This window comes from Oncorhynchus tshawytscha, linkage group LG04, assembly GCF_018296145.1.
Source record: "Oncorhynchus tshawytscha isolate Ot180627B linkage group LG04, Otsh_v2.0, whole genome shotgun sequence".
NCBI lineage: Eukaryota > Metazoa > Chordata > Actinopteri > Salmoniformes > Salmonidae > Oncorhynchus > Oncorhynchus tshawytscha.
Window position 1 is genome coordinate 28,029,127 of NC_056432.1, and position 138,989 is coordinate 28,168,115.

The 138,989-nt window shown below is 42.3% G+C and overlaps 3 protein-coding genes and 3 long non-coding RNA genes across 7 annotated transcripts; 3 read left to right on the forward strand and 3 right to left on the reverse strand.

Moving 5' to 3' along the window:
* Positions 1-478: 478 nt before the first annotated feature.
* LOC112248467 (KAT8 regulatory NSL complex subunit 3) lies at positions 479-10,776 on the reverse strand. Of its 2 annotated transcripts, XM_024417519.2 has the most exons (20): positions 10,507-10,774; positions 9,729-9,992; positions 9,361-9,531; positions 9,064-9,154; positions 8,717-8,902; positions 8,467-8,598; positions 8,059-8,175; positions 7,845-7,943; positions 7,612-7,683; positions 7,160-7,234; positions 6,855-7,012; positions 6,584-6,647; positions 6,197-6,385; positions 3,712-3,868; positions 3,368-3,445; positions 2,798-2,974; positions 2,474-2,561; positions 2,152-2,279; positions 1,639-1,745; positions 479-1,543 (listed from the first exon to the last, which is right to left on the reverse strand). In XM_024417519.2, the coding sequence occupies exons 2-20, from the start codon at positions 9,932-9,934 to the stop codon at positions 1,307-1,309; spliced, it is 2,532 nt and encodes an 843-aa protein (XP_024273287.1). In that variant the 5' UTR covers positions 9,935-9,992; positions 10,507-10,774; the 3' UTR covers positions 479-1,306. The 2 variants fall into 2 exon arrangements, with proteins under 2 accessions (XP_024273287.1, XP_024273288.1); XM_024417520.2 differs by lacking the exon at positions 2,152-2,279 and having other exon boundaries at positions 1,403-1,543; positions 10,507-10,776.
* Positions 10,777-26,302: 15,526 nt separating this feature from the next.
* On the reverse strand, positions 26,303-27,136 carry LOC121846420. Its single transcript, XR_006083308.1, has 2 exons — positions 27,037-27,136; positions 26,303-26,918 (listed from the first exon to the last, which is right to left on the reverse strand). It is a non-coding gene; the product is annotated as an uncharacterized LOC121846420 (long non-coding RNA).
* A 14,821-nt stretch (positions 27,137-41,957) lies between these two features.
* On the forward strand, positions 41,958-45,167 carry LOC112248468. The gene is made up of 4 exons (XR_002953231.2): positions 41,958-42,082; positions 42,534-42,621; positions 44,577-44,685; positions 44,872-45,167. It is a non-coding gene; the product is annotated as an uncharacterized LOC112248468 (long non-coding RNA).
* A 1,936-nt stretch (positions 45,168-47,103) lies between these two features.
* On the forward strand, positions 47,104-98,103 carry LOC112248470 (anthrax toxin receptor 1). Its single transcript, XM_042320560.1, is given in 20 exon segments — positions 47,104-47,659; positions 64,545-64,616; positions 64,812-64,883; positions 65,813-65,894; positions 66,070-66,103; positions 66,262-66,341; positions 70,079-70,147; positions 70,274-70,354; positions 71,418-71,478; positions 72,132-72,230; positions 82,125-82,194; positions 82,285-82,363; positions 82,597-82,692; positions 84,220-84,261; positions 86,070-86,165; positions 86,426-86,593; positions 87,271-87,351; positions 95,681-95,818; positions 95,821-96,004; positions 96,007-98,103. Coding segments are annotated over 20 exon segments (1,896 nt in total). The 5' UTR covers positions 47,104-47,498; the 3' UTR covers positions 96,138-98,103.
* A 2,111-nt stretch (positions 98,104-100,214) lies between these two features.
* Positions 100,215-101,543, forward strand: LOC112248472. Its single transcript, XR_002953232.2, has 2 exons — positions 100,215-100,304; positions 100,567-101,543. It is a non-coding gene; the product is annotated as an uncharacterized LOC112248472 (long non-coding RNA).
* Positions 101,544-103,021: 1,478 nt separating this feature from the next.
* On the reverse strand, positions 103,022-120,884 carry LOC112248471 (glutamine--fructose-6-phosphate aminotransferase [isomerizing] 1). Its single transcript, XM_024417522.2, has 19 exons — positions 120,779-120,884; positions 116,569-116,676; positions 116,133-116,240; positions 115,836-115,961; positions 115,612-115,670; positions 115,373-115,507; positions 115,220-115,281; positions 115,029-115,108; positions 114,817-114,931; positions 114,477-114,640; positions 113,239-113,334; positions 112,954-113,051; positions 112,648-112,768; positions 110,554-110,711; positions 105,968-106,082; positions 105,128-105,255; positions 104,420-104,587; positions 103,742-103,903; positions 103,022-103,621 (listed from the first exon to the last, which is right to left on the reverse strand). Exons 1-19 carry the CDS (start codon positions 120,783-120,785, stop codon positions 103,577-103,579), a joined length of 2,055 nt encoding a protein of 684 aa, XP_024273290.1. The 5' UTR covers positions 120,786-120,884; the 3' UTR covers positions 103,022-103,576.
* Between the last annotated feature and the right edge of the window lie 18,105 nt (positions 120,885-138,989).

Sequence of the window (138,989 nt, forward strand, 5' to 3'; positions counted from 1 at the left end):
AAAAATATTTAAATCAGATCAAATATTTCTTCAAATAAAACTAAGTACCCAAGGGCGTATTTGGTGTTTGGCTGTATTTTCATGTCTGGCTTGCTTTTCTCAATGACGGGAACAGTACATGTCAGGAGATACAGTGAGGAAAGATCTCAATTGCATACTCTTCGCATCCTCTCTCCTTCTCAAAACCCATTGGATGAGAAAGCCAGAGGTCCCTGTCCTCAAATGGGTTTTGTGTAGAGGACGCGAGGTGTATGCAATTGAGATCTTCCGGTATATACAGGATTTCTACTGGAGTATGTAAGGATAAAAATAACTTGTTTTAGTCTTAGCGTAAATGATTCATCCAGGTTTGAACTTTACACAGAATTACAAAAATAAGCCTCCAAAGACAACAGCAATCCTGGGGAAGGAGTGGAAGACTTGGATATCTTAACAGCAACATCCATTTCTCCATCAAAAAATAGGAATGAAAACATGGATTATTTTCCAGTCTTTATTGCAATGATAGTAACAGAAACATATGCCGGATGTGAATATTACTGTCTTCAACTCTTCTACTCTGAATATTACTGTCTTCAACTTCTCTACTCCCTCCAAAGTGAGTCTGTGGGTCCTTGTGCGCATCTGGAAGTACGGCTGCTGCTTGCAGGTGATTTAATTAATAATGTAACATGAAGACCATCTGTACCGAGTGGACGTATGTGGTGAAGAAATTCATTCTGAACAGGGCCATTGACATATTCTGTAGTCATGTGACATTTAGTCAATATTAAAATGCACTCATTTTTGGCCCTCCTGATTCACAATTCTTGTGACATCAATTTTGTATCAAGAGTTCCATGTATTCAAAGCAACATCATGCAAATATGAACATGCCATTGACGGATTCTCATGTCAGCATTTTGAACATTTACATTTGACATATCCGCAGACTTCCATTGATTCAGAAACAATAACTATTAAACTTGACTTCATCAAACTTCTAACTCCAATGTCACATCCCCCCAGATCATGGTATTCATTGATGTTTTCCTTATGGCTCTTTCAAACATGAAAATTTGTATAAAAACACATCCCGTACGATACAAATCTATATACTCGATGTTACACGGCTGCAAGTCTGGCTTTTCAAATACTGACAACACCTAGGATCTTCATAGATGACTATCTGCATACACATTACTGATCATGCTGTCCACTATCTGTGTCACCCATCTGTAGTGTGGCCAAAGTGAACTGGCGATAGGGCCCGTGCTGCTATTCTAGCTTTCCCGAAACAAGGGGTTAAGGAGTTAACCCTGGGCATTCAGCGTGGCCGCCTTGGTTTGGCAGTTCGAGACGTACCGGCACTCTGGGTGGAGATGTGTGGCAGGCCGGGGAGGCCACTCGCCGGCTTGGCCAGCCCACCGTTGTTGAGTAGCTGGTGGATGGCAGTTGTCTTGGTCAGCCCTCCAGTGGAGACCACAGGCACTGCCCGGAGCAGAGTGCTGCTGCCAGTATCTATGGAGTTAAGAACCTGACCCTGGGGCTTCCCACCGAGGGCCTAGGGAGAGAGGAGAGGTAGAGCCAGTCAGTAACAATGAGTCAGCACACACAGACACAAGGATACTTTTAGCAGGTTTTTGAGGCTGGGTGTACCTGAATGCTGCCCATGCTAGCTGTTGTGCTGGGCAGGCTAGGGGATTTGGTCACCATCTCCTGTAGACTGAAACTTAGGCCGTGGAGGAGGCTGCTGGCGGAAGGTGCTACACACAAACAGCGAGAATGATTCAGCACAGTTCACATTTAGACACAGTCAATACAGGAAGCTCAACAACACAATTGCTGGTGACGACAGTTGAGAACCACCCCTATTTGTCTATTCAAAATAACGACCTTGAAAAAACAACCAGAGACATTGCAGGGGTAACGCAAAAAGTAATCAATAACATTGTTTGCTCAGATCGGTTCTCGTGAAGTGCTCAAAGTCATGACATAAAACTCCACTTTAGTCCCATTCTTTTTACATTGATTCTCTGTTCCTCTGCATTGCAACTAACAAATCTGTGAAAATATACTGTACAACATATTTGGTTGTAGTTCACAGTGTTCTGTGAGATAGATCTGCTGCAGTGCCGAGTTAGGACAGTTGTGCAGGCAGGTAGGAGATACCTTGGGCAGTAGCAGGAGCTTGCGCCTGGACTTGTGAGGAGGACCCTGACACCATGCAACTCTGCAGATTGTGGAAAGAGCTGGAACCCGAACTCTGGGAACTAGACACCCCTGTCAGACTACCAGACCTGCATTAACACACACAATCAATCTACTCAAAGTTGCTCTGATAAACAGAGCTGCTGGGATAGCTACCCTCCCCATAGTTTATTTTCTATACAATAACTTCCAACCAGTCCAGAACTCAATCCGTTTGCAGCACACACCGCTGCCCAACGGGATAGAGTTTGGAAAGTTGGAGATCATGGTGTGTCAGGCCTACCGCTGGGCTGTGAGTAGTCTGGAGACTTCCTTGGCTCCAGATACAGTCTGTCCCACAGTCACATTCAGGGGCTTCCCAGAGGGTCCCACTGCATTGGAGAACAGACAATGAAGAGAATAACCCAAATCTGATTGGACAATGCCACAATATGACATTGACAATGGTTTCTAATGAGTTTTGAAATGGTGGAAATGAATATGAATATGATCCATATAAGCCCTACAAATATTTAAATTAACTTGGAAACTATTTCTAATTTTTCTTTACTGAATCATTCATTTAGAGGAGCAGAAAACTGCCCACACTTAAATCTAAGCCAGTTACCTTCCTGTACTGCAGAGCTGACAGCACCCCCTGCTGACTCTCCATGTAGGATGGTCACCTTGATCTTGGCTCTCTTTGAGGCCTTGGTGGGAGTGGGGCTGGGTGTCTGCCTTCTCTTCAGATGGGCCATCAGCTCATCTCTCTCCAGGCTCTCAGTCTGCTCACTGGATACAGGCACTGAGACACAGACAGACATCACTGACTGGGATATACAAACCAGACCACTTCAACTCTGATACAAAATTCTCAAAATTGTTATATGTACATCAATTATCTGGTAACCTAACGTAGAAGGCGTAAAATAAACATCTAAAACTAGTTCCCCTACATACTGGTCTTGACGAGAAAAAATCTAAGTAAAAATGGAAGGTTCTCTTCTGCATTGTTCAACAAGTCCAGTAAATGTGGAGGAGTTCAGACGGAGTGTCGCCTTGTTAACGTCCAAAAGTAGAAGTCGCGTCATAACCGGGAAAAAACCCGGAACATCCGGTAGTTGGGAACTCGGCAGAAGCTAATGATCTGGCAGTAAGAGGGAGATGGCAGACAGAAGAGAAAAGAGGAGATACTTACCAAAGACACAGGAGGGAGCGCCAGGGGGCAGATTTTTCCTCACAAGCATGTTTTGTTTCATAAAAGCAGCAAACTGGGCTGGAATGAATTAAAAGGGATGAAAAAAAAGAAGGGATGAAAAGATATCAGTTACGTTCCATTGTGCCCTTCTGTTGTCGTGACTGCTCTAACAAGATTCATGTCGAAGAAAACTATTTTCACCATTCAATATTTCATTCACATTTTCCCAAGCCCACATTGGCAATGGAGGGGACTGACTCATTAGCACAAACGCACACAAACAAATGTGTCAAATGTGAGAGCTGTGTGTGTGTGTGTTCATACACGCAAGTAAGCCCACAAACCTTGTGCCTGCTTGTGTGTGAGCACCGTCCCAGACCGCTGCATATGGGTCTTGAGGAGTTGTGTGGCGGTGATCAGGCTGGACTTCTGTGCCGGGGACAGTCCCGAGGTCTTTGGCTTGGGGCTGGAGGTGGGACTGCTGCAAACACTGGACATGTCCTGAGGACACAACCAGAAAACACGGTTAATCAAATGATCAGCAATGTACACTGAGTGTACAAAACATTAGGAACACCTGCTCTTTCAATGACAGTCTGATCAGGTGAAAGATATGATCCATTTTTGATGTCACTTGTTAACCCCCTAAGGTCAATGTCTGCACCCTGTGGAAATCGAATTAGCATAATAATACAAAATCCCCATAAGAATCTGTCAGCCTAAAATAGAGATGTTTCTTTTATTTGGATGCCGTCTCAAGCCATCCAACACAATCAATCACTCAATTCATGCAAATATGTACAAAAAGTATTTCAGCAGATTTTGTGCGTTTGTGTGTGAAAAGACCCCCCAAAATTAGCGACTTCATTCGTAGGAAAATCATTTTTTTGTGGGCAAACTTCGGAAAAATATTTTGAAAGTTAGAGCAATGCATGATGGGCAATGATGTTCTACGCTAACTTTTCTTTGACCCACAGTTATTTATATAATAAACAATTAAGTGATAATGACCCTTCGGTAAGTATTCAGACCCTTTGGCTTTTTTCAAATTGTGTTTCGTTACAGCTTTGTTCTAAAATGTATTACATTGTTTTTCCGCCCCTGAATCTACACACAATACCCCATAATGACAAAGCAAAAACAGGTTAAGACATTTTTGCTAATTTATAAAGAATAAAACAGAAATATCAAATTTACATAACTATTCAGACCCTTTACTCAGTACTTTGTTAAAGCACAATCTTTGCACACCTGTATTTGGGGAGTTTATCCCATTCTCTGCAGATTCTCTCAAGCTCTATCAGGTTGGATGGAGAGTTGCTGCACAGCTATTTTCAGGTCTCTGCAGAGATATTTGATCGGGTTCAAGTCCAGGCTCTGGCTGGGCCACTCAAGGACATTTAGACTTGTCCCAAGCCACTCCTACGTTGTCTTGGCTGTGTGCTTAGGGTCGTTGTCCTCTTGAAAGGTGAACCATCACCTCAGTCTGAGCGCTCTGGAGCAGGTTTTCATCAAGGATCTCACTGTACTTTTCTCTGTTCATCTTTCCCTCGATCCTGACTAGTCTCCCAGTCCATGCCACTGAAAAACATCCCCACAGCATGATGCTGCCACCATGGTTCACCGTAGGGATGGGGCCAGGTTTCCTCCAGACGTGACACTTGGCATTCAGGCCAAAGAGTTCAATCTTGTTTTCATCAAACCAGAGAATCCTGCTTCTTTAGCTGTCTTTTGGCAAACTCCAAGCAGGCTGTCATGTATTTTACTGAAGAGTGGCTTCTGTCTGGCCATTCTACCACAAAGGCCTGATTGGTGGAGTGCTGCAGAGATGGTTGTACTTCTGGATCGTTCTCCCATCTCCACAGAGGAACTCTGGAGCTCTGTCAAAGTGACCATCGGGTTCTTGGTCACCTCCCTGACCAGGGCCCTTCTTCCCCGATTGCTCAGTTTGGCCAGGTGGCCAGCTCTAGGAAGAGTCTTGGTGGTTCCAAACTTATTCCATTTAACAATGATGGAGGCCACTGTGTTCTTGGAGACCTTCAATGCTACAGACATTTTTTGGTACCCTTCCCCAGATCTGTGGCTCGACACAATCCTGTCTCGGAGCTCTATGGAAAATTCCTTCTACCTCGAGGCTTGGTTTTTCTCTGGCATGCACTGCAACTGTGGGACCTTATATACACAGGTGTGTGCCTTTCCAAATCACGTACAATCAAGTCTCATAGCAAAGGGTCTGAATACTAATGTAAATAAGGTATCTGTTGTTGGTTTTTAATACATTTGCAAAAAAATTGAAAACCTGTTTTTTCTTTGTCATTATGGGGTATTGTGTGTAGATTTATGAGTTTTTATTTTAATTTTATACATTGTAGAATAAAGCTGTAACATAACAAAATATGGAAAAAGTCATGGTATCTGGATATTTTCCAAAGGCACTGTTTGTGCCATCCAGAGGATGAATGGGCAAGACAATATATTTAAGTGCCTTTGAACAGGGTATGGTAGTAGGTGCCAGGCACACCAGTTGGAGTGTGTCAAGAATGGCAATGGTGCAGAGTTTCATGCCCAACAGTTTCCCGTGTGTATCAAGAATGGCCCACCACCCAAAGGACATCCAGCTAACTTAACACAGCTGTGGGAAGCTTTGGAGTCAAGATGGGCTAGCATCCCTGTAGAATGCTTTCGACACCTTCTAGAGTCCATGCCCCGGCGGACTTAGGCTGTTCTGAGAGCAAAAGGTGTTCCTAATGTTTTGTACAGTCAGTGTATATAATTCCTAGCATTTCCTTGTTAGTTTTCCTAAGTGTGACTGAGTGATGCAGGATGTACCTCGGAGCCTGAGGGGGAGATAGGTACTCTGAGGGCAGGGGAAGAGGGGCGGGCCCTCTCCAGGTCAAAGGGTAACTCCCGCCAGGGCTGCTTCTTCTTCTCTGTGTCCAGGTCCCTCAGCTCTCCGGAGCTGTGGCCGTGGCTCTCCGCCCGCTCCAGCACTCCCGACAAGAAGTCTGCTATCTCATCCTACACACGAGAGACAACAGGCATATATCTGCATCAAAAGCATTTCACTGACACTATATGTGAAGAGTTTGATGGCCATGGTTTTAATTCTCAAAATTCTTTGGAGTTTTCGTAGAAACTCCTGCACTTAGCCAACCATTGTCTGGATAAAACAAACATGGTTCCTTTCCAAGACAAGGACAAGAAAAATGGACCAACCTGAATGCAGCGATCCACCATGGTCTGTGTCAATCCCTCTGATTTGATCTTTGTTGAGTTGATTCTGAGGAAAGACACCATTTAATCATGACTGAGAAATAAACTGAAATGTCCTCAAATTCTTCAATTGAATAGCCAAGCAGAAAATGACTGTGAGCAATCAACAAGTTTAAAATGGCTTTTTAAAATTCCAATGTCTTCATATTTATTTCAATAGCGTGTGAAGACCACTAACCCTCCTCAGAGTAAACTCAGGGTAGGCTTAACCCACCTGAGGTTGTCTTCAGCTCCCCCCACCACCACCATGCTGTTGTCGGCTCTGAGTTTCTCTCGGAACTCCTCCAGGGCCTCTGTGCCACACTGCAGAGCGTTCTGACCAACCACAAACAGCACTGGGGTCTTCATGTCCAGTAAGGGGTCGTCCACATCCTGCCAGTCAACAATACAAATACAGTCAATACAAGTCTATGACTCACATCCCTGACCCGTGAAAGAATGTTGAAACTGTAAGACAAGTAGAAGCATCATATCCTAATGTCTCCACAAGGCAGAAAACTTTTGAGCATATTTCCTTACCCCTCTTGCCCCATTGATTGTTAGCAGAGGAAAGCCAAGACACACCACAGCGGTCAGGTACTCCATGAGGGAGACCTGGGAGAGGACAACCACGTCAATATGTGCGCCAATGTCACATCCACCCATCACACACGTCAAACCGTGGATTGGTTTTCAATAACCAACAGATGTATATCTTTCTGAGCATCACAGAGAATTCTCTTAGAAAATGTGGACACCATATATACTGAACAAAAACATAAACGCAACGTGTAAAGTGTTTGTCCCATGTCTATGCCCTCCCATGCCCACCCATGGCTGCGACCCTGCACAGTCATGTGAAATTCATAGATTAGGGTCTCATTTCTTATTGACTGATTTCCTGATATGAACTATTACTCCTTGAAATAGTTGCATGTTGCGTTTATATGTGTTCAGTATAGACAGAGACAGCATTCATAAAGCAGCCTTACGTGACAGGCGATGAGAGCTCCCACATTCCAGCCAACCAAGATAATGGGTTTGTGAGGGAAGTGACTGTGGACCTGGTGCATAAATGCATTGAAAAGCAAATGAATAGAAGCAAATGAAGACAGATCAGTCTGGTACATAGTATTCAAACAACAATCTCAATTAGCAGCAACGGTCAAATCCATTAGGAATATTAATCTGGATACACAACTTCAGATTCATAGAACAGCCTTACCTCCATGACTTTGGCCCTGACTGTGGCCAACATGTGCTCCAGACACTGAGCGATACCCACATTGGCTCCACTGTTTACATGGGTACTTACTGGGATGACCTGGGACAGACACATTATACAGTAAGTAATTCAATTACTTTCCCAAAAGCCTATTGGGTGTGAATAAAACACAGAGACGCAGTCACACTTGAGTATGAATAGAATAGATACAAACCTTTCCCAAGCAGGAGAGTTGTGACTGCCAAAATCTAAATCGGCGCGGGGTAGAAAGAGCAGGATTGGTGGGACCTGATGGTACAATTAAGATGAGTGGGGAGCCAGGAAGCTTGCTCTGCAATAGAAACAAGCACAAAGATAGGCATCTGGTTATCATCACATCATTTGGGAAATGTAATCAAAGTAGTGCAAGTCAAAACAGTGGTCAAAGTAAGACAGTTAGCCGTATAAAACAGCATAAAGATGAAACTACTAAGAGCTTTCTCTTACTGCCACAACTATCACTTTCATCCCTATTATAATTTGGAATGTGTGTTTGTTTCCATTGTCCTATTCATTCTTTGACTGCAGTGAATTCTGATTGCTCCCAGCACCACTGACAGGGATATCAGCATTAGAGACGTACCGGTTTGTTGTGAGACAGAACGCCCACGGCTGGATCCCACGGCCTCTTCAGGAGCAGAGAGAGGGCTTCTGCACCAGCCGCTCCAGTCTTTACTGACGACGTCAGCAGCATTCTGTCAATCAGCAAGGGCAACTGCACAGACAGAGAGGAATGGTGAATCACCCTGATAGAATGTATCCCTCTATATAAGAATGCATGTGTCATAACATCAAAGTGTAATCACATTTTGAGAGAGAGAGAGAATGAGTACCTTGCTCTTGAGTGTCTGCAGTACGTCCAGGTAAGCAGCCAGCATGGCCAGACTGAGAGATTCTATCAGGGTGCTGTGTAGCCACTGGGTCAGTTTGGTGTCCCAGTTGACACTGGCCAGTGCATGGCGTACCTTCCGGGCACATTTGTCCACAGCAATCCTGCGCAATACTGGCTCATTGGAGGCCTACGAGTCAGAAGGGTGGTGAGATGGTGAGACAACAGGGACAGGAACTTTGATAGTCATTCAAACTGAATCATGTCAATGCAATATTTTCGTGTTGAATCACATTTGAAACAAAATACGCACCACATATAAAAGCATTTAGCTGGTGTTTATGAACTCACATTTTCATTGGCAAGCCGGGCCAGTCGTTCAGCTTGCAGAGCTTTCAGCAGCTTATTAAATAATTTGTTTTGAGTGACCGACCATCCAGCCCTGTAATACAAGCAGTGTGTACCAGTATTGAAGTATGAAGATGATCACTATTTGAAATGGAGATTGAGAGACATTAATAATTTAGGAAAAAAGTGTATACAAGAGCTGAGCAAACAAGGTAACTGCACCACAGAAGTCCGAAATAATGTATATTTTGAAAAACTCTATAGGGTTATTCAAAGGGATGTTGGGTAGAGGCCACTCACTTGTTGATGCGTTCGTCCCAGTCATCAGGGGGTGGGGGACCATCGGCAACTGTGCGAGCAAATAAAACATGTCGCTCACACTCCTTCATAACACTGCGTGCTTTCTGGTTGTCATAGAGTCGGATAGGTGTAGGCGTGACAGATTCCACATCTATTGACAGATCTGATTCCCTGCAAAAGACACAAACATACTACAGTCAATGATGTTATCCAGTTTTAGCAGTCACTTAATTATTGCCTTGATAAAGTTACAAAATGAAATTTGTTCTGAGGCAGAAAGATAGACATGTCTTCAGTGTTGTTATATGTGTGCATAAAATAATTTGGGCATTGAGTCATTAGTGAGGATTATGAGGGTTGACACTCACGGAGTGGCATCAGGTTGGCGACGGGGTGTGACGAACAGCATGCGCGTGGGCCGGGCACTGCTGGCGTCCGGGTGGGCATTCCATGGCTTGGCATAGCTGTGGTCCAATAACACCAAGTCCTGCTCACGCTCATGAACAGACAACTGGAACAGCAAGGATGTACCCATCCTCTGCGCTGAAGTCTGGAAGTCCCCACTACAGTACATCCTCTACTGAGACCCCAAGGCTCTACAGCTCTGAGAGTGTGGTCCTTTCAACCCAAGCCTGAAGGGGGAGGAACCATGATCAATATCATACACGTCAAAACATAATGGGACATCACGTCATGTGAGTTGGACCACTCATCTTTAACCCACAGCTGGTTCGTTACAAGCACCCTTCTTATGCATTGGCTTAATAACCAACTTTGTAACGCTAGCTAACGGCATTATTTTAGCTAGCTAGATTCTTTAGAGATGTTCTCATAATGTTGATAGCAAGCAACATGCGTTTGCTTCATGCATGGCGGAGAGCGAGCTGTGCGTTGTTGACATTACTTTATTATGTAGCTGGCTAACTTGCTAACGTAAGCTAGCTACATGCCTAGACAGATGCGCTAACGCCAACTAGCTAGTTAGCTACCTAACACGAAATATGCATTACACTACCGTTAGCGCATAGCTTACAGAAGGGGTAACTAACAATCATACCGGGCATTACAACGTGGCTACGTAGCTAGCTACCTTGGCGTGCATAGTAGCATTAAAGCTAGCATGCGCTAGTCGTATTGGCTACTCACCTTTTCATACTACTACCATTGATAGCATTATGTGATTGCAATCGCAATCTAATTAAGTCCAAATTCAATAAAATATAAACGTCAAAATCTAAATTCCGTGTAAATTGTCACAGGGGGCTACTCCGCCTCGGGTTTATATAAATCATTGATTATAGCCGACTTCCTTTTGTTTTGAGTGGGCGCGTGCCACTGTCAGTACACGGATGTAAAACACCGCCTGGGTAGTTATTTCCTACGGGCGGTGCATGCACTGGGGCCTTGGCCAGCGCCTGCTCTGAACCCTGAAAAGCAGTGGCTCTATGTTAACCAGATGGTCAAGAATGTATTAAAAATCTACTCAGTACACAATTGTCAGCAAATTAAATAAAAACTGCATGGTGGATTTCCGTACGACGTTTACCAGTGCGTTCCGTAGTAAAGTGGAGCTGTTTTGTACATTTTGTCCTATGCCTAATTGTCATGATGATGAGAGTTTAGAACACATTTTATGGAACTGCTACTACACACTGTAAACCATGTTATGTAATAATGAATCCATGTATTGATGTGAAAGCTGATTTGTATTTATATGAACTATTATGATTGTAAAATGTGAAAACAGTCAATGAATATGATTTTTAAACCAATAGCCCCTTACCCTAATTCAAACCCTGGTGTTTTAGGTCCCCACAAGGATAGAAGAAGCCACCCCTCAACACCACCACACACACACACATACACAAAAAAATAGTCTGAATGATCTGAATGATATTTTTTATTGATATTTTACTGCCAGTAAATGACAGACAACACCAATAATTTCCCCACGCCACCAAAGTACGGGCATGGCACAGCTCGATCATTCTTCTTAAATACTTCATATTTACACCTCTTCATATCAAGTTCCGTCGAGCAGTCATTTGGAACATTGCAGGGAAATGCTGCCCTACACCAAACAAATCAAATTAGCAAATGATATTGTACAGTTCTTTATTTTCATTAGAGCCAACAGTGAACTACTTTTATTCCAACAAACTGAAATGGTAAAGACAACGTGCCATGATTATGACCATTTATAACAACATGTTTGTATCATGTTTCTTACGCATGGCAGCACATCTCATCCACTGTTCCTCCACCTAGACCCTAGAGAATGCCATGTACCATCCAAATGGTCCTGGCAATGGATCATGCCTAAAAAGACACTATGTGATTCATCAGAGTAGGCTTCCTAACACAGCATCAGTTTCTGAAATGTAAAACATAGTTGACATTCTTTTCATTAATTTGTGCTCTACAGGCTAATGTAGGCCTATATGTTTTGTCTTGTTTGTTGAGGGGTTGTTGTCTTGTTCTTTGCCTGGTTTCATATTTTGAAAGATGACACGCAGCATGGGACAGTGGAGGCAGAGCAAACAGGATTACAGCTAGAGCTGTACCTATAGGAAATGAGAGAACAATCAATAAACCCCACAGATAGATTTTCGGTTACATTTTTGTTCCACATTGTGTTAGCAGTTTAGTTTCTCACTCACTATATGACTTTGCCTCAATGCCCTTTACTTCTCAGCTTATCTGACATACCTAAAATGTAACTGAATTAGACATTGTCATATTAATAATAATTTATTAACCACAGAAGAAGAAACAAACATGTCTCTTTTTGAATTGCAATTGCTCCAAAATTGGAAGAAATCCCCAGAGATTTTGGGGATCATTGGAATGATCAGTTTTGTGCAGGAGCTGTCAATGCCGGGAAAAATATTCGGATCTGAGCTCCGGAAAACTCGGGCAGCGAGTACTACAACTACAAGGGCTTTTAAGCAATGGTCCCGAAGGCAGGCTGCGATCCAAGGTACCGCTTCACCATGATCGACGTGGGCGCATATGGTCTGGAGGGCAATGTGGGAATCTTCTCATGACGCAAGTTTGGCTCCCAACTCATTGCAGGCCAGATGCCGCTATCAAGGCCGGAGTGCTTGCAGGGACCCCAAACACAGAGCCCATATGTCTTCGTGGGATACCAGGCATTCCCTCTGAGGGTAAACCTGATGTGACCATACCCAGATAAGATATGCTAACTAAACTCAGCAAAAAAAGAAACGTCCTCTCACTGTCAACTGCGTTTATTTTCAGCAAACTTAACATGTGTAAATATTTGTCTGAACATAACAAGATTCAACAACTGAGAGATAAACTGAACAAGTACCACATACATGTGACTAACAGAAATTGAATAATGTGTCCCTGAACAAAGGGGGGATCAAAATCAAAAGTAACAGTCAGTATCTGGTGTGGCCACCAGCTGCATTAAGTACTGCAGTGCATCACCTCCTCATGGACTGCACCAGATCTTGCCAGTTCTTGCTGTGAGATGTTACCCCACTCTTCCACCAAGGCACCTGCAAGTTCCCGGACGTTTCTGGGGGGTATGGCCCTAGCCCTCACCCTCCGATCCAATGGGATTGAGATCCGGGCACTTCGCTGGCCATGGCAGAACACTGACATTCCTGTCTTACAGGAAATCACGCACAGAATGAGCAGTATGGCTGGTAGCATTGTCATGCTGGATGGTCATGTCAGGATGAGCCTGCAGGAAGGGTACCATATGAGGGAGGAGGATGTCTTCCCTGTAACACACAGCATTGAGATTGCCTGCAATGACAACAAGCTCAGTCCGATGATGCTGTGACACACCGTCCCAGACCATGTTGGACCCTCCACCTCCAAATCGATCCCGCTCCAGAGTACAGGCCTCAATGTAATGCTCATTCCTTCGACGATAAACGCAAATCCGACCATCACCCCTGGTGAGACAAAACTGTGACTCGTCAGTGAAGAGCACTTTTTGCCAGTCCTGTCTGGTCCAGCGACGGTGGGTTTGTGCCCATAGGCAACGTTGTTGCCGGTGATATCTGGTGAGGACCTGCCTTACAACAGGCCTACAAGCCCTCAGTCCAGCCTCTCTCAGCCTATTACGGACAGTCTGAGCATTGATGGAGGGATTGTGCATTCCTGGTGTAACTCGGGCAGTTGTTGTTGCCATCCTGTACCTGTCCCGCATGTACCGATCCTGTGCAGGTGTTGTTACACATAATCTGCCACTGCAAGGACGATCAGCTGTGCATCCTGTCTCCCTGTAATGCTGTCGTAGGCGTCTCACAGTACGGACATTGCAATTTATTGCCCTGGTCACATCTGCAGTCCTCATGCCTCCTTGCAGCATGCCCAAGGCACGTTCACGCAGATGAGCAGGGACCCTGGGCATCTTTCTTTTGGTGTTTTTCATAGTCAGTAGAAAGGCGTCTTTAGTGTCCTAAGTTTTCATAACTGTGACCTTAATTGTCTACCGTCTGTATGCTGTTAGTGTCTTAACGACCGTTCCACAGGTGCATGATCATTAATTGTTTATGGTTCATTGAACAAGCATGGGAAACAGTGTTTAAACCCTTTACAATGAAGATCTGTGAAGTTATTTGGATTTTTACGAATTATCTTTGAAAGACAGGGTCCAGAAAAAAGAACGTTTCTTTTTTTGCTGAGTTTACATGTGACTATATACATATGATGTGACAATTATTGTAATGATATGCATAAAAGTGATCAGGCATCTTTGGAAGAGAATAGGGGCTTATGTCTAAAGCACATGCTACACAGTTGTTACACCACACATTTGATAGCCGTCATGTTCATTCCTCTTCAATACAAATGAAAACACTTATTTTATTCAATGATTCTTCTGGACTTGATCATGCGAAGAAGATCTGCAAATACCACCGCTCAAGTGCCAGAAGAATTTCAGAGAACTGCTTTGGGATCCTTGCAGCAAGATGGAGGATCCTGGGATGAGCCCTTGAGGTTGCCCCAGAGAAAGCTGAGACCATTGTGAAGGCCCATGATTACCTTTGCACCACAGACACTAAAGACATTGACAACACAGTCATCAACACAGTACATCCACCCCATGTTTGTTGCCCACTCCAGAAACATTGGGGACCTACCTGCGTCCAGGAGAGTGGAGACAGCTTCCTGGACCCAAGTAACATGTAAATGTTGGAGTGTGGCTTGGAAAACATGCGCACATACAGCGAGGGAAAAAAGTATTTTTTGTACGTTTGCCCACTGACAAAGAAATGATCAGTCTATCATTTTAATGGTAACTTTATTTGAACAATGAGAGACAGAATAACAACAACAAATCCAGAAAAACACGTCAAAAATGTCATAAATTGATTTGCATTTTAATGAGGGAAATAAGTATTTGACCCCTCTGCAAAACATGACTTAGTACTTGGTGGCAAAACCCTTGTTGGCAGTCACAGAGGTCAGACATTTTTTGCGGTTGGCCACCAGGTTTGCACACATCTCAGGAGGGATTTTGTCCCACTCCTCTTTGCAGCTCTTCTCCAAGTCATTAAGGTTTCGAGGCTGATGTTTGGCAACTGGAACCTTCAGCTCCCTCCACAGATTTTCTATGGGACTCCAGGACCTTAATGTGCTTCTTCTTGAGCCACTTCTTTGTTGCCTTGGCCGTGTGTTTAGGGTCATTGTCATGCTGGAATACCCATCCATGACCTATTTTCAATGTCCTGGCTGAGGGAAGGAGGTTCTCACCCAAGATTTGACGGTACATGGCCCCGTCCATCATCCCTTTGATGCAGTGAAGTTGTCCTGTCCCCTTAGCAGATAAACACCCCCAAAGCATAATGTTTCAACCTCTATGTTTGACGGTGGGTATGGTGTTCTTGGGGTCACAGGCAGCATTCCTCCTCCTCCAAACACGGCGAGTTGAGTTGATGCCAAAGAGCTCCATTTTGGTCTCATCTGACCACAACACTTTCACCCAGTTGTCCTCTGAATCATTCAAATGTTCATTGGAAAACTTCAGACGGGCATGTATATGTGCTTTCTTGAGCAGGGGGACCTTGCGGGCGCTCCAGTATTTCAGTCCTTCACGGCATTGTGTGTGACCAATTGTTTCCTTGGTGACTATGGTCCCAGCTGCCTTGAGATCATTGACAAGATCCTCCCGTGTAGTTCTGGGCTGATTCCTCACCGTTCTCATGATCATTGCAACTCCACGAGGTGAGATCTTGCATGGAGCCCCAGGCAGAGGGAGATTGACAGTTCTTATGTATTTCTTCCGTTTGCGAATAATCGCACCAACTGTTGTCACCTTCTCACCAAGCTGCTTGGCGATGGTCTTGTAGCCCATTCCAGCCTTTTGTAAGTCTACAATCTTGTCCCTGACATCCTTGGAGCGCTCTTTGGTCTTGGCCATGGTGGAAAGTTTAGAATCTGATTGATTGCTTCTGTGGACAGGTGTCTTTTATACAGGTAACAAGCTTAGATTAGAAGCACTCCCTTTAAGAGTGTGCTCCTAATCTCAGCTCGTTGCCTGTATAAAAGACACATGGGAGCCAGAAATCTTTCTGATTGAGAGGGGGTCAAATACTTATTCCCCTCATTAAAATGTAAATCAATTTATAACATTTTTGACATGCGTTTTTGGGGATTTTTGTTGTTGTTATTCTGTCGCTCAAATAAACCTACCATTAAAATTATAGACTGATCATAACTTTGTCAGTGGGCAAACAAATAAATAAATAAAACAAATAAAATCAGCAGGGGATCAAATACTTTCCCCCTCACTGTACACACTCTTCTTCTGGTTGATGTCTGTTTAAATGTCATGTTGTGAGCTACACATTTGGTTTTGCTGTTTGGATTTTTATGTATTTCTTATTCACATTTTACAAATCACAATAAAGACTACTATAACGAAAGTCACTTCATCAATGTCATTTAAGTTTTTCATCTTTTTTGGAGGCTAGACCCTCAAGACATATACCTAACCTTGTGTCATGTGTGGTGGCCTTTCAATGAGGACTTTCCTGCTATGGTAAATGGTGAGAATGGCTGTCCAGCTATAGTCAATAAAGGCTAGACCATCGAGACATTAACCTGATCTACATAACACAGGGTTGTACATGGTCATGTGTAGTGAGTGGCCTTTCAATATAGACCTTCCTGCTATGGTACATCAAATCAAATCAAATTTTATTTGTCACATACACATGGTTAGCAGATGTTAATGCGAGTGTAGCGAAATGCTTGTGCTTCTAGTTCCGACAATGCAGTAATAACCAACAAGTAATCTAACTAACAATTCCAAAACTACTGTCTTATACACACAAGTGTAAGGGGATAAAGAATATGTACATAAAGATATATGAATGAGTGATGGTACAGAGCGGCATAGGCAAGATACAGTAGATGGTATCGAGTACAGTATATACATATGAGATGAGTATGTAAACAAAGTGGCATAGTTAAAGTGGCTAGTGATACATGTATTACATAAAGATGCAGTAGATGATAGAGTACAGTATATACGTATACATATGAGATGAATAATGTAGGGTATGTAAACATTATATTAGGTAGCATTGTTTAAAGTGGCTAGTGATATATTTGACATAATTTCCCATCAATTCCCATTATTAAAGTGGCTGGAGTTGAGTCAGTGTGTTAGCAGCAGCCACTCAATGTTAGTGGTGGCTGTTTAACAGTCTGATGGCCTTGAGATAGAAGCTGTTTTTCAGTCTCTCGGTCCCAGCTTTGATGCACCTGTACTGACCTCGCCTTCTGGATGATAGCGGGGTGAACAGGCAGTGGCTCGGGTGGTTGTCCTTGATGATCTTTATGGCCTTCCTGTAACATCGGGTGGTGTAGGTGTCCTGGAGGGCAGGTAGTTTGCCCCCGGTGATGCATTGTGCAGACCTCACTACCCTCTGGAGAGCCTTACGGTTGTGGGCGGAGCAGTTACCGTACCAGGCGGTGATACAACCCGCCAGGATGCTCTCGATTGTGCATCTGTAGAAGTTTGTGAGTGCTTTTGGTGACAAGCCAAATTTCTTCAGCCTCCTGAGGTTGAAGAGGCGCTGCTGCACCTTCTCCACGATGTTGTCTGTGTGGGTGGACCAATTCAGTTTGTCTGTGATGTGTATGCCGAGGAACTTAAAACTTGCTACCCTCTCCACTACTGTTCCATCGATGTGGATAGGGGGGTGTTCCCTCTGCTGTTTCCTGAAGTCCACAATCATCTCCTTAGTTTTGTTGACGTTGAGTGTGAGGTTATTTTCCTGACACCACACTCCGAGGGCCCTCACCTCCTCCCTGTAGGCCGTCTCGTCATTGTTGGTAATCAAGCCTACCACTGTTGTGTCGTCCGCAAACTTGATGATTGAGTTGGAGGCGTGCATGGCCACGCAGTCGTGGGTGAACAGGGAGTACAGGAGAGGGCTCAGAACGCACCCTTGTGGGGCCCCAGTGTTGAGGATCAGCGGGGTGGAGATGTTGGTGCCTACCCTCACCACCTGGGGGCGGCCCGTCAGGAAGTCCAGTACCCAGTTGCACAGGGCGGGGTCGAGACCCAGGGTCTCGAGCTTGATGACGAGCTTGGAGGGTACTATGGTGTTAAATGCCGAGCTGTAGTCGATGAACAGCATTCTCACATAGGTATTCCTCTTGTCCAGATGGGTTAGGGCAGTGTGCAGTGTGGTTGAGATTGCATCGTCTGTGGACCTATTTGGGCGGTAAGCAAATTGGAGTGGGTCTAGGGTGTCAGGTAGGGTGGAGGTGATATGGTCCTTGACTAGTCTCTCAAAGCACTTCATGATGACGGAAGTGAGTGCTACGGGGCGGTAGTCGTTTAGCTCAGTTACCTTAGCTTTCTTGGGAACAGGAACAATGGTGGCCCTCTTGAAGCATGTGGGAACAGCAGACTGGGATAGGGATTGATTGAATATGTCCGTAAACACACCCGCCAGCTGGACTGCGCATGCTCTGAGGGCGCGGCTGGGGATGCCGTCTGGGCCTGCAGCCTTGCGAGGGTTAACACGTTTAAATGTTTTACTCACCTCGGCTGCAGTAAAGGAGAGGCTGCATTTTTTGGTTGCAGGCCGTGTCAGTGGCACTGTATTGTCCTCAAAGCGGGCAAAAAAGTTATTTAGTCTGCCTGGGAGCATCTTGGTCCGTGACGGGGCTGGTTTTCTTTTTGTTATCCGTGATTGACTGTAGACCCTGTCACATACCTCTTGTGTCTGAGCCGTTGAATTGAGATTCTACTTTGTCTCTATACTGACGCTTAGCTTGTTTGATTGCCTTGCGGAGGGAATAGCTACACTGTTTGTATTCAGTCATGTTTCCAGTCACCTTGCCCTGATTAAAAGCAGTGGTTCGCGCTTTCAGTTTCACGCGAATGCTGCCATCAATCCACGGTTTCTGGTTTGGGAATGTTTTAATCGTTGCTATGGGAACGACATCTTCAACGCACGTTCTAATGAACTCGCACACCGAATCAGCGTATTCGTCAATGTTGTTGTCTGACGCAATACGAAACATATCCTAGTCCACATGATGGAAGCAGTCTTGGAGTGTGGAATCAGATTGGTCGGACCAGCGTTGAACAGAGCTCAGCGTGGGAGCTTCTTGTTTTATTTTCTGTCTGTAGGCAGGGATCAACAAAATGGAGTCGTGGTCAGCTTTTCCGAAAGGAGGGCGGGGCAGGGCCTTATATGCATCGCGGAAGTTAGAATAGCAGTGATCCAAGGTTTTGCCAGCCCTGGTTGCGCAATCGATATGCTGATACAATTTAGGGAGTCTTGTTTTCAGATTAGCCTTGTTAAAATACCCAGCTACAATGAATGCAGCCTCAGGATGTATGGATTCCAGTTTGCCAAGAGTCAAATAAAGTTCGTTCAGAGCCATCGATGTGTCTGCTTGGGGGGAATATATATGGCTGTGATTATAATCGAAGAGAATTCCCTTGGTAGATAATGCGGTCGACATTTGATTGTGAGGAATTCTAAATCAGGTGAACAAAAGGACTTGAGTTCCTGTATGCTTTTGTGACCACACCACGTCTCGTTAGCCATAAGGCATACGCCCCCGCCCCTCTTCTTACCAGAAAGATGTTTGTTTCTGTCGGCGCGATGCGTGGAGAAACCAGCTGGCTGCACCGACTCGGATAGCGTCTCTCCAGTGAGCCATGTTTCCGTGAAGCAAAGAACGTTACAGTCTCTGATGTCCCTCTGGAATGCTACCCTTGCTCGTATTTCATCAACCTTGTTGTCAAGAGACTGGACATTGGCGAGAAGTATACTGGGGAGTGGTGCACGATGTGCCCGTCTCCGGAGTCTGACCAGAAGACCGCTACGTTTCCCTCTTTTACGAAGTTGTTTTTTTGGGTCGCCGGCTGGGATCCATTCCGTTGTCCTGGGTGAAAGGCAGAACACAAGATCCGCTTCGCGAAAGTCATATTCTTGGTCGTACTGATGGTGAGTTGATGCTGCTCTTATATTCAGTAGTTCTTCTCGACTGTATGTAATGAAACCTAAGATGACCTGGGGTACTAATGTAAGAAATAACATGTAAAAAAACAAAAAACAAAAAGTTTCCTAGGAACGCGAAGCGAGGCGGCCATCTCTGTCGGCGCCGGAAGTACATGGGTGAGTATCCAGGTGTATAAGGGCAGACCCCTGAGACATTAACCTCATCTGCTTATCTCATGTACAAAGCAGTACATATTTACTGAGTGACTAATTCAAAACAGTAATGTTTTCTGTCACAAGTACAAATAACCAGACAAATACATTTGCAGACATTTTAGATATGTATTTACTCTCACAAGAGGAAAATAGTGATATGTAAAACAATGTAATACACAGGTAAAAAGTCTGATGAAAGTAACATGTGAATGAGGAAATACAATAAGTTTAAACATATATACTGTTTATATACATTTGAAGTTGTAAGTTTACATACACCTTAGCCAAATATATTTAAACTCAGTTTTTCACAATTCCTGACATTTAATCCTAGTAGAAATTCCCTGTCTTAGGTCACAGTTAGGATCACCACTTTATTTTAAGAATGTGAAATGTCAGAATAATAGTAGAGAGAATGCTTTATTTCAGCTTTTATTTCTTTCATCACATTCCCAATGGGTCAGAAGTTTACATACACTCAATTAGTATTTAGTAGCATTGCCTTTAAATTGTTTAACTTGGGTCAAACGTTTCAGGTAGCCTTCCACAAGCTTCCCATGATAAATTGAGTGAATTATCGCCCATTCCTCCTGACAGACCTGATGTAACTGAGTCAGGTTTGTAGGCTCCTTGCTCGCACACACTTTTTCAGTTCTGCCCACAAATTGTTTATGGGATTGAGGTCAGGGCTTTGTGATGGCCTTGACTTTGTTGTCCTTAAGCCATTTTGCCACAACTTTTGAAGTATGCTTTGGGTCATTGTCCATTTGCGACCAAGCTTTAACTTCCTGACTGATGTCTTGAGATGTTGCTTCAATATATCCACATAATTATCCCACCTCATGATGCCATCTATTTTGTGAAGTGCACCAGTCCTTCCTGCAGCAAAGCACCCCCACAAAATGATGCTACCACCCCCGTGCTTCACGGGTGGGATGGTGTTCTTCGGCTTGCAAGCATCCCCCTTTTTCCTCCAAACATAATGATGGTTATTATGGCCAAACAGTTATATTTTATTTCATCAGACCAGAGGACATTTCTCCAAAAAGCACGATCTTTGTTCCCATGTGCAGTTGCAAACTGTAGTCTGGCTTTTTCATGTCGGACTTGGAGCAGTGGCTTCTTCCTTGCTGAGTGGCCTTTCAAGTTATATCGATATAGGACTCGTTTTACTGTGGATATAGATACTTTTGTACCTGTTTCCACCAGCATCTTCACAAGGTCGTTTTACTGTGCTGTTGTGGGGTTGATTTGCACTTTTCGAACCAAAGTACGTTCATCTCTAGGAGACAGAACGCTTATCCTTCCTGAGCGGTATGACGGCTGAGTGGTCCCATGGTGTTTATACTCGCGTACTATTGTTTGTACAAATGAGCGTGGTACCTTCAGGCGTTTGGAAATTGCCCCCAAGGATGAACCAGACTTGTGGAGGTCTACAATTGGGGTCTTGGCTGATTTCTTTAGATTTTCCCATGATGTCAAGCAAAAAGGCACTGAGTTTGAAGGTAGGCCTTGAAATACATCCACAAGTACACCTCCAATTGACTGAAATGATGTCAGAAGCTTCTAAAGCCTTGACATTATTTTCTGGAATTTTCCAAGATGTTTAAAAGCACAGTAATCTGTCTAAGCAATTGTTGGAAAAATGACTTGTGTCATGCACAAAGTAGATGCCCTAACCATTTTTCCAAAACTATAGTTTGTTGTGTAGTGGTTGAAAAACTAGTGTTAATGACTCCACCTTGGCCAAATACATTTAAACTCAGTTTTTCACAATTCCGTTTAATCCTAGTAAATATTCCCTGTCTTAGGTCAGTATGGATGAGCACTTTATTTGACTTCAACTGTATGAGAATGACTTCAACTGTAGACTTCAACTGTAGAGAATGACTTCAACTGTATATAAACTGTATATAAAAAAGGAGGAAAAAGGAGAAAAAAACACAGGAGATTACCCACCACCCTAACATGTGAATAAGAAAAAACAGTTTTTCCTCCTTTGTCTCACTCAGAGGGCTCTGTCTCACTCGAGAGCGGACGGAGCGGACACACAGTACTGATCGATGTTCCTGTGAAAGTACATTGTCATGTCCCTGAGAAACGAGAGACATTGATCAGCAGGAGTCATCCATCTGCTGCATAATGTCAGTGTCCTAAGGACCACAGCTGTCTTCCTCTTCCGGCCATTGGAGCTGGGTCGGGGAGATGGGGCGGAGGTTAAGGGCAGAGATCAAGGGTGCGCCTGGACGGTACTTTGGGTGTTGGTGAGAAGGGCCAGGCTGGGGAGATGATTCATCAAGGGGCGATGAACCATCTGTAGATGGGCCCTCAGGGCTCTGCTCTGTCTCTGGGCTGTCCAAGACACCAACACCCTCCAACACCTACAAGCAGATGGCGAGTACATTGGAATACAATGCAAATAATCTTAAAACATCTCCATGGGCTCCTTTGAGTTAAAATGTTTAACCAAAAGAACTGACTTAATAAACATCTCAATCTAATTATGTTTGAACTAGCCCCTGCTAATCATTATGATTTGACAACACAGGCAATGAATATTTCCCAATCCCAATTTCTCCTATCCAGAAAAGAGCTGATTTCACATGTTCTAACTAGGTCTGCTAAACATAAGATCACAAACACATACACACACACACTGTACAAAAGATCTCGGCTTCATGACGAGTACGTTAACAGTGATCTGGCCTACCACCGTTGTGTCGTCAGCAAACTCAATGATGGTGTTGGAGTCGTGCTTGGCCACGCAATCGTGGGTGAACAGGGAGTACAGGAGGGGACTAAGCACACACTCCTGAGGGGTCCCCGTGTTGAGGATCAGCGTGTTTGTTGTTGCCCACCCTTACCACTTGGGGGCGGCCCATCAGGAAGTCCAGGATCCAGTTGCAGAGAGAGGTGTTTAGTCCCAGGGTCCTTAGCTTAGTGATGAGCTTTGTGTGAACTATGGTGTTGAACGCTGAACTGTAGTCAATGAACAGCATTCTCACATAGGTGTTCCATATGTCCAGGTGTGAAAGGGCCGTGTGGAGTGCGATTGAGATTGTGTCATCTGTCGATCTGTTGGGGTGGTATGCGAATTGGAATGGATCTAGGGTTTGATGAATTTGATGTGAGCCATGATCAGCCTTTCAAAGCACTTCATGGCTACTGTGGTAGTCATTTAGGCAGGTTACCGCCGCTTTTTTTGGCACAGGGTCTATGGTGGTCTGCTTGAAACATGTAGGTATTACAGACTCGGTCAGGGAGCGGTTCAAAATGTCAGTGAAGACACTTGCCAGTTGGTCCGTGCATGCTCTGAGTACACCTCCTGGTAGTCCATCTGTGAATGTTGACCTGTTTAAAGGTCTTGTTCACATTGGCTATGGAGAGGATGATCACACAGTTGTCCAGAACAGCTGGTGCTCGCATGCATGCTTCAGTGTTGTTTCCCTCGAAGCGAGCATAAAAGGCATTTAGCCCGTCTGGTAGGCTCGCATCACTGGGCAGCTCACGGCTGGGTTTCCCTTTGTAATCTTTAATATTTTGCATGCCCTGCCACATCCGATGAGCATCGATGTAGTAGGAGTCAATCTTAGTCCTGTATTGACGCTTTGCCTGTTTGATGGTTCATCTGATGGCATTTGCAGGATTTCTTATAAGTGTCCTAGAAGTGGCAGCTCTAGCCTTTAGCTCGGTGTGGATGTTGCCTGTAATTCATGGCTTCTGGTTGGGATATGTACGTACGGTCACTGTTGGGACGACATTGTCGATGCACTTATTGATGAAGCTGGTGACTGAGGTGGTATACTCCTCAATGCCATTGAATGAATCCCGGAACATATTCCAGTCTGTGTTAGCAAAACAGTTCTATAGCGTAGCATTCGCGTAATTGACCACTTCACTTCCGTATTAAGCGAGTCACTGGTACTTCCTGCTTTAGAGGATAGAATCAGATTTGCCAAATGGAGGGCGAGGGAGAGCTTTGTACACATCTCTGTGTGTGGAGTAAAGGTGGTCTAGAGTTTTTATTTTCATCTTCATTAAAGAGCCCATGCCACTAGGAGCACCGCTCCTGGATAAGCATTTTCTTGTTCGCTTATGGCCTTATACAGCTCATTGAGTGTGTTCTTATTGCCAGCTTCGGTTTGTGGTGGTAAATAGGAAGCTGCGAAATATATAGATAAAAACTCTCTTGGTAGATATTTCGGTCTACAGCTTATCATGAGGTACTCAGGCAAGCCATACCTCGAGACTCCCTTAATATTAGACATCGCGCACCAGCTGTTATTGAGAAATAGACACACACACCCCCACCCCTCGTCTTATCAGACGTAGCTTTTCTGTCCTGCCGATACACGGAAAGCCAGCCAACTGTATATTATCCGTCGTCCTTCAGCTACAACTCGATGAAACATATGATATTACAGTTTTTAATGTCCCGTTGGTAGGATAGTCTCGAACAGAGCTCATCCAGTTTATTCTCCAGTGATTGCACGTTGGCCAATAGAACGGATGGTAGAGGTGGGTTACCCACTCGCTGACGAATTCTCACAAGGCACCCTGATCTGCTCCCACTTTATCTCCTTCTTTTCTTGTTGCGAATGACGGGGATTTGGGCCTTGTCTGGGAGCAATATTAAAGAAAAATCTTTGTCCAGTTAGAGGTGAGTAATCGCTGTTCTGATATCCAAAAGCTATTTTTGGTCATAACAGACGGTAGCATCAACATTATGTACAAAATAAGTTACAAACAATGCTGAAAACCCCCCACAAAATAGCACAAATAGTTAGGAGCCCGTAAAACAGCAGCTATCCTCTCCGGTGCCATTTTGAACATTCAAATTGTTTTTTTCTCCACTTGTTTTCCAGGGTGGTGTTATTCTTCCTCACACATGAAATGGCTCCTCCAAACTAGAATAATGTCTTTGTATGGGTGCAGAGGCTCCTGGTTGTGCCCAGCGTTACCAGCTGTCAGCACCACCAGCACACTTACAGCACCAAGCAGGACTGTTAACCAGGTGCCTCTGCACTTCCTTATTTCTGTGTCTTCATCCAGTATTCTTCAGCATTGAATAGAAGTTATCCGAAAGGGTGCAGTGGCTGCAGTGGAAGGCAGAGAATGCTCTGTTGCTATGAATCCAGTCTGTCTCAATTGAGTCAGGAGGCTCTCATCACTGGCTCGGGGACCAGCACAGGCTGCACACACATGCACTGAGCCTCACAGCAGCGCACTTCTCGTATCTTGTTCTTTTCTTTTGCTCTTTTCTTACTGTTGGGAAGTAGGACAGTGGAAGTGTATTCCAGGCAGCTCCAGAGAAACATAAGTAATTGTGTCTAACTTAAAGTCTCCATCCACAACTCTGACTTTATTTCCCTTTTTTCACATGGTTGAAGAGGTAATGAAGACGGAGGTGAAAGAAAGGCAAACCATTCCCTTCTACTGCCATCTATTGGTGACAATCAGTGTGAATCAAGGTTCTATAACAGGAGCTCATAAGATCAAGTCAAATCACATTTTATTTGTCACGTGCGCCGAATAAAACAGGTTTAGACTTTACCTGATATGCTTACTGTAAAGTCTACACTTGTTATATTCAGTGCATGTGAAAAATAAAATTGTATTTTATTTGATATGATGAGCTCTTGGTATGGAACCTTGTCACACTGATTGTCACCACCAGATGGATAGTTTGTCTTGCTGAAAGTTTCAGTCTGTTTACCTGAGGAGTATACTATACATTTTATTGTGTAGAAAGATAGGCTTGTAATGGTCTAACTGATTTAACAAATGAAAAGACATGTACCTTTAGCTTTTTTAATCAATTGTCATTTCTGGTTGCTTATCAAAGTTAGCTGGCTAACTCATTGATTATGCTTTGTAGTAAACCCCTCTGGACTTCAAACCTGTTACGTTCAGTTTCTTCTTAACTGGGAATAGATTAACTAAACATTTCATAACCACAAAACAAAAAAGTCAATGACCTGAAACAAACACTGTCAGTAAATGGTGTGTGTGGACTTCAGGGGGACATCTGAATTTAAGGTCCATTATGCAACGGTGCAACACTGCAAATAGCCATTTTAAGTCTTTTTTTTACTGGTTTAAACTAGACCTTACAAAAACACTCTCATATCTTTGTGTATTGACATTTTTCTGGCAGTAAATGACAGTTAACATCTATCATGATGTTCTTGAAGTAAATAAAGTATGGACACCCTAAGGTGAGGTGCTGAGTAACAGAGGATGATCTTTACAAATGAAACAGAAAGTTGCACACTAACACGTATCTTTATTTTTAATTTGTATCATGATGTTTTTACCATTTCATTTCAACCAATCCAATTCGTCAGACACCAGAACATTCACATTTGACACAAAGTAAGTTGACAACATATTTGATTCATTGTATACTGAGAACACAGCGAAGTAAACAATTAACTTCCCCACAGAGGCGAAGATAGGGCATGAAATGGAGGGATCCCTCTTCTTAACCACCTTGAATTCACACACCTTTTGGTCCCACTCCTTCGTGCAATCATCAGGAAAATCTACGGGAGTCATATACCTGCAATCAAACAATCAACATCAGCAAATCATTTTGTTGTGTAAATCAATAGAATTTCACTCATCCAGTCTATTAATAAACCCCTGAGAAACCGTGTGGATATTTTGAGAAGATAACAATGGGCAGTATATTCTTTCAGTGTGATAGATACAGACTGGGAAGGCTGAGGGCTACATAGACCATGCATTTTGTAGGTGATAGTATAAAGTTGTACCCCGAGCAGCATGAATTACAAGTGCAGTCCATGCAATCACTGTTCCTCCAGCTGGAACCAGCAGGATGCCATGTCTTGTCCTTGTCGTCACGACAATAGGTTTTGCCTGAACAACAATTTAACATATTTTGTAGGTTTGTTGTCTTTTTCAATGTACTAGCGTAATTAAAAAATGTTTGTGTTTATGAAGGTGGTTAGCTGGTTAGCTTAGTCTTTTACTTTACCCGGGTCAGAAGTCATAGCTTTCCTGTAGCAATAAGCATGGAACAGTGGAAGTAGTGCACACAGAATTAATTGAGGGGAATAAACAAGCCATTGGTCTACCGTTGAACCTTCAAAACATTGAAGATAAAGAACTAGAAAAGGGAACTGACACATTTAAACATGTTAAAATAATAGTTAATTGACCCTACTCTAGAAAATAAATACCGGTAACTTTATTTTTCCGATGTCTTTTCTCTATTGTGTTGTTTAAATCCAACATCCATTCAGACTCAAACAAAGGTGATTTTGCAGTATTTATTTGTATGTCCACATTATCATATCAAAATGAAACCCCATTAGGCTACTTGCAGTGCATTCGGAAAGTATTCAGACCCTTTGACATTTACACATTTGGTTACGTTACCAGCTTTTTCTAAAATTGATCAAATCTTTTTTTTCCATCATCAATCTACACACAATACCCCATAATTCCTCTTTGGAGATGGGAGAACCTTCCAGAAAAACAACCATCTCTGCAGCACTCCACCAATCAGGCCTTTATGGTAGAGTGGCCAGATGGAAGCCACTCCTCAGTAAAAGGCACATGACAGCCCACTTGGAGTTTGTCAAAAGGCTGCTAAAGGACTCTCAGATCATGAGAAACAAGATTCTCTGGTCTGATGAAACCAAGATTGACCTATTTGTCCTGCATGTCAAACGTCACGTCTGGAGGAAACCTGGCAACATCCCTAAGGTGAAGCATGGTGGAGGCAGCATCATGCTGCAGGGATTTTTTCAGCGGTAGGAATTGGGAGATCGAACATATCTGAAGAGACCTGAAAATAGCTGTGCAGCAACGCTCGCCATCCAACCTGACAGAGCTTGAGAGGATCTGCAGAGATGAATGGGACAAACTCCCCAAATACAGGGGTACCAAGCTTGTAGCGTCATACCCAAGAAGACTTGAGGCTATAATTGCTGCCAAAGGCGCTTTAACCTCTATGGCATTGGTGTCCCTAAACCAGGACGGTTGTTGCTAACGTACGCTAATGTGCCTAGCATGAAGTAGTATACAACAGCCAACTTTCCAGGACATAGACATGTCTTAAATGGGCAGAAAGCTTAAATTATTGTTAATTTAACTGCAGTGTCCAATTAACAGTAGCTAGTTTAGTTTAAAAATACTGTCGTGGAGAATCATTTCAAAATATAACACTTACAAGAACTTGTGAATTCAATATAGGCTTTTAATACAAACATATCAGAAGCCTAGATGGTCCGCGGAACACACACTTTCCCAGAGCACTGGCTCTGCATTTATACACACACAGTATATGAGTCCATTCCATATGTTAATGGAGTTACTTCCCTCAGGTCATCGGCCACCATTATCTTTCAGTCCAGGCTTCCAGCTTGTTCATGTCTAATAACGCCTGTATCCGCTCTTGATTAGATTGCAATGGTGGCAGGACCCTCTCGTGTCCTAAAATGAATGTATATCTATCTTACCCTAAGCACTTATGGCCTTTAATCTAAGCACTTATGTCCTTTACCCTCTCTATCTAATCTTTATAATGATGTCCTGCTCCTTCCATAATATATAATGTATTTAAGGGTCACCTCCTCCTCTTTGCCCTAAGCCCTTATGCACAGTAAAGCACGTATGGCTTCGGCCATTACACTTATGTCTGTTTAATCTTTGGTTTCCTGTCCGCTTTCTGTTTGTGGTCTAATGTATACCTATCTTTGCTCAATAGTGTCATATCTGTCTCTATATGTAACAAAAACTACAACAAATCCCTCCTCTGGGGCTGATTAGCCCCAAAAACCTCCCTAAAAGGACATATAGAGCGGAGAATAATACCAACAGTTGACAAAAACACGATCAAAAATAAAGCTTACAAATCACCTGGACCAAACATCTCCAATACATAAACACAGATAGAAGTAAAAGATCCAATTTGAAACATAAAACACAAATCCCAACTAGACCAAACATCTCCAAACAATAACATAGATAGGAGTAAAAGATCTAGCCAGTTAAAGATGAAACACTTATAATAAACCATTATATTTTGACGAAGCAATGAGCATGTAGTATGTAGCCTTGTCTGAGGTTATCTCAGTTATGTGGAATAAAAATTATACAATGAATATGATAATATAAGTAGCCTTCATGCAGTTTCAAAAATAAAATTGACACGACATCATTCTAAAAATCAAGCATTTCAACATGATCCTCCCTTGCAGACACCTCTCTATCAAAGTAATATCAAAGTGATACCAACCCTTGTTAGAAGATTAAGGACATGGTCCGTAGACACTTGTAACCGGAATTCCCCCTGTTACCTAACATGTTTTAAAATGATCCTATTTCTAGAAGGCAAAACTAACTTTAATTCAAATAAAATATATATATATTCATCGATATATATATATATATCAAAAATTCAAACAAACATACAAAACCACAAAGCATTGGGCTAAACAGATATGCTAAACATCATTACATTGGAGCACAATCCTCATCCTTACAGATACGACAATCCCCTCTTTGACATTTAGCACAGAAAAAAGGTTCTGCGTAATGGACATGGCCATCTTCACAAGTTTTTGTGCACCACTTGCAATGGCGCCGCAAATGACATTTTTTGTGGATATGTAATTTAACATTTACAGTCAAGCCACCCGTACAGAAATCGTGGCACGCATAACCACCTCCCCGAATCACTCCATAGAGACAGTTTGGATTACCAAAGGGGCAGTCAAGAGGTCCTCCAACCGCATTGCAAGGCTTTCCATACTTATTGGTGTAATAGCCAGGGCTTCCAGGTACAGGATTAATTACCACAGGAGGGTCAGCTCTCCTTACAGACATCTGTTTAACTGTTGTCTGAACCACAAGAGACTTTACCAAGGGTAAAACACAACAAAATACAATACCCAGAGCCAATAACCCTCCTCCCAGCATGATGGCCATCCTAGCAAACATAGCTCCCCACTTTCCTAATGCTAGGTCTAACCAATCCCAAACATGAGAGTCAAACCCAGCATTAGCCTTTACTTCTGCTCGTAATTCTTTAAGTTTGGCCATAGCAATAGCAAAGGATCCATTAGGTGCAGTGTTACTGGGAATAAAGGTGCAACAGTCATCTCCAAACATGACACAAACTCCCCCCTTCTCTGCTAAGAGCCAATTGAGAGCCTGTCTATTTTGCCATGTCATTTTACTGGTAGCCTGTACCTGTTCCCCCAACGCAGTTAGAGCCGAGTCAGTATAGTTAATGAATCTCTGTTGGTTATAGTAAATATAATTAATCCACTCCAAGTTCTTATTAGGTGTTATCCACAAAAATATTGATTCAAATCCTGATTTAATCTCATCTCTTGCTTTGTACTCATTAGGAACACCTCTAGGTTGGCCTATTGCATCCAAATAGACCTTGGGGTCAGACTTCTATTCTCTTTTTACTCTATTTTTATTTTTTTGTTGCCTAGCATCACTAGGATCCCATTCAGTGATAGTTATCTGTTGAATCAACCTAACTCTTGCACAGAGGCCTGTCCATCCCTTTGGCAATGTTGTCCTTAATCTCTTCCCCCCACATATCCAGAAGAAATCTGCAACTACCTTGGTCTGTTCTTCATATGGTGTAATCAATGGTAGTTGTAGAGTTTGATTTTGACAATTATCATGAATGACTACTTTTCCCTCCCAACTTCCAGCTGCTTGATAAATAACCCTTTCTGGAGTGTCTGCATTCCATGTGGTATCCTTAGTTAAATGCCATGTGATCTCGCATTTACCTTTAAACTTCCCCATCTCATTCAGTCCTTTTGTGCTGTTAAAACATTCATATGTTTGTTGATAATCTATCCGATATTTATATGGGACCTCTAGCGTCCGTACTTCCACCCTTATATCCAATTCTTTACACCACTTTCCCCAGCCAGTTTGGTTGTAATATCGATGAAAATATGGATTACCCAAATATGACAAACATTCAGCTGGGCAATAAGGCCTTTCTGGTCTACTCAAATGACAAAAGTTCTTATTAAAGTCAGCACAGTCCCTATAATCATAAGGATTAGGTACCACCACTAATTCTGTCAGCGGAGAGGGTGCACATAATAAGCAATTTGTCTGTTTTAATTGTATTGCTGTATATTGAGCCCATTCATACCATTCATTTCCCACTAATTTCTTCACAGAGTTGTCCTTGTATAGTTCTGAGGTTAAAGCATCAGTTGGAGTCACATTGTCCTTTTCTCGAGGCAGATTGTTAGTATTTATCAGAAAGTTCCAAATGTCAATAAAAAACCCTTCTGGTTCTGATGTTTCAGGTTTCTTTGTGGGTACAGTGGACTGCTTGGTAAGGGCAGTTGATGTTATCTTAGTGGTAGCTACTGTGGTCTTCACAGCAGCTGCCACCATTGTTGTTGTCGTTGTTCTAGTTGTCACAGGTTCTTCCTGTTCAGGTGCAGGGGTGGGATCAATCTTAATGACCATGGTGCTACTCCCTTCGGTCACTGTTGTTCTTGTTATTTCAACTATATGTTCCTCACCTTCCACTGGTTCAATCTTGTTCATGATGAGCACCCACTCATCTTCTTCTTTGATTAATGTCAGGTCACATCCTTTCGGATCCCATATGACTTCTCCCTTCGTTTGATGATGTGTCCATCCACAGAATGCAATCTCAGGTAGAGGCTTGATCCTTTTGATTGAGATTGTCTTCTGTTCACCTGTTTCAGTTATGTGTTGAGGTGGAACAGAGATTCTAACCTTGTCAGCCTTTTTGGATTGTTCGGCTGGTTCCTCTCTTCTCTTCCTGTTTCCACCATACATCTTGATTGTGCGTGAGTCTGTTGTTTCTATACTAGCGTTCACTGTTACTTCTGTTATGTCAATGTCATTGTTCTTCTGTGGTTCTAACTTCAATTGTCTGTTAAGGGGACCATTCAAGAGTTGAAAAGTCAATTGTGGGGAAATCCCCATTCTCTTCAGCTTGCGGGACTTTCCCTCCTCTTTGTGGGGTCTCTCCTTCTGTTCCTTGTGAGGCCTCTCCTCCTCTTTCTTCCCCTGAGGCTCCCTCCTCAGGCCGGACTGAACTTCCATCTGGAAGGGTGTCAATTTTAGGGAAGAGATGTTCCCATTCTGTAGGTGGTACTTCGGGGTCCCACAGTGGAGGGCTTCTGTCAAAGAGGTCTGCCACAACAGGTATGTCATCAAGAGTAGCAGGCATGTTACTCCCTTCCATCCCTGGACTCTCTGGCCCCACAGAAGTAAATTCTGGTTGTTCACAGGTTCTCTCTCCAGTGTTGTCTCTCCTTCGTCTTCTTCTGGGTGCATTAGGCGATGCACCTGTCGTATTTTGGCTTTCCCTTGGTCTGCTGTTCTCTTGGCTTCTCCCTGGCGTCTCGATTGCTTTTGCTGTTCCTGTTCCCTCCGGGCTCCCTCCTGGTGAATCAGCATCCTCTGTGTCCTCATCTCTATATGGTTGTGTCCTTCTTTCTGTTGGGACTCGGGTGCAGTGGTTCAGATGGTACCATGGTACCACGTCTTGCCTCCTTTCACTTGGACGGCCGTGTTTGTTGCTGCGGCCACCACGTAGGGTCCTTCTCTCCTCGGTTGATCCCACTTCCTCCGTAACACTCCAACGTAGACTAGATCTCCTGGTATCACTGGGAGAGGTCCTTCTGGTCCCCTTGGATCATCAGATGTGGAACCTCTCATCCTGGTTCAGGTTTCTACCTTCTTTCTGTGAGGCATTCAGACTTAGAGACTTATGGCCTCTGTTCTATGATTACACCATACATTCTCTTACTTCCATCACTCATCACACAACAAACTGACATTCCAGCTGAAGCGGGCGAACCCTTCTCCATCTGGTTTCCTAAACATAAGACTTGGAAAGCAAAGGACAAAACATAACAGTATTGACAATGTTATGTGTTATGCATGAATATATTCATGAATACTGAAATCTGAGACCATGACAATTCCCACTCTCTCTTCACCTGACTCTATGCCTCCAGGATACTTTTCTGCTGGACTCCACAAAAATGAAAGCCCTATAAAGCTTCCTCGTGCTTTCACCCAGTCTTCCCCTTTCGGCCCCAGGTTCTGAGAGGTGTTCCCAAATCATGTCATTTTTTTTTATTTAGTTCCCCATCTGCTCTATTTCAACTGATAAGCATGTGCATAACCTTAATCAACATGATTTCTTCTTGAAGTAATTCAACACTGAATGGGCTTTCACATCAAGTCTTCAACATGTTGTTTAGAGTACAACTACCCTAACATCTATCCTTTTTCACATGATACATTAACAAATAAAACAAGTAACCCCCAAACTCAACCCAGTATTTCTACAGTGGAATCTAGTCTTTCTCTCTCTCTCTCTCTCTCTCTCTCTCTTTTGTTTCATGTCCTCTGTCATGGTGTTTTCAAGCTCACCCATTATTCAGCTGGACCTTACTTCTTGTGAGACTTTATGCACCCACCAAAGAGAGACATGACGATCTTTACCACTGCAGGTGCTGTAAGAAGTATACCCCCAGCCTGGTGTATCTTGATGTACACTCAGTCTCCAGAATTCAGCCCATGCCCTTCCATCTGGCCTCTTATGTGCTGTTTTTCCTGAGGACATACACACTAACACATGGGTTATTTCCTGACAACAGACTTTCTTCTTATAGCAAGATCACTAAATCTTAATTTTTAAATAACAGCCCTATGTAAACATTCTGTCTCAAATAACTGGCCTCCTGCCACAAAAATATTCATAATGATAGCCAAATTATGGTCCCTACAGCAACTGCTGTAAGAACAACATGTAATCAGTCAAATGTCTTCCAGTTGGAAGAATATCCAATCCTAACAAAAGTCATAAGTTTCTTAAACTTTTGCTCTAGTGTTCAAAATCCCACTACTTATTACTTTTACCTTAATCTAGGTATGTGTAATGTTCTATTTACTTTTAGAATTGTCCCTATATTTTATATCCCTATATTTTCACAAGACCAACTGTCCTTCCTTTTCTGTGAATTATCTTGTCTATTAATATACATTGTTTCTAGAAATAACACCCCTCCGCTACCATAACCTTCATGAATGAGCCCCCAATGTAGTTACAGTTTTTCTAATCCATAACACATAAGTCACTACTCTTAATTTCCTTCCATAGTTTGATACATACTTAAACATTCTCAAATAATTTTTAGTCAATTTATATCAGTCCCTCCTCAGGAACAATATACACACTTATTTTCCTCAAAACAAAAATAAATTGACCAAACAAGAAAAAATAGTAAAGTAAATTATAATAACTGCATATTTGCAATAAATGACCACTATTTGTAATGTAATTAAACCTGGGGAAAACATCCATCCGTTTCCTTCTATGCCCATATTGGTCTCTTTCTTCTTCATCCTTGGGTGTTATCGCACAACAGACTATACATTTTATTCAATTACTTATATCATTCCAATTTATCACTCCAATTACAATGACATTGTAAAACAAAAGAAACAAAAACCTGTAATCTAATATTCTGCAAGTTCTGTCAATCACCCTGTCTCGGCCTCCCGGGTGGTGCCTCTCATCCTGGTTCAGGTTTCTGCCTTCTTTCTGTGAGGCATTCAGACTTAGAGACTTATGGCCTCTGTTCTATGATTACACCAAACATTCTATTACTTCCATCACTCATCACACAACAAACTGACATTCCAGCTGAAGCTGGCGAACCGTGGGGCGACGCACAATTGGCGTCGTCCAAGTTAAGGAGGGCTTGGTCGGTAGGGATGTCCTTGTCTCATCGCGCACCAGCGACTCCTGTGGCGGGCCGGGCGCAGTGCGCGCTAGCCAAGGTTGCCAGGTGCACGGTGTATCCTCCGACACATTGGTGCGGCTGGCTTCCGGGTTGGATGCGCGCTGTGTTAAGAAGCAGTGCGGCTGGTTGGGTTGTGTATCGGAGGACGCATGACTTTCAACCTTCGTCTCTCCCGAGCCCGTACGGGAGTTGTAGCGATGAGACAAGATAGTAGCTACTACAACAATTGGATACCATGAAATTGGGGAGAAAAAAAGGGGTCACATTTTTTTTAAAGAAACAAAAATCACCCTGTCTCAGGATTAGTTTCCAGAGCTTCCCTAGGCCTAGTAAATTTAAACAGTCCTATATCCAAATCCTAACTAAATGTTGTTTATAAATTGTTCCAACCCAATATTCAGGATAACAGTCCTTAGTGCTTACTTTAACTCAAGTTTGACCTTCTCAATTCAATACATCATCCCTTTAATAATTAACATTATACTAAAAACGTTTAGTACCAGTAATATCTATTTTCCAATACGCCCTTTTGTCTCTGTTTTTCTGTCATGAGTGGCCTGGTAATAAAAGGTCATTACCCCAATCCCCTTTAGTCTTTCTTCTCCCAGCACATATCATTCCCGCATGTCTATTTTAGATACAGTTCACAGGTCATCAGACACAGTTGTCCCTCACTATTCAGCCAGTAGGGTGGGTTTGAGTTTCACACACACTTGTTGTGGTGATAATCTCTCCCATGCATTAAAGCATTCTGACGTCACCTTCCATGATAACTCCCTTATTCTACTGGCGATCTCTCAGACTAGTTACAGATTATGTAGTTATCAACATAACCCTCGCAGAGACCCCCACTCCAATAAACCATTTGGAGTAAATGTTATCCCTTGTTAACATATATTTCCCTTTTATATGCAGAATGAACAAAGCACATTTGTATTTACCCAAAGACCATAACCCCAGGGTACTGATAATTTATCCTATGAATCCATGTTAAATAAAAAATACACCTATTTGAATAACTAGTCAATTTAAGATTACAACTCTTCATCATTTTCCCAAGGAAATAATAGAATTTCAAAGTGATTGTACACTTTGAATAGAGACTGGTGTTTCTCAATCATTTTATAATTAAATCCCACCTGTTCCAACAATTTCTAGTGAAGTTGATCAGTCTTCACGGGAAATTCTTAGGGTTCAGGGCATTTGACACCATTAAAATGTTTCCACTCCCTTTTCTTTAGAAACAACTTAAATACATTTTCAAAAACATTTCCATCCTTCTGCATACCCAATTTGAAACTGAATTGAAAAAAAAAAAAAAAAAAAACCTTCCAAAATAAATCCACTATCGCATATTCATTCCCGGTATAAGGTGTGTTGGTTACTAGTGAATCATAGGCCAATAACACACAGGAACTGGCCTCACTTATCCGGAACTCCATTTTTAGCTTTATCCAGATATTTCTATTTTTAAAGTGGCCGAATATCTCTAACTGCTTTCCTCAGTACCGCAGTCTCCAATGACATTTTGACCAGAGAAAATGAAACCCCTTCTTCTGGAAAAGAAATGTACATTTCGTTAACATTCACCATGTTACCTTTTAATCAGCTAGCCAATAGTATTACATATATATTGATTTTATTCTATAAGCGTCTTAGCAGTTTCAGAGAATGACGGTATTGAATGTCTAACACAATTAAAATCCCCTTACTTTTACTTTTTGGTCATGCGATAAAGGTTTTAGCCATGCACAGAACACATAGTTATTTCCTGGTTGGTTATCTGTATCTTACCCTTAGAAATTGAAAACACCAATATGTTACATTTTGCTTTTCCTCCAACTAATTTTACCAAGGTGGTGATTTCTCATATACGTTTATTTTCCGTCTTTTGACGCTAATAACAAATTATCCACGTTTTTATCACCACTGAAACTATATTGTTTAAATGCAAAAAGATTCCAAGTGGGACTATTTGTAAATCCCATCGGTACCTTACTAGAAGTTAGGTAAAACGTGATATAATACTTATTTCATCATATATAAACTGTAATCTCTATGAACCACTCATTGATCGATCAGAGACTATACACCACCAGGTGAAAATTCCATTCTTACTAACCTCAAAACGATTAGTTGTTTGTTCTTTTGACAAAGATGCAAACTCTTTTATAGCGGCATTTCCTGCTACCGCACTAAGTTCCAGTGTCATCTTACACTCATTTCCCCCCATACTTGTAAGCTCCACATCTACAACTTCTTACGCTTAGATATTTTCTATAGCTCTGCAAACCACTCGCACGTCTGCGAGGGCAAGCAGAATCATATCTGTCCCCCATCGTAATGTATTTTCTGCTGATAGAATGTTAATTAACATCAAAACACTGGTAAGTTAAGCTTCTTGTTATGGTTTTATGTGATTGTTCCAATTCATTATTTTATTTATCCTGTTTACCGGGTAATATTGCCCTACATTATCCAGTTTGCTCTTTCATATTCAAGCCAAATTGGTAGAATTAACGTGCGCTTCTTTCAGCAACTCCATGGCTTTGTTAAATTCCGCTATCTCTATATTCCAGGGAGAAACAGTCCATTTGTTTCCATGCCACTATTTATTTATTTTTCCTAAACACTCCCTTTTATTAACACCTATTGTATTTTTTACAATGGTTGTTTAACACATTATCACGTCAATGTTTTATCCTTGTTTTTACCTTCTTTTGCCCAATGTTTATCGATTTTGTTCCCTTTGTCTAGCGATTAAGAGTGTCTCCCCTTAATCGTATTACCCTGCCTGTCACAGAAAGACTCCGCCGTCCCTCCTCTGGACCTCCTCTGGCACGACACACACACAACCTGTTCTTCTTCCTTTCACCACAGAGAATTCTCATTCATGCGTTTATTTTCATTCGTTCAATTTCTTTATTCACATTCGTTCACATACACCCTTCGTTTAACCTAAAAACGACCTATAGTTTCTTACCTACTGACTTAATTCACTTCCTCTACATAAGCTGGTATTATCCTATAGGATTTTTCACGCATACCATTCGTTTTTACCTAAAACGACCTATAGTTTTTACCTCCTAACTTAATTCACTTCCTCTACATAAGCTGGTATTATTCTATAGGATTTTTCACGCATACCCTTCGTTTTTACCTAAAACGACCTATAGTTTTTACCTCCTAACTTAATTCACTTCCTCTACATAAACTGGTATTATCCTATAGGATTTTTCATGCATACCCTTTGTTTTATACGTTTATGACCCTATGAGCAGGCAACAGTTGCCCCACACCAGGCTAGGCAGCTCAGCCAGAGAGCGCAAACAACCGCACCTAGTCAAACCACACAAGGTCCCCAAATGAATGGCTCGGTGAGAGGGGCAGTCCGAATCACACACACCCAACACAGGTCGCCCGCTCAGGTTGATTGGGCTGTGTTTACGCACATCCCAAAACAGATCCTGAGACAGTCGAGCCTGGTCAAGCAGAATCAGACGGAACAACTCCTCCCAATCAAACCAGACACGTGGGTCCGTTCGAATGGTCCGACCAGAACGAGTGCAAGCCCCCTCCACTAAACGCCTGACTCCAGTAAGGTTCACAGCTCCTATTCACTTAGTCCATACACATGCGCACATACATTTACTTTTAAAACAAGCCCAAATTCACACATGCATGCAATTCATTGAATTCAAAAGTTCTTTAGCTTTTACTGGATTTTTAGGAAATTTAAAGAGAAACCTACGTGACGCCCCTCTCGCTGAGACAGGATCTCTGAAGCAATCTATACAAACATTTTAACTATGTAAGAACATGCTTACCTTTTTATAGTTAGGTGGCCACCTTTGTTTGCAAGATTGTCCAAAGAAACCGTCATCAGCCCGGAACGTTACTCCGTGGTCCCTGTCTCTCCTGGCAAGCTCGCCAAATTATGTTGTGGAGAATCATTTCAAAATATAACACTTACAAGAACTTGAGAATTCAATATAGGCTTTTAATACAAACATATCAGAAGCCTAGATGGTCTGCGGAACACACACTTTCCCAGAGCACTGGCTCTGTATTTATACACACACAGTATATGAATCCATTCCATATGTTAATGAAGTTACTTCCCTCAGGTCATCGGCCACCATTATCTTTCAGTCCAGGCTTCCAGCTTGTTCATGCCTAATAACGCCTGTATCCGCTCTTGATTAGATTACAATGGTGGCAGGACCCTCTCGTGTCCTAAAATTAATGTATATCTATCTTACCCTAAGCACTTATGGCCTTTAATCTAAGCACTTATGTCCTTTACCCTCTCTATCTAATCTTTATAATGATGTCCTGCTCCTTCCATAATATATAATGTATTTAAGGGTCACCTCCTCCTCTTTGCCCTAAGCCCTTATGCACAGTAAAGCACGTATGGCTTCGGCCATTACACTTATGTCTGTTTAATCTTTGGTTTCCTGTCCGCTTTCTGTTTGTGGTCTAATGTATACCTATTTTTGCTCAATAGTGTCATATCTGTCTCTATATGTAACAAAAACTACAACAATACCATGGCGTTTAAGGAGAGTGTACAACAAAAAACCTGTATCACGGCAACTGTTTTGATACATTCAACTCTGAAGGTAAATAATGTACTTACATTCAGTAATCTTGCTCTGATTTGTCATCCTGAGGGCCCCAGAGATAAAATCTAGCATTGTTTTGTTTGATAAAATAAATGTTTATGTTCAAATGTAGGAACTGGTGCCTACAGTTTGACCCCACTGCTGTCTCTGGATCCACACGCACCTCGCCCGGGCATCTAGATGTGTGAAAGTTAGTGTATAAGTTAGTGTATAAGAATGATCCATCATGTATGACATTCCTGGGAGCGTGTAAACTTGAATTCTTTGTTACCTTAGCTATTTTGTATGTTCTCTATAGTTATGTACTTGAAAATGTATCAATTGACCAATTAGGCACATTTGGGTAAACTTCTAGCAGACGCGATACAAAATATTGTGCAGTAATGTAATTCTTCACTGGATCAGTCTGAAACATTGCACACACACTGCTGCATCCTATCTGATAATATGGCCTTTCTCTTGCATTTCAAAGATGAGGGAACAAAACATTTTTTGAAAACGCATGTTTTCTTGTTTGCACAGTATAATATTTTACTGTGAGGACAGACGCTAGGAGACGAGAAGCAAGAGTCCAGGTGAGTCCAATGTGCGTAACGATGGTGACAGTTGTGCGTAATGATGGGAAGCCTGGTACCCTCGAGCGCCAGAGAGGGGGAGCGGGAGCAGGCGTGACATTTACCCGATATAATGTGTTACATTCTCCTACATTAATTTCACATTTCCACAAACTTCAAAGTGTTTCCTTTCAAATGGTATCAAGACAAAGGAGATGATTGTGGCCTTCAGGAAAAAAAGCACGCCCCCATTCTCATCGATGGGGCTGCAGTGGAGCAGGTTGAGAGCTTCAAGTTCCTTGGTGTCCACATCAACAACAAACTAACATGGTCCTATTAACAAAACCTATTCCCCCTCAGGAGACTAAAAAGATTTGGCATGGGTCCTGAGATCCTCAAAAGGTTCTACAGCTGCACCATCGAGAGCATCCTGACTGGTTGCATCACTGCCTGGTAAGGCACTACAGAGGGTAGAGAGAACGGCCCCGTACATCACTGGGGCCAAGCTTCCTGCCATCCAGGACCTCTATACCAGGCGGTGTCAGAGGAAGGCCCTAAAAATTGTCAAAGACAATGGAAGCCACTCTTCAGTAAAATACACATGACAGCCTGCTTGGAGTTTGCCAAAAGACACCTAAAGAAACAAGATTATCTGGTTTGATGAACCCAAGATTAAACTCTTTGGCCTGAATGCCAATTGTCACGTCTGGAGGAAACCAGGCCCCATCCCTACGGTGAACCATGGTGGTGGCAGCATCATGCTGTGGGGATGTTTTTCAGTGGCATGGACTGGGAGACTAGTCAGGGTTGAGGGAAATATGAACAGAGCAAAGTACAGAGAGATCCTTGATGAAAACCTGCTCCAGAGCGCTCAGACTGGGGCGATGGTTCATCTTCTAAAAGGACAACGACCACAAGCACACAGCCAAGACAACGCAGGAGTGGCTTCAGGACAAGTCTGAATGTCCTTGAGTGGCCCAGATAGAACCCGGACTTGAACCTGATCGAACATCTCTGGAGAGACCTGAAAATAGCTGTGCAGCAACGCTCCCCATCAACCTAAGAGAGCTTGAGAGGATCTGCAGAGAATGGGATAAACCCCAAATACAGTTGTGCAAAGATTGTACCGTCATACCCAAGAAGACCCGTTGCTGTAATCGTTGCCAAAGGTGCTTCAACAAAGTACTGAGTAAAAGGTCTGAATACTTATGTTACAAAAAACTCAAGGGGTCTGAATACTTCCCGAATGCACTGTATGTTACTGGAGTTATAGTAAATTACAGTAAATTAGCAGGAACACAGCTTCTGGTGTTGTTACATATCATGGAAAATCAACCAAATATAAGGCCTTCACCTTCAATATCCTGAAAACGTAACATGCAAAATTACCTACCATGATTCACACCAATGTAGACTGGATTGTAATGTAATTCTACTGGAATTCTTGTAGGGAAGTACATGCTTTTAAATAATGGGTATTTTGGAAGTAGCCCACCTTTAGAATTAAATAAATGGGTGGGGACGGGGAAAGAGTAAACAAAAGTGACAAACATGCTTTTGTTAGGTTCAGGGCTAGGGTTAGGAGTTAGGTTTAGGGTTAGGGGTTAAGATTAGGGTAAGGGTTAGGTTTAGGATTAATATGAGTAGAAGTTTGAATGGAAATACATTTTAGGTCCCCATGAGGATAGAAGAACAAAACGTTTGTGTGTGTTTGTAAAGTCTGGGTTGAGCCAGTAAACAAGGAACTTCATAGCTTCAAAATATGTCCAATAAATTATATATTTTTATATTTTTTTTTCTCTGAATTAATTTTACAACTGAATATCATACACACTAAGGGCTACTTACACGTTGCTTTGTTGCGTAGAGGACCTTAAATTCTGATTTACCGAAAGTCACGTGCACCATTTACTGACAGTGTTTGACCCAGCCCTTGTTGAATTCCAAAGGTAAGCTACTTCCAAAAGACCCACAAGCCTGTGAAGTTCTCTACCCTGAAAGATCCCTAGAATTACCTGAGTATCCAGTCTACATTCTTGTGAATCATGGTAAGTTTCTTCAAATTTGGCATGATATGTACAAGTTAGTAGGAATTTGGAGGAGCTGGAACCGTCCTTGAATTTGGTTGATGAAGCTGTGTTCTTGTTCTAACTCCTAATGACAAATAGGTGATGGGGTTTCAGTTGCACATTTTATAATTTTATCACAATGTGGACATAATAAATCATGCTGGCAAAATGAATCTTTTGAACACCCCCACATATGTGTTTTAAGTCAGAATGGATGGTGGATTTAAATTACATAGTAGAGGAGGGCATTGTACAAATATTACGTTATTTTATAACCTATGGTAGAGTCAATGATAAGCTCAAAATGTAGAAATGTTTCAGTTTGGTTTTGATAGTTGCTTATCTAGAATTGTTTTGAAGGTTCAACGCTAGGCCAATGGCTGTTTATTCCCCTCAGTAACATATGTTTCCCTCTCTTCTCCCTGTGAAGAAATCCTTGGCTCTAGCCTTAATCCTGTGTGTGCTGCTTCCACTGTTCCATGCTTTTTGCTACATGAAGCCTATGACCTTGAAGCCAGGTAAAGAAAAATACTATTACCCCCCCCTCTCTCACTCACATACACATGCACACACACAATATATATAGTCTGGTTACCAGTCTTTTTAGCTAACATTCCACTCCTGTTATTTGCCAAAGAGACTGGCCTTTCGGAAATCTCAACGTTCAATATGCAGCTGGATTTCCGACAGAGTTGCTATTTGGTTGTTGGAAATAACATTCATATATTCCATGACAACATGTGGACCCTCAAAAATAGAATTAGAATTATAACAAATAAAATAAAATAAACATTTAGCGGTTAGCTAAGCAAGTTGTTGTATTTTGAGGCTTAGCCTTTTGGGGTTTTTAAAGCTAATTTCCTGCAACTCTACAAATTTTGCCATGGGGAATAAAGTACGCTTTCTGCAATTCTACACATTTTACCATGTGTGGGAGAAAAAAACATAGCAATTTTATAACAATGCAATTATACTAATTTTGCAATTGGGCAGAGAGACATTTTTTTCAGTTTTACAACACATTTTCTGGGGGTTGAGAGCATTTTTAGCAGTTTCAAAGATAACTTCCTGCAATTCTACACATTTTGTATCCATGTTAATATGATATCTGAGTGAAAATGACTAACAAAATCAATGCGTTCCCAGTCGGGATTTGGCCATGATTACTACAAGTTAAGATGGCTGATTAGACTAACTACCAATCTAAAAATTGTTAGCTGACATGGCTAATTGAGTGACTGTCTGTGACTGAAATAACAAGACAAAAAGTGCTAATACACAACTAAATTTCGAAATTACACCTGGTGTATTCTATTATTCTTACTTTCAATAGTAAGTTTAGTAAGTTCCTAAAATATACAGTACAAGTCCGTTGTACTTTGTAGAATAATACTGAAGCCATCAAAACTATGAAATAACACATATGGAATCATGTTGTAACCAAAAATGTGTATTCTTAAAAGTAGCCACCCTTTGCCTTGATGACAGATTTGCACACTCTTGGCATTCTCTCAACCAGCTTCACCTGGAATGCTTTTCCAACAGTCTTGAAGGAGTTCCCACATATGCTGAGCACTTGTTGGCTGCTTTTCCTTCCCTTTGTGGTCCAACTCATCCCAAACCATCTCAATTGGGTTGAGGTTGTGTGATTGTGGAGGCCAGGTCATCTGATGCAGCATACGGCCTGGTAGTGAAATGAACCTTCAATTATCTGGCAACAGCTCTGTAGGACATTACTGCAGTCAGCATGCCAATAGCATGCTCCCTCAAAACTTGAGACATCTGTGGCATTTTGTTGTGACAGAACTGCACCTTGTAGAGGGGCCTTTTATTGTCCCCAGCACAAGGTGCACCTGTGTAATGATCATGCTGTTTAATCAGCTTCTTGACATGCTACACCTGTCAGGTGATGGATTATTTTGGCAAATGAGAAATTCTCATTAACAGGGATGTAAACAGATTTGTGCACAAAATTGGAGAGCTTTTGTGCATATAGAAAATTCCTGGGATCTTTTACTTCAGCTCAGGAAACATGGGACCAACACTTCACATGTTGCGTTTATATTTGTGTTCAGTATATTCCGTTTGAGAATTTAGACTTGAGCTAGCAATTTTTGATAGACTGGTTTTTGTCTGGACAACAAAAATGGTTGCTTAGCAACCATACACCAACACTGGAACATCCATCTGTGGAGAAAAATAGAGATAGAGTTCCAATTTGCATAACTTTATGATTGATGATAGCTATGGGGGTTACCAAATCAGAATCAAATCCCCTGATCTCCTCAAGCTCATTAATGACAGAATGGTGATATTTGAAGATTAAAGAAAGGCCAGTCTCTTTGCAAATAACAGGATTGCTAAGGAGTGGAATGTTGGCTAAAAGGAATGATGCGCAGGCTCCATCAAATACACATGTACATTGAAAAAGGCAATAAACATATACAGTATGCTATACTATTTTCTTGTTTAGGCAAGATCACCCATTGTCGTGATGACAAAGATGAGACATGGCATCCTATTGGTTCCAGCTGGAGGAACAGTGATTGCATGGACTGCACTTGTAATTCATGCTGCTCGGGGTACAACTTTATACTATCACCTACAAAATGCATGGTCTATGTAGCCCTCAGCCTTCCCAGTCTGTATCTATCACACTGAAAGAATATACTGCCCATTGTTATCTTCTCAAAATATCCACACGGTTTCTCAGGGGTTTATTAATAGACTGGATGAGTGAAATTCTATTGATTGATGTTTGATTGCAGGTATGCAACTCCTGTAGATTTTCCTGATGATTGCATGAAGAAATGGGACCAAAAGGCATGTGAATTCAAGGTGGTTAAGAAGAGGGATCCCTCCATTTCATGCCCTATCTTCGCCTCTGTGGGGAAGTGAATTGTTTACTTCGCTGTGTTCTCAGTATACAATGAATAAAATATGTTGTCAGCTTACTTTGTATCAAATGTGAATGTTCTGGTGTCTGACGAATTGGATTGGTTGAAATGAAATGGTAAAAACATCATGATACAAATTAAAAATAAAGATACGTGTTAGTGTGCAACTTTCTGTTTCATTTGTAAAGATCATCCTCTGTTACTCAGCACCTCACCTTAGGGTGTCCATACTTTATTTACTTCAAGAACGTCATGATAGATGTTAACTGTCATTTACTGCCGGAAAAATATCAATACACAAAGATTTGAGAGTGTTTTTGTAAGGTCTAGTTTAAGCCAGTAAATAAACAATTTAAAATGGCTATTTGCAGTGTTGCACCGTTGCATAATGGACCTTAAATTCAGATGTCCCCCTTAAGTCCACACACACCATTTACTGACAGTGTTTGTTTCAGGTCATTGACTTATTTGTTTTGTGGTTATGAAATGTTTAGTTAATCTATTCCCAATTAATAACCTCTTAGGGCAAGGTGAGACGTCTGCGTCTCACATAGCCAACAGGAAATGGAAATGCGCAATGCCAAATGCTAATAGTACTCGCTAAAACTCAAACTTTCATTAAAACACACATGCAGGGTACTCAATTAAAGCTACACTCGTTGTGAATCTAGCCAACATGTCAGATTTTTTAAAAATGCTTTTCGGCGAAAGCATGAGAAGCTATTATCTGATAGCATGCACCCCCCGCAATACCGGAAAAAGACGTAAACAAAGGAATTAGCGTAGCCGGCGCTACACAAAACGCAGAAATAAAATATCTGTATTCGATCTGTATTCAATAGCAGCAATTCTTGAAATGATGGTCCATTTTCTCTCTCTCAAAACTTCCAGCTGTGTACTCGATAACAGGAAGTGCCTATTTCTCCTCTCACCAAGGATTAACTTCAAACCAAATGACAGGACTGGCGACATCGTGTGGAAGCTGTAGGCATTGTAAACTGGTCGCTATCTATTTTCCCTTGCCATAGACAATACAGGCAACTGGCGGAAGGATATTTGTAATTTATTTTGTGAACAGTTTTCCTTGGGCTTTTGCCTGCTCCACACGTTCTGTTATAGTCACAGACATGATTTAACTAGTTTTAGAAACTTCAGAGTGTTTTCTATCCACACATACTAATCATATGCATGTACTATATTCCTGGCATGAGTAGCAGGACGTTGAAATTTTGCGCGATTTTTAACAAAACGTTGGAAAAAAAGACCCGATCTTTGAAGAAACTGAACATAACAGGTTTGAAGTCCAGAGGGGTTTACTACAAAGCATAATCAATGAGTTAGCCAGCTAACTTTGATAAAAAATATCAATACACAAAGATGTGAGAGAGTTTTTGTAAGGTCTAGTTTAAGCCAGTAAATAAACGACTTAAAATGGCTATTTGCAGGCTTTCATTCAAATTTCCCCAAAAGTTTACACAACATTTACTGACAGTGTTTGTTTCAGGTCATTGACATGTTTGTTTTGTGGTTATGATATTTTTAGTTAATCTATTCCCAATGCAGAAGAAATGGAATGTAACAGGTTTGAAGTTTAGAGGGGTTTACTACATAGCAACCAGAAATAACAATTGATTTGATGATTTATTAAATGTCTTTTCGTTTGTTAAATCAATTAGACCATGCCCATTTCAAGGTTATCTTTCTACACATTAGAAAGTTAAAATCAGTATATTTATTCTGGTTTATAGTATACTCACTCCTCAGGTAAACAGATTGAAACTCTCAGAAAGACAAACAAGCCATCTAGTGGTGACAGTCAGTATGAAAAGGTTCCATACCAGGAGAATATCAAATAAAACTGTATTTGTCACATGCACTGAATACAACAGTTGTAGACTTAACACTAAACATTTAATGGTAAAGTCTACACCTGTTGTATTTAGTGCATGTGTCAAATACAATTAGATTTGATTTGATCTTATGAGCTCCTGGTAGTGATTGACACCACTAGATGGCAGTAGAAGAGGATAGTTTGTCTTTCTCTCACCTCTGTCTTCATTATTGCCTCAACCATGAGAAAAAAGGAAAAGAAAGTCAGGGAGTCGTGGAAGGAGGCTTTAAGTTAGACACAATTACATATGTTTCTCTGGAGCTGCCTGGAATACACTTCCCCTTGTCCTACTTCCCAACAGTAAGAAAATAGCAAAAGAAAAAGGCGAGATAAGAGGAGTGTGCTGCTGTGAGGCTCAGTGCATGTGTGTGTAGCCTGTGCTTGTCCCCGAGCCAGTGATGAGAGCCTCCTGACTCAATTGAGACAGACTGGATTCATAGCATCAGTGCATTCTCTGCCTTCCACTTCACCCTTTTGGATTAGTTATGTCCAATGCTGAAGAATATTGGATGAAGATACAGAAATAAGGAATCCTTTTTTCTCCACTTGTTTTCCAAGGTGGTGTTAATCTTCCTCTCACGTGAAATAGCTCCTCCAAACTGGAATAATGTATTTATATGGGTGCAGAGGCTCCTGGTTACCAGTGCTGCTTGGTGGTGTAAGTGCGCTGGTGGTGCTGACAGCTGGTAACGCTTGGCACAACCAGGACAGAGGTCAGGGTGAACCATCCTGCTTCGGGGGATTTGACCTCTACTTCGTTCTGGACAAGTGAGTTTGTCATTCAACCTTCTATTTCCACCTCACCTTTGCTGCTTGTCATGTCTATTGGGGGCAGAGTTCAGTTGGGGAACAGTTGGTTGTTGAGTGCACCTTGCAAAATCTGTGAACTTCGACTTTAAGGGTAGGTAGATAGTGACCATCTTATTTCATATTTTACCAAAGCACAATTAATGTTTAATTTGCAGAAACATCTCGTTGTCACATCTGTCGTTGCCAGTCTCAGTGTTTTTTCAAATTCTGTCATGATGTCATACTTAGACACATTCAGGAATGTTATTGTTATTATCATGCCCCCTGGGGCCATATGCAGCAATTTACATTTTATTTTGCCATATGCTGGTAATAATGCCATTTCTCAATGGTTATTACACTTATCAAATAAGCAATCTGATATTACATAATTACTATATTTATGTATACTTTATACAATGTTGAATGCAGTCTGACTAGAAATGTAATATAACCTAATGGGGAAAACATATATTTTTGGTTCCTGTTGTCACGACTTCTGCTGAAGTCAGCCCCTCTCCTTGTTCGGGCGACGTTCGGCGATCGATATCACCGGCTTTCTAGCCATCGCCGCTCCATTTTTCATATATCCATTTGTCTTGTCTTGTTTCCATACACACCTGGTTTACATTTCCCCAATTAAGCTACTTGTATTTAACCCTCTGTTTCCCATCATGTTTTGTGTGTAATTGTTTTCATTTTAGGTAGTGTTAATTTACGCGTTCTACTTTTATGGTCTGTTTGTTTCATGTAGTGCTCTTGTTTTTGGAACTATAATAAAAGTGTGCCTGTTCATAATATTTTCTCTCCTGCACTTGACTTCGCCTCCAATACACTATCCTGACACCTGTATCTTTGACAACCAGTATCTTATACAAGGTGAGTATGATGGTTGGACAATGATTGAGCATTTGGTCCAACTATCTGTATTTGTCTCTTGTGAATTTTTGGTAAGCATGGGTAAAAGGCCAGTGGAATTCCCCTTTGGGCCGGGATGAATGACGTGAGCAGATGCTTTCTTATAAAGTTCTCAGGCCACCCTTTATGGTCCATGATAGATCTGGATTGCTGGTGAACAGTGGCACATTTGATACTCCATCTGTCACATACAGTAAACATGTATAAGTTGTGCAGGCTGAGCTCTAGTTGAATCACAACAGTCAAATGAACAACAAAAAATTCTCCATGCTTTACTACAGTTGGGCAAAGAGGCTGAATTTAGCTAATCCAACTACAATCATTGGATTGTATCAATCATTTATGCTACTCTGAGGTTCTCAAATTCAGTGGAGTTTCCCTGTCACTTCTACAGTAGTGTTAGTTCACCCAAATTACATATTGGTTTCCTTAACCCCCACTAAAAAGGCCTGATTATTGTGAGCAAAGACGAGACAGACCTAATGATTGGGTAAACAAATGGAGCGTCATCTGGTTCTAATAGATGTTGCTACCTTCTGGACTTCAATACTTTAAAACTATAACTTATTGTTTGGATGATTATCTGTCTAATGTGGAAGAGCAGGCTTCAGCTTCTTCCTCTTTCATTTGGACCTGCCTTTCCCTCTTCAATTGTTTAAAAAGTCTCTTACTCTTGGATGATTGATTTTCAATTTTCCCCTTAAATCAGAATGCCAACTCTAGGCAGACATTTCTGTGGTGGCACAACATTTAGCTAAGTGGAACTTCAGACAGATATGGAATTGTAGGATCCAAAAGACAGATGTAGAGAGTATGATGAACATTTACATACACTACCTACTGCTGTGTGTGTGTGTGTGCACATTGTTTTAGCTAACAGAAGAATACATGTGAATACAACAAGAATATTATACACCCAGCACTGTTACTCTGTGCATTCGCTTGGATTTGTACTTGCTGTCCCCCTAATTCTGTTGTAGTCATTCCTCTGCTGCGCTCTTCTACCTGCTCTTCCTTTGTTTGAATTGATATCCCCCTCCTTTTCACCAACTGTCCTTCATTCTCTGTCTGTTCATGACTCCTCTGTGTCTGCAGAACCCTTTTTCCATTAGGTCCAGATGTTTCAGTGTTTCAGCCTTTTGGCTGCGCTGTCTGTGCTGAGACTTGTACCCTGTTAACAATGGAAAAAGAGATAATAGGGCAGTGAAATAAGAAGAGAGGAGTAAAGACAGGAATTAAAACAATGACAAACACACAGACAGAATGAAAGAGTATCTAACCTACCGTCTGGCAATTTGATGGTGAGAAATGTTTTGTGAGTTTTCTTCTCTATGATCATTTGCAGTCAAAAATGTGATTTTCATGTTTTTATATACATTTACACACTATGAGTTTGGAATAATACTACTGTGATATTATGATAATTCCTTTTTAGTGTAAACTGCTTGAAAAGACTGCCTGAAATTTCAGCCTGTTTTGGTGGGATGGAGTTTTGGCCTGCCTGGTGACATTATCAGGCGGTAAATTACACTAAGAGACCAAAAAGAAAGAGTTCCAAACCTGTCTGCCAATAACAGCTAGTTTTCAGTTTTCCCCTCCCAACTCAGACCACTACCAGACAGTCCTAGCAAAATTATTGCTTGAGAAATTGCTCTTTGCTAAGAACCCAGCTAGCATATTTAGTTCCTTGGATGTTGTGTGAACACACGTTTTTGGTTTTGGGAACGGAAGTGAAAATATAGCCTTTTCTGATTAAAAAAAAGGTTGTTTTTTAGGTTGTAGGGAGGTTCTGAGAACGTTATACTCTGGTTCCTTGACCGTTTTCCTGGGAGGTTTTATGAACAATCTGAGAACAGAAATGATAGATTATTTGGAAGGTTTTTTTAATAACTTCCTTAAAAATGTTCCCAGAATGTTTCAATAAGACTGTTAATAAAACTGCTAGCTTAAATTGGGTTAACCCTTTTAAATTCTAAGCACAGATAAAACACATGGAAATTAATCATGCAAACACATTTTTTTTTATTGTGATACGGCATCAGTGAGATTCAAACTGATAATCTCTTTTCTCTATCCATGGACTTAGTACACTGTGCCAACAGGATGGAAACAAGCACTAATTAAGATCAGGTGTGGCCAATTAATGGGGGAGGCCAACAAACCTGAACACACTTAACAAAATAGAGGATAGAGAGTTTTGTTGATGCCGAGAATGGAATGTATACGCTTTCAAATAATATTTTAAAATAACATACTTAGAATGTTACTAAAGTGGTCTTAATATCCTCTGAACAATTTGAGAACATGACTTTAAATACAATCATGTGAAAAAGCAAGTACACTCCCTGGAAAGTTGTATTTTTTTGTACATATTTGGACAGGTGACTATGTAATCTTCACTTCAACACTATTGACAGATAAAGGAAAACTAATTTAACAAATGACACTGAAAGATTATACTTTGCAATCATTCATTCATCAAATCTACAGAAATGCAATTCCATACTGCGGAAAAAACAAGTGAACCCTTAGCTTCAATAGCTTGTTGCCCCCTTTGGCTGAAATAACTCAATGTAGCCATTTCTTGGAACTGTATCAGTCTCTTACATCGACTCTCGAAATTTTGCCTATTCTTTACAGTACTGCTTCAACTGTCATATTTAAGGGCTTTCTTGCATGCAAGTCTCCCCATAGAATTTTGACAGGATTGAGATCTGGGCTTTGACCCGGCCATTCCATAACCCTCCATTTATTATTTTTGAACAATTCTGTTGAAGCTTTGCTTTTGTGTTTTGGATCATTGTCCTGTTGCAATATCCATGTTCGGATCAGCTTCATCTATTTGACAGATGGCCTCACCTTTTCCTCAAGAATTCTCTGGTACAATATTGACATCATGGTTGACTCAATGATGGCAAGTTGGCCAGGCCCTGAGGCAGCAAAGCAGCCCCAAACCATAATGCCACCGCCTCCATTCTTTACGGTTGGTATGAGGTTCTTCTGTTCGAAGGCAGTATTTTGTTTTCGCCAAACATGGCATCTGGCATTGTGGCTAAACAACTACCCTTTTGACTCATCTGTGCCGAGCACATTGCTCCAGTAGTTTCAGTCTTTACCCAGGTGTTGTCTGGCAAACGTCAGTCGTGTCTTGGTATTATTTTTTGAGAGCAGAGGCTTCTTCCTTCCTGACCTCCCATGTAGGCCAAATCCCTTTCCGACAGTTGACTCATGCACATTGTTTGTGGTAAGAGAGGCATGTTGATCCCTTCATGTTACCCTGTGTTTTTAAAGACTTCTATGACATCTTTTGGTCAGCTCTTGGGCTGAATTTGGTGGGATGACCTGTCCTAGGTAGATTGCCAGTGGCCTGAAATTTTCTCCATTTGTAGATGACCGTTGGACAGTGGAATGATGCATTTTGAATTGCTTGGAAATGGATTTGTAACCCCCCCCCAGACTCCTGATAATCAATTATCTTTATTTTGAGTGCCCCGGATAGGTCTTTTGATCTTGGAATGATGTGTTACCACTTCCATATGGTTAAGACTAAACCAGACCAAGTTTCTAATCTTAATGGAAGGCTGGACCCTCCCAAACCTGTAGGAAACTTTATGCTGAGGTACTGAAATTCCAACAGAAGAACATTGTTAAGAAACATTCTTGGAACAATTTGAGGACAGTATTTGAAAAAGAACCTGGAGGAAACCTGGAGGAAACATTATGCTGAAGTATTGAAATTCCCACAGACCGTTGTTTCCCAATGTCAGACAAGTTGGAGAATGTTCCAAGAACATTATCAAAATTGAAATGAAATGCAAACATATTTGCATTTAGGAAACTTTCTTTTAAAGTAATAATACAACCCCCAAAAATGTTTTAAGTTCCTTAAAAGTGCTCAAAATGTTCCAAAGTGCAAAATTATCCTGCACCATTCCCAGAAAGTTGTGGGAAGGTTGAGTAATGGAAATACTTACACAGGGACTCTTGAAGTTGATCTAAAATGAATCATGTTTATTGTCAGCGTGCTGGAGAGGTTCCAACCAACTCAATGCACCATTGCTTTTCCCAGTCTACGAGACAAGGTCAGTAAATCTTTATTCGCAAATTATGGGGAATTGACGCTCGGGCTACATTCATAAATATATTATTGTTTTTGTGTAGTTTAGGTGTTGATTTTAAAAATTCCCATAGGGCATTCTTACCTGGTGACCTATTTTTAGAATTTTGTGTAGAGAACCCTGATATACTGTACATGTATTGGTTTGAATTATTCTTGTACACCATTTGTTTCTACATAGTATTTGAGGTATCAGTGTGTATTATTTAGTCATTAAGGGTGGATTGTTGATGGAATTTATGTTTAAATGAGTGATTAGAATATTCCACCCTGAAATCATATGGGATGAAATTGATTAGAATCATAAAATTATTATTAATGATGGGTGTAGTTTTAGTCAGTGAAATTATAATAAATGTGTAGTTTTAGTCAGAATGAGGGTAAAGCAGTAGATCTGTACAATATGTCTTTATAGTAACTTAAACACAGGCTATCTAAGCAGAATTCGGTGCCGACCTGGCTAGGGGCCTCTGAGAGATTGGGGAAACGACGGGAAGTACTTCCCACGGTCTCCCTATCTTGTGGGAGGACGGGGAGGGATTCTCACGGCCTCCCCTAATCTTTGTCGTCTGGGTAGTGGAACAGTGTGCGTAGGATACCTTCTGTTTGTGTGCGTAAGGAGTCTGTGTGTAAGGAGTTAGTATAAAATTAATGGTTTTGTACAACGAACCAGCGCTCTCGTGAATAAACATTTTGACTATCGTAGCTGGGCCTCCGTCTGTTTAATTTCAACCAGTATCTTACAAAGTCTGGGTTGCAGACTGCGTAGTTTAATTGAATTGGTTTATGAACATTGAGAATTCTCGTAACAAGTACACATGTCAATCAGGAGCTCTGCCTGGGCAGTCCCAGCAGTTGTCTTATATACATACGCTACATACGCATACATAAGCTGACAAGTTATATTTGCATAATTAACATTACCCTTTTCTTTCATTCATGTGACCAACCAATACTGGTTCATAACATGTGACAGACCAATACCTCACAAGGCTTCTCCCAACGCTGAGACCTTATAACTGAGATCTTTCATTCTTGTTCTCAAAACAAGGTCTGGGTAATGACCTTACCCTCAACCTAAAAGAAAACAACCTTCATCGTCCTTATCTACAGCAGGAAATTGGGGCTCATCCAGAGTTGGCAGCTCATTAGTTTCACAATCCTCTGGAAGAGCAGAAAACTTACCAGCCAGGGAGGCACAGGTTACAGCATTTTAAGAACAATTCACAGGGAAGAGAGCGAGAACACATGTTATAATTGTTTGACACCAACCTTGCTAAGAAAGACCCTCACTTTCCTCATCACTTGTGGTAATGACAGATTGGTATTTTAATGCATTCTCAGTCTAAATTAGTATACGTTTCGCAGTCTGCAGACCTCCACAATCAACCTGATATCCCAAATAAACAATTTTGCATAAGCCTAAATCAATTAGGTATTTTATTAGGATCCCCATTAGCTATTGCAAAAGCAGCAGCTACTCTTCCTGGGGTCCACACAAAACATGAAACATGATAATACTGAACATCAACAGACAAAAACAGCTCAAAGATAGAACTACAATTACGGGCACGGTTGACCAACCCCCTCCGTCCCCGGCACTCATCCTTCCTTTCCTGGCATTTTTTCATGTTCTTCAGATAGTGTTTCAGTTTGTCCTTTTAATGGCACATGTTCAAAGTGGATGACCCTTGATAACGGACCTTGCAGTATATGTCTTTGTCCATTTTACTACCAGTACACCAGCAGCATGTGAGACGTTTGAACGGGACCTCTTTCCATGCTCACTCCACATAGACCCATGTTGCACTCCTGAGAGAAAAAAACATGAGAGAAAAGGCAGTTGATAGCTTCTGGATGCTGGGTACAGGTTGCTGGCTCGGACTCCCACGGTAGAAGTGGTGAAAGACCATACTGTATGCCATTTTTGTGATTATTCAGACGATTAGAGGGGGTATTGAGGTTCACACTGTTCTCGGCCAAATTATTTTCCATGCATCTAGATACCATCTGTGGTCACCTTCGCCATAACCTCGAGGGGAGTATAAGCACCCCCCGAATGGGCTTATACTCCCCTATCATTTTGGCAATCTCACTGCAGAGTTACAGGTCAGAGAGCTAATCCTTAGGGAGAAATCCTGACCATCCAGCAGACTCAATCTGGTGAGATTTGTTATTGAATCAAGACAAAACTAAGGAAAAGAAAAGAAAACAACAGCAATACAAATCTGTCACTGAGGGAAAACTTAAATTAATTTGGAGTAACTGTCATTCATTACCAACACCTATTTTTTTCCTTTTACAGGCAAGCATGTGAAAAAAAACATTTTCATATTTACGAAAGGGCCCCAGGGGACTGGTAATTCCCCCTTTGGACACATGACACTTAACATTGTGAATCATGCATCCCCCCCAAAAAATAAATACTGCCTGTTAAATCAAAAATAAACAAATTAGAATAACAAATCAAATTATCTCTTGATAACTCCATAAGGACATAATTGTGTCCCATAAGGTAATGGTAAAATAGACTAGACACAGTTCTCTCTCTCTGTCCTTCTCGTGGTGTGAATCACACATAGGACTATTCTTCTTAATTATTTGTTTTTACATAGCCCATAAAAAAGACAACGTCTCCTGTGTTTCTAGTGAGGGTGATCGGGCCTCACTAGGTCAGAGGTCAGTCTGTCCTATTAAGTTTTCCTGTACTTCAGACATTATTTAAAGATATTTCAAACATTTAAAATATTTTGGGTATCAGGTTTACATTCGGGTTTTCAGTACATTTCTTCTAATCAAAAGAATTTGCATGTGTGCAACCAAAACTCTGACAATAGAAACTTGTGTGTTTAGACACTGGACTGACAAATCAAATCATGAACAAGTTGGATTATTTGAGATGTGGAATAAAAGCCACTGTTGGCTGGCTGCTGTCTGGTTGATCGCTGCTAGTTATCATCTTCATCTCAACTCATTTGCGTCTTAACGCGCTGCTGCAGGCTACCTCCTTTTTCTCCACTACCTGTACTACCACTGCCTCAATTGGTGGATCAGTCAAATGTTTTCATTCATTCACTGCTTTTCTCGCATTGATAAACTGAGATCGCCTGTTTTTGTTCACATACTGTAGGTATATTCTTTGAGATTTTCTAATTTTGTCTCGCTTTACGTTGATTCTTCGCTGGAGATATTTTCAAACAAGGAAGTGCTGCGCGGCACGAGGTATTTTAACCAATCAGGTTTCCCGAAAGGGCCTGTAAATGCCAGTAACCAATCGGATGTCAGGAAATTACCAATCTTTCAGCACGAAGCACTACGTCTACAAAGAATATAGACTTGTATGGACTAGCTAACAATATGCTCCGGGAAAACAAGCTTTTGAAAGATGTACAGTTGAAGTCGGAAGTTTACACACACCTTAGCCAAATACATTTAAACTCAGTTTTCCCAATTCCTGACATTTAATCCTAGTAAAAATTTCCTCTCTTGGGTCAGTTAGGATCACCACTTTATTTTATGAATGTGAAATGTCAGAATAATAGTAGAGAGAATGATTTATTTAATCACATTCCTTGTGGGTCAGAAGTTTACATACACTCAATTAGTATTTGGTAGCATTGCCTTTAAATTGTTGAACTTGGGTCAAATGTTTCAGGTAGCCTTCCACAAGCTTCCCACAATAAGTTGGGTGAATTTTGGCCCATTCCTCCTGACAAAGCGGGTGTAACTGAGTCAGGTTTGTAGGCCTCCTTGCTCGCACACGCTTTTTCAGTTCTGCCCACAAATTTGCTATAGGGTTGAGGTCAAGTCTTTGTGATGGCCACTCCAATACCTTGAACTTGTTGTCCTTTTTGCCACAACTTTGGAAGTATGCTTGGGGTCATTGTCAATTTGGAAGACTGATTTGCGACCAAGCTTTAACTTCCTGACTGATGTCTTGAGACATTGCTTCAATATATCCACGTAATTTTCCATCCACATAATTTTCCAGCCTCATGATGCCATCTATTTTGTGAAGTGCACCAGTCCCTCCTACAGCAAAGCACCCCCACAACATGATGCTGCCACCCCTGTGCTTCACGGTTGGGATGGTGTTCTTCAGCTTGCAAGCCTCCCCCTTTTTCCTCCAAAAATAATGATGATCATTATGGCCAAACAATTCTATTTTTGTTTCATCAGACCAGAGAATATTTCTCCAAAATGTACGATCTTTGTCCCCATGTGCAGTTGCAAACCGTAGGTTGGCTTTCTTATGGTAGTTTTGGAGCAGTGGCTTCTTCCTTGCTGAGCTGCCTTTCAGGTTGTCGATATAGGACTAGTTTTTCCTGTGGATACTTTGGTACCTGTTTCCTCCACCATCTTCATAAGGTCCTTTGTACTTTTCGCACCAAAGTATGTTCATCTCTAGGAGTCAGAACGCGTGAGGCTTCTTCTCTCTAAGCTAAGACCTTGAAACTGAGATCTTTCGTTCTCGTTCTCAAAACAAGGTCTGGGCGTACTGCCAAATTGCAGCGACTGATAGTGGGGATTCGTTCAGTCAGCCACTAGCATGAACACAGAAATTGGTTTATATAACAGCACATAAATAGAACACATACATTTGTTACAAGAAAAGCACAAACATTAAAATTCCATTACAGTTGTTTGCAAAATAACGACAGGGCAACCACGTTCTCACCAAGGTCTAAGAAACATATGGTTCTCAGAACATTATGTGCTAGCTGGAAACCTATTTTCATTTATTTTTGACCATTTGAATTTAAAACAATCACACTAAGGTACCCTGACATGATTTGATCTTGAGATAAAAACGGCTGCATTGGACCTTTAAGTTAATAACTGTGTGTAACTGTAATGAATCGAGAAAAATCCATACACTGTAATGAAATGAAAAGAAACAGTATGCGTCTCATTTTGTCAGCAATGCATACATAGTGACGCAGAGCAACCGTACATTGCTACAGCCCCGTCAGACTGGCCTAATTTAAAATACACAGTCACTCGGGCATGTAGGCATAATGACTGATCATTTACCTGACTTCAATAACACATAATGACTGATAATTTACCTGACTTCAAAAACACATAATGACCGATCATTTACCTGACTCCAAAAACACTGAGATCATTACTGGGACTGTATTATAAACACATTGACATGTAGGCATTATGACTGATCATTTACCTGACTCCAATAAGTTCATTACTGGGGCTGCATTACAAAGACATTGACATGTACAGTACCAGCCAAAAGTTTCATTTCTACTATTTTCGACATTGTAGAATAATAGTGACGACATCAAAACTATGAAATAACACATATGGAATCATGTCGTAATGAAAAAAGTGTTAAGCAAATCAAAATATATTTTATATCTGAGATTCTTCAAAGTAGCCACCCTTTGCCTTGATGACAGCTAAGCACACTCTTGCAATTCTCTCATCCAACTTCACATGGAATGCTTTTCCAACAGTCTTGAAGGAGATCCCACATATGCTGAGCACTTGTTGGCTGCTTTTCCTTCACTCTGTGGTCCAACGCATCCCAACCCATCTCAATTGGGTTAGGTCGGGTGATTGTGGAGGTCAGGTCATCTGATGCAGCACTCCATCACCCTCCTTCTTGGTCAAATAGCCCTTACACAGCCTGGAGGTCTGTTGGGTCATTGTTTTGTTGAAAAACAGATATTACCAAATCAAATCAAATCAAATTTTATTTGTCACATACACATGGTTAGCAGATGTTAATGCGAGTGTAGCGAAATGCTTGTGCTTCTAGTTCCGACAATGCAGTAATAACCAACAAGTAATCTAACTAACAATTCCAAAACTACTGTCTTATACACAGTGTAAGGTGTATAGGATAAAGAATATGTACATAAGGATATATGAATGAGTGATGGTACAGAGCAGCATAGGCAAGATACAGTAGATGGTATCGAGTACAGTATATACATATGAGATGAGTATGTAAACAAAGTGGCATAGTTAAAGTGGCTAGTGATACATGTATTACATAAGGATACAGTCGATGATATAGAGTACAGTATATACGTATGCATATGAGATGAATAATGTAGGGTAAGTAACATTATATAAGGTAGCATTGTTTAAAGTGGCTAGTGATATATTTACATAATTTCCCATCAATTCCCATTATTAAAGTGGCTGGAGTTGAGTCAGTGTCAGTGTGTTAGCAGCAGCCACTCAATGTTAGTGGTGGCTGTTTAACAGTCTGATGGCCTTGAGATAGAAGCTGTTTTTCAGTCTCTCGGTCCCAGCTTTGATGCACCTGTACTGACCTCGCCTTCTGGATGATAGCGGGGTGAACAGGCAGTGGCTCGGGTGGTTGATGTCCTTGATGATCTTTATGGCCTTCCTGTAACATCGGGTGGTGTAGGTGTCCTGGAGGGCAGGTAGTTTGCCCCCGGTGATGCGTTGTGCAGACCTCACTACCCTCTGGAGAGCCTTACGGTTGAGGGCGGAGCAGTTGCCGTACCAGGCGGTGATACAGCCCGCCAGGATGCTCTCGATTGTGCATCTGTAGAAGTTTGTGAGTGCTTTTGGTGACAAGCCGAATTTCTTCAGCCTCCTGAGGTTGAAGAGGCGCTGCTGCGCCTTCTTCACGATGCTGTCTGTGTGAGTGGACCAATTCAGTTTGTCTGTGATGTGTATGCCGAGGAACTTAAAACTTGCTACCCTCTCCACTACTGTTCCATCGATGTGGATAGGGGGGTGTTCTCTCTGCTGTTTCCTGAAGTCCACAATCATCTCCTTAGTTTTGTTGACGTTGAGTGTGAGGTTATTTTCCTGACACCACACTCCGAGGGCCCTCACCTCCTCCCTGTAGGCCGTCTCGTCGTTATTGGTAATCAAGCCTACCACTGTTGTGTCGTCCGCAAACTTGATGATTGAGTTGGAGGCGTGCGTGGCCACGCAGTCGTGAGTGAACAGGGAGTACAGGAGAGGGCTCAGAACGCACCCTTGTGGGGCCCCAGTGTTGAGGATCAGCGGGGAGGAGATGTTGTTGCCTACCCTCACCACCTGGGGGCGGCCCGTCAGGAAGTCCAGTACCCAGTTGCACAGGGGGGGTCGAGACCCAGGGTCTCGAGCTTGATGACGAGCTTGGAGGGTACTATGGTGTTGAATGCCGAGCTGTAGTCGATGAACAGCATTCGCACATAGGTATTCCTCTTGTCCAGATGGGTTAGGGCAGTGTGCAGTGTGGTTGAGATTGCATCGTCTGTGGACCTATTTGGGCGGTAAGCAAATTGGAGTGGGTCTAGGGTGTCAGGTAGGGTGGAGGTGATATGGTCCTTGACTAGTCTCTCAAAGCACTTCATGATGACGGAAGTGAGTGCTACGGGGCGGTAGTCGTTTAGCTCAGTTACCTTAGCTTTCTTGGAAACAGGAACAATGGTGGCCCTCTTGAAGCATGTGGGAACAGCAGACTGGTATAGGGATTGATTGAATATGACCGTAAACACACCGGCCAGCTGGTCTGCGCATGCTCTGAGGGCGCGGCTGGGGATGCCGTCTGGGCCTGCAGCCTTGCGAGGGTTAACACGTTTAAATGTCTTACTCACCTCGGCTGCAGTGAAGGAGAGACCGCATGTTTTCGTTGCAGGCCGTGTCAGTGGCACTGTATTGTCCTCAAAGCGGGCAAAAAAGTTATTTAGTCTGCCTGGGAGCAAGACATCCTGGTCCGTGACTGGGCTGGATTTCTTCCTGTAGTCCGTGATTGACTGTAGACCCTGCCACATGCCTCTTGTGTCTGAGCCGTTGAATTGAGATTCTACTTTGTCTCTGTACTGACGCTTAGCTTGTTTGATAGCCTTGCGGAGGGAATAGCTGCACTGTTTGTATTCGGTCATGTTACCAGACACCTTGCCCTGATTAAAAGCAGTGGATCGCGCTTTCAGTTTCACACGAATGCTGCCATCAATCCACGGTTTCTGGTTAGGGAATGTTTTAATCATTGCTATGGGAACGACATCTTCAACGCACGTTCTAATGAACTCGCACACCGAATCAGCGTATTCGTCAATATTGTTATCTGACGCAATACGAAACATCTCCCAGTCCACGTGATGGAAGCAGTCTTGGAGTGTGGAGTCAGCTTGGTCGGACCAGCGTTGGACAGACCTCAGCGTGGGAGCCTCTTGTTTTAGTTTCTGTCTGTAGGCAGGGATCAACAAAATGGAGTCGTGGTCAGCTTTTCCGAAAGGGGGGCGGGGCAGGGCCTTATATGCGTCGCGGAAGTTAGAGTAACAATGATCCAAGGTCTTTCCACCCCTGGTTGCGCAATCGATATGCTGATAAAAGTCTTGTTTTCAGATTAGCCTTGTTAAAATCCCCAGCTACAGTGAATGCAGCCTCCAGATAAATGGTTTCCAGTTTGCAGAGAGTTAAATAAAGTTCGTTCAGAGCCATCGATGTGTCTGCTTGGGGGGGGATATATACGGCTGTGATTATAATCGAAGAGAATTCTCTTGGTAGATAATGCGGTCTACATTTGATTGTGAGGAATTCTAAATCAGGTGAACAGAAGGATTTGAGTTCCTGTATGTTTCTTTCATCACACCATGTCAGGTTAGCCATAAGGCATACGCCCCCGCCCCTCTTCTTACCAGAAAGATGTTTGTTTCTGTCGGCGCGATGCGTGGAGAAACCCGTTGGCTGCACCGCCTCGGATAGCGTCTCTCCAGTGAGCCATGTTTCCATGAAGCAAAGAACGTTACAGTCTCTGATGTCCCTCTGGAATGCTACCCTTGCTCGGATTTCATCAACCTTGTTGTCAAGAGACTGGACATTGGCAAGAAGAATGCTAGGGAGTGGTGCACAGTGTGCCCGTCTCCGGAGTCTGACCAGAAGACCGCCTCGTTTCCCTCTTTTTCTGAGTCGTTTTTTTGGGTCGCTGCATGGAATCCACTCCGTTGTCCTGTTTGTAAGGCAGAACACAGGATCCGCGTCGCGAAAAACATATTCTTGGTCGTACTGATGGTGAGTTGACGCTGATCTTATATTCAGTAGTTCTTCTCGACTGTATGTAATGAAACCTAAGATGACCTGGGGTACTAATGTAAGAAATAAGTACAAACCAGATGGGACGGCGTATCGCCGCAGAATGCTGTGGTAGCAATGCTGGTCAAGTGTGCCTTGAATATTAAATAAATCACAGACAGTGTCACCAGCAAAGCACCCCCACACCAACACACCTCCTCCTCCATGCTTCATGGTAGGAACTACACATGGGGTGATAATCCGTTCACCTACTCTGCATTTCACAAAGACACGGCGGTTGGAACCAAAAATCTCAAATTTGGACTCAGACCAAAGGACAGATTTCCACCGGTCTAATGTCCATTGCTTGTGTTTCTTGGCCCAAGCAAGTCTCTTCTTCTTATTGGTGTCCTTTAGTGGTGGTTTCTTTGCAGCAATTCGACCATGAATCAAATCAAATAAATGTATTTATAAAGCCCTTCTTACATCAGCTGATATGTCAAAGTGCTGTACAGAAACCCAGCCTAAAACCCAAAACAGCAAGCAATGCAGGTGTAGAAGCACGGAGGATAGGAAAAACTCCCTAGAAAGGCCAGAACCTAGGAAGAAACCTAGAGAGGAACCAGGCTATGAGGGGTAGCCAGTACTCTTCTGATTGTGCCGGGTGGAGATTAAAACAGAACATGGCCAAGATGTTCAAATGTTCATAGATGACCATCAGGGTCAAATAATAATAATCACAGTGGATGTCGAGGGTGCAACAGGTCAGCACCTCAGGAGTAAATGTCATTTGGCTTTTCATAGCAGGTCATTCAGAGTATCTCTACCTCTCCTGCTGTCTCTAGAGAGTTGAAAACAGCAGGTCTGGGACAGGTAGCACGTCCGGTGAACAGGTCAGGGCTCCACAGCCGCAGGCGGAACAGCTGAAACCGGAGCAGCAGCACGGCCAGGTGGACTGGGGACAGCAGTCATCAAGCCAGGCAGTCCCGGGGCATGGTCCTAGGGCTCAGGTCCTCAGAGAGAAAGAAAGAAAGAAAGCAAGAGAGAATTAGAGAGAGCATACTTAAATTCACACAGGACACCAGATAAGACAGGAGAAATACTCCAGATTTAAGACTGACCCTAGCCCCCCGACACATAAACTACTACAGCATAAATAATGGAGGCTGAGACAGGAGGGGTCGGGAGACACTGTGGCCCCATCCGACGATACCCCCGGACAGGGCCTAACAGGCAGGATATAACTCCACCCACTTTGCCAAAGCACAGCCCCCACACCACTAGAGGGATATCTTCGACCACCAACTTACCACCCTGAGACAAGGCCGAGTATAGCCCACAAAGATCTCCGTCACGGCACAACCCAAAGGGAATGAAGGCCTGATTCACACAGTCTATTCTGAACAGTTGATGTTGAGATGTGTCTGTTACTTGAACTCTGTGAAACATTTATTTGGGCTGCAATATCTGAGACTGGTAATGAAGGCTCTAATGAACTTATCCTCTGCAGCAAAGGTAACTCTGGGTCTTCTTTCAAGTGACAGTCCTCATGAGAGCCAGTTTCATCATAGCGCTTGATGGTTTTTGTGACTGCAATTGAAGAAACTTTCAAAGTTCTTGAAATGTTCCAGATTGACTGACATTCATGTCTTAAAGTAATGATGGACTGTCGTTTCTCTTTGCTTATTTGAGCTGTTCTCACCATAATATGGACTTGGTATTTTACCAAATAGGGCTATCTTCTGTATACCACCCTACCTTGTCACAACACAACTGATTGGCTCGAACGCATTAAGAAGGAAAGAAATTCCACAAATTAACTTTTAACAAGGCACACTTGTTAATTCACATGCATTCCAGGTGACTACCTCATGAAGCTGGTTGAGAGAATGCCAAGAGTGTGGAAAGCTGTCATCAAGGCAACTTTGAAGAATCTCAAATATAAGATTCTTCAGATTCTTCCAAAACACATTATTTGGTTACTACATGATTCTATATGTGTTATTTCATAGTGTTGATGTCTTCTTTATTATTCTACAATGTAGAAAATAGTTTAAAAAAATAAAGAAAAATTGTTGACCGGTACTGCAGGTATTATGACTGATCATTTTCCTGACTCAAATAACACTAAGATCATTACTGGGGCTGCATTATAAAAACATTGAAAGTAATCTGAGAAGAATGATGTCACTGCTCTGCATCAGTATGATATCGATGGGGCAGTCCAAAGATGGCAACTATCTAATAAATCAATCAGAGTTATACACTACTGTACACTATTGCCCTTCAACCAAGGTTACGTGTTCAAATGGAATGTGTGCTTCCGAAGCTATTTTCTGGTAGGAAGAGCATACAGGCCGCAGTGTTACTACAGTAGTGAAGTCAGACAGCTTGAGGAACTGTATAACAATTACACACAGGGAGGAAAAGACTGCATGCAGCCAAGATAAACATCATCCCAAACTGTAATGGTTGGATAGGATGAAGTGTGTACACTAGGTGGGGATACAGCATGATGTGCAGAAAAAGTAGCACAAAGTTAAGTAGAAATATGCTTTCTGTTAGTTGATTACAGAAAATATTGTAGGAAGTGCAAAAGCTTGGTGTGCATATTTGATGCACATTCAAGCCTTTGCGTCAAACACTCTGACTGTAGAGAAGGATCCACATAATAGTGAAAATGTTTAACGGCAGATGCTGCCTTTCTACAGATAAAGTACAATTCGACCCCCCTGACTCCCTTTCACAATCCGGTACCTTAACCTCTCAATTTCCTCCAGACTCTGTTATGCAAACTCCTCATCAACATGTCATCTCACTTCGCAGATCTGGGAGTGTGCAGCACCACTGGGTTGAAATCTATCACTTTGTGGAACATCTGGCTCACAAGTTCATAAGGTGAGAATACTTTGTCCCACATTGTTGAAATACCCTGTAATGAATATAAACTTTAGATAAATAAACACAAATATTAACCATTAACCACACATGGTGTGGGTATGATGTATTTCATTGCTTGTTGTGATTGTTAGTGAAATGACAACAGAGAGAACATTAATATAAATGGTCTGGGTATTGTTAATTTCTCTCCAGTCCACAGCTGCGCATGTCCTTCATTGTGTTCTCTACTGAGGGACGGATTTTGATGCGGCTTACAGAGGACAGGTAAGGGAACAATCTTTTTTTTCTTAGGATTTGGGTATTACGTCTGCACAAGATGTCAGCTATTTGCTGATTCTGAACTGAGTTGATTATCAAGAACACAGAAACCAGATAAACATGCAGGATTTGTTAAATTGAATTAGAGACATAAAAAAAATCACAATACCCTCACATTAAGCTCAACTGACAATGCTGTCAATCCTTTGGCAAACGGTATGCTTCAGCATGTGGCTTATAATATATCATGTGTTGCATATGTGTCTAATCTTTCTTCAGGCAGTTTCCACACAGGCACTGAAACTTTTTAAATGTTTATGGTCTTCCTGCTATCTCATTTTACACAAGACTCATTTCCTTACTCTCTGCTGGACAGTGTCCTGTGGCAATAGATCCCTAAATCTAAGCTTGATCTCTTAAAACCTGAAGCACACACAAAGCCCATCACTACTCTCTGAAATGGAATGACACTTCAATAAATAGATTGTTTCTGTGCTTATTAAAAACAATTGTCTTTGTCATTTCATATCTGTCTGTCTGTCTGCTTTTAGTTTACAAAGAAGACTGAATTTCACAAGAAAACAGTAAAAAATTAAATCTGTTAAATATTCATTCACAGTTCTATTTTTTGGGGCTGAAAGCGACTCACTTGTCATTCAAGATTATGTGCATGCATGCACAAGGTTTAATGCTGTACCCAATGTTTTAGTTTGACAGTGTGATTTAATAGTAGCATATCAACCACATGTATCACTATGATGACTCTATTTACATCAATACCTATAGCTACTTCTTCTTTAAGGTCTTGCAATTTACGATTTTCATAGCTTTATAGCTGCAGTTATATCAATGAGATAGGTACTTCTGCAGGCTGAGGGGTGATACATTATGAGTATGAACTGCCCTCTCATCTGTCTTTTGGTCTGCTTGCTCAGGGAGCAGATTCGAAAAGGTCTGGAGGAGCTCCAGAGGGTACTTCCAGGGGGAGACACCTTTATGCACGAAGGCATCCAGAGGGTGAGCTGTCTGCTTTTAGCTGAGCTCTGAGCTGGAATCTATCTCCACACTGACTCAAGAACAAAGACCATGGTTCAGAGACAAAATGGCACCTGTATCAGTATGAATAGTTGCTTTATTCACAGGATAGATTTAGCCAGTGTCCTTTTTCAATCCAATTCCTCCTCTTTTACAGGCCAGTGAGCAGATATACTATGGAAACTCTGAAGGTGTGTAGTTCAATAAAAATATTTCAATTTATTCCTGTTGTACGTCTTGCATCATATATTAATTTCTCAAGTATATCTGTTTGTCTATTATTATTATTATTTGAATAGCTCTGTGGAAGCATTTAGATCTGAATCAAAGGTTTTGTGTCTGTTTATAGGATACCGTACCGCAAGTGTTATTATTGCTCTCACAGATGGGGAGCTGCATGAGGACCTCTTCTACTATGCTGAGAGGGAGGTAAGCACAACCTGTATATTCCATTTTCTTTGGCAATGTAAACATATGTTTCCCCTGCCAATAAAGCTCTTTAATTGTATTTAGTTGTGTGAACAGAAAGAGAGAGAGAGCGAAAGAGATAGGTCTGAAGGCATCTGCCTTTGGCCTAAAGAGCAGGAACCCAGACTTCATCAAATAAATTGAAAATACAGACATTGTAATCCTACAGGAAACATGGTATAGAGGAGACTGACCCACAGGTTGCCCTCTAGGTTACAAAGAGTTGGTAGTCAAATCCACCAAACTACCGGATGTGAAAAGGAAGAGACTCAAGGGGCTAATGCTAATTTGGTATAGAGCAAACCTAACCCACTCTATTAAATTAGTCAAAACAGGAGCATTTTACATCGGGCTAGAAAATTCATATGGAAATGATCTCCACAGAGAAAAATGGCCTCATGTGTGTTACCTACACTGCCATTCAAAAGTTTGGGGTCACTTAGAAATGTCCTAGTTTTCCATGAAAACATACATGAAATTAGTTTTTTACTATGTAAACTTCCGAATTCAGCTGTATATATTTATTCCATTAAAAATCTGCCGTTTCCAGCTACAATAGTCATTTACAACATTAACAATGTCTACACTGTATTTCTGATCAATTTGATTTTAATGGACGAAAAGTGGGCTTCTCTTTCAAAAACAAGGACATTTCTAAGTGACCCCAAACTTTTGAACGGAAGTGTATATCCCCCCAATAGAATCCCATACTTTAACAGATTCTCCAACCTAGAGGGGGAGATCAACCATTTCCAGGCCCAGGGACATGTACTGGTCTGTTACGACCTAAATGCCAGAACTGGACAAGAACCTGACACTCTCAGCACACAGGGGGACAAACACCTACAGTTGAAGTCAGAAGTTTACATACACCTTAGCCAAATACATTTAAACTCAGTTTTTCACAATTCCTGACATTTACTCCTTGTAAAAATTCCCTGTTTTAGATCAGTTAGAACCACCACTTTATTTTAAGAATGTGAAATGTCAGAATAATAGTAGAGAGAATAATTTATTTAAGCTTTTATTTCTTTCATCACATTCCCAGTGGGTCAGAAGTTCACATACACAACATTATTATTTGGTAGCATTGCCTTTAAATTGTTAACTTGGGTCAAACGTGTTCGGTAGCCTTCCACAAGCTTCCCACAATAAGTTGGGTGAATTTTGGCCCATTCCTCCTGACAGAGCTGGTGTAACTGAGTCAGGTTTGTAGGCCTCCTTGCTCGCACGTGCTTTTTTTAGTTCTGCCAACACATTTTCGATAGGATTGAGGTCAGGGCTTTGTGATGGCCACTCCAAAACCTTGACTGTTATCATTAAGCCATTTTGCCACAACTTTGGAAGTATGCTTGGTGTCATTGTCCATTTGGAAGACCCATTTGCGACCAAGCTTTAACTTCCTGACTGATGTCTTGAGATGTTGCTTCAATATATCCACACAATTGGCCATCCTCATGATGTCATCTATTTTGTGAAGTGCACCAGTCCCTCCTACAGCAAAGCACACCCACAACATGATGCTGCCACCCCATGCTTCAAGGTTGGGATGGAGTTCTTTGACTTGCAAGACTCCCCCTTTTTCCTCCAAACATAACGATGGTCATTATGGCCAAACAGTTCTATTTTTATTTCATCAGACCAGAGGACAGTTCTCCAAAAAGTACTCTCTTTGTCCCCATGTGCAGTTGCAAACCGTAGTCTGGCTATGTTATGGTAGTTTTGGAGCAGTGGCTTCTTCCTTGCTGAGCGGCCTTTCAGGTTATGTTGATATAGTACTAGTTTTACTGTGGATATAGATACTTTGTACCTGTTTCCTCCAGCATCTTCACAAGGTCCTTTGCTGTTGTTCTGGAATTGATTTGCACCTTTCGCACCGAAGTACGTTCATCTCTAGGAGACAGAATGCATCTTCTTCCTGAGCGGCATGACGGCTGCATGGTCCCATGGTGTTTATATTGCGTACTATTGTTTGTACAGATGAACGTGGTATCTTCAGGTGTATGGAAATTGCTCCCAAGGACGAATGAGACTTGTGGAGGTCTACAATCTTTTTTTTTAGGTCTTTTGATTTGCCCATGATGTCAAGCAATGAGGCACTGAGTTTGAAGGTAGGCCTTGAAATACATCTACAGGTACACCTCCAATTGTTGTCTATGTACAGACTCAGTGAGCATAGCCTTGCTATTGAGATAGGCTGCCATAGGCAGACCTGGCTCTCAAGAGAAGACAGTCTATGTGCACACTGCCCACAAAATGAGTTGGAAACTAAGCTGCTCTTCCTAACCTCCTGCCAAATGTATGACCATATTAGAGACACATATTTCCCTCAGATTACAGACCCACAAAGAACTCGAAAAACAAATCCATTGATAAACTCCCATATCTATTGGGTGAAATACCACAGTGTGCCATCACAGCAGCAAGATTTTTGACCTGTTGCCATGAGAAAAGGGCAACCAGTGAAGAACAAACACCATTGTAAATAAAACCCATATTTATGTTTATTTATTTTCCCTTTTGTACTTGAACTATTTGTTCATCGTTACAACACTGTATATAGCCATAATATGATATATGTCTCTATTCCTTTGGAACTTTGTAAGTGTAATGTTAACTGTTTATTTTTTATTGTTTATTTCACCTTTGTTTATTATCTATTTCACTTACTTTGGCAATGTAAACATGTTTCTCATGCCAATAAATCCCTTTGAATTTAATTTAATTGAGAGGGAGAGAGAGAGAGAGAGCGAGCGAGAGGGAGACAAGACCACAAATTGTAAACAGAACTTGCACTACTGTGGGCACAGATCAAACACCAGCACCATATACTGTACATCACCTCGGTAACACTTTGATCCCCTCTTTCCAGAGAAGGGAAAGGAGGTCAAAGCGTCTGTCAGATTGATATCTCCCATATGCCCGGTGAATTAAAAATGCCCAGTCATTCGCCACACATCTGCAAAAGGAACCAATGATTTCCCCCCCACCCAGACTGGGCTGGGATTGGGAGTGCAGGTGCAGCAGGGGTGCAAAGCTGGGGCTTTTTAATCACTTCCAAACACCCCTGGACACATGCAGACAGCAAGGCCAGCCACTCAGACATTGATGAAGTGAGGCTGATATCTCTCTCAGTAGCTTTCAAAATGTGTGGGGAAAGTGTCACTTAACAGGGAGCCTTGCAACAATAATTGTTGCAAGGCTCCTGAGCAGGGAGCCTTGCAACAATAGTTAAAAACGTCCTGTCACTCATATTGAATAATATTGTCAGCGTAGCTCTGTAGGGCCTTCTTTCAGATGTTCATGAAATGTAACATTTGGCTCATGGGCTCTGTTGGCTCTAGTCTACAGGCTTTTGCCAATAAATGGTTTCCGTCAACGTCTAATTATTTTTATTGAATATCAGTCAGCCAGAGGTCAATGCTCTTAGCTATTTGTCAAATCTACCCATCGGTGTCCAGAGTACACTCTTAGAAAAAAGGGTTCCAAAAGGGTTCTTCGGCTGGAACAAAAAATAGTTCTTCAAAGGGTTATCCTATAGGGACAGACGAATAACCCTTTTAGGTTCTAGATAGCACTTTTTTTTCGAAGACTGTAGCTATCTGGAGTGTTCTCAGTGTATGTGTTTTGATTGATGTAGTGCGATTCCAGGTGTCGACAGTCTTTCCTGTTTTTGCTCCTCTGTGAATACCTGACAGGCCAACCGATCGCGGAGTCTGGGTGCCTCAGTATACTGCGTGGGGGTGAAGGACTTCAATGAGACACAGGTGTGTTGACGCATCTTGCTTCATTGTGCTCTGATTTGACTTGGTCTCAAACTGTATCCCAAACGTCATTTGGAAAAGAGGCTGGTGGCTGTGTAGAACTGTATGACACTTTTTTTTCTTCCTCAGCTGGCAATGATTGCTGATAGCAAGGACCATGTCTTCCCAGTGAATGATGGCTTTGAAGCACTGCAGGGGGTCATTGATTCGGTAAGAGGTTCAGCCTTGACGACTAACACAAGGATCCCACTGGGCAAAAACTCAACGTTGTTTCCACGTCATTTCAACAACAAAAAATGATACGTGATAAGGTTGAATCAATGTAAAAACGGATTGGATTTGCAAAAAGACATTAAGGTAAAGGGAATTTCATATTTTTTTCATCCAACTTTTAACATAAATCAAATGTTATTGTGACATTTTTGGAAGATAACTTAACGAAAAATAGACGTTGAACTGACGTCTGTGCCCAGTGGGAAGGCTAGAAAACAGCATCTTTAATGTACACTGCACCATCCATCCAGAGATTGTGTTCAATAATTCTCACTGCAGTACATATCTAAATCCATTAACACATTAATCAAATAGGAAACAAGGGAGAATAGGATTAAAGAAAACAATAAACAGAAATATTCCATCCATCAAAACTCACCAGAAACAGAATTTCAGGAAAACCTGCTGTGACTCTGACCTCCCAGCTTTTGATCCACGCTAGTGGAGTCTACCCAAACAGGATCAAAGTGTATGCATTCATTCAGTATAGCTTCCACCTCAAAGGTATTGACTTATATTTTTGTATCCGCTCAAACTATTTCAATAGCGGAGGAAGGAAAGAAAGAAAAGGAGAGTCGTGGAGAGGCCATTGTCGCCCGGGCACTGAGTTCCTCTAACAGAGCTAGAGGTCAGTCAGACAAGTTGACTGGCATCTGGAGCCCATTAACAGCATGCTGAAAGCTGCTGGCTCAGACTCAATAAAGAAGGACAGCATGCAGTAAATCAAACCGATCTTCAGGCTTACAACACATACTTTCTCTGAACAGTGGGGGTATAGAGAGAGATGTACACCCAGAACACAAGAACAGAGAGGAGCACAGAGAGGAGAACAGGAGACATTAAGCAGAGGTACACACTGTACACACTGATACTGTAATTGCCAGTAAAAGGAGTATAGGGATTATATTATTAAACCAATACTCTCAATAAAGCAACACACAATGCTCTGTAACAAGCCAGACCTTGGCCCAAAGCCCACATGTCTCTCTTACTCCCACAGATCTTAAAGAAGTCCTGTATTGAGATCCTGGCAGTGGAACCCTCCAGTATCTGTGCAGGAGGTAAGTGTACAGACCTCTGGCCTGTATTTATCCTCTCTGGCCTCAGATCATTAAATCAGACATTTTAAGGCCCCCTCCTATTGGAGCGCACAACAGGACGAGACTTGGCAGGGCCAGCAGACTGGTGTGCAGTAAATATCTCCTACACACAGTAGCAGCAACTTCTTTTGTCATGAAGGATTCAACCTGGACCTAGTCCCAACAAAACTACTGTACTAAGGACACAAATAATTTCTTTCTCTCTTTTATCTGATGTGTAATGCTGCCGTCATTGTCCATTCTACAGTCTTACAACACACCACTTTCCTCACTGTAAAAATAAGTATTTACGCTTCAGGTTTTCTGCGTTATGTGATATTGGCTCCAGAGAGCCACTAAATCTCCAAATGTCTGGACAACTGCAGTTGAAGTCTCATTGACAGCAAAATCTCAATTCTTAAGGCATTCAGAAAAAATAGTTTATCTTCAACAACCACTATGGTCAGGGCATGGTGGTTTAGAGTTTGTTGGCTGAATGTGACCAGAGTGTGAGATGCTGAGATGATAGACTCAGATGTTAGCTTGAACACATGGTGTGACAAATTCAGTTCAGTTTTACACTCTAACTGGCTGTATGCCTCCTCAGTCATTGTGTTTCTCTATTCCCTCTCTAGAAACGTTCCAGGTGGTGGTGAGAGGAAATGGCTTCCTCCATGCTCGGAATGTCCATAAGGTCCTGTGCAGTTTCCGAATCAATGACACACTCACCAAGAGTAAGTGGAGCACCAACTCAAAATGAATAAACAGTTGACCTGTGTTCTGTTTGTTTTAAAGACATGTTAATAATGCGTAAACAATTTGCCAATCAAGCAATAGGACACACAAAGTTGTATTTACTGCAGCTGTAAGAGTAAAACTGCTCAGGAAATGGATGACAGACGTGGTGTTATGAGTTAGACACAGTAAAAGTCAATGTTTTCTTATTGATGTCTCTTAATGCTTCCCAAAAGTTACGTTCAGGAGATCAGTAGGGGTTCTCTATGCCCAAACAAGTGCCTATGCCATTTGTTTCTGGTATTACTGTTTTTTTATTTTAAAGGGTACATTTGTACTTTAACGGCCTGGGACTGTACCAGAGCTAGAAGATAAAGGGAAACAGTACCACACACAAGGCAGTCTGGGGAAAAGCCCTGGAGGCACATCCAAGTTCCCCCTGTGGTCTTGAAGTGGCTTAATGGATGTGTGAGACCAGCCCCTTCCAATGCATGCCAACATATAGCTGTGGGAGGGCATGCTCTAATTACAAACAAAGAGAAAATATAGTCTGGGCCTGAAAGGAAGAGGATGAGGGGATGTTTAGGCCATGAAGAATTTAATCTGTGGAATTTGATAGCAGATCAAAGTACAGTCTTCAGCTGCGTTCAATATTACAGTTTTATACATTTTACAGTATGGTGCTACTTAGCAGGAATGACCTGAGGACTGCTAACAAATGTCTTCTACTCTGAATTAGTTTTGAACAGAATGGTTTACGGTGACCCAGAATGTAAATTGTTTGTATGTAATTAAACATCCAAACTTCCCAAGCGGAAGACATGGAAAAAATGTAGGAAAAAAAGGATATACCACCTCTTTGTTTACTTCCCTCCTCCATCCCTTCTTTCAGATGTAAACCCAAGGATATGTGTACCAACTGTCCAGTAAAATGTTTACCCCTAAACAGCTCAGTCATTTCAGACACAGCAGGCGCCATGTCTAATTAGCCACTGTTGGCTCATTGTTTCTTGTGGTTGAATGTCAATGGCCTCATATGATTGATTCCAATCGTCCTACAGTGCGCTCTTCTGTAATCTGCAGAACTCCCAATGCGCCCCTTGACCATCACCACAGACACCACCACTCCTCTACCGCCTCTCTACATTCTCCAAAGGCTCCAGCCCTCATAGGAAAGGAGCAATGTGTAGCTACATGTGTTCAGCAACTGAATGTCCATGTCTCCAGGAAAAGCAGTAGCAGCAAATACAGGCCTTCTGAACTTTGGCAGTGAAGAGACGTCGGGAGCATTCCTTCCTCCCTGATGGCTCCAGTGAGCATCATCATGGAGATACAGTGCCTTCGGAGAGTATTCAGACCCCTTGACCTCCACATTTTGTTGCATTAGAGCCTTATTCTAAAATTGATGAAATTGTTTATTTTCCTTATCAATCTACACACAATACCCCATAATGACAAATAAAAACAGGTTTTTAGAAAATGTTGCTAATTTATAATAAGTATTCAGACCCTTTACTCAGTACTTTGTTGAAGCACCTTTTGCAGCGATTACAGCATCAAGTCTTCTTGGGTATGATGCTACATGCTTGGCACACCTGTATTTGGGGGGTTTCTTGCATTCTTCTCTGCAGATCCTCTCAAGCTCTGTCAGGTTGGATGGGGAGATTCACAGCTATTTTCAGGTCTCTCCAGAGATGTTTGATCGGGTTCAAGTCCCGGCTCTGGCTGGGCCACTCAAGGACATTCAGAGACTTGTCCAGGAGCCACTCCTGCATTGTCTTGGCTGTGTGGTTAGGGTCATTGTCCTCTAGGAAGGTGAACCATCGCCTCAGTCTGAGGTCCTGAGCGCTCTGGAGCAGGTTTTCATCAAGGATCTCTCTGTACTTTGCACCATTCATCTTTCCCTCGATAGTCTCCCAGTACATGCCATTGAAAAACATCCCCACAGCATGATGCTGCCACCACCATGCTTCACCGTAAGGATGGTACCAGGTTTCTTCCAGACGTAACGCTTGGCATTCAGGCCAAAGAGTTCAATCTTGGTTTTGTCAGACCAGAGAATCTTGTTTCTCATGGTCTGAGAGTCTTCAAGTGCCTTTTGGCAAACTTCAAGCGGGCTGTCATGTGCCTTTTACTGAGGAGTGGGTTCAGTCTGGCCACTCTACCGTAAAGGACCATCGGGTTCTTGGTCACCTACCTGACAAAGGCCCTTCAATCAATTTTAGAATAAGGCAGTAACATAACAAAATGTGGAAAAAGTCAAGGGGCCTGAATACTTTCCGAAGGCACTGTGTTAAAGATGAGAATCCACCACTTGTGACATGATAAGACTTTATTCTTTAGAAATGCCCAGGAACCGGAGTAATCATCATTTTATTGGGATGCTGCAGTGCAGCCATGTTATTGTATTCTCAGAAGCAATGTCATGTTAAATTGTCTCAGTATTGGTTAAATAGGCTGGTCTGCATTGTTGGAGCTAGGAACACAAGATTTTTGCTACACCTGCAATAACATCTACTAAATATGTGTATGTGACCAATAACATTTGGCTGTGATTTATTGAGTAAGCTTTAACAGTGGGCACATGTCTGCACTCAGTAGTAAAACTTTACATGACCTTTTATCATGCGCACAGCGTAAACTGTGTAACAAAGTGTTGTGACATGAAGCAAAGCTGTTGGCGGCAGCATCTAGATCCCTATGGTATTAAATGGTAGAACCCTTCACCTGAGAGAGGGACCAGAGAGTCCTTTATAGTCAGCCAGTCAACCAGTCTGCCTGTCTTCAAAGAGGCCCTCAACTCTCTCAGTCCCCTTTGATAGCTTAGTATAAGGTGGGTGACCGCTGAGTTGAACTCTGAATGGGATATCTGGCTGAGTTTGTGTTGGCTCTGAGCTCAGCTTGGCAGGCTGCAGTATTGATCTCCCCCTGGTCCCAATTCCTCCCCTCCGTCCTGCAGGGTGTTACTGGAGAGGAGAGGAGCGGTCATCCGTTTGCTGTGGAGCGCTCATGTTGATTTCCTCAGTGCAGGGGTATGTTAACCATGAGCCAGGATAAACAGGCAGTCTTGGGCGATGACCATGCTCACTGGATCTGTTTTCCAACATTTCATAAGTTGGACACAGAAAGACTAGAGGTTCTCTTTAAAAATGAAGGCTATGCTTTTAATCATTGTCTTTGTCTCTGCTCTGTCAAATGGGTGTCAGGACTAGGGTATTTAAGTATGGTCCTTAAGCATCTCTGTATTATATTAGATTGGTATGTTAAATGAGTTACCATCAAGAGAAATTACAACTGCTCTCTGTTGTGAACACTAATTATGTCACAGTACAATACAAAAAATCCAATAAGATGATGTAATTTCATGATCATTAGTCAATGAATTCCAGACATCAGTTGATATACAGTGCCTTCAGAAAGTATTCATACCCCTTGACTTATTCCACATTTTGCTCCATTATCACGACTTCCGCCGAAGTCGGTCCCTCTCCTTGTTCGGGCGGCGTTTGGCGGTTGACGTCACCGGCCTTCTAGCCATCACCGATCCACTTTTCATTTTCCATTTGTTTTGTCTTTGTTTTCTACACACCTGGTTTCATTTCCCCTCATTACATGTTCATTATTTAACACTCTGGTTTCCCCCATGTTTGTGTGCGTGTTTGTTTTATTGTTAGGCTGTATCTTACGGCTGGTATTATTGTTGCCGGGGCGGCAGGGTAGCCTAGTGGTTAGAGCATTGGACTAGCAACCGAAAGGTTGCAAGTTCGAATCCCCAAGCTGACAAGGTACAAATCTGTCGTTCTGCCCCTGAACAGGCAGTTAACCCACTGTTCCTAGGCTGTCATTGAAAATAAGAATTTGTTCTTAACTGACTTGCCTAGTAAAATAATAAAGGTAAAAATTAAATGTTTTTACGCCCATTTATTCGTGGTACTGGTATTTTTTCTTGCACCATATTATTGTGTTTTGTACTGTTTTTTCTTGTATTAAATACCTTGTCCATGCATCTCAGCTCTCCTGCGCCTGACTCCTTTCACCAGTTATCCACAGCCTTGACAGAAACATGCACCTCATAAATGGCAGGAGCAGACAACCCCCCTTTGGCGGTCGAGGAGCGCGTCCAACAGCATGCGACCATGTCGCAACGTCTCGGCACCGCTATTGATCGAGTGCTGCAGACGATGGAATGATGGGAGAGAGGAGAAGTACTTCCAGCGCCTCCACCAGCACCACTACACGCACCACGGTTCCCCCCTCCTTCACCCGGTCCCAGTGGGATTCGACTCCTGAGGGAATATGATGGGACGGCTGCTGGATGCCAGGGGTTCCTACTCAAGCTGGAACTCTACCTGGCGCCCGTCCACCCGGCTCCTTCAGGACGTGAGAGCGTGTCTGCCCTCGTCTCCGGGTCTCTCAGGGAAAGCCCGGGGGGGGGGCCAACGCCATATGGGGGGAAGGAAAAGCAGCACTTTACGCAGAGCTCACCCGCCGCTTTCGGGCAGTTTTCGACCACCCGCCTGAGGGTAGAGCAGCGGGTGAACGTCTGTTCCACTTGAGGCAGGGGACGAGGAGCGCACGGGAGTTTGCCTTGGACTTCCGGACCCTGGCAGCAAGCGCGTGATGGAGCGGCAGGGCCCTGATCAATCACTACCGGTGCAGTCTGCGCAAGGACGTCCGTCGGGAGTTGGCCAGCAGGGACACCACTCTCACACTCTCACGTTTAACCAGCTGGATAACCTGCTGGCTACCCGCGGATGTCGGGATCGGGGCCTGTCAGTTCCATCCCCCAGCACCACCGCTCCGACGCCCATGGAGCTGGGAGGTGCTGCGCCTAGGGCGACCGGAGGAGGGACAGTTCCCTGCAGCATCTGTGGCCGCAGTGGGCACACTGCTGGTCGGTGCTGGAGAGGTTCCTCTGGGAGTCGAAGCAGCAGGCAGGGCACTCTCGTGTCACCTCAGGTGAGTCAGCACCAGGCTCACCCAGAGCCCCCTGTTGCTCACATGTTTTTGTTTATACATTTTCCTGAGTTTTCCCCGCATTCCCAGCAAAAGGCGCTCGTAGATTCAGGTGCAGCTGGGAATTTTATTGACTGATCATTTGCCCATATTTTAGGGATCCCCATTGTTTCTGTGGATATGCCTTTCCCTGTGCATGCTCTAGATAGTCGACCATCAGGGTCGGGGCTAATTAGAGAGGCCACCGCTCCACTGGGCATGGTTACGCAGGAGGGTCACAAAGAGAGAAAGTTTCTTTCTTATTGATTGTCCTGCGTTTTCCGTGGTGCTGGGCCTACCCTGGTTGGTATGTCATAACCCCACTATTTCGTGGCAACGGAGGGCTCTCACAGGGTGGTCAGGAGAGTGCTTGGGGAGATGTTTATGGGTTTCCGTCGGTGCTATTACTGTGGAAAGTCCAGATCAGGTCTCCACCATGCGCATCCCCTCTGAATATGCCGATTTGGCTCTCGCCTTCTGTAAAAAGAAGGCGACTCAATTACCACCCCATCGATGGGGGGATTGTGCGATAGATCTCCTGGTAGACGCAGCACTTCCCAGGAGTCACGTGTATCCCCTGTCGCAAGAGACGACAGAGGCTATGGAAACAAATGCCTCCGAATCTCTCGGGCAGGGGTACATTCGGCCCTCCACTTCACCTAACTCCTCGAGTTTATTTTTTGAGAAGAAAAGGGATGGAGGTCTGCGCACATGTATTGACTATCGAGGCATCAACCAAATGACTGTGAGGTACAGTTACCCTCTGCCTCTCATCGCCAGTGTGATTGAGTCAATGCACAGGGAGCACTTCTTCACAAAATTGGATCTCAGAAGCACTTACAACCGGTTGCGTATCCGGGAGGGGGACGAGTGGAAGACGGCATTTAGTACGACCTCAGGGTACTATGAGTACCTCGTCATACCGTACGGGTTGATGAATGCTCCATCAGTCTTCCAGGCCTTTGTAGACGAGATTTTCCTGGGCCTGCACGGGCAGGGTGTAGTGGTGTATATCAACGACATTCTGATATACTCCGCTACACGCGCCGAGCATGTGTCCCTGGTGTGCAAGGTGCTTGGTCGACTGTTGGAGCATGACCTGTACGTCAAGGCTGAGAAATGCCTGTTTTCCAACAGTCCGTCTCCTTCCTAAGGTACCGCATTTTCACTTCAGGGGTGGAGATGGAGAGTGACCGCATTTCAGCGGTGCATAATTGGCCGACTCCCACCACGGTTATGGAAGTGCAGTGATTTTTAAGGGTTTGACAACTATCAGGGGTTTTGGTCAGGTAGCGGCTCCCATCATCTCACTGCTGAAGGGGGGACCGGTGCGTTTGCAGTGGTCGGCTGAGGCGGACAGGGCTTTTGGTCACCTGAAGGCTCTGTTTACCTCGGCTCCGGTGCTGGCTCAGCCGGATCCATCTTTGGCATTCATAGTGGAGGTGAATGCGTCCGAGGCTGGGATAGGAGCCGTGCTCACTCAGCGCTCAGGTACGCCACCAAAGCTCCACCCCTGTGCCTTCTTTTCGAAGAAGCTCAGCCCGGTGGAGCGAAACTATAACGTGGGGGACCGGGAGCTGTTGGCTGTTGTCAAGGCCTTGAAGGCATGGAGACATTAGCTTGAGGGGGCTAAACACCCTATTCTCATCTGGACTGACCACCACAATCTGGAGTACATCCGGGCTGCGAGGAGACTGAACCCTCGCCAGGCAAGGTGGGCCCTGTTCTTTACCCTTGTCTTCCTTGTCTTCACCCTGTCCTACAGCCCAGGTTCCCAGACCACTAAGGCAGATGCACTGTCCCGGCTGTATTATACAGTGGAGCGGCCCATGGATCCCACTCCCATACTTCCGGCCTCTTGTCTGGTGGCACCGTTGGTGTGGGAGCTGGACGCGGACATCGAGCGGGCATTACGTACAGAGCCCACTCCCTCCAGTGTCCAGCTGGGCATCTGTACGTTCCATTTGCTGTTAGCGACAGTTTGATCTATTGGGCCCACACGTCATCCGGGCAACGGTCGGACAGTGCGCTGTCTTAGTGGGAAGTACTGGTGGACCACCTTTGCTAAGGACGTGAGGGTTTATGTTTCCTCCTGCTCGATGTGCGCCCAGTGCAAGGCCCCTAGGCACCTGCCCAGAGGGAAGTTACAACCCTTGCCCATTCCACAACAGCCGTGGTCGCACCTGTTTGTGGATTTCCTGATGGATCTGCCTCCCTCACAGGGTAACACCACAATCCTGGTCGTTGGGGATCGGTTTTCTAAGTCCTGCCATCTCCTCCCTTTGCCCGGTCTCCCTACGGCCCTACAGACTGCGGAGGCCCTGTTCACACACGTCTTCCGGCACTACGGGGTGCCTGAGGACATTGTATCTGATCGAGGTCCCCAGTTCATGTCAAGGATCTGGAGGGCGTTCATGGAACGTCTGGGGGTCTCGGTCAGCCTTTCCTCAAGTTTTCACCCCGAGAGTAACGGGCAGGTGGAGAGAGTACACCAGGATGTGGGTTGGTTTCTGCGGTCTTATTGCCAGGACCAGCCGGGGGAGTGGGCGGGGTTCATACCTTGGGCAGAGATGGCCCAGAACTCGCTCCGCCACTCCTTTACCAACCTTAACCCTTTCCAGTGAGTACTGGGGATCCAGCCGGTTTTGGCGCCGTGGCATCAGAGCCAGATCGAGGCTCCTGCGGTGGACGACTGGTTTAGGCACGCTGAGGAGACCTGGGACGCCACTCATGTGCACCTTCAGCGGGCAGTGAGGTGTCAGAAAGCCAGAACAGACCGCAACCGCAGTGAGGTCTGGCTCTCAACCCTCCACCTGCCCCTCCACCTGCCCTGCCGGAAGCTGGGTCCGCGGTTTGTGGGGCCATTCAAAGTCCTGAATGAGGTTTGTTACAGTTTACAGCTTCCCCCAGATTACCATGTTAACTCCTCGTTCCATGTGTCTCTCCTCAGGCCGGTGGTAGCTGGTCCACTCCAGGAGTCTGAGGTGCAGGAGGTTCCTCCGCCCCCTCTGGACTTCGAGGGGGCCCCGGCGTATGCAGTCCGATCCATACTGGACTCGAAGCGTCGGGCGAGGGGCCTTCAGTACCTCGTGGAGTGGGAGGGGTACGGTCCGCAGGAGAGACGCTGGGTGCCGGTGGAGGACATATTGGACCCTTTGATGCTGCGGGATTTCCACCATCTCCATCCGGATCGCCCTTCGCCTCGTTCTCCGGGTCGACCCCGAGGCCGGGTTCGGCGCGCTGTTGGAGCCGCACGTCAAGGGGAGGGTACTATCACGACTTCCGCCAAAGTCGGTCCCTCTCCTTGTTTGGGCGGCATTCGGCGGTCGACGTCACCGGCCTTCTAGCCATCACCGATCCACTTTTAATTTTCCATTTGTTTTGTCTTTGTTTTCTACACTCCTGGTTTCAATTCCCCTCAATTCCCCTCATTACATGTTCATTATTTAACCCTCTGGTTTCCCCCATGTTTGTGTGCGTGTTTGTTTTATTGTTAGGCTGTATCTTACGGCTGTTATTATTGTTGCCGGGTTTTGTTGTTTTGTACTGGTGTTTTCTTGTATTAAATACCTTGTCCATGCATCTCAGCTCTCCTGCGCCTGACTCCTTTCACCAGTTACCCACAGCCTTGACATCCACATTACTGCCTGAATTCAAAATTGGTTAACTATGTTTTTTCCTTACCCATCTACACACAATACCACATGCCGACTAAGTGAAAACATGTTTTTTTAATTTGCTAATTTATTGAAAATAAAATACAGAAATATATAATTTACATAAGTATTCACACCCCTGAGTCAATAGTTTGTAGAAGCACCTTTGGCGCCGGTGATTATAGCTGTGAGTCTTTTTAGGTAAGTCTCTAAGAGCTTTGCACACCTGGATTGTACAATATTTGCCCGTTATTCTTTTAAAATTCTTCAAGCTCTGTCAAGTTGATTGTTGATCATTGCTAGACAGCCATTTTGCTAAAACTGAATCATTCAATGTCGTCTTGGTAAGCAACTCCAGTGTAGATTTGGCCTTGTGTTTTAGGTTATTGTCCTGCTGAAAGGTGAATTTGTTTCCCACCATGGCCTCTTGGTGAAATCCCTGAGCATTGTCCTTCCCCTCGACAACTGAGTTAGGAAGGACGCCTGTATCTTTATAGCGACTGGTTGTATTGATACACCACCCAAAGCCTAGTTAATAAATCACCAAAGGGATATTCAGCGTCTGCTTTTTTTCTTTTTACACATATACCAATCGGTGCTCTTTTGTGCGAGTCAGTAAAAAAACTCCCTTGTCTTTGGGGTTTAATCTGTGTTTGAAATTCCCTACTCGATTGAGGGACTATGGATATTTGTATGTGTACGGTACAGAGATGGGGTAGTCATTCATAAATCATGTTAACCACTATTGTTGAACACGGAATGAGTCCATGCAATTTATTATGCGATTTGTTAAGCACATTTTTACTCCAGAATGTATTTAGGCTTGCCATAACAAAGGTTGAATGCTTATTGACCCAAGACATTTCAGCGTTACATTTTGCATTAATTTCTAAAATTCCCTACAAACAAAATTCCACTTTGACAATATTTGATATTTTGTGTAGATCAGTGACACAAATTCTCAATTGAATCCATTTTAAATTCGGCCTGTAACACAATTTGTTTTTGAAAAAGTAAAGAGATGTAAATACTTTTTGAAGCCACTGTACATCTAATCTCCTGATATCTGAATCTCCTGAGTGGCGCAGATCCTGTCTGCATCTGCGCCACTTCTCGAAAGGTCAATGGATTCGGATGATTGAAATGGAAGTTTGATCTGTGCAGTCTGAATTACACTCTGACTACAGCAGAACCATTATGGTTTGTGTATGGGTGACCCTTCGTTCTCCTCTACTCCTCTAGGTGTGAAGCCATTAATAGTGGAAGATACATATCTCCTCTGTCCTGCCCCTATTCTACAGGAAGAGGGAATGTAAGTACTACCATAACTGAATGAATATTATATATTTCTGTCACCCATCCTCACCACACTCTATCTCTTTACACTCCATTTGTGTTCCAGGGCAGCCAACCTCTATGTCAGCATGAATGAAGGTCTTAGTTTCATCTCCAGTTCAGTCACCATTACAACTGTGAGCTGTGTAAGAACAAAACGCACCACACCACTGTGCAACACAACTATGTGCTATGCAGTACCCCATCAACGATTCACGGGAACCAATAACTGCCTCAAACGATGCCTTATTATGTTATTCTCCTGTAGTTGCACAATAACAGGCACTTGAACTTTCTGATGGTTCTCAGCCTTTGCACTGTTGTGCAGCTCAGTAGAGACTGAGTTTGACCGGTGTCCCTCACTCTCTGTCTGTCCCAGTCTGATGGAACCATCCTGGCCATCGCCCTGCTCATCCTCATGATGCTCTTAGTCTTCATGCTGCTCTGGTGGTTCTGGCCTCTCTGCTGCACTGTGGTGAGTCACATACACTATCTGTCACATTCACACTCATGGACAGTGTCTTACAAGCTGTAATCTTTTTAAATGAAACACAAATTGCTCTATACGGTAGGTAAACTTATGTGTAGCTTACAGGATTTCCACTAAGTCTTTTCTGAGACAACTCTTTATACTGTTTATACACTGTGATCATGGATTTATTTTCCAGAGTTAATTTGTATGACCTTGGCACACTCCGAGCACCTTACTTACCTGAACAACATTCTCATGGTGAGATGGTTATGAGTTAGTGAAGGATGAGACTCCTTGGCCTTTTTGGCCTCCAATTGATTTTGTTAGTCCATTATGCCCAGAGGTCACCAGAGGTCAAAGCCCAGTGATAAATGTGTGCTGAAGTAATTAGTCCCTCTGTTGAAGTCATTTGTTCAACTGGAGGTCACAGAACCGCTGCCCCCTCAGCTCATGGAGGTCAAGGGCAATGTAGCTTCTCAGTATTGTTCTAGTATTTAGACAAAAACATTGAGAGGAGAGAGGAAACTTACGCCATCATCAAGATATGGGAAGTAGGTTACACAATCACACAGTGTTCATGTTTGCCAAAGCTCCTAAAACAAATTCCATGAGGTCACATCTTTTTCCCAGAATACATAGGTTAGTCATTCTCAGAATAACTCCATGCCAACTCCAATCTACTGCCTCTCCCTCCCAACCATGCCTAACAAAATGCAACACTTCTGGTCTATGATGTGTATTGCCCTTTCAATATCTGTTTTACCAGCCTGGAAACAGAAAAGTTGGAAAGTTTTTACTATGTTACTCTCTCTCTCCTTACCTTTATAGTTCTTTTCAGTTCTTTTCGGTGGAAATCATTGCCCAGCACTGTTTAGGAAAGTGATGCTAGGTTACCATGGGAAATCAGCTAGTATTCCAGGCTTTGGGAAGCACAGAGGAAAATAAGTATCATTTCAAGTCATGTATATTAATTGTCTTGGCCAGGTTATTTTCTAAGTGCTTACAGTTATAGTTGCTCAACGTTTTGTTGGCCATAGACACGCCACAAACATGTATCTTGCTATAGATTAGGAAGAGAATCTGAGGAAAATACAGTTTTATCTATATTTACTAAACATTTAAATTATTCTAATATTCTACTACATCATCACAGGGCTCTGCCTAAATCCAACAGGAGGAGCTGGTAGTCAAAAGCTGTCTGTAAAATGTTTTAAGATGTCCTTTTCCTGCAATACGCTTTACACAGGTTTCCTTGAATTTCATCACAGTTGAAAACAGAAAAACAAGTGCGCATGGAGTATACACTCGCATGCCCTTTACTCTCCCCCACCCCATCCCTGTTCCGCTCCCCACCCAACCAACATCCCAGGTTTAGGAATCTGGATGGCAGATTTCTAGGTCAGTCGCTTGTAAATAGTTGAACAAGGGAGAGAAAAAAACTGAGCCATGTGATTTCATGTAACCCTGTTTTTAAATGTGTATTTTGAAGTACATGTTTGTTTTCTTTCATGCCCCCCCCCCCAACAACAGATGATCCATGAGCCACCACCACCAGTACTGGAAGACAGTTCGGTAAGAAAAAACACATGAAAAAAATAAACCCTTTACTTAATTACTGTTGGAGTGTGGGATAGATTTTCCACAGTATGTCTGACTTTATAGTTAGAGATTGTCTCTGGAAGGGTAGAGAAGTCTCTGTTCACCCACCGTAGCACAATGATATGGCTCTAAATGTAATGGCCATTAAACAGAAGAGAAATACACTTTCAGCCATTTGTTTTCTAGGTAAAGTAATAATACTTTTGGTGGATAGTTTTAGTGAAATAGAGAGATACACTACTGTAGGCTACCAGGTTATAGTTGACTGACTGACATGTAGCAAAACCATTTAGAATGTTAATAGGTGTTGGAAACCATTGCTTTTGGTCCATTTTCTTCAATTATCACAAACCTCACTGACCATTTGGAATATTCCCCATGATTTTATAGACTGACATATGACCAAGATATTTATTCCGCCCAATTGCTGTGGTTTTGTCTTTGAAGTAGTGTCATGATAGATATGTAGTACTGTATCCACCAACCAGAGCATGGTCAGGACAACACCCTCCCACTATGAAGACCTGTTTTTTCCACACCTCATGTAGTCCTAAACCACCCCTTACTCCCAGCAAATACATTCTGATAAAAAAGGCAGGAGATCTTCTTTGAACAGCCCCTTTCTCTGGTCACAGTACAAATTGATAATCAATTTCTATACACCCCATGTACAGTATGATAAAAAAGAAAGCTGAGAATAATTATCCCTTTACTTCACTGTATGGGATTTTCTTCAAGTTTAAGGTTTCAACTAAGGCCTTATTTAAGAGCCATCTGTTTGGAATCCTTTCCTTGAAATCCCTCCAGACCTCTGGAAATTCACTGACTAATCAGATGAAACTATCAATACTTCACAACAATAAATACTTTCACAGTGAACAACAAACAGCACCGCAAATTACTCTACTTACAAACATTTTCAACTGTCAACAGAATTCTATCAAATGTGACTCAGTTAAACGTCATAAAGCTTTTTTTACAGCACACATAAATGTTGCAATGAATTCCTTTTATTATATACGTGTCTATGGTTGTCATCAGGAAAGAATAGAGGCAGGTGTATACCGTAGTGACACAATCCAAGTACTTGTCTTCTCAACTGATATCATTATGATTATACCAGTGCTTCTTTTAGATGTTGATTTTGTAAGATATCAATTGTCGTAAAATCACCTCATTAACCCGGCATATGGAATGTCCACACAAAATTGGTGAAGTTAGCATCTCCCCTACTCCAATTCAATTAGATCATATAGGAGGTATCTCCTCCTTTTTTCTGTGAAGCTCTTTGCCCATTGTCTGTGTCTCTGTGAGGGTCAGTGAGGGTGATGGCGTCAGTCTATTGTTATTGCCACCTCCTCCCTGGAAGGCCCTGATCATAGTCCTGATGGGTTCAATTAGTCTGAATCTGGGCCTGTGAAAGAGCTGAAACATGAGGAGGTGGGCTGTGGACTCTGTCATTTCCTCTGATCTGACGCACGCCACGGACGGGACTGGAGGTAATGTGGCGAGGGGGAGAGTGAGTAGATGGAGACTGACTTAGAAAATAATGGAAATCATACCCAGGACCTGAAATATTAGACAGAGCAGTGTATATGAAAGATGGAGAGACAGGGGGCTTGGTGTTTAAACTGTATCTCAGAACCAATGGTACCAGTGTGTGTGAAATTATGAATAATCTCAGACCTACATTTTTATTAACCCTGTCTTAGATACTGTGAATCAAATGTGCGATATTAACACCTGTCTTTAACACTCTCTTTTTTTTCCCCCCACTTCAGGATGAGGAAGAAGATGGGATGCCCAAGAAGAAGTGGCCCACGGTTGATGCTTCCTACTATGGTGGCAGAGGTGTGGGTGGAATCAAAAGGATGGAGGTGAGCTTCCCTGGAGCCCTGCTGTGTTTAAGTTCTGACAACCAGCTTTCATTCCCACTACTGTACTTCATACTACTGTAATGTACCTGCCCTTCCTCACAATCTACAGCTGTCCTCTCCATGCTATTTGACATAGGAAGACTCTGTTTGAAAGAACAGCAATGGCAAACAACCAAGCACACACTAAGTGGTTGATCTGACTGCTTGAATGTGGTTGAAAGTAAGCTAGACCGGTCTGAAAACCTCTTTTTATTTGTCAGGTGCGTTGGGGTGAGAAAGGCTCTACTGAGGAGGGAGCCAAGCTGGAGAAGGCCAAGAACGCCAGGGTGAAGATGCCCGAGCAGGAGTTTATACAGACCCCGACTCGCATCCTCAACAATGGCACGCGCAAGCCTCCTGGCCCTCATAAGTGGTACTCACCAATTAAGGTATTGACCTGGACAATACATTGCACACACAGTTGTCAAGTTCAATCACATACTCAACATAGGTTCCTTACTATATGGCCATGTATTTGACTGATAGGATGGGTTGAAGCTGGAGTTTATTATGTATTATGTTATTATATTTCATATTTTAGTGTTGGGGTCCCAGTCCTTACGTGACCACTGGTCTACACACAGGGCCAGGCACAAGTTAAAGGCATGGTTCTATATGTCCTGACAGTCAGCAGGGGATGGCTAATTGAAACCAGATACACACTGGACTGACCTCCAGGGGACAAGGGCTGCAGAACCAGTAGTTTTGTGTAGAAAAACAGATTATTTTTGTTCTGCCCCCTTCCCCAACCTCTTAGCAATGGCTGGGTCTAAACAGAACTCATAATGAGCAAATATCATTTGTTCAGGTTCTGGCTTTGATAATAATTTGGGTCAGCTGTTTTATAATTAAATTGAATTTCAATCTACAATGTGAACACTCTAATTGGTAAAAGATAGACATGCATTGAGAAAATGATGAAGTTATGGGTTGAGTTCGAAGATAATCCCTGGAATTTCATGTAAAGTATTAGTATAGTGTGTCAATAGCGACTTATAGTCACACCAACACAAAACCATGCACAAAACGCATCTTATTGGTATTGTGTACTGCTTTGTGATTGCAGGGCAAGCTGGATGCTCTGTGGGTTTTGCTGAGGAAAGGCTATGACCGTGTGTCTGTGATGCGACCACACCCAGGAGATAAGGTAAAACCCAACAAGCTGGATTACATGTAGACAGAGCAAGGTTCATGTGAGGCCTCTTTCTCCAATCCAACTCTGCCTGCGTCATATGGAACCGAGGGCTCTATGAAACACGTCATGGTTTCCACTGGAGGAAAATTGAATTATTTTTGCAATTTTCCTGATCAAGCAACCTGTAACTAACCAGCGTATAGTTACACAAGTGTTCTGTACAGAAGTCTCTAAAACATACTGTAGCTATACTATTATATCGCCACATGATGTTCATTGGCCAATCTATCAGATGTTGTGACTTTCAACTATTAAACAATAAGCTTTTTAAATAAGTTATACTTCAATAGGGAACTATGAAATCCAAGCAAAATAAATCTTGTGTTAACATTTTTACTTGTCATTTGCTAAGGGGTACAGTCCATTATTCCATTAGAAACTCCATCACTCCCCCCTCCTCCTCCTCCTCCTCCTCCTCCTCCTCCTCCTCCTCCTCCTCCTCCTCCATAAAGCCAGTCTGTGTTTTTATTTGGTGACGCATGAATCAGGCTTTGCATGATGAGTACATTTTGAAGCAACAGAAAATGTAGCAACATAAATGGGCACAGCTGCCAGTAATAAAACACACATACTGTAGAAAGAGAGGACTGCTGGGAAAACGACAGTAGTAGTGAGCTGGTACCCATGACTTTAGTAACCCCCCGAGAGTTACAGGCTGTGTTGAGAGTTACAGGCTGTGTTGAGAGTTACAGGCTGTGTTGAGAGTTACAGGCTCCCTCGCCCTGCTGTGTACTTTACTGTAATATTTTCACATTCGCATCAGCAGTTACACAATTAACCACATAGCTTTATGTACAAGGAACAACTAATAAATCAGCCACATTGGAAAATGCTAAAATCTTTGGATAATTATTTGTTTGAGCCCATCCCTCAGATGATATGACTGAAGAACTTTGCTGACAATGCACTTTAGCTCCATCCACCCTGAATAGCTACACATTAATTCAGGTTGAACTTCCTGTGAAGGAGGAAGTAAAGTCTGCTGAATCAATCTTCCTCTCTGTTCATATTCTCCTCAGCACAGCCCAGTTGAACCTGACCACAGCTCCAGTGGAGGCTTCTGAGGGGAAGACGGCTCATAATAATGTCTGGAACTGAGCAAATGGAATGGAATCAGACACATGGAAAACATGTGTTTGATGTATTTGATACCATTCCAATAATTCCGCTCCAGCCATTACCACGAGACCGTCCTACCCAATTAAGGTGCCACCAACAACCTACGTATGCACAGCTCTCAACGCAGGCAGTAACTCTCAACGCAGGCAGTAACTCTCAACGCAGGCAGTAACTCTCAACGCAGGCAGTAACTCTCAACGCAGCCTGTAACTCTCAACGCAGCCTGTAACTCTCAACGCAGCCTGTAACTCTCAACGCAGCCTGTGCCCTTGCGGGGAGCACATGAAAGGCCTGTTGCACTGACTGAACACAAAATGCCCAATGAGGCTTTTTATTCTTAGGTACAACAGCTTACTGCAGCTCCATTGGGCTGCACACCCCACTGTAAGATGATGAATAGAGACAGTGGAAATTATAGAGACATCAGAAAACTTGGAATGCTGTCATGAATTTACCTTTGCCAGCACATGAGGGGAAATAAGACTTAAAAAGCAAAAATAAAAACTAGCAGACTCTATTCTAATGCCTATCACACTGTAAATGACTGCTGACATTAATAACAACTAAGCCGTACATAATTAAGTGTAGGAGTGAAACCTCGTCTCCATAAAGCTGTTAGTTCATTAGTACGCAGAGAGCTCTGTAGTTTTCTTGTTGACTCTCAGTAAACAAGCCTGCTCTGGTTGCAATTAAGATCTCAAATTAAGGCATTGTTTTTATAGTTTCCTCCAAACCAATGCAGCTGTGGGAAGGAAAGAATCTGGCAAGGATTCCAGCAATACTCCCACTAAACATCACATTCTCAGTCCGATTCCCTTTACCCAATGTTCCAGTGCACTGACAGGGCTAGTGGGGAGAGAGCTGAGCCCCTGCTTCTTCTCCTCTGCCCCTGTGTTGGTGCCAGGAGAAGCTGAGCCCCTGCTTCCTCTCCTCTGCCTCTGTGTTGATGCCAGGACAGAGCTGAGCCCCTGCTTCCTCTCCTCTGCCCCTGGGTTGGTGCCAGGAGAGAGCTGAGCCCCTGCTTCCTCTCCTCTGCCTCTGTGTTGGTGCCAGGAGAGAACAACTGCCCCCTCTCACTGAAGCCACGGAAGTTCAAGGCCAAGTGCAGAACTGCAGAAAACAGGATCCCCAGTCAATGGAAAAATGTAAATCTCTGTGTAAATAACAACATTTTTAGAAGACAATCATGGTACCAATAATTGCTTCTAATATACCAGATGTATGTCCTTGGACCAATTTTAAAATCACACACAGAATAAGTTATAAGGACAATTTAGTTGCCAATGGCAGACTGAGGACCCTGGTTGGCCTTCAACTAGAGTTATTCAATAAGAGGGGGGAGCACTGAGCTAGCCTGCAACATCACTTCCTGGATTAGCTCAAACTGAGCATGTTATGTATCCTTGAGATGCCATCTTAACCAACTTCATTTGGCTTCAATGTGCTATTGAGTCTTCACATAGGTATGAATGGTGTCACATGATCAATGGCTTTGTCCATTCACATTGGTTGGGGCTCTAATGAGGAGCTGTACTGTTTTCAATTTAAGACACAAAGAAAACATAACGGTGTGGTGGCACACAGCAAGGGTTGCATCAGCTGTAGATATTTCATCCACATTTGGTATTCATTGTTTGACATCTTAGTTTGTGCTTTGAAGTCAGAGAGCTGAACTCAAGAAGTAAAACCTATTTGTATTAATTTCAGGTAGTCTTTCATAAATGTTCTATTTGTCAAAGGTCAGGGGGTAGTAAAATAAAAATCTGCTCTGCTACGTGAGTCAAGGGAACAGGAGTGTTGATTTGAATTAGTGGTTCAACCACAGCAGTCAGTAAAGGTCTCACCAGCCTGCCTCAATGTTCCTACAGGATGAGGCTCCTCATGCTCTCTCACTTCAGTCCTCTCTCAGGCTGCTCCACAGGGACTAAGATAGACCCAGACAACTGGTAACCTATCCACTGTAGTTGGATTGCAAGGAGAGAGGTAGGTAGACAGCTTAACCGATTTAAGCACAAAAGAGGGTATACACGCAATATTGTCACTGACAATAATCCCGACCAGAGGAAAGCTCGCACAGAATGCAAAGCATGTACGTAGGGTTATTGTTTAATATTCCAAAACATAAGCCAGTGTTCCAAAACACTGGCTATTGTTTGGAATATAAATGCATAAATACATCCAAACTAAACTGCCTCCTCTTCCTAGTATCCTGATGGCTAATGTCCAATTGCTGGAAAATAAACTTTGTGAACTCACAGCAAGGCTTCAATTGCAGAGGGACATCAGGGAATGCTGGGACTTTGTTTTTACTGAGACATGGCTTACGGACAATACAATCGGCTCTGCTATTCAACCAGATGGCTTCTCCATATTTTGAATGGATCGAATGGCGGCTTCTGGTAAGAGTTAGAGAGAGAGGGGTATGTTTTCTCATAAACAATTCCTGGTGGACCTGAGTTGAAAACATTGCAAGCTCCTGTTAACCCGACCTGGAGTCCTACAATTGAAGTCGGAAGTTTACATGCACCTTAGCCAAATACATTTAAACTCAGTTTGACAATTCCTGTCATTTAATCCTAGTTAAAATTCCCTGTCTTAGGTCAGGTAGAACCACCACTTTATTTTAAGAATGTGAAATGTCAGAATAATAGTAGAGAGAATGATTTATTTCAGCTTTTATTTCTTTTGTCACATTCCCAGTGGGTCAGAAGTTTACATACACTCAATTCATATTTGGTAGCATTGTCTTTAAATTGTTTAACTTGGGTCAAATGTTTTGGGCAGTCTTCCACAAGCTTCCCACAATAAGTTGGGTGAATTGAGTCAGGTTTGTAGGACTCCTTGCTCTCACACACTTTTTCAGTTCTGCCCACAAATTCCCTATAGGAATGAGATCAGGGCTTTGTGATGGCCACTCCAATACCTTGACTTTGTTGTCCTTAAGCTATTTTGACACAACTTATGCAAAGTATGCTTAGGGTCATTGTCCATTTGGAAGACCCATTTGCGACCAATACTTAACTTCCTGACTGATGTGTTGAGATTTTGCTTCAATATATCCACATATTTTTTCCATCTCATGATGCCATCTATTTTGTGAAGTGCACCAGTCCCTCCTGCAGCAAAGCACCCCCCACAACATGATGCTGCCACCCCCGTGCTTCACGGTTGGGATGGTGTTCTACGGCTTGCAAGCTTCCCCCTTTTTCCTCCAAACATAACGATGGTCAATATGGCCAAACAGTTCTATTTTTGTTTCATCAGACCAGAGGACATTTCTCCAAAAACTACAATATTTGTCTCCATGTGCAGTTGCAAACCGTAACTGGCTTTTTATGGTGGTTTTGGAGCAGTGGCTTCTTCTTTGCTAAGCGGCCTTTCAGGTTATGTCGATATACGACTTGTTTTACTGTGGTAACTTTTGTACCTGTTTCCACCAGCATCTTCAAGGTCCTTTGATGTTCTGGGATTGATTTGCACTTTTCGCACCAAGTACATTCATCTCTAGGAGACAGAACGCGTTTCCTTTCTGAGCAGTATGACGGCTGCGTGGTTCCATGGTGTATACTTGCATACAATTGTTTATACAGATGAACGTGGTACCTTCAGGTGTTTGGAAATTGAACCAGACTTTGAGGTCTACAATCTTGGCTGATTTCTTTTGATTTTCCCATGATATCAAGCAAAGAGGCACTGAGTTTGAAGGTAGGCCTTGAAATACATCCACAGGTACACCTCTAATCGACTCAAATAATGTAAATTAGCCTATCAGAAGCTTCTAAAGCCATGACATAATTTTCTGGAATTTTCCAAGCTGTTTAAAGGCACAGTCAACTCAGTGTATGTAAACATCTGACCCACTGGAATTGTGATACAGGGAATTATCAGTGAAATAATCTGTCTGTAAACAATTGTTGGAAAAATTACTTGTGTCATGCACAAAGTAGATTGCCAAAACTATAGTTTGTTAACAAGAAATTTGTGGAGTGGTTGAAAAACTAGTTCTTGAGTGTAGGGGGCAGTATTTTGATGCTTGGATGAAAGACGTACCCAAATTAAACAGCCTATTTCTCAGGCTTAGAATCTAGAATATGCATATACTTGTCAGATTAGGATAGAAAACACTCTAAAGTTTCCAAAACTGTCAAAATATTGTCTGTGAGTATAACAGAACTGACATTGCAGGCGAAAACCTGAGGAAAATCAAACCAGGAAGTGGCCTCTATTTTGAAAGCTCCATGTTCCATAGCCTGCCTTCGCTCCATTTAAAGGGATATCAACCAGATTCCTTTTCCTATGGCTTCCTCATGGTGTGAACAGTCTTTAGACATAGTTTCAGGCTTATATTTTGAAAAATGAGCGAGAAAGATCACATCGCGTCATTGTATGGCTGGGTGCCAGCAATGTTTTGTATGCACAACAGCTTGGCGCATCCATTTTCTCTCTCCTATTGAAGTAGCTCCATTCCCGGTTGATATATTATCGATTATATATTGTAAAAACAACCTGAGGATTGATTATAAAAAACGATGCTATTTGTAATTTTCGTCTGCGATGTCGTGACCGCTGGAGCCTGTTGATTTCTGAACATAACGCGCCAACCAAATGGAGGTATTTTGGATGTAAAATGTTTTTTTATTTTTTATTTTATTTTATTTTTTTAAATTTGCCACGCTGTATTTTCCCTGTTTTTTGCCCAAGTGGGACGCAACCGTCCCCTATACCATAAGAAGTTAACAGCTTCTACACCCAAGCAATAAGACTCCTGAACAGCTCATCAAATGGCTACCCAGACCATTTGCATTGTCCCCCCGCCTTTTTTATATGCTGCTGCTACTCTCTGGTTATTATCTATGCATGGTCTTTACATAGACTTAGGTTGGAGTCATTAAAACTTCTTGATGCACCCATCCCATTGGCGGGATCATTTACGTCAACCACCGCTGAATTGCAGAGCGCCAAATTCAAATTAAATCACTAAAAATATTTAATTTTCTTGAAATCACAAGTGCAATATAGCAAAACACAGCTTAGCTTGTTGTTAATCCACCTGGTGTGTCAGATTTCAATAAAGCTTTTCAGCGAAAGCATACCAAGCGTTTATGTAAGCACATCTCTCTCCAAGTAGATTGGTCACGAAAGTCAGAAAAGTAATAAATTAAATCGCTTACCTTTGATGATCTTCGGATGTTTGCACTCACGAGACTCCCAGTTTCACAATAAATGTTCCTTTTGTTCCATAAATATTATTTTTAGGGCCCAGGATGCTCTTGATGGTGCAGCTGTAGAACATTTTGAGGATGTGAGGATCCATGCAAAATCTTTTCAGTCTCTCGAGGGGCAATAGGCTTTGTCGTGCCCTCTTCACATCCGGCTTCTTCACCTGCGGCATGGTCTGAGATCAGCCACCCACATAGTGGATGAAATGGTGGGTTTGCACAACGAAGAATTTCTGCACAAACGGTCAGAAACCGTGTCAGAGAAGCTCATTTGCGTGCTCGTCATCCTCACCAGGGTCTTGACCTGACTGCAGTTCGGCGTCGTAACTGACTTCAGTCGCAAATGCTCACCTTCGATGGCCACAGTCATGCTGGAAAAGTGTGCTTTTTACAGTTGAATCTCGGTTTCATCTGTACCGGGCAAATGGCAGACAGCATGTATGGCGTCGTGTGGGAGAGTGGTCTGATATCAACGTTGTGAACAGAGTGCTTCATGGTGGCAGAGGGGTTATAGTACGGCAAGGCATAAGCTATTATAAACTCATAAGCTCATTTTATCGATGGCAATTTGAATGCACAGAGTTACCTTGATGATTTACAGTACCTTGATGAGATCCTGAGGCCCATTGTTGTGCCATTCATCCACCACCAAATGTCCCAGTTCTTCCGGCTGGCTTGCATACTCACCAGACATGTCACCCATTGAGCATTTGGGATCGACTTGTACAACAGTGTGTTCCAGCATAATTTTTGCACAGCCATTGAAGAGGAGTGGGACAACACCACAGGCCACAATCAATAGCCTGATCAACTCTATGCAAAGGAGATGTGTCGCCCTGCATGAGGCAAATGGTGGTCACACCAGATACTGACTGGTTTTCTAATCCACGTCCCTACCTTTTTAAAGGTATCTGTGACCAACAGATGCGTATCTGTATTTCCAGTCATGTGAAATCCATAGATTAGGGCCTAATGAATTTATTTCAATTGACTGATTTCCTTATATGAACTGTAACTCAGTAAAGTCTTTGAAATTGTTGCATGTTGCGTATACATTTTTTGCTTCAATTCATGCTTCACACACATCACAGCTGTTGCTACCAGACTTTTATTACACTGCTCAATTTATACACTTGCCCCCCCCCTACATTTGGAATTGTGCCTTCATACGTTATACTTATGCTAAAATCTATTATTCTATTCTATTGCAATTTACTTTATGTTCGTATTCTTATCTTTTATTATTTCTTATTGTTGTTGCATTGTTCTGAAGGAACCTGCAAGTAAGCATGTTGTTGGATGCTGTCTACCATATGTATCCCATACATGCGAGTAATAAACTTGAAACTTCATGAATCTTAAAGCACAGGCCTATGTACTCTCTGTTCTTTGCATTGATATTGTTTGGGATAGCATCTCAAACATCTTCTTTTGAGTAAAAGTTTTGCAGCAAGGATTTTTCTTTGATTTAGCACTGACACTATGCAGACATCAATCATGAGGGGAAATCACAGCATGTGTGTTGGTCTCCCTAACCCAGTCATTTTGAAATAGAAATGTCGATGGTGGACAGTGCGCACACACTCTCTTAAAAAGGTTGCCATGCTGTAGGAACATGTGTTGTAACAATCAATCCATTCAGTTTGTAACAGTTCGAAGCAAGAGACATTTTTATGCCTCCAGCTAATCCAACTGACCAGCATAACTGACAAAGCAATACAATAGCATAAAATAAAATCTCCTCACTGGTGTATGTGAAACATCAATGTGACTGACTTTCCTAATTTTATCATGAGATCTGTGTCTCTTAGATATGAATAGAGACTGGAGAATGTATATATGTATTGCTTTTTACTTTGAACCACACCACCTCTACAACTGACCAGTGGATTCAGAAATAATACATTGTGTTATTCTAACCTTGTCTCTCTCTTACATTTCAGGGCCGATGCATGAACTTCACCCGGGTCAAGTCCAATCCTCCTCGCTACCCCCACTACAACCATCACTCAGCCCCCATCTACACCCCTCCAAGAGGCTGCAACCCACCACCTCCCCATGGCAAACTCCCCCTTCCCACCGGCAGCCCCCAGCCTCCCCCTCTCCATCCTCCACCTCCACACTGCCTCCACTGCCCTCAAAACCCCCTCCTTTTTCTACCACTCCTCTTCCTCCCATTACTCCACCTCCTACCATCACACCCCCACCTTACACTCCTCCTTCAACTCCAGCCCTCCCTCCAACCACTCTGCATATACCCCCTCCTCCTATGTGCCCCCTTCCCCTCCACACCCTGCATCCCCAACCAGCTCCCTGCCCCCACCCACTCAGGCCCCTCCTCCAGGACAAGGCCCCCTGCCCCCACCCCCTGCCCGCCCACCACCACGCCCCTCTTTGTAAATCCTCAGCAGTGATTGGGAGGGCAGGGGTTGACTAGTACTAGTACAAGGAAGATCAACAGGAATCACAACTCTCCCCTCATTCTACTGCCACCCAGGATATCTGTGTGGCTCACACACTTGTCAGCTATTTGTTTACAGTGGCCCATGTACACATGTAGGTCAAGAGTACAAAGAGAAGTTGTACTTGAGGTTCCACGGATATCTCCTGATGGACAGCTTTCCTTATAGACAGATCTATGTTGTCCATAGCTGGTCAGGTCTGCACAAAACACAGTTACCTTGTCATGGCAATAAGGGCTAAGCCCATCTGTCCATTCTACAACCAACAGAAGAATGGATCAATATCATCGTAACAAAGTAAAGCCAAGTGTTGGATGGTTGCCTGTTTAAAAAAATAAACTGAGGCTCTTGAGAGATGGCTGAGGTATTAAGTTCAGAAATGAATTGAGAGATGTCTCCAAATGATATTCCAATAATGTATCAGTCTGAATTTTCCACATGCAATATTTGTTTTTCACTGACAAACAAGTTATTATGAGCAGCGGAAGGATTCTTAGAATCACAAAAATGTTCTAGTGTCAATGCCCTGCTGCATTGCACAATTACTGTCAAGTCGAGGACAATGTTTCTTAATGACAGCATTAAGGATGATTTTACGCCTTAAATGTGCCTTTAATTAAAAACAGAATGTTATTGGAGAGCAATTACATTCCAGTGGTTTAAGTAATTTGTTCATCCATATGACAGATTGATTCATATGATGGGTCTTGGTTAGTTTATAGCATTCCTAAAATGTTTTATACATATAGCATGTATAAATATGTCTTACTTTTTGTCTTTGTATTGCCCATTCAGTGTTGGATAACTATTTTGCAGAGTATGATTGCTGTGGTGAACAAAATAATCATTACGAATAAATTACAATAAATGTGTGCATACGAGTCCTCACAATTATGCCAAATTCCTCAGAATCAGCACTATCAATGGTTAATGTTATATAGTTGGGTTTACAATGTTGTATTTCATCTCAAAATGTTATGACGTATATATCCTTGGCCTTCCCCAAAAAATGTTACTTTTTTTGTTGTCTTTGCTGCTCCTGTGGTTCAATGTGGTTTATTGAAGCCACATTTAAAAAAAAAAATCTAATTACACATTGTGTAACTGACCAAAGAATATCATAGGTTAACGATGGTTAGCCTCTGAACCGGGCCATGACGACTTCAACTATTGATGCTAAGTCTATAGGCAGTCTATGGGTCAAAGTGTTCCAAGCACAAGTTGGATTATGTAATGCTTTGAGTTGCCCATAAAACAGGATGAGTTTTATGTAAACACACTTGAACAAACTATATGTCTTATCACACCCAGACACACATGTTGGCAGGCATCTGCATGTGTGGTTCTGTGCCAGTGACTGGGATCTTGTCCACACAATGGATCAGAATCTCCCCTGCAGCATCAGACACTTTACTATACCTCCAGATGAGGTGTAATATAGACCAGGCCTTCTGTCTGTCCATAAGAGGAAGATTGGAGACAATCATAGAAAGTTGGCTTTGTAGTGAGTCAAGTTTATGAAAGTACATATTGATGTACAGATGTCTGCTTTTGTATAGTAAAAGGCGCATCCATATATTTAGCAATCTGAATATGTGTAGAAAAGGAAGGAAAAAGAGAATAGAAAATATAGATGTAGATGTAGAATGTAGAAAATATTTTATGTTGGGTCTAGAAAACTTGAAGTGGAGTCACTCTCTGTGTTCCTTTGTGAAGGAATCATATTTTCATTACAGACGTATTGACTTTACATGCACCTGCCAGGCTCTCAGGTCAAAATAAGTGTACTGTAGCCTGGAGACTGGAAAGCAAGGCAGTATAAGCAAGTACAGATTTAGCTGTCATTGCTATGTAACCAATTGTCATTTAGAATTTATGAAGTAAACATTGAATCCTTTAAGTCATTTTTTGAAATTGTGTCTTTTTTATGATTTGTTATTATGCACACATACAGTGAGTATACAAAACATGCTCTTTCCATGACATAGACTGACTAGGTGAATCCAAGTGAAAGCTATGATCCCTTACTTATGTCACTTGTTAAGTCCACTTCAATCACTGTAGATGAAAGGGAGGAGACCGATTAAAGAAGTATTTCTATACCTTGAGACAATTGAGACATGGATTGTGTATGTGTGCCAATCAGAGGGTGAATGGGCAGGACAAAAGATTTAAGTGCCTTGGAACGGAGTATGGTAGTAGGTGTCAGGTACACTGGTTTGTGTCAAGAACTGCAATGCTGCTGGGCTTTTCACGCTCAACAGTTTCCTGCATGTCTTGATACATGCAGGAAACCATCCAAAGGACATCCAGCCAACTTGACACAACTGTGGGAAGCATTGGAGTCAACATGGGCCAGCATCCCTGTGAAACACTTTCAACACCTTGCTGCTCTAAGGGTAAAGGGGGGGGGGGAACTCAATATTAGGAAGGTGTTCCTAATGTTTGATTTGCTCAGTGTAGTACAATGCTTCTTTGTGACATTTGAAGCAGTGAAAGCAAAGTCTTGGATTGAAAAACACTGATTTAAAGCAGATTGATACAATTCTTGACCTGTGAAATGTACTATTTCGATGTACTTCATGGTGCTCCTAATGACAAGGTGCAAGCAGGCAATGTCCCATAGTTTAAACACATCACCAGAGACTTGTAAAGAGATTAGTAGACTTACCTCACATTTCATAAAGCCACCCTCTTATCCCCAAATCCCACCCAGCTGGGTCATAGGCATGCTCCAAACTCATTCTGGAAGACATCCACATGCCATTATTAGTGGACCTATTTCAGTGCCTCTTTTAAAAATGTTCAAAACTAAAAGCATACAAAAGAGAAACATTACATTTACCAGCTGGTTAGACATCACTGAAGCAATATGTTTTTTTTGAATACCTTGCCCCTAATGTTGTTAAGGATGTTGGAGTCACTGGGTTCACCAACGATGCACCATTTACTAACAGTACACAGACTGTACCTCCCTGCCTCAATCATAGAAAAAAAATTAAGAAATGTGATTCGCGGCTAACAGCATCCAGATGTTCATATGTTGAATTATGTCACATCTACAAATGGAGTGAGCTATCTAGGAAAATATTAGACATCATCTAATCTGCAGGAAATGTGGAAAGGCTGGAGGAAAGGCGTGCCAGTATTAATTATACATTACATAATTGTGTTATGGGCATATAGTGGGAGGGTTATAGGGGACATTTGGACCAAATAAAACAATTGTTCACTTGAATCCTCAAACTGAGGAATAAATATATACCAAATATTACTATGTATTAACCAAATAACTCAGAACAAACAACCTATAGACACAAGGCTTTGGTTGCTTTAAATGGTATATAGAATATTATCCTTTATGTCCCTAGATCACAGAGAAAGGAAATATGATGCTCAGCTGCTTTCATTGACCCCTTCCATAGCACCCAAACACAATGCAAGAAATGTCTTGGCAGAAGTTGCACACTTTCCACTCCTTATTTCTTCCAAGCCATTATGACATAGTGTTCAAATTCACTGTGTCGTCCTAAGGAGGCCAGCCCTCATCCATCTATAAAGCACGGTTAACGCTGTATCTGGTGGCCCCTCGCACTGGATTCATCAGAAAGGAAAATAATAACTCAAGAACATTATGACCCAGTAAATCCAGTAGAAATCATCTGGTTATTCTTTCTGGGATCTAAATGACAGTCAAGTATTCTTCAATTGTGATAAAAGTCAACCGATTACTGCTGTAAGACAAAATGCTCCGTTAAACTCCTTAGTTGAACACACCCAGTCAGTAAACTGATAGGAGTAGGCATCAACAGTAAACACACAACAAAAGCTGTCAATGGACTATAGAATAGTCTTCATAATGAGCAGAAGAAATTAGTGCAGATGGATGAAATGAGGCAAGGAGAGGAAGCCACTTTAAACTGTTGAGATGCACCCTTGGCTAGGTGTGGCAGCTGCAGCAGCTGTTGATAGTTATTCAAGATCAGAGGTAATTGCACTGTTTGTCCCTATATTAGAAGCCTTGCACTTGTGAGTTTATAATGAGGACTGATAAACCCAGAGAATTGAACGCTTAAGCAAAAAATGATGGTATGACACTGAAATGGTGCGTAACAACAAAGGACGTTTACAACACCTGCTGTCGTCTTTTTGACAGTGAAAGCTCTTAAAGGACTAAAACACATTTTCAACAATGTTCACTGTGGTTAGAGGATTTAGACTTTTTGGCTGTGTGTATAAGGCTATGGTTGCCTTTAGTGACTGCACAACTCCTGCACTTGAGGCCGTTTTAGCACTAAGCCATTGCAATGAAACAATTCTGGAGGCTGCTCTTGTTTTTACCAACTCTTGTGCATGTTTTCTTACAGCCATACTGAAGTTCAACACAGCCTTTAGGTTGATGCTGTCAGTTGTCATTTCTCATCAGGACATAAATGTGTGTTCAAGTGTCAATGATCGCTGTTATACCTCCAAGGCTATTGGTTCCAAAACTGGCCAAACTGAGAAAGACTTCAAGACCACCCAATCAATTCTGCAGGCTTGTTCAACTCTTTGTCAGAGCTCCCTGTCAGTTTGCTCCGCCATCTTGGCTTTCAACAGATGCATTGCACCAGGTGTCTCCGCCATGTTGGTTCTACGGGGGTACGTGAGACCAATGTTCTTCACCATCAGGACTCTCACTGGATACTTTGAAGAGGCACTTGCCTTCAGTTGGGACTTGATTCATTGCTTCAAGGAAGTGCTCTTCTCTCAGCAGTTCCTCCTAAAGAAAACACTCCTGTTTCTGTCCCAGTTGGCTCTTTGCATCTTTAACTGACCACTTTGTCTTGAATTAATATCGTTTTAATGACTTTTCCTCCAGTAAAGTAACTTGAGTAATGCTTTTCTTATAACATCCTGAAGGAACTGTGCATCCTAGGACAATTGCTTCAACTTCCCTTCAAGTGTTTATTGTATTTTCAACTGGCATTAACTATTAAAATGTTTCCTTAATTTTTAGTTGAATCATTGTCCAACTGCATATTTGGAAATCTTGGCAAGTTACAGTATCTGCCATAATGGCAATTTTATGGATGAGATAGGGACATTGATCCATAAGCATAATTGAGCACTTAATCCTACTGTACACTGTCAAAGCCCACTTTAAAAAGACAGTGAAAGTAAAGTACTAGACACTATTGTAACCGTCATAATAAATAGTGCCCCACAAGTTTCCAACAGATGTTTCAGGGGCTGAGTGTTAGTGCAGTGGCCTTGTCCATACTTCGAGTCTGAGCCTGTCAAAGGCCTGCATTTTTCTGAGTTACTAAAGCACCTCCAGTGTAAAACATGGTCTTTGCTAGGATCTTTCAACGTAGGCAGATAAAGGGCCCAGTAAATGTAATACAATGAAACAACAGTTGCAAAGACAGGTAACTCTTTACTTGGGGAAACCCCCCTTTCAGGTAATTAAGGCCTGATTGCAAGATCTTAAGGTGAGTTTTGTCAGTGACCCTTTTGCATTCAAACCAGCATACTGCTTTACTCCTTGGCTTATAACGACACATTTGAGAGAGCCCACAGCTGACATGTTAAGTTCTAAAACAGCAGCTACATAGTCAAACAGGCTTACTGCATTGCTCTGTAGGTGTCTTGTAGGCAGAGCACTTACAAACCCCTATCAACAGCGTCTCTAACACCACACCTTTGTTTACTCAAAGCAAAATGACCATAGCATGGTGTTTTGTCGATAGCATAACCCACAGTACAGAGACCTCTTGAACATAAGTTGCTGTATACAAAAACATTACATTGAAAAGAAAACCATGGTCCCAATATTGCAATCAAATTGGTATGGTGGCAGGGCATGGGTCGACAAAACGTTGGTGCAGATTACGCTCATCAGCAACTCCATTTCTCTTGTAAAAGGAGTTGAGTTATTGTAAAACAGAGACCCAAACTGAGCCCGGGTAACAAAGCAACAACAAAAAAATGGGCCAACAAGAACAGAAGAGTTGAATATTGCTAAACTGTCATCAAGTCACAATGCTAGTAACATATGCCTACAGAGTAATAAATGTTGATCATTGGTCCACTAGTCTTCATTGTCCATCTTCAGGTAATTGATTGACTTAGAATTTTACTGGATGCATGATTATGCCAGAACAGTCAATTATTCAGACGACCAACTTGGTTTAAGCAAGAGTTTAACCCTCCTATATGTCTGTCAAAACACAATGAGTAAATCATTGTCAAGTTGCTTTTGTAACCTAACCAATGATTCAAAACAAATAGGTGCACAGTAGTGAACACAAGCAAGTCTATAGCAAGTTTCATATTGCCCTTAACACCTTCGAAACTTGCATAGGAGACAAATTCTATTGATTTGTCATGGCATTTTGAGTATAACAATGGAGAGTTCTCAATAGTCTCTGGAACAGGTCAGTAGACTAAAGCATGACTTACGACACCTTCTAGGAAGCACTTCAGATGTAGTCAGGCCTATAGCTCAAACATTTAAAGCACCCATGCTTTAAATCAATCCCTGATTTATTAGACAATGTACTTAATGAAAATCATATTTATCATTTACGTCCCTGAGCCTCCATTGGCCCTTGAAATGCTAAGTCTGATCGTGTGGGCATTTATACATCTGATTGGCTGGTCTAGAGCCCACCCCTTACCCAGATAAACAGTAATTGCTCTATCAATCAGATCATGATGTGGGTAAAAGGTTCCAGCTCACCTGTACAAGCTGAAATTCCAGACATTATTTCCCAAAAAGGGTGTTTTCATTTTCACAAATGTGTCATTTCTACCGGTGTAAAAAAAAAAAAAAGGATGTGACTTAACTGCACCGCCCCTTTAATAATTTACTCAACACACACAAGCGTAACAGATAAACATTTCAAAACGACAGATGTTTCTCTAGCTGCCAAAGAAAACAGATCTCAACCAACCAAATTATTGCACCAATGAAACACCAAAATAACCAGTAACTTCAGTAAGATTTTCATGTGCAGACTCTTGACAACAGCTGAATTAAATGTAAAACCAGCAGCAAGTATCCAACATTTAAGTTATGAGCACTGAAGTGTATCATCCAAAATGGATACAGCTCAGTCTTTTCTTCAGTTGGATCATTAACTGCCTACAGTCCAGTAACCCATGGTAGCACCCAAATGCCAACATTTACTGCCAACCCTTCCCACCACTGACCCCCAAAAAAAAAAAATCATATCTATGATGTAACAATGTCTTCAGATGTGTGTTTTGAGAAAAGAGACAGATACAGTACATGTTTAGTGTACCAGAGTAACAATTGCATTAAAAAGAGCAATGACACACAAAACAGGAAAGTTTCTGAAATGGGTTTTTGGATCTTCAAAAGGATGCATTTCACTCTACAGTCACAGACTTGGCCAGGTTCCTTGGGCAATCCACCTGTATTGGAAGAGAAGAGGCAGACATTTCTACATTTACCAAGAAACAACCCTAAGAAATTAGCTCCCCATTATGAATGCCTAGAGTAAGAACCCAACTCAGTGACAGTGCAGTACTCACGTCAAAGCCCCTGAGCACAGCCAGGTGGAAGGAGAGCAGCTGCAGGGGGATGACACTCAGGATGCCCTGCAGACAGTCCACACAGTGCGGCACTTTGATGGTGCGGCTTGAGCTCTTGGCAGTCTCGTAGTCATCTTTGTCACAGATCACGATGGGTCGGCCCTGTAAACCAAACAAAAGGCATTATGCTTCCAGCACAACATTGTCATAACCTTTAACCTGGAGTTGTGTTGAAATGTGAAACTTTGGTCCTTCCTTGAATAATAGCTTTGTTGACTCATGTCTCAAACCCAAAGCTTAGGTTCACATCTGTGGTAGATTAGTGAGAGTGGTGATGTCATGTAGAAAATAACTCCTCCCTTGCACTTTGTGGTGAATGTGTGAGGACCATTTGATGATATTACTGCATTGTGAAAACAAATCTAATGTGTAAAGTATGTGTGCATGAAGCACTTAATATCCATGTCTTGGAGTTGTTATATTTATTTTTAACCTGGGAGGTAGGTGGTCACTACAACAGCTAGCGGACATATCACTACCAGAAAACAAAATGTTTATTAAAAGTGAGTTTAACAACCAGATAACGTCATTGGCAATGGTTTACTGTGGTTCCAACCTTTCAACAGTTGATGGGGTGGAAAGCTAAATGGTGTTGAGATATCGTGCATCAGTTCTTACCGCACGGGCCACCACCTGCTGCAGTGCATTCTGACACTTGGTGTAGGTGTGGTCTCTCATGATGATCATGATGACAGGCATGAGCTTGTCGACTAGGGCCAGAGGCCCGTGCTTCAGCTCCCCGGCCAGGATGCCCTCTGAGTGCATGTATGTGATCTCCTTGATTTTCTGGAGAGAGCGACACACCCAACACCTCATTCAGATAGGAAACCACATTCCCATACACATTGAGGGACACACAACCTCAGAAAAACACCATAAGTTGAGTATGTATATCTTATCTTCTTAAATTCTAAAGGGAACAGTAGACTGGACAGGGAACACTAGATCAGATCCAGGAGCACAGCACCCTGACCCAACACTGTGTGCCTCAGATACTGGAGGATTGACAGTCAACAGAACTTGAAGAATCCCTAAATAGTGTGGAGTGTGGTTGCAATTATGCAGAGAGACATTTCTAAAATCAGTCTAATTAGTTGCTGTGATTAAAAACACAATTCCAGCAGGCTAGACTCCATTAGGTCTTGCGTGAGGCAGAACAATTATTGTGGGCTATTGGAAAGTGAAACGACTCTGGGCCAATCTTCTCCTGAAGCATCTTAACACACGGATCATAATCTCATTTAGGAGTGGAGATTCCTGTAGAATACAGTTCTGAAGAGACAACGTTAAGTTTCAGGAGGCGGAGATCGAGGTGGGCATGCTGACCAGAGCTCCCTCCAGGCAGGTGGCATAGTGGTAGCCTCGGCCCATGATGAGAACACTCTTCTGCTGGTACAGCTCTGCTGCCAGCCTCTGGATCTCATCATCCAGACTAAGCACCTCCTTTATCAGATCTGACACAGAGGGGGGAAGGAGGAGCAGCAGGTAAACATATAGTGAGACAGGTACAAAGAGGAAAACAATGAGTAATCTTAGTCCAAGGTTATGAAATGAGATACCCCTACAAAATATTCCTCTTCAATTTGGTACATTTGAGAGAACAACATGTCAGAAAATCAATTTCATCAAACCAAACTCCTGGATGAAAGACAATACAGTAACACCCATCCTATTACAGATCAGCAGACCAATGTTAACAGGTCCTGGAGACTGGGGTCAATGGGGGGGGGGGTTGGGTCAGGGAGAGGAGGGAGAACATTTAACATAAGGCTTTGGGTCCAGAGGAGTGTGTCAGGGCAAACAGTCAGGACAAACAGTCAGGACAGACCCAGCTGCTGAAGCCTCCCCACTGTACACTCTCGTTCCCTCTCTAAGGATACCACCACAGCACAGTCATTGCATTAGCTCTCTGACAATGCATATTGTTCAAACAAAAACAGTCCAGTTGGAGCAATAGGACAGACCGAGGAGACCCACTACAGGCCTCTGCTTTCCCATCCCTCGTTCTGGCTGCGCTGACTGTGACCATTACTTACTGCGGTCTATACTACAGTAGGTCAGTGTGTCGAATAATCTACACATCCCTTTGAGCATCACATACAAAGGTTTATGGTCATTAACAGCACAGTGCAATGTCTTGGTAGATGTGTGTAGGGTCTGGTCTACCTGGCAGAACTCTCAGGCCCTGGATGATCTCACGTCGCCGTGGCTGCATGGAAATCCTGTCGTCGCACATCAACAGCGCAAACATGATCAGAGCCACAAATTGACTGGTGTAGGCCTGCAAAACAGACACAGTCAGACATAATGCATGCTTATTAATGCTCCAGCAAGAAGCAGACAGTACAGAACACAGAGGTCCCAGGTGTCTCCTAGATGTTCTTCCCTCTTCTGGTTCTAAACAAAAGGAATCATAGTCTTCCCTCTCTCCATCCTGGGCCAGAGACAGCAGAACCCTTTGTTTAGCAAAGGGCCTGGGTTGCCTGATCCCAAGGTTACTTTGCAGTACAGTTATTGGAAAAGAGGCTTGTCCGGCTGCTCTGGTTGCCAGCTCCACAGTAATAATGTGCAACAGATGAGAAGTGGAGCAGCTGGGCTGCAGGATGGGCTGGACACAGATCGGGCCTCTATTGCAGGACAGGAGAGGGGAGAGCAAGCACAGTCTTATGAGGACACAATCTGGCAACACTACAGATGAACACATCCCCTGACAATAAGACACTAGGGCAGGAGGTAGCCTAGCAGTTAGAGTTTTGGGACAGTCACCGAAAGGTCGCTAGTTTAAGTCCCAGAGCCAACAATGTGAAACATCTGTCTATGTGCCTTTGAGCAAGGCACTTAACCTTTAATTGCTCCAGGGCCACCGTTTATAAAATGGCAGACCTTGGCCGTAATCCCACGCCCAAGGGTGTCTAAGGGGGAGTTGGGATCTGCAAAAAAAATACATTTCAATTGCACAAGTATAAGCCCCCACCAAATTATTATTACTAACAAAACAGCAAAGAAACAGTCAGCCCCAACTACAGTAGAAGTAGAACCATGATGCGCTTGTTTTTCATGCTTCTGAAAAGTATCACCACCACTCACACATATGTTAGAAGGCTCTCCGTACCAGTTTAGGATTTCTAAAAATCAACGTTCAAGAGCCCAAGCCATTTGACGGACCTACTGGACGCGGTCGTAATAGCTTCTACACCTGCATTGCTTGCCTTTTGGGGTTTAAGGCTGGGTTTCTGTTAGAGGTCGACCGATTAATCAGGAATGACAATCGGTAATCTGCATTTTTGGACACTGATCATGGCCGATTACATTGCACTCCACGAGGAGACTGCGTGGGAGGCTGACTACCTGTTATGCGAGTGCAGCAAGAAGCCAAGGTAAGGTGCTAGCTAGCATTAAACGTATCTTATAAAAATAAAAAAAAATCTTAACATAAATCACTAGTTAACTACACATGGTTGATGATATTACTAGTTAATCTAGCTTGTCCTGAGTTGCATATAATCGATGCGGTGCCTGTTAATTTATCATTGAATCTTAGCCTACTTCGCCAAAGGGGTGATTTAACAAGCGCATTTGCGAAAAAAGCAGTCGCTGCACCAATGTGTACCTAACCATAAACATCAATGCCTTTCTTTAAAATCAATACACAAGTATATATTTTTAAACCTGCATATTTAGTTAATATTGCCTGCTAACATGAATTTCTTTTAACTAGGAAAATTGTGTCACTTCTCTTGCATTCTGTGCAACAGAGTCAGGGTATATGCAGCAGTTTGGGCCGCCTGGCTCGTTGAGAACTGTGTGAAGACTATTTCTTCCTAGCAAAGAAAGCCAACTTCGCCAAACATGGGATTATTTAACAAAAGCGCATTTGTGAAAAAAGCACAATCGTTGCACAAATGTACCTAACCATAAATTCCTTAAAATCAATAGACAGAAGTATATATATATATATTTTTTTTTAAACCTACATATTTAGTTAAAAGAAATCCAGGTTAGTAGGCAATATTAAACTAGGAAAATTGTGTCACTTCTCTTGCGTTCATTGCACGCAGAGTCAGGGTATATGTAACAGTTTGGGCCACCTGGCTCGTTGCGAACTAATTTGCCAGAATTTTATGTAATTATGACAGAACATTGAAAGTTGTGCAATGTAACAGGAATATTTAAGACATATGGATGCCACCGGTTAGATAAAATACGGAACGGTTCCGTATTTCACTGAAAGAATAAATGTTTCGTTTTCGAAATGATAGTTTCCAGATTTCACCATATTAATGACCTAAGGCTCGTATTTCTGTGTGTTATGTTATAATTAAGTCTATGATTTGATAGAGCAGTCTGAAAGAGCGGTGGTAGGCAGCAGCAGGCTCGTAAGAAAGAATTCAAACAGCACTTTTGTGTGTTTGCCAGCAGCTCTTCGCTGTGCTTCAAGTATTGAGCTGTTTATGACTTCAAGCCTATCAACTCCCGAGATTAGGCTGGTGTAACCGATGTGAAATGTCTAGCTAGTTAGCGGGGTGCACGCTAACAGCGTTTCAATGGGGACGTCACTCGCTCTGAGACCTTGAAGTAGTTGTTCCCCTTTGCTCTGCAAGGGCCACAGCTTTTGTGGCGCGATGGGTAACGATGCTTCGAGGGTGGCTGTTGTTGATGTGTTCCTGGTTCGAGCCCAGGTAGGGGCGAGGAGAGGGACGGATGATATACTGTTACACTGTCAATAATAAAGTGCCTATAAGAACATCCAATAGTCAAAGGTATATGAAATACAAATGGTATAGAGAGAAATAGTCCTATAATAACTACAACCTAAAAGTTCTTACCTGGGAATATTGAAGACTCATGTTAAAAGGAACCACCAGCTTTCATATGTTCTCATGTTCTGAGCAAGGAACTTAAACGTCAGCTTTCTTACATGGCACATATTGCACTTTTACTTCTCCAACACTTCCCCCCCCCCCCATTTTTTAAACCAAATTGAACATGTTTCATTAAATATTTCAATTGATTTTATTGATGTATTATATTAAGTTAAAATAAGTGTTTATTCAGTATTGTTGTAATTGTTATTATTACAAATAAATAACTAATAAATAAAAAAAAATTAAAAATCGGCATCTTCTGGTCCTCCAATAATCGGTATCGGCGTTGAAAAATCATTATCAGTCAACAGCTAGTTTCTGTACAGCATTTTGTGACATCAGCTGACGTAAGAAGGGTTGTATAAATAAATTTGATTGATCTAAAGCCAAAGGCATGGTTGTAAAACCGTCACACAGCTATTTTCCTTGACAGCACTGGAACCACAGTCCCTCACAACTGACAGTCCTAGCCATCCACTCAGATTTGTGGCAGTGCATTTAATCCAGTTAAAACCCCTCACTCCATCCAGAATGTCAAGAGGACAGAGGCGCACGCTAGTCTGTGAAAACACACTGACGAAACCATGTCCCTGAGAGGCCTCAAATGTGCCACACATCCTCCTCAGGCAATACGGCATGATGAGCAGTTAATTTTTTATATAAGGGTACAAGCATGCACCAGGTTCAATTCAGACAAAGACCACAGATGGCTCTCATTTGCTTACATTCCCTCCCTCAATATCTATTGTTTGGCTAAGGGGGAGAAGCGTATTCAAGACGTGGTGCCGTCTCAACTCCAGCAATCCCCTTCATTCTCCCTGACCTTGTTTAGCAGGCATAGATGTGGAGAACCGCAATTCTGAAAACAAGATAGACGTCACCAGAGTCATCCAGTTTACTGTCCCCCGGAAGGTTCATCTGAATAATATTATGAAACGATACAAAACGGAGTCAGCAGGAGCGTGTGTTGAGCAGAGGGTGAAATACATAATGTCCTCTGATGTGCTGTGCGTGGGCCAGACAAGCAGTAAAGGACAGCGTCTTTGAGGCGTGCTCGCCAGGCTTTCTGCGCTGTGCCGGGGCCTTGGAGCTGCCGGAGGGTCCCTGAGCCAAGCCCGAGAGCCAGAGCAGGGAGGGACCGGACTCTTTTTCTACTACCCCCCCCAGCTGCTGAGTGGAACTCACTCCAGTCATCTGCAACCCCACTCTGGCAATCTGTAGGATCAGTGCTCATAGTAGAGGGAAACCATGGATCCTTACTTTTTACAAGAATAAAGATGAGAATATCAGGCACTATGGGTTCTGTGTAGAGCAGTGGAATATAGCAGTTTAAATAACCTCTCTTACAAAGGGATCCCGACACTAATTTCAGATGAAGTTCTCTAATTTCAAGGGAGAGAGGGGTTAACCACATGTTCTATGTATTGAAATTAGCACCCAAGTGCTTCAGGGTTTGCCTTAACTATACAGATACCACCAGCAAAGCATATTGGCGTGAACCTCATGTCCTTGCAATAATAATTATACACGGGTGATTATATAGACCAAGCCAAAGCAAAACTGCCTTGGGACTTCGTAACGCCGCTCCGCCTAATTAGGAAGGAGACCATTCCATTCATCTCCAACAACTTTACTGCAGTCTGACCAACTGAAACACTCTGGAGAGGGATAAGGAGGAATTCCCCCGCCCTAATAGGCTATCCTGAAGGGGATTTTTTCCACCCACCACAGAAGTAAAAGAAGTTGAGAAAGCAGAGTATGGTGACTGGAAGGTCTCCTGTTCCAACAGCTGAGTGTCTACAGGACAGTACACTACGCGAGTCAGTATGGGAAAAGAATCAGTCAGGAGAAGTGCTACACAGAGCAGCAGCGAGCCGGTCCCCTCACCTTGGTGCTGGCCACTCCTATCTCTGGCCCAGCGTTGATGTGCACCCCACAGTCTGTCTCTCTGGAGATGGAGCTGCCCACTGTGTTGGTGACGCCCACAGTCAGGGCTCCTCTCTCCTTACAGTAGCGCAGGGCCATCAGGCTGTCTGCTGTCTCGCCTGCACACAAAAGGTAGCAATGCAAATCAGCACTCAGGATAGATACAGTGCCTTGCGAAAGTATTCGGCCCCCTTGAACTTTGCGACCTTTTGCCACATTTCAGGCTTCAAACATAAAGATATAAAACTGTATTTTTTGTGAAGAATCAACAACAAGTGGGACACAATCATGTGGAGTGGAACGACATTTATTGGATATTTCAAACTTTAACAAATCAAAAACTGAAAAATTGGGCGGGCAAAATTATTCAGCCCCTTTACTTTCAGTGCAGCAAACTCTCTCCAGAAGTTCAGTGAGGATCTCTGAATGATCCAATGTTGACCTAAATGACTAATGATGATAAATATAATCCACCTGTGTGTAATCAAGTCTCCGTATAAATGCACCTGCACTGTGATAGTCTCAGAGGTCCGTTAAAAGCGCAGAGAGCATCATGAAGAACAAGGAACACACCAGGCAGGTCCGAGATACTGTTGTGAAGAAGTTTAAAGCCGGATTTGGATACAAAAAGATTTCCCAAGCTTTAAACATCCCAAGGAGCACTGTGTAAGCGATAATATCGAAATGGAAGGAGTATCAGACCACTGCAAATCTACCAAGACCTGGCCGTCCCTCTAAACTTTCAGCTCATACAAGGAGAAGACTGATCAGAGATGCAGCCAAGAGGCCCATGATCACTCTGGATGAACTGCAGAGATCTACAGCTGAGGTGGGAGACTCTGTCCATAGGACAACAATCAGTCGTGTATTGCACAAATCTGGCCTTTATGGATGAGTGGCAAGAAGAAAGCCATTTCTTAAAGATATCCATAAAAAGTGTCGTTTAAAGTTTGCCACAAGCCACCTGGGAGACACACCAAACATGTGGAAGAAGGTGCTCTGGTCAGATGAAACCAAAATTGAACTTTTTGGCAACAATGCAAAACATTATGTTTGGCGTAAAAGCAACACAGCTCATCACCCTGAACACACCATCCTCACTGTCAAACATGGTGGTGGCAGCATCATGGTTTGGGCCTGCTTTTCTTCAGCAGGGACAGGGAAGATGGTTAAAATTGATGGGAAGATGGATGGAGCCAAATACAGGACCATTCTGGAAGAAAACCTGATGGAGTCTGCAAAAGACCTGAGACTGGGACGGAGATTTGTCTTCCAACAAGACAATGATCCAAAACATAAAGCAAAATCTACAATGGAATGGTTCAAAAATAAACATATCCAGGTGTTAGAATGGCCAAGTCAAAGTCCAGACCTGAATCCAATCAAGAATCTGTGGAAAGAACTGAAAACTGCTGTTCACAAATGCTCTCCATCCAACCTCACTGAGCTCGAGCTGTTTTGCAAGGAGGAATGGGAAAAAATTTCAGTCTCTCAATGTGCAAAACTGATAGAGACATACCCCAAGCGACTTACAGCTGTAATCGCAGCAAAAGGTGGCGCTACAAAGTATTAACTTAAGGGGGCTGAAACATTTTGCACGCCCAATTTTTCAGTTTTTGATTTGTTAAAAAAGTTTGAAATATCCAATAAAAAATATCCAATAAATGTCGTTCCACTTCATGATTGTGTCCCACTTGTTGTTGATTCTTCACAAAAAAAATACAGTTTTATATCTTTTTGTTTGAAGCCTGAAATGTGGGAAAAGGCCGCAAAGTTCAAGGGGGCCGAATACTTTCGCAAGGCACTGTACTGGAACAAGTTGGACTATGTGTATATACCGAATACAATATCAGATTTTATAGGCCGCAATAACTGATATCATCAGGTCTTTACGTTCAGCATCAATATATGAAGAGCGAAAGCAATTGCTTTGTGTGCATTGTCATTGGGCTGAGCATGTACTTGTACGAGACATTGCTGAAGCTGTAGTGTGGGGAAATGAGTACAGAGAAAGAAGCAATGTTCAGGTCCTTGAGGAGATAGCGATCCTCCCACCTGATTGGCTGATGAAGAAGCAGACGTCGTCACGGAACACTGGTGTGTTTCTATCCAGGAAGTCGCTGGCCAGCTCCACCATAACAGGCAGCTCTGTCAACTCCTCCAGTACCTGGCGAGTCTGTGGGGAAAGATCCGCACTGGATCACACATGACATCCACACTGAAAACATGTTTCCATGTACAAACCAGAGTAAGAACTTGTGTCCTTGTTTTTCCCTATCTTGGAGCCTTAAGCTCCAGTTGACTCCATTTTATGCTGGTGATATCATTCCTGCCTTATAGAAAAGGTCATCAGTTACTCACCGCCACCCCAGCATGGTAGCTGGTGCCACAGGCGATGAGGATGAGCCGTCGACACCTTTGGATCTCTTTAATGTGATCCTTCAGTCCACCAAGGGTTACTAAGGATACACACAATCAAAATACAGTAGTCATGTCCCTTTTCTTGGTATGTATTCAGATAGATATTGATCATGAGGATACCACCTTCATGGGTATAATGACAGACATGAGAGGGGCATAGTGTGCATTGTGCAACAAATTGGAGTGTTTTGTGACTTGACTATTACACAGGAAAGGTTATCTCACCTGTGTTGTCATTGAAGTTGACCCTTCCTCTCATGGTGTTGACCACAGACTCTGGCTGTTCAAAGATCTCCTTCTGCATAAAGGAGCTGTAGTTCCCTGAAAAATGTTCCAAAAAACATTAGATCAGAGTCCTCAACAACATCACTTAAAGCCTGTTGACTTTGCATTTTTATAAAGTGTTAGGCATTTTGTAAAGGTTACTGTTGACGCATAATTACTACTAAAAGGAAGCCAGTCTGGAAAACATGTTGTTTAGGGCTCTAATTCAGTCTTTTATTGCTGTTGGGAGGTAAATAACACAGGAGATAAATGACAGGAATGATCTTGCTCTTTAATACAGACATTTATCAGGCATGTCTTGACTAAATAAAATAAGCAAGAGCCTACAAGGAGATTGTTGTTTCCTCACACGGCCCTTTGTGACAATGAAATACGAGAGGGTTTTGCAGCCCACCTCTGCGGAGACAGAAATTTAGGTCATATGAATTAAGTTTATTTCAGCAGAGCTCCTGGAATCGAGGCTGAGGAGAGAGCGATGGAGGCAGAGGCTTTAATGATAGGACCACAAAGGCTTGTCTCCTAAAACTGACTGGTATGTGTATTAGCACCCTCTGCTGGAGACATGTGGAGCAGCAAGCTCAATATAAAGTCCTGATAATGACCCAGGTACTGTACTCTACATTGGTGATTGATGTGATCTCCATGCTGGGGCCAGGGTGTCTGAGCCCCTAAAGTACCTTTGATGTCAGCAAGGCAACCCCATAAACACCTGGCTGTGTACGCGTAGTGTGTGTGTGCGCGCGATTGATATTAAAGGTGTGCCTGTGGCTGCCACTCAGCCAAGGTGGAGAAAATATGATTATGCTCCATTTTTCAAGCACTGCCGTCGTTATTGACCAATTACAGTAGAAAATGTAGCCTACATGGTGATACGGCAACAAGTGCGTCCAACAGCAGGACCAGCTAACATGCCCACTCCAGCTAGCTAACATTATCCGTTTAACAAGAAAAAGTATTATTTACTAATTTGTTTTTTTAAATGAATAATTTCTGTTGCATTATGCCACCCCCAGTAAATATGACCCTTGTATAGTGAAATTATTCTGACTGTATTGACAAAGATAATCAGCAATTCCAGCCATTCTTGGGTTCTCAAAGTCCTAGTAGCACCATCAACATCTTTACAGAGGGTTGACCCATGACAGTGTGGTACCCCCAGCCCTCCCCCTCCCCCTCACCCTTCATGATCTGCTGCAGCTCCATCTGCAGGGTCTGGATGGCGCGGGCAGGGTGGTCTCCGGCTGTACGCTTGATGCGGTGGATGGTGAGCCGTCCGGCCGTCACTGCTGCCACGTCATCATCCTCCAGGAAGATCACACGGTTGGTGTGCTCAATCACCGCGCTGCCAGGACAACGGAGCAACAGTGAATCCAAGTTAATGATGTTGTTAATTCCTACTTTCCTAGGAGAAAACTTTCACCAAACAATTGTCTAGACTGATTCTAAAAGTACAGTTTATCTAACGTTGCATGAGTGGGATATGAGTAATATAGAGAACAACAAGGTGAGGAGTCTGACCTGGCATCAGAGGCAAAGTAGTACTCCACAGACTTCTTTTCCTCAGCGAAGAGCGTGTGGCAGGTGTCCTGCTCCATCCTGGGTAGGGTGGGGCAGCCCTTCTTGTCCTTACCAGCTGGGGAGATACAGTAGTGTACTAGACATAAAACAGCTCCCGGCTGCTCATATTCCATTCTGACTCACTGATAGAGAGCAGTTAACTAATAACTTACATGATCGGTAGAGGATAGGAATGTGATCTGTGGACAGCTTGTGGTCACTTTTCACCCCAATAAGCAGAGGACCTCCCCTCCTATTTACATATAAACAAGTACAATGATTACATAAAATTAAAAGATGCATGTTTAATGGATATTATTCCTTTACAACTCAAGGAGTATGTAGAAATGCAGTAGCAGTGTACCGGGTGCCTACAGCCTCTCCTGGGTAATGGACACTCTTGAAGACCAGGACAAACGCTCCTTCCTAGGAGACCAGATAAAACCATGTTAATCACAAGACAGGTCAGAGGGCCTTGTTTCTGGACAGTCTGCTCTGTAGATGAACAGGCTCCTACCAGCTGCTGGGTCACTCTCTCCACCAGAGTAGCAAAGCTGAGGTCTTCACTCTCACGGTTGTCATACATGTACTTTACCAGCTTGGCAATGGTCTCTGTGTCCGTCTCAGACTCAAACTCATAACCCTTGCTCTCCTGTGGAATGGGAGAGAGTCAGTCATGGAAATCTCGCTGATAGCCTTGGCTAATGAAAGAAACCGACTGCCTTGGGAAAAATGTTGAAATGTTGCTTTGCTCACCAGGAATTTCTGCAGGTCTTTGTAGTTTGTGATAATTCCATTATGAATGACAATGAACTCTAAAAAAAAAAAAAAAACACATATACACTTTAATAATAAACATTCCTCATTACTCTCTATATAGTCAGTCAACGTGAGACCACTACATCTAGCAGAATGTGATGCCTATACAGGAAAGAGGCCCTAATAGTCCTACAAGTTTAAGAAATGTCTATGGTACTGACCGTTGCTCTTGTCAGACCTTTGTGGGTGGCTGTTGACAGGGCTGGGGGCACCATGGGTAGCCCAGCGAGTGTGGGCGATGCCAAGGTGGACATCAAACTCCACGTCCATGTCCATGTCCTGCTGCTCTGTGGGACCAACACAAACACTGTTGAAAGGCAAGCCTCAAAATCAACTGATATGTGCCCAACATAAAGTAGGTTTGAGTCATTGGTATTGTAGACATTATATTTATTTCTGTACAATCCACTTATCTACTCAGTAAACATCCTTACTGCTGACAACGGTATAAGTCTTACTTGTGAGCTCATCGTCAAGAGCCTTCACTTTTCCGGACTGCTTGATCAGCTGAATAGACCGGGCATTGGCCTCCCATTCCTTGCCGTTCCCTCCATCAATTCCAACACCTGGTAAAAATAGTCTTATTGCTACAGAGTACACAAATATGCCTCTGTTGTGTGATTTTGTAGCGGTTATCTTACACATGCTACAGTTTGATAACAGACAGAGCATCAATGTAAGAGTGATTAGATTGACAGGCCTGCTCAAGACAAGGGCATACAGTGAGGCCAATGGACAGTCATTGTTCTTAATGTTAGGAGAGAGAACAAAAACATGACTCCTGTAGATAAGCAGAATAACTGACGCCTGCCTACAGTGAGAGGGAAAGGCAGCTAATTAACATGCAGACAGACCGACGCAGACAGTGTGTTGAGACAAGCCGTCTCATCTCACCGGCAGAGTCATAGCCACGGTACTCCAGACGAAGCAGGCCTTTGAGGAGGATCTCCAGGATCTCCCGGCGTGTCCGTGGCACATGGTAGTTCAGATAGGCAAAGATTCCTGACAGAAAGAAGGAACAGGGAGACAGATTTCAACTAGGATGTCAAACAATGATTTGCAACAAAGGAATTTCACTACAACTCTTTTAAGGGATTAAGTGAACAAATCCTAATAGTGGGTATTACCGTTTGCTTTTGGTGGTCTGTGATTAGGTCAATAGAGACCAAATAAAGCATGCATGCTTTCTGTTCATATATGCCGGTTGTGTCAGAAACGCTGAAGGTTCCATTGGCTAGCTAGCCTAGCTGATGTAATCTGCAGGCAGTTTAATTATTGGCTCATTACATTTCACAGCAACAGCTTCCCCAAGGATTTCTACATGTGAAAAGTTTCAAAAGTTAACACAAGTAAAACATTTAAAAATGCTCTGGTGCCATTTATCATCATATAGGAATTGGAAACAATGGTTCTGTGTGTAACTACAGAGTAGTTCACACACCCATCTGTTCCTGAGGGCACAGCCTGCCCTGGATGTTATCTGCAGTTTTTACATGAAACAGGGAAGTCACCTTGAGAAATGGACAGTGGGAGACACAGTGGAACAGGGTGTTCTAGTGTTGGGGCAATATGCTGACAGAAGGATCAGGTGCTCTAGGCTATGCTTTTGTGCAATTCAGAACTCATCTGAGAAGACTGATACCAAATGAAAACAGTGCCATTTATTACAGACATGCCTGGCTGAACAGAGGTTGGCCTACATACCATCACCACCTGGTATGGCAACTGCTAGGCCTCCAACCGCAAGGCTCTAGAGGGTAGTGCGGACAGCACAGTACATCACTGGGGCCAAGCTTCCTGCCATCCAGGATCTATATACCAGGCGGTGTCAGAGGAAGGCCCTAAAAACTGCTAAAGACTCCAGCCACTCTAGTCAGACTGTTCTCTCTGCTACCACACGGCAAGCGGTACCGGAGCGCCAAGACTAGGTCCAAAAGGCTTCTACCCCAAGCCATAAGACTCCTGAACAGCTAACCAAATGGATACCCGGACTCTTGCATTGAACCCCCCAGTTTTACGCTGCTGCTACTCTCGGTTTATTATCTATGCATAATCACTTTAACTCTACCTAAATGTACATATTACCTCAACTAACCTGTGCCCCTGCACATTGCTATATACAGGGGGTACCGGTACAGAGTCATCGCTACTGTTATTTTATTGTTGTTCTTTAAAATTTTATTTAGCCATTTTAAAATTTTCAGCTTATTTAGTAAATACTTTCTTCACACTTATTTTTTCTTAACTGCATTGTTGGTTAAGGGCTTGTAAGTAAGAATATTCCACGCATGTGACCAATACAATTTGATAAGCCTATTGGTGCCCAATTTCCTTTGCCCTGCCCCATTTTCTTCATGACAACCATCAATCACCCACATAAGCTCACAAATAGAACAATGGCATAAAGCTTCAACAAACTAGTCAAAATAAACAAACCTAAATGATGAAGGCTAAGAGACAATAGCTATTCTTAGGATAACACAATAATCAATGACAAATTCCCAATTAGAGGAGGATATAAAGGGGCGGTGATAAAATAGTGACTATGTAGAAGCACTGCAAAGGAAACAGAGTGCAACAGAGCATCCATTGAGAGCAGACTGGCACATGGGGAAATCGAGGATGGTAGCGGGGGACCGATGAGGGCAGCGGGGAGGGGGGGAAAACCGAGGAGGTAGGCGGGGAGGGGGGCCGAGGAAGGTAGCGGGGGAAATCGAGCGAGGAAGGTGGGGGGAGATCGAGGGGGATCTAGGAAGGTGGGGGGAGATATCTAGGAAGGTGGGGGGAGATATCTAGGAAGTTGGGGGGGAGATATCTAGGAAGGTGGGGGGAGATATCTAGGAAGGTGGGGGGAGATATCTAGGAAGGTGGGGGGAGATATCTAGGAAGGTGGGGGGGGAGATATCTAGGAAGGTGGGGGGGAGATATCTAGGAAGGTGGGGGGAGATATCTAGGAAGGTGGGGGGGGAGATATCTAGGAAGGATATCTAGGGGGGGGGAGATATCTAGGAGGGGGGAGATATCTAGGAGGGGGAGATATCTAGGAGGGGGGAGATATCTAGGAGGTGGGGGAGATATCTAGGAGGTGGGGGAGATATCTAGGAAGGTAGGGGAGATATCTAGGAAGGTGGGGGAGATATCTAGGAAGGTGGGGGGAGATATCTAGGAAGGTGGGGGAGATATCTAGGAAGGTGGGGGGGAGATATCTAGGAAGGTGGGGGGAGATATCTAGGAAGGTGGGGGGGGATATCTAGGAAGGTGGGGGGAGGAGATATCTAGGAAGGTGGGGGGAGGAGATATCTAGGAAGGTGGGGGGAGGAGATATCTAGGAAGGTGGGGGGAGGAGATATCTAGGAAGGTGGGGGAGATATCTAGGAAGGTGGGGGAGATATCTCTAGGAAGGGGGAGATATATCTAGGAAGGTGGGGGAGATATATCTAGGAAGGTGGGGGGAGATATATCTAGGAAGGTGGGGGGAGATATATCTAGGAAGGTGGGGGAGATATATCTAGGAAGGTGGGGGGAGATATATCTAGGAAGGTGGGGGGAGATATATCTAGGAAGGTGGGGGGAGATATCTAGGAAGGTGGGGGGGGAGGAGATATCTAGGAAGGTGGGGGGGGAGGAGATATCTAGGAAGGTGGGGGAGGAGATATCTAGGAAGGTGGGGAGGAGGAGATATCTAGGAAGGTGGGGAGGAGGAGATATCTAGGAAGGTGGGGGAGATATCTAGGAAGGTGGGGGGGATATCTAGGAAGGTGGGGGGAGATATCTAGGAAGGTGGGGGGAGATATCTAGGAAGGTGGGGGGAGATATCTAGGAAGGTGGGGGGAGATATCTAGGAAGGTGGGGGGAGATATCTAGGAAGGTGGGGGGAGATATCTAGGAAGGTGGAGGGGGAGATATCTAGGAAGGTGGAGGGGGATATCTAGGAAGGTGGGGGGGGCAAGGCAAGGTGGGGGCAAACAAGGCTCAGCTTTGTTCAGAACGAAGGTTAAACAGACTAGGAAAAATAAGGCGCTCATAAAAATCTCAGTGCATGTCAGCATTACCACCATTATTTCCTTAGGAATTAGCCTGCAGCAGTTCAGTATAAGGAGCATCTATTTGGGGAATTTTTCTGACGGAGATGACAGCATCTGATTGTCCCTTCTACTAATGGAGTTCATAGTGCTAAGTTCCCACCACCCTTAAAAAGCGAATCATCCACACTATTTATACTGGTTCTGGCTGGCTTTTCAAAACAGAGCTGGGCGCTTCAGGAACTTGTAGAGTCAGCAGATGAGAGGAGAACTAATCCATCACTATTCTAATATTCAGACACTGACAGGTTAGAAAAGTAAACACAGCTTCCCATCATTTTAAATCCCCCTACATCATTCGAATCGATGTGGAATAATCACTGTCTATCATCATTACCAGTAGTGGTCTATATTCTAGCAAGGAATGAAACTTTGCGCAGTGCGTGCGTGCGTGCGTGCGTTCTGTGCGTTCTGTTCTGTTCCCCACCCACCCACCCACCTTCCTAGATATCCCCCCCCACCTACCTTCCTAGAGTCCTGTAGCAAGCTAGTATGTAACCTGATGAAAAGAAGGGTAGTTAGCAAATGGTCGCTAATGAATCCAAGTATAGAGTATAACTTGACATACGGTAACATCAATGAGAGGAATTATGGAGCGATAAACTGTCAATCAAGTAGCTAGCAATGGCTAGCTGGCTAGTTAACGTTAGCTAGCTACACTAAGTTAGCTAGGTACTTATTGGAAATGGGTGTGTAGCACACGGTTTATACACATCAAAACGCTTAGTCGCCCTCATGACAATTTGTCTGATAACATTGTTATCTATAAAACATCTGATCTAGCCAATTTACAAGTTCACTTAAAAGATATGAACTCAATAATTTGATGTTAGTCATTTGTTTTGTCTGCCAAACAAACTAAGCTCTCTTTATTTAGATGGAAGCTCAGCTGTCTGACTAAAAACATTGACATCTCCCCAAAACCAGTTCTGTGTTAATCTCACAAATTGCATGTGTAAATTGCAAATGTAGTTGCAAATATACACCTATTTAATTTATTATATCTAGCTAACGTTACTTACCACACATGTCAGCGCTTCTCTTGCAAACCAGCTAGTTTACACCAGGCTCAGCTCAGTTCCTCATCTGATGAGTCAGATGGTCCCGCCCCCTTTAAATCCACTGAATGGGATCCAAGTAGCCTCAGCAGGCTTCCCTTATTGGTGCAACGGCGGTCAATCCAGATTTTTACCCCCGACGCACTCACGTAGCAGCAGGGTGGAGATAGGATATCCATGGGCGCGAGTGAGGAGGTGGAAAGTATTTCTCCCCAAAATCTCACCAGAAGGAACAGATTGTTGGTTTCAGCCATGCTATTCTCATTTTCCTTATATTGTTTACCTAACAAGCATCAGGTGACTATTTTTCGGAATACTCAGATACTTCAATTTATTAATTTGTTCTTGTATGAAGACCTATTTTGTTTACAAACTTACGAAGAAGACTGAAAGCTGTATTTACTTTTTATGTATACAGTAACTAAGATACTGTTTTAAAGGGCAAACAGGTCTGCTCTGATTTTACATGGGTATTGTTCTATTTAGTTATTAATACTTATTTCCAAGTGAAAAAGGTCTTAGGAACATGTATATGTAAAACATTTTTTATTCCATTTTTTTAATGATGAGTTTTCATATGCACTTAAAATAGTAGGTACCCTTTTATTTAAATTATTATTTTGTATTTTATTTCTCAGAATAGTTCCTGATTACACTAAAGAGGGGTTTTAGTCTCGGATAGCCTGATAATGTCTAGCTCAAAGTTTATGGAATAAGCTATTTTTACTTTAAATTGACTTAAATGGTGCAGATCTCGGTTCCTTATCGTTTATGTTCACTGCTCCTACGTCTTTGACTCATCCTACTACAGTTTATACTTTTATATAATCTTTGTTGTTTTGTCTTTGTCTATATTATCTCTTAATGCTAGGGGGTTACGAAACAGTGTGAAGCGCAAGGCCTTATTTTTATTTGCTAAATAATTTCGAACAGATTTTTGTTTTTTTCAAGAGTCTCACTCAATTTTGGCTGATGCCAACTTCTGGAGGTCACAGTGGGGCAACGATATTTGGCTTTCCCATGGATCTGAACGCTCTGCTGGTGTCACTACAATGAAAAATACCTTTGGTGGTAATATTCTACACTCGGAATGTGACCCCTTTGGTCACTTTATTTGTCTTGTGATCAGTTACAATGACATTACGCTCATTACTGTAAACTTCTACGGGTACAACACCAAACATGAGAATGATGAGTTGCTTGAATATATAGAGAAACATATTGAAACAACATTCATTGGTTATCTAAATTTCCCTATTCATTATTATTGATAGGAGGGGACTTTAAAATTACTATAGATAATTCAACTGGTAGATGGCCCCCAGGTAGGCCAACCAATCAGAATTTGGGTTTAATACTTTTTATGGAAAAGTTTGATCTTACTGATATATGGAGAGAGAGAGGTTTCCGGCCGACAGATCATTCACTTGGAGTAACAAAACAGGTTCTAGACAATCCAGAATAGATTTTTGTCTTATATCCAAATGTATTGGTAGTGAGTGTGTTACTACAAATATTTGTACTACTCCCCTCACAGACCATAGGGCCATTTACATTGATATCAAAATATTTACCCCTGATACTAACCATGGTAGAGCATCCTACTGGAAGGTAAATAGCTCATTATTAAAAAATTATATAGTTAAATTTGAGGTTAAAGATCTGCTCTCACACTTTTGGGAAAGGGCTTGTGAAGAAAAATCTTATTGCAAGAACTGAGAGCTCTTTACATTTGAGGTGTCCAAATACCTTAGAAAATATGGTAGTAATCTTGCTTAGACCAGAAGAGCTGAGGAGGAAAAGGTGATCATTAAGATAACTTCGTTTTCTCAGAGGTCCCCAGCCGGCCTCTCGGGGGAGGAGAAGATGGAACTAATTGAGTTACAAAATAAACTGGATAATATATATAGATTAAAAGCAGAAGGAGCCTTTATTAGATCTAGGAAAAAATGGTTTGAGGAGAGAGAACAGAATTCATCCTATTTCTTTAGACTTGAGAAATTTCACTCTAAAAATAACACTATCCATAAGTTAAACATTGATGGTGTTATTACAGATGACCAAAAATTAATCGCTAAATACTGTAGCAATTTTTACAGAAAATTGTATAGCTCTACGTACAGTCAAGAATCCACAGATATGTTTTTTTAACTAACTGAATAATGTTCACTCTATCAGTGATATAGAATCTAAACAGTGTGATGAACCCATCAAAGTTGAAGAGATTATAGTCTATCAAACATCTAAAGAACAATAAATCACCAGGTGTTGATGGAATTACATCAGAATGTTACAAATTATTTTCTGAACAAGTAGCTCCCTTCCTATTTGAAGTCTTTTTAGAGAGTATTAAAAACAATGTTCTCCCTCCTACAATTAGTCAGGGGCTAATAACACTGATACCTAAGCTTAAAAAACAAGTGCTGCTCATTGATATCTGGCATCCAATTTGTCTTCTTAATAATGACTATAAGATATTAGCCTTAGTACTTGCAAAAATAATTAAAGAAGTCCTGGATGCAATCATTGATGAAGCACAGTCTTCATGAGGAACAGACATATTTCTAACAATGTCAGACTAGTATTAGACATACTTGACTACTCAGACATAATAACCGAGGATAGCTTCATATTATTTTTAGATTTTTATAAAGCATTTGACACAGTAGAGCATCAGTTCCTCTTCCACTCCCTTGAGAGACTTGGCTTTGGGGATTTTTTTCTGTAAGGCTATTAAGACTCTATGCAAATGATAACAGCTCTATCAAATTGAAACCTAGATTTGAGTTAAAGAGAGGAATTAGGCAAGGTTGTCCTATCTCTCCGTACCTGTTTTTATTAATCACCCAACTTCTTGCAAATTCTTTAAATAATAGTCCTGTTCAAGATATTTCCATAGCTGGTAAAGAAATTATTATAAGCCAGCTGGCTGACAATACTACACTTTTTCTGAAATACAAATTCCCAAATCAATCAATGTGATTACAATCCTTTTCCAAAGCGTCTGGTCTATATCTTAACATTAATACATGTGAACTCATAGCTGTCAAATATTGTGTATATTGTCTTATATCCATACATATTATGGTATTCCAGTAAAAGAAGAACTTACATATTTAGGCATAACCATTAAAAGGATCAGGAGTCTAGAGGCTTACTAAATTGTAACCCTCTTATTAAAAAACCCCAGAAGAAGCTATATCAATGGCTACAGAAGGGCTTATCTTTAAAAGGTAGAGTCCTAATAACTAAGGCTGAATGTATCTCTAGACTAACATATGGCGCTCTATCTTTATATCTTGACAGTTAAATAAGCAAGGAGATAGACCAGATGCTTTTCAACTTTCTGTGGAGAAACCGTACCTATTACATTAGGTAAACTGTTGTAATGAACACTTATGAGAATGGTGGGCTGGACTTTACTACCTTAAATAATAATTTTAAGACCAATTGGATAAAACAATTCCTAAGAAGACCCACTTCTATCTGGAATTTTATTCCTCATCATGTCTTCTCTAACTTTGGTGGCCTTAACTTCATGTTGTTTTGCAATTATAATATTGACAAAGTTCCAGTGAAACTTTCTGCTTTTCATCGGCATGTTTTCTTGTCATGGTCTTTAATTTATAAACACACATTTTCTCCACACAGATATTATATATGGAATAATCGGGATATATTGTATAAAAATACTTTGTTTTTAGAATATTGGTTCTGAAATAATATCCTATTGGTGAGCCAACTGGTAAATGCAGAGGGTCTTTTACTCAGTTATAAGGAATTCTTATCACTTTACAAGGTCCCTGTAACACCTAAAGATTTTACAATTGTTTTAGATGCCATTCCCTCATGTGTTGCTCTATTATTCAGGAACGTGTCAAGACCTGACCCTCAGAGCCTACCTTCTATTGACCCTGTTGACTCATCAGTAGGAAAGATTTGTTTCTCTTTTGGTCCATTCAACAACAGAGCGATACGAACCTTGTTTCAGCATGATGTTGTATCTATCTATACCTTATGTCATGCCTTATTGGAATGGATTTATTGATAATATCTGTTGGAAAAAAGTTTGGATGTTGCCACACACATACCTACTTGTTAATAAAATTAAGGAAGTTTCCGTTAAAATTATTCATAAATATTATCCTGCCAACCACTATATGAAGAAGTTTAAGGAAAACATCAACTCAAATTGCTCCTTTTGTAATGACCACCCAGAAACAGTGTTGCATCTTTTTTTGGCGTTGTATGCATGTAAGAAAACTGTGGCAAGACATCAGTAGATTTATAATTGAACACTTTAATGAAGGTCTTACACTATTGTGGAGAGATGTTCTGCTTGGATTCTTTACCTACGATAGAAATAAGCTGAAACATTTTTATGTAATTAATTTCATTATTCTTTTGGCCAAATTCCATATTCACAAATGTAAATTTACAAACAAAAAAACACTTTCTTACCCTACAAAAATAAATTGAACTGTATTTTAAGACAATTAAATACTCTACTAACAAAAAAAGCTGTTAGAATTGTAAGTGTATGCATGTCCCTTAAGGTGTTTGTGTAATGTGATATTGTACCCCCTAGGTCAATTGTCCATTAATCTATATATACTTGTGTTCCCTCATGTACTCTCTGTATTGATTTGTTGTTAATAATAATAAAAAATAAAAAAAGGAGATGGAAAGTAAATTTGTGAAGTGTCAACCAACCAACCAATATTTGTTGGTGGCTATATTATCGTAATAAATCATGAAAACTAACATTTGCTGTTTTGGTCTTAATATAAGGTTTAGGTTAGGCATAAGATTAGCAGTTTGTTAAGGTTAAAAAATAAAACATTGAAATAGGTGGGGTTTATGTCTGTGGTTACTAGTAATAACTGTATTTATTCAAAATAACCATATTTATTCCCAGTTTAGTTTGATAAAATGTTTGTCACCATATTCGTTTGTTACTTTAGATCTACCTTATTTTAACAGACCGTGGACTGGACAGAGATGTGTTAGTGGATGATAAATTCCAAACAAAAATGTATAATTTATAGAGGTGTTTTTAATTGTTTATTATACTTTCACATAATAATAACAGACTTAAAAACCAACGCAAACTCAAGCTTTCCTCCAGACCATACTCCATCTGTGCACCATTTCCCTGTCAGGTTGACAGATTATTTGGTTGGCAATTTCAAATCATATCAAAGTGTCACATGCGCCGAATATAACGTGTAGACCTTACTTGAAATGCTTACTTACAAGCTCTGAACCAACAGTGCAGTTCAAGAAAGAACTACATTCAAGGCATTCAAGAAAATAATTTCATACTTAATTCAATGCATTTTATTTATTTACATTATACAGTGTGCACATTTGTGTTGTATATGGATGGAGTTGTGCTTTTTAAAAGGCGCAGTGCAGTCAAAATGTATATATTGAACAACAGCTGATGAACCAAACACTGTAAAGGAGTGAAACAATTTATCAGTGTTATTTCCTGATAGCTGCTGGTTGAAAATACAATCTACACAGGACCTTCTAAACAGCAGGTTTGCATGTGTGGGAGTTTCGGCTTTCCATGGTGACATCACCATGCGGTAAATGAATAGACCAATAAAGAGCTTCAAATCCTTACTTGATGTCGTTTTTTGCTAAAAAGCTATTTTGCCCATTTGAATGGAAATCTTTTACAGTAAGGTATTTAATTGTTACCCAGAAATGAGGTGATAATCATATACAAACGGCTGCATAGGGCCTGTAATAACCAATACTTACTGAGTTATATGGTGTGATAATACTAGAAACTGTAATAAATGAATCGTCAGACAAGCTGGAATCCTTCACCTTAGAAGCCTTTCAAAGCAAGCAGCAGGACAAAGACAGTACATCTTACCCACTGAAACACATAGCCAGAATGACTTAACAGCTGACAATCTCTGAGAATTGCTATAAAGTTCAATGAGAAATCTCTCCAAATAACCCTGCAGTTCTTCTTTTACCACTGCTGTGCTTTAGATAGGACTCTACGATGCTCATTAATCCGCTATAGGATGGAGTCAGGAGTGGGTGCTGGAGGGGAGAGGGTAAGAAGAATGTCTGTAGAGTCAGTCGATTCCATTGGACTCAGCCTTGGACAACTTCCTCTTGCTCATCCTTCACCTGGGAAAGAACATGAAATATTAGGTTATTCTTGTGAAAAGAACATGAAATGTTAGGTTAGTCTTGTGAAAAGAACATGAAATGTTAGGTTAGACTTGTGAAATCGAGAACTGGACCGACAGGCAAGTTATTTTGTACAGGCTACAAACCTGCTCTACCCCTTCCACTTCAGGGACATAGAACTGCAACATATTCTGGATGCCACTCTTCAGTGTGACCATGGAGCTTCAGCTTCACAATGCCATCCTCAAAGCCGCAATACAGGACATCTCCACCATCCTCCTGCACTATGGGCCTGGGGGAAGCCACATGAGTTAAGACTGATACATACCGATACTGCAATGAGCAAAGAGACACTTCTGAGAACAGGGCGATGTCAGAAAAAGTCTAAATAGAACAACTAATAATACCTGATTCGGGTATCCAGAAGCTCTTTGATCATAGTAATCACCTCATTATCATCATCTGAGGGTGCTGTGAAGACAAAGGGAAAAGTTCATGCAAACATATACTTACAGAACAGACAGTGCCTTCGGAAAGTATTCTGCCCACTTCAAATCTTCCACGTTTTGTTACAGCCTTATTCTAAAATGAATTTGTTTTTTTGACCTCATCTATCTACACACAATACCCGATAATGACAAACTAAAAACAGGTTAAGAAATGTTAGCGAATTGATAAAATATACATCACATTTACATTAGTAATCAGACCCTTTACTCTGTTTTTCGTTGAAGCACCTTAGGCAGCGATTACAGCCTTCTTGGGTATGACACTACAAGCTTGGCACACCTGTATTTGGGGACTTCCTCACATTCTTCTCAGCAGATCTTCTCAAGCTCTGTCAGGTTGGATGGGAAGCGTCGCTGTGCAGCCATTTTCAGGTATCTCCAGAGATGTTCGATCAGGTTCAAATCCAGGCTCTGGCTGGGCCACTCAAGGACATTCAGAGATTGGTCCCGAAGCCACTCCTGCATTGTTTTTGCTGTATCCTTAGGGTTGTTGTCCTGTTGGAAGATGAACCATCACCCCCAGGCTTAGGTCCTGAGTGCCCTGGAGCAAGGTTTCATCAAGGATCTCTACTTTGCTCCACTGATCTTTGCCTCAATCCTGACTAGTCTCCCAGTCCCTGCCACTGAAAAACATACCTACAGCATGATGCTGCCACCAACATGTTTCACCGTAGGGATGGTGCCAGGATTCCTCCAAACATGATGCTTCGCATTCAGGCCAAAGAGTTGAATCATGGTTTCATCAGACCAGAGAATCCTGTTTCTCATGGTCTGAGTGTTTAGGTGCCTTTAGGCAAACTGCAAGCAGGCAGTCATGTGCCTTTTACTGAGGAGTGGCTTCCATCTAGCCACACCCATAAAGGCCTGATTGGTGGAGTGCTGCAGAGATGGTTGTCCTTCAGGAAGGTTCCTCAGTTTTTGCTCTGACATGCACCAACTGTGGGACCATCTATAGACAGGTGTGTACCTTTCCAAATCAATGGAAACAGGATGTACCTGGGCTCAATTTGAAGTCTCATAGCAAAGGGTCTGAATACTTACAGTACAAGTCAGAAGTTGACACACTTTTTTCTTTATTATTACTATTTTCTACATTGTAGAATAATAGTGAAGATATCAAAACAATTAAATAACACCTATGGAATCATGTAGTAACCAAAATTTTACGAGATTCTTCAAAGGAGCCACCCTTTGCCTTGCCAGATTTGCACTCTTGGCATTCTCTCAACCAGCTTCACCTGGAATGCTTTTCAAACAGTCTTGAAGGAGTTCCCACATACAGTATGCCAAGCACTTGTTGGCTGCTTTTCCTTCACTCTGCGGTCCAACTCATTCCACACCATCTCATTTGGGTTGTTGTCGGGTGATTGTGGAGGCCAGGTCATCCGATGCAGCACGGCCTCCCCTGGTCAAATAGCCCTTACACAGCCTGGAGGTGTGTTGGGTCATTGTCCTGTTGAAAAACAAATGATAGTCCCACTAAGCCCAAAGCAGATGGGATGGCGTACTGCTGCAGAATGCTGTGGTTGCCATGCTCGTTAAGTGTGCCTTGAATTCTAAATAAATCACAATGTCACCAGCAAAGCACCTCCATACCATCACATCTCCTCCATACTTCACGGTGGGGAACCACACATACATTTACCTACTCTGCGTCTCACAAAGATGAGGTGTCCTCCTCATTGACAACAGGAAGTCCAGAGGTGAAAAAGTCCATAATTGCAGCAAACACGTCAGGTTTGATTAACTTCCATTCCAGATCTAGCAATCCTCATCCGTTCTAAGCCATGATTGTCATATTATAAAATATATACAGTGCATTCAGGAAGTTCAGACCCCTTGACTTTTTCCACAATGTTACGTTACAGCCTTACTCTAAAATGGATAAAATCAAATACATTCCTCAATCTACACACAATACTCCATAATGACAAAGCAAAAACAAGCTCAGAAATTTTTGCAAATGTATTCAAAATAAAAACATGATTAACTTATTTACCTAAGTATTCAGACCCTTTGCTATGAGACTCTAAATTGAGCTCAGATGCATCCTGTTCCCATTTACCATACATGAGATGTTTCTCTAACTTGGAGTCCACCTGTGGTAAATTCAATTGATTTGACAAGATTTGGAAAGGTACACACCAGTCTATATAAGTTCCCACAGTTGACAGTGCATGTCAGAGCAAAAACCAAGCCATGAGGTCCAAGGAATTGCCTATAGAGCTCAGAGACAGATTGTGTTGAGGCACAGATCTGGAGAAGGGTACCAAAAATGTCTGAAGCATTCATTCAAGGTCCCCCAAAACACAGTGGCCTCCATTCTTAAATGGAAGAAGTTTGGAACCACCAACACTCATCCTAGAGCCGGCTGTCCGGACAAACTGAGCAATCGAGGGAGAAGGGCCTTGGTCAGGGAGGTGACCAAGAACCTGATGGTCACTGACAGAGCTCCTCTGTGGAGATGGGAGAACCTTCCAAAAGAACAACCATCTCTGCAGCACTTCACTAATCACACCTTTATGGTAGAGTGGCTAGATGGAAGCCACTCCTCAGTAAAAGGCACATGACAGCCTGCTTGGAGTTTGCAGGCACCTAAAGGACTCTCAGACCACGAGAAACAAGATTCTCTGGTCTGATGAAACCAAGATTGAACTCTTTGGACTGAATGCCAAGCGTCACGTCTGGAGGAAACCTGGCACCATCCTTGTTAAGTTCCCCAGTTTCTGTGTTGTGGGTTTGTATATGTGTGTATTTCAGGAAATGGCTTCCTGAAGTGCTAAGCAGCTGATTGGTCAGCCCCATTGATGATTGGAGCTCTGACCCCGCCCCCTCAGGAGATACAGCTGTTTTCAATTACCGACTCCTGCAGCTTTAAAAGCGAGAGTTTCTTTGTTAGGAGGAGGGAGCTTCTGGGTATGTCCACAAAAAACCCTCTCACCGTACTTTTGTTGACTTTGCTAGGAACAAAGTCTCTGTTTAATCGCTGGGGTTCAGCCAGCAAAGCTAACACCTTTGCTGACATTCGGGAGTTGATGCTGTTGGAGGATTTTAAAAGCAACCTCCGTGATAGAATTGTAGTTCATTTAAATGAACAGAAAGTGGCCCAGGCAGCAGTGTTGGCAGATGAGTACGCTTTGACACACAAGACCGTCTTTGGTGCACCTCGTTTCGAAGGCCGAATGATTACATCAGTGCCTCGATCGGGTCGCTTTTCCGCCGACGACCCTAAGCCTTTTCACAAAATCAGTGAAGGTTTTTACTGTCACCAAAAGGGTCAAATGATTGCGGACTGCCCGGTTTTGAAAAATACACCAACAGTCCCTGTCACCATCCCCTAAATTGAAAAGCGTGGGTTTAGTCCAGTCTTTGGCTCGTCCGTTGGACCGAGTTATTGATTCAGCATTTAGGAAACTGGATCCCATCTATGCTCCGTTTATCTCTGCCGGTTGTGTTTTCTTAACTGTAGAACAAGCAGATCAAAAGCACATACAAATTTTACGAGACACCGGGCGGCGCAGTCAGTAATCGTTACTGATGCTTTACCCTGGTCTCCTGAAACGTATTGTGGCTTGCATGTCATATTATAGGGTACAGAGACAAAAACCCTACTTGTACCATTACACTGGGTCCACAGTGTCAGACTTGGTATCAGGACATTTCCATGTTGGTGTAGTGTCTACACTGCCAGTAAAAGGAGTCACATTGCTACTAGGAAACGATATTGCTGGTGGTAACATCACTCCTGTGTTAGAGGTAGTAGACAACCCAGAAATCAAAACTACAGATGATAAATTGGTTCAAGTATTTCCCCATGTTTTTCCTGCTTGTGTTTTAACAAGGGCACAATCTCGCAAGCTAGGAGATGTGGTGGATTTGACTAGTTCCATTTTTGAGAAGGTTGAAGTAGAAGACAATGCACTGAGTATTCCTTCTGCAAGGCCGATAGTTTTTACAGGGGTAAAAACCAAGGCAGGGGAAAGCGAAATCGCTCACCAACTACATGACATTCTTTTGTCTTTCACCCCGTGAAGGTGATTGGTGTATCCTTTTTGACATTGTCTTCAAAGTGTTTTGCTTCGGTAATTTCCACTGTGGAAGCCTACTTTATGGAAGCAGGAGTTTTGATGCGTAAATGGGCAGCTCATGACAACATTAGTGACTGGAGTGAAGTGTGTCAAGTGGTTGTTCCTACACCGTTCTGACAGCAGGTGCTGTCACTCGCCGATGACCAGGTGTGGTCCGGACATTTGGGGATCACGAAGATATATAACCGAGTCCTTTGACATTTTTTCAGGCTAGGTTTCAAGTCTGACGTTGTCCACTTTTGTAAAACATGTCATGTATGTCAACTCACTAGGAAAGCAAATCAAACAGTTCCTCGTGCGCCGCTCTGCCCGATTCCTGTGGTGGGGGAACCGTTTGAACGAGTGATAATCGATTGTGTAGGTCTATTGCCGAAAACCAGGTCAGGTAACCAGTTCTTACTAACAATGTTCAGTGCTACTCGACACCCAGAGGCTATGACTCTCCGTACTATAACGGCTAAGACTGTGGTGAAGGCAATAGTGAAGTTCTTCTCTACATTTGGACTCCCTAAAGTAATCCAAATTGATCAGGGAACCAACTTTGTCAAAACTGTTCTCAAATGTGTTAAAGACACTGTATTTCCCATCAGGTCTCCAGTCTGTATCATCCAGTCAAGGGGCCCTCGAACGCTGGCATCAGACGCTAAAGGCGATGCTACGCAAGTATTGCATGGATACCAGTACCGATTGGGATGAGGGGGTGCCCTTTGTCCTATTTGCCATCAGGGAAACAATACAGGAGTCCTTAGGGTTCAGCCCTGCTGACCTTGTGTTTGGACACACCCCACAGGGTCGGCTAAGAGTTTTGAAGGAGCATATCCTATCTCCTACACCCAGTAACACCCCTAAAAATGTGTTGGATTATGTCAGTAAGATGCGAGAGACTGCATGCCGCATGTGCGTTAGCCCAAAAGTCTCTCTCCTCGTCTCAAAAACGCATGAAGTTATATTATGACAAAGATGCTGTTGGCCGTTCTTTTGCACCAGGGGATCAAGTTTTAGTTTTGTTGCCAATCCATGGCTCATCTCTGTCAGCACGTTTTTCTGGGCCATATCTTGTGGAAAAGAAACACAATTGGTGTCACTATGTGATAAAGAACCCAGATTGTAGGCGTTCTTCCCGTGTGTGTCATGTTAACATGCTGAAAGCATATTATATACGTGACTCTCCAGACAGCTCCTCAGGTAAGCAGGTCCAGTCCTCCGTCTCCAGTGTGGCTGTGGTAGTGCTGAAGCCTGGCTGGGACCTAGAAGAGGATAAGGAGGACGGGTTGGAGTTACGCTATACATTACAGCAGTGTAATGCTTATATAATTCGGCGATGCTGAAAAAGTTAACCTCTCAAATTGAACATTTGGATAACAATCAAACTAATGATCTTATCCTATTGATAAATAGTTCTCAATGTGTTTCAGGGCGTTCCAAGTCGCACGTCCATCTTGGAACATAACGTGGATGTGGGGAATGCTGCTCCTATACGTCAGCATCCGTACCGGATTAATGCTAAGAAAAGGGAGGTAATGAAAAGTGAGCTTATTTATTACAGAATGACGTGGCAAAACACAGTAACAGCTCCTGGAGTTCCCTGTGTATTCTCGTTCCTAAGGCTGACGGTATGTCCCGCTTATGTACAAACTATCGTCAAGTAAATGCCGTTACGAAGTCTGATTATTTTCCTCTACCTCGTTTAGATGACTGTATTGATAGAATTGGCTCTGCTGCATAAATTAGATTTGCTAAAAGGTTACTGGCAGGTGCCTCTTCTGACATCTCGGTTTTCGTTACACCTGATAACGTTGTACAATACAATGTGATGCCATTTGGAATGTGTAATGCACCTGCTACTTTTCAGTGCCCAGTTAACATTGTGTTCGCAGATGTTCCAAATTGTACTGCTTACCTTGACGATGTGGTGATTCATTCGCCTACTTGGTCTGATCATCACACCACCTTGAAAAGTGTGTTTCAGCGGTTAGAGAATGCTTTTTTTAACCCTCAATTTGGCCAAGTTTGAGTTTGGGAAGGCTACTGTGAGACTTAGGGAAGCAGGTGGGACGAGGTCAAGTGTGCCCAGTAACTGGCAAATTGGAAGCAATTGTTGCTTTTCCTGCTCTCACGACTCGCCACCAGTTGCGCAGATTCCTGGGGATGGTAGGGTACTAGATACATTCTTTAAGAATTTTTCGACGGTAGTAGCTCCCCTTACATCCCTGCTTAGTCCCAAAGTACCATTTAAGTGGTACCAGGACTGTAACTATGCTTTTGAGTTTGCCAAAGCACTACTTTGTAGTGCCCCAGTGCTTGCCGCCCCAACTTTGATAAAAGGCTTAAGTTGGACGTTGACGCTAGTACAGTGGGGGTGGGTGCAGTTCTTTTGCAGGAAGATGAAGAGGGAGTGGATCGGTCCGTCAGTTTCTTCTCCCGTAAGTTCAACTCGTGTCAGTCAAGGTACTCCACCATTGAACAAGAGACGCTGGCTTCATTGCTAGCCTTACAGTTTTTTTAAGTATATATGTGGGCTCCAGTGCCTTGCCTATACTGGTCTTCATGGACCATAATCCTTTTGTGTTTTTGAAGCAAACGTACAAATCAGAACCACCTCCTTATGCGGTGGGTTATGAAACTGATAAGAGCTCCTATAGCTGGCTAACGTTAGCTAGCGGCTTACTTACTAATTAGTTGAGGAACACGAAGTGATAGATATAACGTGAAAAGCTGTAGGAATGCATGTTAATAGATATCTTCAGTACTCAACGAATCCACAGAGGAAAACTTAGACTTGAAATTCTTAGAGAAATACCAAACAACCTCCTGACCTGCCTGTAAGTCACCATGTTTGTGATGTTTCTAAACAGTGATTCAATTTCCATAAACTCCGCTGAAGGCGGAAACCGTCCTTGTATTTTTATGTAAGCAAATTGTGTATTGCCTTCCTATAATGATACACAACCACAAGGTAGATGAAAGGTGCATCTTATAACATTCATTACATATGGATGTGTCTCATGATGATAAAATGCAACAAATTAAAACTATTAAAATGACTTGCTTTGCAATCATTTATTTATCTTTACATAAGGACATACAACAAATTCATTTTCATCAAATGCAAGCTTTGCATGACAAGTATTTTGATATGGGTGCTTTTAGGTTTCAGTAGGTGAGGCTTGCTGTATAACTCAGCCACTGTTCTTTCCTATACAAGTCAGTCATAAATCAAAGACAGTCAAAGACTTGATATTATGTTCAGGAATTGACATACAAAAGAACGATTTTAACAACTAAACTTCACACAATAGCAATTAGCTGGCAAACAAATGTTAGTCATCTGGAACACAGAAGTTAAATAAAATTCAATTTCAACTTAATCTGTCGATTGTCTGTAGGCATAGTCTTTATGCAGGGGGAATTAAAGAACATGAATTTAACATATAATTAAAAAGCATTTCCAAACGTGGGTCTTTGTAGATCCGTGCAGTTCCTTGGAGGTCAGTTCCTCTCTGCTTACCTCATGTCTAAATAAAAAGTTGCCCACAAGTTCATGCTATTTTTGTGTGCAAGTGTGGCGGTGCACTTGCAGGAATTATATTTTGACATGAGGTAAGCGGGTCTACTACAACATACCCACATTTGGAAAGTCTTTAAATGTATGTTCTATTTGTTTTTTGTTGTTGCACAATGACCAACCCTATGGACAATTGGCAGAGTAAATTACAATATCTAACTTCTGGCACACTATTCGTTTTTTTGCAAGCTAATTCCTATCAACGCTACTGTGTAAATACTATAGTTGCTAAAACAAACTATTGTCGAGTAAATTATTACTGCTGATGCAGTGGGCATTCTTCATTTGCACTGCAGATTAACAAACATACAAAGTAATAAAACATAATTAATAACTCATTTTAAGACAGAGGTTCTTACTTTGGATCAAGTAGTTTAAAACCTCTATTGGTCCCCACCATGACCAGGTAATATGCAGAGTTGTGGATAGCAAACATTGAAAAGTGCTTCAAGATTATTGAATAGTCAGCAGAAGACCATATCAGCATTTCATATGGCTATGGAGAAAACAAAAACAGAAGGAATGCAAAATCTGGTGTAGAAGAGCAAAAAGGTAACCCTTACGGGTTTATGATGAAACCATGTGTTGACCATTTACTTGGAAGTGTATTTTGAGCATGTGTATTTTGAGCATGTGTAGGTAGATGTCTGACGCCACAAGTGAAAGTCACGGTTCAACTGTGTTTCGCTTGAGGTGCTTGACAAGGGTTGTAGTTATTCTGGTATGTTCTGCTAGGGGGTGCTGATTCTAAAAGGTAGAAATAGTGTGAGGTGCCATCGGTCTAAACGAAAGCCTTGTTCACACTGGTAGTTTGAAATGACTCGAATCCTATTTTTCAGCATATCCAATTCTAATCTTTTATTTTTCCTGCAGTCTGAACAGCCAAAAAGCACATGGAATCATATTTCAAGCCACGTTTGAAAACACCTTCGTAGGTGGTTTGAAATCAGATACAAATCTGATTCCTGTCCATGCGAATTAAGTCTGAACGGTCAAATCTAATTTGCCCTCAAGTGGTTTTTACTGTTATTTGGCATATCTTGTTACTTGCTAGCTACTCTTGACATGACAAGAATGTGGTAGCTAACTAGCTTGTTGTTTACAAACAAATGAGTGAATGTACTAGAACGCTAAACAGCTACCTAGCTGACTGCTGTGGCTAGCCAAAAAGGACTTTTTTGAAAGTTGGTTCAACTTATATCCTTTGCAGCTCTAAAAGTATTCCTACATCATGATTAACATTCAAAGCAACGTGAAATGTTAATGGCAGGCTTACATGCAGTAAATGAGGTGATTCTACTTGTGTGTATGTACTGACATGTGTGTAACTGATACATTTAAAAACATTAACATGTAGTGTATGTACATTTTAATGGCTTTTTCGTTATGTGTCGGACCCCAGTAAGACTAGGTGTTGCCATTGGCGTCGGCTAAGGGGGATCCTAATAAATCAAATAAAGTGTGGGATCTTTCCCCCACGGCATCCCCCCTACGCGGTTTCCATTGTTTTGGTCGAATTCTATTGATCTCTTTACTGCATCTATTGTTGTCACCTTAGCTTGCTACATAACTTCTGAGTGATAGGAAGCACGAGCACCACCAATCACCCTATAACACTGTGCACACACACACACTTGCATAGCCATGTCAGGAAATTACTTATCTGAACACGGTCACTTGTAACTTGCTGTTTGGACAGTCCGTATTCCAAAACAGATTTGAAAAACGAAAACGATTTGAGCACTAAGTCCTGCAGTGTGAACAAGGCTTAACTACATCACATTTACAAATCTTGAATCGGTGACTCAAGTGCAGGTATAATGTAGAAGAGCGGATTGAGAACATGATTGTGAATGTATAGAGTTCCAGTGAACGTAGCATTAGATGCTGATTGGGAGTGTAGCAGAGGTGCTGATTGGGAGTGACTTTGCCGATAGTGCTGATTGTGAGAGTGGAGGACTTAAGGCTTCACTTCTACAGCATTAGCAACCTGCTCAGTCCAAAATTAAAGTAAACCAACAAACAAATACAGCAGAGGCACCCACAAGAAAGGACAAGCGTAAGGAGAAACTCTGACCTTTCACCTCTAAGGTATGTTCTGTACTGTATGCCCTGCATGTAGATACATAAGGCAGATTTTTGTAGCACTGACAGTCACGTGACCATGTAAAACAACTAATAGTGACTAAGATAGCAATCAGTGAAGGATTTAAAAAAAAGGCTAAAACTCAAACAATCCAGCATCTGATTAACATAATACATGATCAAATATGACCGCACTGCTAGAGGTACATTTAACCTACCTAGTAAAAAAAAAAAAAAAAAGAAGTGTACACCACTCAATGGACTAAAATGCTCATCAGATTACTTCCAAAATATCAGAAGTATAAGACACAGAGAAACCACTAAAGGAGGCCTTCCTCTCATCACCCTGAGACCAGAGCTGTCATGGGAATTCTTACTGGGCATCTCAGAGCAATGGGGAATGGACTAAGTATAAGAGCAGAGGGTCAAATTTGAGCGGTTGAGCCCAGAATGGGATATGCAGTATACAGTTGAAGTCGGAAGTTTACATACACTTAGGTTGGAGTCATTAAAACTAGTTTTTCAACCACTCCACAAATTGCTTATAGTTTTGGCAAATCGGTTAGGACATCTACTTTGTACATGACACGGAATTTTTCCAACAATTGTTTACAGACAGATTATTTCACTATCACAATTCCAGTGGGTTAGAAATGTACATACACCAAGTTGACTGCGCCTTTAAACAATTTTCTGTAATTTTCAAAGCTATGTCATGGCTTTAGAAGCTTCTGACATCATTTGAGTCAATTGGAGGTGTACCTGTGGCTGTATTTCAAGGCCTACCTTCAAACGCAGTGCCTCTTTGCACTGAGACATCAGAAAGACAAAAAAAAAAAAAAAAGACTTCCACAAGTCTGGTTCATCCTTGGGAGCATTTTCCGAACGCCTGAAGGTACCACGTTCATCTGTAAACAATAGTACACAAGTATAAACACAATGGGACCACGCATCGGTCATACCACTCAGGAAAGAGACACGGTCTGTCTCCTAGAGATGGACGTACATTGATGCGAAAAGTGCAAATCAATCCCAGAACAGCAGCAAAGGACCTTGTGAAGATGCTGGTGGAAACGGGTACAAAAAAGTATCTATATCCACAGTAAAACAAGTCCTATATCGACATAACCTGAAAGGCCGCTCAGCAAGGAAGCAGCCACTGCTCCAAAACCACCATAAAAAAGCCAGACTACGGTTTGCAACTGCACATAGGGACAAACCTTGTACTTTTTGGAGAAATGTCCTCTGGTCTGATGAAACAAAAATGGAACTGTTTGGCAATAATGACCATCGTTATGTTTGGAGGAAAAAGGGGGAGGCTTGCAAGCTGAAGAACACCGTCCCAACTGTGAAGCACGGGGGTGGCTACATCATGTTGTGGGGGTGCTTTGAAGCAGGAGGGACTGGTGCATTTCACAAAATAGATGACATCATGAGGGAGGAAAATTATGTGGATAAATCGAAGCAACATCTCAAGACATCAGTCAGGAATTAAAAGCTTGGTTGCAAATGGGTCTTCCAAATGGACAATGACCACAAGCAGACTTCCAAAGTTGTGGCAAAATGGCTTAAGGACAGCAAAGTCAAGGTATTGGAGTGGCCAACACAAAGCCCTGACCTCAATCCTATAGAAAATGTGTGGGCCGAACTGAAAAAGCGTGCGAGCAAGGAGGCCTACAAACCTGACTCAGCTCTGTCAGGAGGAATGGGCCAAAATGCATCCAATTTATTGTGGGAAGCTTGTGGAAGGCTACCCAAAACGTTTGACC

Excerpts from the sequence above, each read along its gene's own strand:
- LOC112248467 (XM_024417519.2), bottom strand. The coding sequence starts at position 9,934 with ATGTACTGTAGTGGGGACTTCCAGACTTCAGCGCAGAGGATGGGTACA. Across the intron at positions 3,869-6,196 it reads TCTCCCCCTCAGGCTCCGAG|GACATGTCCAGTGTTTGCAG; the intron begins GTACATCCTGCA and ends TTGTGTCCTCAG. Across the intron at positions 2,280-2,473 it reads AGACTACTCACAGCCCAGCG|GTCTGGTAGTCTGACAGGGG; the intron begins GTAGGCCTGACA and ends GTGTTAATGCAG.
- LOC112248471 (XM_024417522.2), bottom strand. Across the intron at positions 112,769-112,953 it reads GCTACCATGCTGGGGTGGCG|ACTCGCCAGGTACTGGAGGA; the intron begins GTGAGTAACTGA and ends CTTTCCCCACAG. Across the intron at positions 105,256-105,967 it reads GGGCCTGAGAGTTCTGCCAG|ATCTGATAAAGGAGGTGCTT; the intron begins GTAGACCAGACC and ends CCTCTGTGTCAG.